Source organism: Astyanax mexicanus, chromosome 11 (genome assembly GCF_023375975.1).
Source record: "Astyanax mexicanus isolate ESR-SI-001 chromosome 11, AstMex3_surface, whole genome shotgun sequence".
NCBI lineage: Eukaryota > Metazoa > Chordata > Actinopteri > Characiformes > Acestrorhamphidae > Astyanax > Astyanax mexicanus.
In genome coordinates, this window is record NC_064418.1 from 45,810,470 (window position 1) to 45,954,648 (window position 144,179).

The window sequence follows — 144,179 nt, forward strand, 5'->3', positions numbered from 1 at the left end:
AAGCTCTGCATCTTGTTTTGTAATTTCAGCCATTTCTCATTTTCTGCATTAAATGCTCTAAATGACTAATTTTATTTGGAATTTGGGAGAAAAGTCGTCCGTAGTTTATAGAATAAAACATCAATGTTCATTTTACTCAAACATAAACCTACCGGGGTTGCACAATGAAACTGGAACACCTGTCATTTTAGTGTGGGAGGTTTCATGGCTAAATTGAAGCAGCCGGGTGGCCAATCTTCATTAATTGCACATTGCACCAGTAAGAGCAGAGTGTGAAGGTTCAATTAGCAGAGTAAGAGCACAGTTCTGCTCAAAATATTACAATGCACACAGCATTATGGGTGACATACCAGAGTTCAAAAGAGGACAAATTGTTGGTGCACGTCTTGCTGGAGCATCTGTGACCAAGACAGCAAGTCTTCGTGATGCATCAAGAGCCTCGGTATCCAGGGTAATGTCAGCATACTACCAAGAAGGACGGACCACATCCAACAGGATTAACTGTGGACGCTGTAAGAGAAAGCTGTCTGAACGGGATGTTCGGGTGCTAACCCCGATTGTATTAAAAACATAAAACCACTGCTGATCAAATCACGTCAGAATTCAGTGTGCACCTCAACTCTCCTGTTTCCACCAGAACTGTCCGTCACCACAATCAATTATTGTGGTCTAAAACCAGGTGTTTCAGTTTCACTGTCCAACCCTTGTACCTACAAATGTAGAGCAGGATCTACAGGCCCAGCTGCAAAAACATTTATCTGTGGATAAATGTGCTGCAGGATAACATACAGAACTTCTATACCTCCATCATTCCCAACCATCTCAATCTCATCTTGCATCCAACAGGGTACTAAAGCTCCTATTTTCTCCAATTATGCAGTTTATCTCTAATAAATTAATCTTTCTCTCTAATTTTGTAATTTCTTACAGAAGACATAAAGACATAAATCTAAAGTATTATTATTTCGCCGATGAGTGTCGATCTCATAAATTGTGCAGAACCTCTGTTAAAATGCATTTTTAACAAATATTATCAAACGAACTGCAGGGAAAGAGAAGAACGTACCCACACCCACTCTAACCCATGCAGCGCAGTGTAAACGGGTCGGTTAGGCGTGAGCGTTGGCGCTCTGCAGGCTGCGGGTTGCCCGTTGTTCTGAGCTGCAGATGAAGAGTGCCATAGCTTTTATGTCCTCTCTAATGCCTGGCCTAATTAAAGCGAACAGCATGCGGCGGTGTAATCTCAGCTACTGGAGACGGAGCCGATCCTGCAGCGGCAGCGGTGATCCCGTCTCCGACAGCGGGTCTAAATCTGATCTGTTTCCTGTTCTGGTTCTGGAGGTTGGCGGAGGCTCATGAACTCACGAGTTGAAACTCTGAAACATGTTCTTGGTGATCTGTGGACGGAACCAGTCGAGAAACATGATGCTTATGCTGTCGATAGACCATTAATTATAGTATAGATCAGCTGCAGGCGATGTCTGTTTTTATTTATTTATTTATTTTTGTCATGATTCAATACATCCTGCATCTGGATCAGTATATGGGAAGGTCTTGTCAAAGGGACCCACTAAAGCAACTGTCAGTCATCAAAAGTCCAGCAGTCTAAAGCGCTGCCACTATGAGCGGGAGGTTGCAGGTTTGCCATCAAGCTGCCGGCGCTCAGAGAGAGCAAAATTGGCCCTGCACTCTCCGGGTGGGTAGATGGTGCTCTTTCCCCACATCACTCCTAGGGTGATGTCCGCAGCACAGGGCGTCTGTGAGCTGATGTATCAGAACCGAGTTGCTGCGCTTTCCTCCGAGCGCGCTGTGATGCTGCATCAGCAGCAGCTCGAAAAGAAGCGGTGGCTGGCTTCACATGTATCAGAGGAGGCATGTCTTAGTCTTCATCCTCCTGGTGTGTTGGGGCATCACTAGTGATAGGGGGAGTCCTAATGAGTGGGTTGGGTAATTGGCCGTGTAAATTGGGGAGAAAATGGGAAAAATTAGAAAAAAAAAAGTAGGTTTCCGCCCGTTCTCGTTTTTGCCTTATAAGGGCAGTTTTTTTAACACGGCTGTGTCCCAATTCACTTCAGAGCAGCGGTAGTAGTGTATCGAACGGCGACCCTGGCGACACGGGTTCGATCCTGAGTGAGGAGTGGTGTGTTTATTTATTAATTTATTTTTTACCTTTCTTCTTGGGTTTACCTGCTTTGAGATCAACTGTTTTGCAATTGGGTTCAAGAACCCTCTCGGCTGGAGAGCTACTAGTCTGTAGAACTCCATCCCATTACACTTCATTTTCCAAAATAGAATTTTTTTTTTTTTTTGTGGCCACAAAATGGCTTGGAAAATATCTGGCCTGCAGCCAAACTTAATTGCCGACAATCAGAGTTTGGATTGTATTTCTAAGCTGCTACTTTATCGAAGGTGATCCAAAGTGAAGGACCCCTGAATCCACCCTATTCTGCACAAAGACAAGGAGATAGAGCTTAGATTCTCTGCCCGAACCCGATTTAATTATGGTATTTTTTATTTTATATAAAGCCAAGGCATAATAATCACAATGTAGCTAAGTAACAAATCAAACAGTTTTTTAAATAAAATTAAAAAAAAGTTAGAATGTTATAATCACACAGCTCTGGGGCTCACGCACACGTGAGCTCCTCCACTTTTCTGCATTATGTGGATCTCAGTGGAAACGTGCGTCCAAAGTGTAATTACGGTGCGCGGCAGTGTACAAATAGCTATTTTATTAAACGTGAGGAGACGAAGCTCGGAGATGGTGCATCTGAGCTGGACGAAAATTATTAGTTCAGAGAAAAACAGTAGATAATTCAGCCTGTAATTTTCTCAGAGGACGTCTGAGAAAAACACGTACATCGTCGTTCTGGATGGGAATAAAATCACAGAGGATTCCTTTATATAAAGAAAATTACCCAAGAAACCCCTGAGAAACTAATCCCGTCCCGACAGGGCTTCAGGACGTGTTACTCAAAAACCTTGTATCTCAAAAACAGCAGCTTTACAGGATTAGAAAAAACAACTTCTTAACTTTCACTTTTTTTTACTATAGTTCCAGATAAAATAATTTAATTCCAAATCATTTTGGAGCATTTTTGTTGGTCCATTCAGCATGAATGAATTCTAATACAATATAATATACATCTACCAGATTTACATTATGGAGGAAAGTCAAAACCAGTAAAAAAACAAAAACAAATAGGAGATACAAGGTTTTTGCGGGACAGCTACAATATATATTTATTATTATAGATGTGCAGTTTGGCTTTCTACAGCTTTCAACCTCAAACACTTCACACTTGGACACACGAATCAACTTTTTCACTTCTGTATTATTTTTACAGAGACGCCCAAAAACATAACAAACCAAAAAAACTAAGAAAAAACAGAGTTTAGAAAAAAATATATTTATATGATTATAATAACAACTGCAGGATGGAGCTCTGAGAAAGCCTGAACACTTTAATCTACAGCTAAAATCACAGTTTACAACAAACGCAGGTGTGTGTTTATACCTGTACAGTGAGGAGGGGTACAGATGGGGTTTCAGATCTGAACAGTTCAAGTTCCAGTACAACCAGTTCTCTAAACGACACATCCCATACACACTACACATCAATAAACTCATCGGTAACAGGAGTGAAAGAGGAGTTTAGGTTTTTTTTTTTTAGTCTGACAACCAGATTTAGTTGAGCTTTTTGAGTTAATTTAATTCTAATGTCTTTATTTTTAACATTTTTGCCCAATTTTTCCATTTAACCTCAAATAAAGTTATAAAGTAGCATTCTCTGCGATCCAATCATAAGTGAGTAGCACAGTTGTGAAGTACATGTGTGAATAATTGCATATCATTATTCAATCAAACCACATTTGCACATTTGAGTTGGGTAGAATGGCAAACTGTGCTCTCTCGGACTCCTGCTGCTGATGTCCTCTGGCAGCTGTTGAAAACATTTTACATTATGATACAGTTTTAAGGGTTTTTAAGAGTTTTTTTTTTTTTTTAGCAGACTAAGGTTCCACTATGTTGTAAGGGAGGTTTTTTTCTTGTAATAATTGGCATCTCTGTGGTGCTGCTCATAAGAGGCAAGGACCTGTTTTTGTTTGTAAAGCTGCTTTGTGACAACTTTTGTTGTAAAAAGCGTTATAAAAATAAAATTAAATTGAAAAAAAAAAATGAATTGAATCAAAGTATTGATGGTTTGAATCCCAGTCGTGCTGTTGTTTAAAAAAAAAAAAAGGAATTGAATCCAAGGAACTTTCACTTTTCACTGGAGGTCAAGATAAAACGATTTAATTCCAAGTCAATTTCTATTGCATTTCTATTGGTCCATTCAGCATGAGCGAATTCTGATACAATATAATATACATCTCCAGATTTATATTACGGACAAAAAAAACACTAAAAAATAAATTAAATGGCAAACTGTGCTCTCTCGGACTCTGGCTGCTGATGTCCTCTGGAAGCTGTCGAAAGTATTTTCTATTACGACAGTTTTTAGAGCACAGATTTTTTGTAGCAGACTAAGGTGCTTCCACTGTGTTGTAAGGAATTATTATTTTTTTCTTGTTATAATTGGAATCTTGGTGCTTCTGCTCATAAGAGGCGTGAACCTATGTTTTTTCTCTGCAAAGCTGCTTTATGACAACTTTTGTTGTAAAAAGCGCTATAGAAATAAAATGAATTGAAAAGAATTGAATTGAATCCAAGGACGGATGGTTTGAATCCCGGTCATGTTGCTTTCCATCAGCAGCCGGAGTCTGAGAGAGCACAATTGAGCTCTGTTTCTCTGGGTTGGGTAGATGGCATTTCAGTTGGAGCTGATATTCCAGTAAAGGAAAAGAGGCAGAAGCTGATTTTCCATGTATCAGAGGAGGCATGTGCTTTCCTGGCTGGAATAATTACTAGTGATAGAAGGTGTCCTAGTGATGGAGTAGTGTAATTAGCCTTCCAAATTTGGGAATTCAATTTTTTTGTTTGTTTTTTTAGGAAATAAATGGAGAGAATTTGAGATTTTCCACTCTGCTTGGTCTCTGTTGAACTGTTGGACCCCACGGTATGTCTAAATTACAGCAGTCTGCATTCTTTTTTTTTATTGTAGCCATGAATAAACTTCTTACCTTTTATCAAAGCTGCTTAAACACAACAAAACACAGCGAGCCGCATTAAAAACACCCAGCTCTGTTATTTTCTGTGAAGACGCTGGGGCTGCACAGAGGCTGTCAGCCTGAGTGACGGGATAAATTTCACTTTTTGGCTTTGGTCGCTTCATTCATGGTGTGTAAGTGAAATTTCCCGCTGTAATTAATGTTAATTAGAGCCTGGAAATGCGACGCACTGTGGCAAGACCATGACAAAGTGTTGTTAATTGGCTGCCAGATTCACTAAACCCACCTGTCCGATGAATAGCGCTCTCGGGGGGCAACCTTGAATTTCTGAGCACTGATTATGTTTTTTTCCGAACGGAGGAGAACGCCTGAAAGAGGCTCTACCGGAGGAGAACCAGGAGAACCGGTCAACCACATCACACAACACCGGTGTGGAAGATTTCATGAAAAGTCCTGATATTTTGATATTTCTTTTCTTTTTGTGAGGAATTTACATTAACCTTTATCATGAATGACCAAATCGAGACCAAATGGGGAATACAGAAACTCTAAAACACACACACATTCAAACACACACACATTCAAACACACTAACACACACACACACAGAGACACAAAGCTCACAAACATGTTTCTACTTTGTGTCCAACTTTACGGCCAAGTTTTGTCCCATTTTGAAGTCTAAGAGTTCAGTTTTGGGCCCCGTGTCCAGATCTAGTCGTACACGTTTCCTTCCACACACACAACAACAGAAACACAATGAAATAATAATAATAGTAATCACGTGGCTGCCAGGGGGCGCCGTTTCACTCGCACCACAAAGCAGAAGTAGGTCCGAAGCTCATGCCGATGGAGTCGCCGGGCGCAGAACATCTGGACTGGTCTTAATTGTCCCAGATTCACATGGAACACATGGTGTAGATGAGGCGGTCAACACTGCAGGGTGTCTATGATTCGGACCACATCTGGACCGATGCTTGGGCCTCGCTGGCCTGGGGTCAGTCTGTGGGGTGTTTTTTTTTTTTTTGGTGTGAACGGACGGCCCTCTGCACTCGTGAAGCTGTGAAATCGTGAACAATACATGTAGCTATATATACAGCTCTGGAAAAAAAATTGACGAAAAGAGACCACTTCAGTTTCTGAATCAGTTTCTCTGATTTTGCTATTTATAGGTTTATGTTTGAGTAAAATGAACATTTTTGTTTTATTCTATAAACTACAGACAACATTTCTCCCAAATTTCAAATAAAATATAGACCTCAAATAATGCAAAGAAAACAAGTTCATATTCATAAAGTTTTAAGAGTTCAGAAATCAATTTTTGGTGGAATAACTCTGGTTTTAATCACAGTTTTCATGCATATTATGCATTACAGTTTTATGCTCTCCTCCACCAGTCTTACACACTGCTTTTGGATAACTTTATGCCTTTACTCCTGGTGCAGAAATTCAAGCAGTTCAGTTTGGTGGTTTGATGGCTTGTGATCATTCATCTTCCTCTTGATTATATTCCAGAGGTTTTCAATTTAGTAAAATCAAAGAAACTCATCATTTTTAAGTGGTCTCATTTTTCTTTTTTTCCAGAGCTGTAGTTAAAAGTGTGAAAGATGACCATACTCAAATATCCATGATACACACTCATGCTCTGACTGATACCATTGTATACTATTATACCCACAATGCAAAGCAAAAATCCCTGATCGTCTATCTTAATATATCATCACTGATCATCACAGCTAGAGTCAGAACTGGACTGGATCACCAATGATTTCGTCCAACACAACAACAGTGCTCCAATGTTTCAGTGCTCCAGTGCTCCACCACACCTGATCCAATTCATCATCCCATTAAAAACCCCTGCTGAGCTGAAGAGCAAGTGCCACAGCAGGATTATGCCAAATGTGAGCAGGACAGGGACCATGGATGAGTGTACACCAGTGGTGGACACCTGTCAGCCATAAACCTCCTGAAGAGGTTCAACCTCTTGAAGAAACCTAATATTCCGGACTGAAGTTGGTGTGTTTTTCATATTGTATAGATTTAATCTGGTTAGTTTTGGTTTTATACTGCAGTTTAGAGACTTTGCTATGTCATTTTGTCATTGTCTAAGTGGGCTTGGTCTCTGTATACTTGACTCTGATTGGTTTGTCAGACGGCAGCATGGCCTCTTTGATGCACAACTGACATTCAACTTTCATTCAACTACATGTCAATTAAATGCAACTTAATCCAATGTTGAATGATTCAAAATAAAATCTGACCCTACACCTAACCCTAACCTATATCTTAAATCTAACCCTAAAATCTAACACTACACCTAACCAGGAGTGGCTTAAAGTTATCCAAAAGCAGTGTGTAAGACTGGTGGAGGAGAACATGCCAAGATGCATGAAAACTGTGATTAACAAAACAGGGTTATTCCACCAAATATTGATTTCTGCACCTAACCCTAACCTTAACCATTAATCAACCCTAAAATCTAACCCTAACCTTAACCATTAATCAACCCTAAAATCTAACCCTAACCTTAACCATTAATCAACCCTAAAATCTAACCCTAACCTTAACCGTTAATCAACCCTAAAATCTAATCCTACACTTAACCCTAACCTAAACCTTAAATCTAACCCTAAAATCTAACTCTACACCTAACCAGAAATGGCATAAAGTTATCCAAAAGCAGTGTGTAAGACTGGTGGAGGAGAAGATGCATGCCAAGATGCATGAAAATGGATTAAAAACCAGGTTTATTCCACCAAATATTGATTTCTGCACCTAACCCTAACCTTAACCCTTAATCAACCCTTAAATCTAATCCTAACCCCAATCCCAAAATATTAAGATTAGAGTTTGGGTTAGAGGTGGATGTGGGGTTACATTCAATAGAGAATTTTATTTTTTCCTTTCAGTTCAATTGCATTTAATAGACATGCAGCTGAATGTTAGTTAATATTAGTTGAGTATCAATGAGGCCATCAAATGGACCATCTGAATAAAGTGTTACCTGAATTTCTATAATTGGTCTGAATAAACAGGATAATGGTTGAGTTTTTAATGTGTAATGTTTCAGGTGTGTATTATGCGACTCTAAAACATCTTTGAAATATGTTTTTTCTCTACTGATAAATGTCCTCTTTCTCTGTGAAGCTGATCCAGTTTGGTTTTAGAGATTGTACTTGAACAGAAGATCCTTGTAAAATTTAATGAGGTTTCCGAGCGAGAGAGGGCCGTCCGAGCGCACCGTTTTTCCCCGTTTACCCCGTGGAGGAGTAGGGCGTGTCGCTGTGGTAGTTGTAATCGGGGCAGATTTTCTGCACCAGTTTGTAGTCGACGCTGTAAAAGGCGATGTAGATGCATATGACCTTAAAGGGCTTGGAGCAGAGCCAGGAGACGTGGCTCTGCGTCTGCTCCTGGTAGCACACTTTGGACGGGTCGAAGCTGCACAGCGCAGTCTTCTTGTTGCGGTCCGTTTTCTCGTACTCGATGCGGCAGTTGAAGGCCTTGGAGTCCTTGGTCTCCAGCGTGCTCTGCTGAGCCATTTCGAACTCGACCACCTTGGAGGGAGGGACCAGGCTGACGGAGACGTTCCCCAGGCCGGTGGAGTTGTGGCGGAAGTAGACGCTGAAGGTCCCGTTCCCGTGGTCCACAATCTTCCCCGTGATGAGGAGGTTCAGCTTCACGGTCTTGATGTTGGAGTTGAAGTCGCCCCAGCCAAACATTTTTTTGAACTTCCCCGTCTTCACGATGGGCCTGCGCTTAGTCCTGCTTGGCGCCTCCCCGACATCTGTCCGGTTAGATAACCAGTCCCAGGGGTCCTCCATGTTTTCCAAATACGCCTCCTGTCTCGGGCCGCTCTTCGGGCTCGGGGAGCTCCTGGAGAAGAGGCGCAGGGGGTTGGGGACTCGCGGGTTCGTTCCTTTGGGATTCACGCTCAAACCCTCGTTACGGCTTTCCTCCCATTCCATCACACCCAGCTCCGGGATCCGCAACCGCCGACATGTGACCTTCACACACAACACAGAAACAAAGAGAGAGACAGAAAGAGACGGTTAAGGACTGTAGAAACAGTTTTGGACTGAAATTGACCACAAAAAAAAAAGAACTCCAAACATATACAGTGGCGTGAAAAAGTATTTACCCCCTTTTTTGTCACACTGACATTTGTCCAATTATCAAAAAAACCTTAATATCAGACAACCTTTTAATTTAAAAATTTTAAACCTTTCAAAACAATCTAGCCCTCTAAATCTAATAACTTGGTTGTGCCCTTTACTCTTGGCGGCACCAACTGCAAAATCAAGCTTTACTGATAACTAACAACGAGTCTTTCATATATTTTACATTATATAAAGAAAACTAAGCTTTTAAGTAAAATAAAAACTATTGCAACACTGCAATCTGTAGAGACAAAACAAATATGAACAAAAAAATACGAGCCATTAAACTTAAATCAGAATTAAACTGAATATATAGAGACCACTTTAGTTTCTAAATCAGTTTCTCTGATTTTACTATTTATAGGTTTATGTTTGAGTAAAATGACCCGAACATTATTGTTTTATTCTATAAACTACAGACAACATTTCTCGAAAATTCCAAATAAATATATTATAATTTAGAGCATTTATTTGCAAAAAAAGGAGAAATGGCTGAAATAACTAAAAAAGATGCAGAACTTTCATACATTGAATAATGCAAATAAAACAAGTTTATGTCCATGAAGTTTTAAGTTTAAGTTCAGAATATCAATATTTGGTGGAATAACCCTGTTTTTTTTCCCTCCACCGGTCATACACACTGCTTTTGAATAACTTTTGATGATGGCTTGTGATCATCCATCTTCCTCTTGATTACATTCCAGAGGTTTCAGTTTGGTAAAATCAAAGAAGCTCATCATTTTTAAGTGCTCTCTTATTTTTTTCCAGTGCTGTATATAATATGTAGGTCTGTTATGATAGTGCCTTTTGTTGGGGCAATATGTTGTCGCAGAAATATCAGCAGCAAAGGATATTACTGTCTTTAAAGATTGTTAATTAAACTGACATGCATAAAGAATGATCTGCTGAGAGAAAGTGTTCATTGTTATGTTCTTCCTCTTTTTAAATGCATTATTAACATTATCAGCTCTGTAAAGAAGAAGCTTGGAGTGAATATTTACTGTATCTGCGTTTATACTGTTTACTCAGTTTAAGAACATCTCAGAAGCTCAGACAAAAACGCCGCCATCGTGCCGCAGTGACCCCGGGAACCATATAACCCCCCCCCCCCCCCCCCCCCCCTAAATCCCCCCACCCTCAACTCGCTTCAGGACCAGTTCTGGTCCACTTAAGATAAAGTCCTAATAATTTTGTCGAAATAAGCCGAACTGGTTTTATTGGTAATTAGCGGCGGCTGCCGTCCCGAGGCGCGAGAGGGGATCATTTACTGCAGCAGATGTGAGGCTTTAAGCAGGGCTGTTTAAAATCACACACACACACACACACACACACACACTGCACTGTACGTTTTCCCTAATTACACATTTCGCTGTGAGCGTAAGAGGAGCGTATGTGAAATCAGCGTCACTGAAAACATCAGCCAGTAAACCCAGCAGAACCAGCACCAGAACACAGCAAAATAAAGGTCGCACTGAAGGTTCTGACAGCAATGGAATAGAAGAACTGTTAGCATCATAACTCTGCTAAGGCTGGCTGTTAGCATCACAGCTAACCCACTACAAACCTTACTGAGCCCAGCTGCTGTGTTTGTTAGCACTGTGGCTTCAAAACTGCGAAGGCCAGCTTTTAGCATAGCATTCACCTGCACCAAAACTTGTGAGTCTGGCTGCTAGTCTGTTAGCATTGTGGCTCCAACAGTGCCAAGGCTGGCTGCTAGCATCACAGCTAACCCACTACAAAATCCTATGACCCGGCTGCTGTGTCTGTTAACATTGTGCCCTCAGGCTACACTTTCACTTTCATATTTCAGGGTAGTTTTAATGATTTTAAAATTAGAATATTTTAATATGCTGAGTTACACTGAGGGTTTTATTGGAGAAAAGAAAAGCTAATGTAGCTAATAGCTGCATATTCTATCTTCAACAACCTGAAACTGTGTGTGTCTGTGTGTGTGTGTGTGTGTGTGTGTAGATAGATAGATAGATAGATAGATAGATAGATAGATAGATAGATAGATAGATAGATAGATAGATAGATAGATAGATAGATAGATAGATAGATAGATAGATAGATAGATAGGATACCCTGGCTGTTAGCATTGTGACTATCCTGCTTAGAACCTTATGAGCCTGGCTGCTGTGTCTGTTAGCATTGTAGATTCAACCATGCTGAGGCTGGCTGTTAGCAATGCGGCTTACCTGCTTCAACCTACTGTGTCTGTTAGCATTTAAGGTTCATGGTTTTGTTATATTTTATACATTTAGTTTGGTAAGTTTTGGTTTCACACTGCAGTTTAGTGGCCGCACTAAAGAACGTAGCTATGTCCTGTCATGAGTTTAACTAGTTGGTTAAGGTTTAATCTACAGTTACAGTAGATACAGAATCACCAGCACTGTAATCTGTTGTACCCATACTGCTCTGTAATTAATCTACAGTTACAGTAGATACAGAATCACCAGCACCGTAATCTGTTGTACCCATACTGCTCTGTAATTAATCTACAGTTACAGTAGATACAGAATCACCAACACTGTAATCTGTTGTACCCGTACTGCTCTGTAATTAATCTACAGTTACAGTAGATACAGAATCACCAGCACTGTAATCTGTTGTACTCGTACTGCTCTGTAATTAATCTACAGTTACAGTAGATACAGAATCACCAACACTGTAATCTGTTGTACCCATACTGCTCTGTAATTAATCTACAGTTACAGTAGATACAGAATCACCAGCACTGTAATCTGTTGTACCTGTACTGCTGTGTGATGCACCTGCACAGGAATAGGAGTCAGATTTTGGCACAACACCTATTCTGAAAGCAATTGGTCTGAAAGTCTAAACCATCTAGAAAAATCCGGACCAAAAAAAGATAGTGAGAGTTGTAGTGTTGTAGTGGAAATAAATGCTGTTCTAATTTCAGCAACAAACCTTTCAGATGTTCAAATCAGGGCTCAAAAAAGGAATTAAAAACGAGCTGCTATTTTATCATCGCTATTCTTATGTTTCAGCAGCAACACAGCATTCTTAAAGCCATTAGAACAGAATGAAGAAGAGCTTAATCGCTTCTGTTCCACAGGCTGTCTGAACACTAGTGTCATAAAACAGTAGGTGTGGAAAGCTATTAGAGACACACACACAGGCTTTGGAATTGGACTATGTGTAAAAAAGGTAACAAACATTTAATAAATACTCTTCTTAACTTGAATTTCTGAATCAGTTTCTCAGATTTTGCTATTTATAGGTATATGTTTGAGTAAAATGAACATTGTTGTTTTATTCTATAAACTACGGACAACATTTCTCCCAAATTCCAAATAAAAATATTGTCATTTAGAGCATTTATTTGCAGAAAATAACAAAAAAGATGCAGAGCTTTCAGACCTCAAATAATGCAAAGAAAACAAGTTCATATTCATAAAGTTTTAAGAGTTCAGAAATCAATATTTGGTGGAATCACAGTTTTCATGCTTCATCTTGGCATGTTCTCCTCCACCAGTCTTACACACTGCTTTTGGATAACTTTATGCTGCTTTACTCCTGGAGCAAAAATTCAAGCAGTTCAGTTTGGTTTGATGGCTTGTGATCATCTATCTTTTATATTCCAGAGGTTTTTAATTTGGTAAAATCAAAGAAACGCATCATTTTAAACGGTATCTGATTATTTCCAGAATTGTATATTCTACTGTATATCATTACTTTATTACAGATTTACTACAACCAGTAAGAAACAGACAGAGGAAAATAATAACATTCAAGCCTTAATAACATTAATATCCAAAATTAAGCTCTATAATTATATTATTATCCCGATTATATCTGTAAACAATACATTTATATTGTATGAATTAGAATTAAATATAAAACAGCATTAATAATTAATACGATTAATAAGACTCTAGATGATTAAAGAGTGGTATGCGCTGTATAAAGCTGTGCTGAGATCAGACACACCTGCATAAATGATGCAAACAGCCTGTAATAGCCCAGCCATTCAGCCGCCCTGTGTTTAATGTGAAATCAATGAGTTTCCCACAGACAGACGACTCGCCTCATTTATCATCCTTCACTTTCCCTAATTAAGACAATACCTCCGGTGAGGGTGGGGGCTGGAGTGGGGGTGGAGAGGGGATAATGAAATTGTTTGCTGGTTTTTAATAGATGTAGAAGTTCTTTAAGTTCTTTACGCCAATAAAGCCTCAGATTAACCCTTTATATCTACAGCAGTGTTTCTGGCTCTCTAATTCCATCCCATAATACCAACATCCTTACACTTAGACCCTAATACCTATCCCATAATACCCACACCCTTACACTCAGACCCTCATACCTATCCCATAATACCCACACCCTTACACTTAGACCCTAATACCTATCCCATAATACCCACACCCTTACACTCAGACCCTCGTACCTATCCCATAATTCTCACACCCTTACACTCAGACCCTCGTACCCACACCTTAATTTATATCACCTAATACCTATCCCCTTATACTCATACCATAATACCATTCCATAATTCCAACACTCCAACAAACTTAAACTCAGACTCTAATACCTATCCCATAATACATACACCAGTTTTCATCCCCTAATACCTATCACCAAATACCTATCCCCTAATACCAACAAACTTAAACTTAGACCATAATACCTATCCCCTAATACCAACACTCTAATACCTATCACCTATTACCTATCCCATAATAATCATCCCCTATTACCCACAACCTAATACCTATAACCTAATACATATCCCCTAATACCAACAAACTTAAACTCAGACCCTAATACATATCCCCTAACACCAACACCCTATCCCATAATACCTATCCCATAATACATACACCACAGTATTCATCCCCTAATGCCCACACCCTAATATCTATCCTCTATTACCTATTCCCTAATACCCACACCATAATCCCTATCACCTAATTCCTATCCCCTAATACCCACACCCTAATACCTATCCCCTAACAGTCATACCCTAATACCTACCCCATAATACCCACACCCTTATACTTAGACCTAATACCTAAACCCTAATACCTACACCACAGTATTCATCCCCTAATGCGAACACCCTTATACCTATCCCCTGATACCCCACTGTGACGTTCTTTATAAATTACCACTGGATTAAAGACTAAACTCATATGTGATTAAAGACTAAACTCATATGTTTACAATATATATATATATATATATATATATATATATATATATATATATATATATATATATATATATATATATATATATATATATATATTACAAATAAGGGAATTAAGACTTTTAACCCAACTGAGTGGATACCCCTCTTAAGAGAGCATTCTTGCAGCCCATTCAGTGAGTAGTTATTAGCACAGCAACACAGCAGAGCTATCAAACACTGTTAACCACACAAAACATCAAACTGTGCACTTCACTCAGCTCCTCATTTAGCTCTTCACTCAGCTCCACACTCAGCTCTTCACTCAGCTCTTCCCTCAGCTCTACACTCAGCTCTTCACTCAGCTCCTCACTCAGCTCCTCACTCAGCTCTTCACTCAGCTCTTCACTCAGCTCCTCACTCAGTTCCTCACTCAACTCCTCACTCAGCTCCTCACTCAGCTCCTCACTCAGCTCTTCACTCAGCTCCTCACTCAGCTCCTCACTCAGCTCTTTACTCAGCTCCTCACTCAGCTCCTCACTCAGCTCCTCACTCAGCTCCTCACTCAATTCCCCATTCAGCTCCTCACTCAGCTCCTCACTCAGCTCTTCACTCAGCTCTTCACTCAACTCCTCACTCAGCTCCTCACTCAGCTCTTCACTCAGCTCCTTACTCAGCTCTTCACTCAGCTCCTCACTCAGCTCCTCACTCAGCTCTTCACTCAGCTCCTCACTCAGCTCCTCACTCAGCTCTTCACTCAGCTCCTCACTCAGTTCTTCACTCAGCTCCTCACTCAGCTCCTCACTCAGCTCCTCACTCAGCTCTTCACTCAACTCCTCACTCAGCTCCTCACTCAGCTCCTCACTCAGCTCTTCACTCAGCTCTTCACTCAGCTTCTCACTCAGCTCCTCATTCAGCTCTTCACTCAGCTCCTCACTCAGCTCCTCGTTCAGCTCTTCACTCAGCTCCTCACTCAACTCCTCACTCAGCTCTTCACTCAGCTCCTCACTCTGCTCCTCACTCAGCTCCTCACTCAGCTCCTCACTCAACTCCTCACTCAACTCCTCAATCGGCTCCTCACTCGGCTCCTCACTCGGCTCCACACTCGGCTCCTCAATCGGCTCCTCACTCGGCTCCTCAATCAGCTCCTCACTCAGGTCCTCAATCAGCTCCTCACTCAGCTCCTCACTCAGCTCCTCACTCAGGTCCTCAATCAGCTCCTCACTCAGCTCCTCACTCAGCTCTTCACTCAGCTCTTCACTCAACTCCTCATTTAGCTCTTCACTCAGCTCTTCACTCAGCTCCTCACTCAGCTCCTCACTCAGCTCTTCACTCAGCTCCTCACTCAGCTCCTCACTCAGCTCTTCACTCAGCTCCTCACTCAGCTCCTCATTCAGCTCCTCACTCAGCTCTTCACTCAGCTCCTCACTCAGCTCCTCACTCAGCTCTTCACTCAGCTCCTCACTCAGCTCTTCACTCAGCTCTTCACTCAGCTCTTCACTCAGCTCCTCACTCAGCTCTTCACTCAGCTCCTCACTCAGCTCCTCATTCAGCTCTTCACTCAGCTCCTCACTCAGCTCCTCATTCAGCTCTTCACTCAGCTCCTCACTCAACTCCTCACTCAGCTCCTCACTCAGCTCCTCACTCAGCTCTTCACTCAGCTCCTCATTCAGCTCCTCACTCAGCTCTTCACTCAGCTCCTCACTCAGCTCTTCACTCAGCTCTTCACTCAGCTCTTCACTCAGCTCTTCACTCAGCTTCTCACTCAGCTCCTCATTCAGCTCTTCACTCAGCTCCTCACTCAGCTCCTCATTCAGCTCTTCACTCAGCTCCTCACTCAACTCCTCACTCAGCGCCTCACTCAGCTCCTCATTCAGCTCCTCATTCAGCTCTTCACTCAGCTCCTCACTCAGCTCCTCATTCAGCTCTTCACTCAGCTCCTCACTCAGCTCCTCACTCAACTCCTCACTCAGCTCCTCACTCGGCTCCTCACTCGGCTCCTCACTCGGCTCCACACTCGGCTCCTCAATCAGCTCCTCACTCAGCTCCTCAATCAGCTCCTCACTCAGGTCCTCAATCAGCTCCTCACTCAGCTCCTCACTCAGCTCCTCACTCAGGTCCTCAATCAGCTCCTCACTCAGCTCCTCAATCAGCTCCTCACTCAGCTCTTCACTCAACTCCTCACTCAGCTCCTCACTCAGCTCCTCACTCAGCTCTTCACTCAGCTCTTCACTCAGCTCTTCACTCAGCTCCTCACTCAGCTCCTCATTCAGCTCTTCACTCAGCTCCTCACTCAGCTCCTCATTCAGCTCTTCACTCAGCTCCTCACTCAACTCCTCACTCAGCTCTTCACTCAGCTCCTCACTCAGCTCCTCACTCAACTCCTCACTCAGCTCCTCACTCAGCTCCTCACTCTGAATGTTTATAACCAAACAGATTTATTATCATATCATATTTTCTTGTCCTCTTTAATTCAAAATATTTTTAACATAAATAATTAATTGCAGTAAAACACTTGAGGTTCGTGCTATAAAGTGTAATATTGGTATGCTGTGCCGCGATCGTAGGCACGAGACCACAGGCAGCAGTTACAATATTACATGTTATAGTACTCCATCTCGTGTACTATTGCTTAAGTATAGTATGCTCTGGTTTGGGGTGGAGGATCGGGTGTAGTTGGGAAGGTCTGTTGGAGGACGGCGCTCTGAGAGATTAATTAAGACGGCTTTAGTTAATCTGCAGTGCTGGGCTCGAGGCGAATATGACTTTTCTCCAAATACACAATTTAACAATAACCTTTACTGCAGAAACAGCAGCACACTGTTCAAACACCACACCACCAACCAGACCCACACTGACAGAACCAGAACAAGAACCAGAACACGGTCTGAGACGATCTAAACCAAACATCAGACAAACACCACACCACCAACCAGACCCACACTGACAGAACCAGAACAAGAACCAGAACACGGTCTGAGACGATCTAAACCAAACATCAGACAAACACCACACCACCAACCGGACCCACACTGACAGAACCAGAACAAGAACCAGAACACGGTCTGAGACGATCTAAACCAAACATCAGACAAACACCACACCACCAACCGGACCCACACTGACAGAACCAGAACAAGAACCAGAACACGCTCTGAGACGATCTAAACCAAACAGCAGACAAACACCACACCACCAACCAGACCCACACTGACAGAACCAGAACAAGAACCAGAACACGGTCTGAGACGATCTAAACCAAACATCAGACAAACACCACACCACCAACCAGACCCACACTGACAGAACCAGAACAAGAACCAAAACACGGTCTGAGACGATCTAAACCAAACATCAGACAAACACCACACCACCAACCGGACCCACACTGACAGAACCAGAACAAGAACCAGAACACGGTCTGAGACGATCTAAACCAAACATCAGACAAACACCACACCACCAACCAGACCCACACTGACAGAACCAGAACAAGAACCAGAACACGGTCTGAGACAATCTAAACCAAACATCAGACAAACACCACACCACCAACCAGACCCACACTGACAGAACCAGTACAAGAACCAGAACACGCTCTGAGAGGATCTAAACCAAACATCAGACAAACACCACACCACCAACCCAACCCACACTGACAGAACCAGAACAAGAACCAGAACACGGTCTGAGACGATCTAAACCAAACATCAGACAAACACCACACCACCAACCAGACCCACACTGACAGAACCAGAACATGCTTAGAGACAGTGTAAACCAAACCAATTAAATTCAAAAATCAAATGTGGTTTGATGTAAAATAGTTTAGGGTTAATGAGTATAGTTTTTATTAGTGTATATTAGAGAGTTAATCAAAGAAATACAGTATAATTCAGTGTGAATCAAATTAAATCAATGTAATGCAGTTACGTAAATTCATAGTAAATCAGAGTAATTTTGTTTAATGCTGTGTAATTTAGTCTAAAGCCCTATCTGAACTGGATTAGTTTCTCAGGGGGTCCTGGGGTAATTTTCTCTTTTATGGGGGGGGGGGGGGTTATCCTCTGTGATTTTATTCCCGTAGAGAACGACCATGTACGTGTTTTTCTCAGACGTCCTTTGAGAAATAAATTGCAGACTGAATTATCAACTCTTTTTCACTGAACTCTGTGATACTATGGTACTTTTAAGTCCCGTCCGGATCCAAATATCTGAGACAAATTGCTATTTGTCCACTGTCGCACACCGTAATTCCACTTTGAGCGTGCGTTTTCACAGAGATGCAACAGTGGTGGAAATGGAGGAGCTACTGAACGCAAAAAAGCCTAAAAACTCACTGGTCCTCCTGTTTTTCTGCAACATATTCCGTCCAGAAACGAATTCCATCCAGATATAGCTTAAGTCAGAGTATTTCCGTGTTTTTCAGAGTAATGTATTGTAAAGTAAAGTAAGGAAAGTAAATTAAAAGAAATGTAGCATCAGAATTATAATTTGTAAATCGGAGTGTAAATCAGAGTAATTGTGTTTAGATCAGTCAGGGTATCTGTTTAATATCAGTGTCACAATATGAATTCACCCAGCGCAGGCGGTTTGGATCTGGACTGCTGTGTAATGAGGAGCGCGGCCGGCTGTCGGACGCTCCCTTGGGTGGACATATCTTTTACAGCTTGACAGTAAAAGGTAATTGCCAGGGTGACCAGCCCGAGCCCTGTGAAAAGTTATTAAGAAGTCAGGGCCATCCCGACGGCGGATCTGCGGCGACAGAGCCGGAGAAATGCGCTCGCTGCCGCGTCCGGATCGCTCTCTCTGCCCACGGGGCATGATTCTGTTCAGCTGTCACATCTGTACACCCACCCACCCCCACACCTCCACCCCTACACCCCACCACCCCCTCCAACCCTCCATTCCTCCCTCAGTATCTCTCAGGCATGAAATCTCACATCATCTGTAGAACACAGCGTCCGACACTCCGCCTCATACTCGGAATATACAGCAGTGTGTATAGTCTCAGCAGATGTGTAACGGGTCATTGGTGTAACAGTATGGATTATGTTATGGGTAAGTGCTGTAAAAGTAAAGATTGTTAGCTAAAGGTCAGTGGTGCAACAGAGTAAAATGTGCTAAAGGTCAGTGGTGTAATAGTACAAGCTACTTTTTAGTAATCAAATCAAAAAGTAATCAAATTAGCATGTACCTAACGGCATCCAGACTTGATTATATGGTTCCTGATGCTATATGACATATGACGTTATTTATAACATGATCACATCTTTTAGTCCTTTCTGAAGTAAACATAGTCTCTCTCTCTCTGTTCTCTCAGGGTATTTCATTAGTAATGATTCTCCATCTCAGACACCAGCTGCTAAAAACGCCACTAACACTGGCTGCTATTAAATGCTGCTAACCTGAGCTGCCAACAAATGGCGATAACAATGGTTGCTAAACAGTGCAGCTAAAACTGGCCCTTAACACCAGCCACTAATAAACGCAGGCAACACAAGGCATTAACACCAGTCACTAACAAACGCAGGCAACACAAGGCATTAACACCAGCCACTAACAAACGCAGGCAACACAAGGCATTAACACCAGCCACTAACAAACGCAACCAACACTAACCACTAATAAACACAGCTTAAACCAGCCATTAACACCAGCCACTAACAAACGCAGCCAACACAAGGCATTAACACCAGCCACTAACAAAAACAGCTTACACAACCCATTAACACCAGCCACTTTCAAACACAGCCAACACTAACCACTACTAAACACAGTCAACACCAGCCACTAACAAACACTGCATGCTATCAGGAATGGATCTCAGAGGGAGATAGATGGAGGATAGATGGTGAATTCTATGTGTGTAAGAGTGTTTCATCCCCTCAGTCGTTACCACCTGACCCCCCCACACACACACACTCTTACACACACACACACACACACACACACACACACACACACTCTTACCCACACACACTCAGCAGACCATTAAATCAGCAGGTCAAACGAGCTCCCGCTGGCCATGAGTTAAACGGATATGGAGGAATTATTGGGTCATTCAGAGTGACTGTAATTACACTGATGATGAGCTCATATCGATTTTTATAGCGTTTTGCTCGGACTGCCTTTCGGAATTCTAATGGCATAAAATTACATTTTCATACGATAAAAAATGTTCAGATTAGATTTTACTACTCAGCACTGATATCAATTTTCCAGAAAATAAAATGGCATAAAGCGAATCTAGAAGTTTTCTAGTGAAGAATGGACCAATAGAAATGCTCCATTGTTTGGGGAAATAACTATATACATATACAGTATATTAATACCTCTCTAAATGCAGGTATTGTGATATTATACACTGAGGAGGAGGAGGCGGAGCTACAGTCTCTCGTTAGAGTTAATATATATTAATAACTCTCTAAATGTTAGTTAAAAGTACTGTAATATATATATACATTGATATATATATATATATATATATATATATACAATGTCTTTGGTTTTGCTATTTATAGGTATATGTTTGAGTAAAATAAATAATAAAAAGAATAAATAATGCAAAGAAAACAAGTTCATATTCATAAAGTTTTAAGAGTTCAGAAATCAATATTTGGTGGTTTTTAATTACAGTTTTCATGCATCTTGGCATCATGTTCTCCTCCACCAGTCTTACACACTGCTTTTGGATAACTTTATGTCTTTACTCCTGGTGCAAAAATTCAAGCAGTTCAGTTAGGTTTGATGGCTTGTGATCATCCATATTCCTCTTGATTATATTTCAGAGGTTTTTTAATTTGGTAAAATCAAAGAAACTCATGATTTGTTTTTCCAGAGCTGTATATAAATACACTTATAAAACAGAGTCTTTCATTAGGATTAATATATATTAATTTATCACTCTAAATGTAGGTATTTGTATGGGTTTGACGTGAGCAGAGAGAAGCCGTAATAAGAATTGATGAGGGAAGCGTATTCATTATGTCAGAATCTGTTAATGAGATCATCAGTTTTAATGATAATGATGTCAGGAGCTGCTAACAAACGATCCGGTTTTATAGAGAGGATGTGATTTTATTACAGTGTAAATGATAACAGGTTAATAAAAGCATCCATATGCTGAGAGATAGGGGAGTGTGTGTGTGTGTGTGTGTGTGTGTGTGTGTTCAGAACAGCGTGCGTCTGGGATCATCACTCATGAAAGCACATGATAGCACATGAAAGCTATCATCACATCAACACCTCTATAATCCCAGAACAGTGCTGGAAGGCGTTCTAGCTGAGGTGTTGGAAACTGGCCTCAAATAACAGCCTGGATCCATCCTGAATTCCACGGTTTAGAGCTAAATTCTGGCTTTTCTTTCAGACAGAACATTTTCTTAACCCTCCTATTCAGTGTTTAAAGTCTCGGAAAAATGGTTGACATTAGTTTTGTGGTTCATATTTATTGTCTTTTCCTAATTTGATGAAGACAATACGTAAAAACAAATGTTTCAAATGTTTCAGTTTCAATATCTGTTTAAGTAAGGCTGTTTTATTGGAATAAAACATAAGAAATATATATTTGTTTACACATATTTGTGGTAATAATGCTGAGGTCAGTATGACATTCAGTTTTATAATCTTTCTCTCAATGTAACTTCACATTAAATAAACATAAAGTAACTGGCGAATAAACATGGCTAACAAGTTGATTTAAATGTAATTATAATAATTTTCTGGAGGTTTAAATGGCTGAGATCATACTGATTCAGAGAATAAGGGGTGTTACTAAATTTGAGGAAAGTAGGAGGGTTACGCTTTTTTTGTCTGTGTTATAAAATAAATAACCAATATCTTCTCAAACACAAACAGAAAAACAGCTATTATTATTATTATTATTATTATTATTATTATTATTATTATTTAGGTGGTGGTTGGTCATTTATTCTCAGCACTGCAGTGATTAGCAGTGATTAGCATGGTGGTGGTGGTGTATGAGGTGTTAGTAGTAGAGTGTGTTGTGCTGCTGGTACAGTTTGAGTGGATCAGATACTGCAGCAGTGCTGCTGGAGGTTTTAAACACTGTGTTTAATCTCTCACTGTCCTCCACTCTATTATTACACACTCCTACCTACAGCTGAAACACCTTGTAGATCAATAAAGTAAAGTCAGAAACAGAAGCTCTGAATCTGTTCAGCAGTGACACTGAGGTGTTTAAAAACTCCAGCAGCACTGCTGTATCTGATCCAATAATACTTAATAACACAGTGTAGTGAATATGATCAGTATAATTATTTTTTGTTTTATTCTTATATAGGATTTTTTTCCCCAATAGGATTTTTTTTCTATACACTTTTTTGGAAGTATATTATTGGGCAACAGAGGAAACTCCTGGTCTTCCTTTCCTGGGGTGATCCTGATGAGAGCCAGTTTCATCAAGTTTTTGATGGAGGATACTTTCAAAGTTCTTACATTTTTCTTTACTTAGTTGACATAACATGGATTAAAACATTTGTCAAATAGAGCTATCCACTGTATACCTGTAACTTTACCTCTAGTAATTAATGTAATTAACTCTTGATGAGTTCAGCACAGCTGTTAACTGAAAGCCTGAATTCCAGGAGACTCTACCTCATAAAACTGACTGAGAAAATCCAGCAGAGATGCTCAAAGCTGTCTAATTTAAGCAAGGTGCTACTTTGAAGAATCTAAAATATATAACATATTCTGGTTTGTTCAACACTTTTTACTTACTAAATAATTAAATATATTTTTATTCATTATGAGTTTAGTATTAATCTACAATGCAGAACATTTTATGAATTTAAGAAGTGTCCACAATATTGTCTGGTACTGTATACATACACGCTTAAGCATCTATAAATATTAATATCCCCGTGTGTGTGTGTGTGTGTGTGTAGGAACAGAGAGGGGGATTGTGGGGAGGCTGGGGGTGATTAGTGGAGTGTGTACAGTTTGTTCCTCTGTTATCGGGACGGCGGTGCGGGGGCGAGAGCTGCAGACGTAATTAAGGAGGAATGATGCTTCTGGCTTATCAGGTGACACACACACACACACACACACACACACACTACACACATACACAGAGAGAGGGAACAGTCGCTGTGTCTGGCTGTTCACGACCACTACAGGAATGAGAGTGTGTACCATAAAACGGCATTAACCCCCCAACCCATACACACACACACTCACACACACACACACACTTCTGCTAGATAAGGAAACACACACTCAGCACTCAGAGGGGCTTAAACCACGGCCCTCAGTCTGACCATCTCCTCCATCAGCCTCCATCAGCTTCACACTGCCAGCAATTGTATGAGTGCACAACCACAACACACACACACACACACACACACACACATGCCACATCTCGACATTTTATTATGTATATCAGCATGCTTTCAATTATTTAGAAAATGATTTAGTGTATCATAACTACTACTAATTCAACTTGATTCAATTTTTCTTTTTGAAAATAAATCAATGCCTCATTCAATCTGACATTTCATCCTGATTCAATGCATTATTCAGGAAATGATTCAGTGCATCATTCAATTTTAGTTTGGTTTAATTTAATTCTGAATGAATAAACATGGCTCGGATTCTTTTGAAATTGATTTGGTGCATCAGCAGTGCATCCTGATTAATTTCTTTTAAACTATGATTCTTTGGGAGTTCATTTAATGATGATTCATCCAATCTAAAATATGATTCTGATTCAGTTTTGTTTCGTTTTGATTCTTTAGATAATGTTTCAGAGCATCAGTGAATCTTAAATATGATTCTGATTCAATCTGCATTCAGTGATTCAGTGCATCCAATCAGAAATTCACTCCTGATTCAATTTGGTTTAATTCTAATTTTCTGAACGTTTCTACACTGATTCATCAAATCTTAAAGATGATTCAGATTCAATATTCTATCATTTTGACTCTTTGAGAGTTGATTCACAGCATGAGCAAATCCTATATATGATCCTGATTCAAACTGTTTAATTCTGACTGTTTATATATTGATTCAGTGCATTTTATCTACAAGTAGCTTCAATTTCAATTCAATTTGGTTTTAATTCTATAGAAAATAATTTGGCCCATCAGCAAAACGTATATAAAATATGATATGATCCTGATTTAGTCTGTTTTTGTTCTGATTCTGACATCTGAACCACTAAATGTCCACCTTCAGATCAATGATTCATTGATTCATTAAAGTTCTAACAAAAAATGTAAGGAATAAAAACATGTTTAACAAAAAGAAGCAGGTATTCTCACTCTGGGGGACGGAAGTGTTTCTAAAACTTGGGTATTGGTCCCGGTGTTCAGCTTCAGGTTCAGCTCCAGAGACTCAATTAGCAGCCTATCAATTACAGCAGTATTGATTGAGTATCTGAGCAGACGAATGGCCGCTGACGTTAACACACCGGGTGCTGAAATCAATACTCGTACAGCCGTACTGTCGTCCACTACAGGCCAAAACACGGATAGTAAAAGTGAGCTGGATGGATAATAGACAGGGGTGATTGATGGGTTGCAGCTCCATCTATCTCCACCCGAATGCACCATTCTCCACACTCTGTACTGGTAAAGATATACCTTCATCAGGAGCTTCAGTTTGGTCCAGTTCTGGTCCAGAAAATTTCATCAGGCTAAGGTCCGGACCGTCGCCAATGTTAACTTGTTCATTGTTTTATTCTGTTTACTGAAGAAGCCTATAGCAGTTCTGTCAGTGTTGTATCAACAACTAAAAGACAAAATTACACATACTTGTACATTTCAACAATATTTATTGTTTTAAATAAGCCTGTCACAATACAATTACATTATCAACCTATCATAAAATAAATGGAAACACCCTCAATAATTTAACATATCGAGTCTAATAATGTGAATCTGTATGTTCTCTTTGTTTTAAAATGCTATATTTATTCTATTTGATTTTATTTATATTATATTTATGCCTGCCTGTCATAATAATAATTACATAAATGATAAATCATACAATATATTGAGAAATGTTTGCTGAACTTGGTCAAAATATAAGCTTAAAAAAAAAAAAAACAGAAGTTTTATTTTATTTAATATTAATTCTGTATCAGACTTTATTATGTTGTGGGTAAAACTGAGTTGACAATGCTTTTTGCCCCCTGGGGGTTGCCATAGTTTTGAGGTAGGGTTGTTTTGGGAGCAGAGAGAGCGCGCCTGCGAGCGCGGGAGTTTTTTTTCTTGCTGAGGAGTTCTGATCAGGTGGAGTAAAGACAATATGGTTTAAATGCCGCTTTAAATGAACACGGTCAGAATTAAATCCTTCTCAGTAGTTTATTGGTTTGGGTCCGGATTGGACAACGTCTGGGTCCGGCTATTATTAAAAATTTCAATATTACTACTACTACTATTAAGTAATTGATAAAAGCCATGTGAGAATGTGGCGCTACATTGTTGTAGTAAAATCTACTAAGACACACTGAGCAACATCTAATTGAGTAAACGTGTTGCACACGTGTAACATTTGCTTATAAGTTTTGTAAATACTCTTCAGTGTATTGTGTATTTACTTTTTTGTTTCTTTGATTTGTATGCAGCTGCCTTATGTGAACTCCAGAAAAGTGATTTTAGTCTAAAATAAAAAAATCTCTAGTAAAATGTTGTATTGATCAGTCTTTATTTGTATATTTTTATTTTAAAAAGCTCAGTTTAGTAGTGTTTTTTTTTCGTTTGTTAATCTAACTAAAATGTTTTAGCAACTTATTTCAACACATTTTTTTTTGTTGCCAAGTTTAGCAAACATTTTTCAACTCGACTAAATATATTAATTGAGTTGTTCAGCCATTAAAATATTACATAATGATAAAAGAACTATGATTAATTCTATGTTGAGGTGATTCAATTTAAGTTTAGCTAACATTAAAGACTTGTTAGGTCAACTTCATTTGTAAGTGCAGAGAACAAATGAGCCATAAAGTTGCACTAACTTAAAAAAAAAAGGCCAGGAAATGAGTTGCTTAATGATTTTAAGTTGGAGTGACAACATTTTTAACAGTGTATATGAATGAACTTTAAATGAACATACTTTCGTTACACTGTGTACCTGTACTCAGTAGGAATTTTAGCCCATTCTTCCTGGCAGATATGCTTTAGCTCTGTCGCATTCATTTGTCGTCTCAAGTGTACGTCTCTCTTCAAGTCAATCCCTAGAATTTGAGATCTGGGCTCCAATTGGGCAATTCAAAAGGTGGATTTTGTTTTTCTTAACCCATTCCAGTGTTTTCAGGGGTCATTGTCCTGTTGCTTCACCCAACTACTACACAGTTTCAGCTGACATACAGAAACACCCTCACATTATACTGTAGAATATTTTGATACACTTGTGAATTAATCTTTCATTCATTGATTGTAAGCTTTCGCCTAGCCTTCCGAAACATTCACACAAAGCAACCCAGACTGTTCTCATATATCGTTCCCCAGTGACAGAACAAGCTACCTGCCGCTACCAGTATTAAACAGTGATTCACTAACAACAGCGTTCAGCTAATGATCCACAAATCCTCCACCTCTGTGACCCCTGGTCAGCAGGTCTGAGTTTCTTCAGACTTCTTTTCATTAGTTTTTATACAAATAGCAGATTCACATCATCACCTCAGAGACTCTCATTTAGTTCCATTCACCTGCAGAGAACCCACAGCACTACAGGAACTACAGGAATATTGTGTTCTGTGAAAGCAGCTGAGTAACGAAAACAATGAGACGTGATTAAAGCTTCAGGAACATCAGCAGCAGCCCGAGTGTTTCATAAGCAGCTCACAAACTCAACCCCCACATCTGTAAACCCAGATCTGATAACCCACCATCAGCTCTTCTACCTGTAACAAACTCAACCCTCACATCTGTAAACCCAGATCTGATAACCCACCATCAGCTCTTCTACCTGTAACAAACTCAACCCTCACATCTGTAAACCCAGATCTGATAACCCACCATCAGCTCTTCTACCTGTAACAAACTCAACCCTCACATCTGTAAACCCAGAACTGTAAACCCACCATCAGCTCCCCAACCTGTAACACAATCAACCCCCACATCTGTAAACCCAGAACTGTAAACTGACCATCAGCTCCCCAACCTGTAACAAATTTAACCCTCATATCTGTAAACCCAGACCTGATAACCCACCATCAGCTCTTCTTCCTGTAACAAACGCAACCCTCACATCTGTAAACCCAGAACTGTAAACCCACACCTGTAACAAACTCAACCCCCACATCTGTAAACCCAGAACTGATAACCTACCATCAGCTCTTCTACCTGTAACAAACTCAACCCTCACATCTGTAAACCCAGACCTGATAACCCACCATCAGCTCCCCAACCTGTAACACACTCAACCCCCACATCTGTAAACCCAGATCTGATAACCCACCATCAGCTCCCCAACCTGTAACACACTCAACCCCCACATCTGTAAACCCAGACCTGATAACCCACCATCAGCTCCCCAACCTGTAACACACCCAACCCTCACATCTGTAAACCCAGAACTGTAATCCCACACCTGTAACAAACTCAACCCCCACATCTGTAAACCCAGAACTGTAAACCCACCATCAGCTCCCCAACCTGTAACACACTCAACCCTCACATCTGTAAACCCAGAACTGTAAACCCACCATCAGTTCCCCAACCTGTAACGCACTCAACCCCCACATCTGTAAACCCAGATCTGATAACCCACCATCAGCTCCCCAACCTGTAACACACTTAACCCCCAGATCTGTAAACCCAGACCTGTAAACCCACCTTCAGCTCCCCAACCTGTAATACACTCAACCCCCACATCTGTAAACCCAGACCTGTAAACCCACCATCTGCTCCCCAACCTGTAACACACTCAACTCCCACATCTGTAAACCCAGACCTGTAAACCCACCATCAGCTCCCCAACCTGTAACACACTCAACCCTCACATCTGTAAACCCAGACCTGTAAACCCACCATCAGCTTCCCAACCTGTAACAAACTCAACCCCTACATCTGTGAACCCAGAACTGTAAACCCACACCTGTAACAAACTTAAACCCCACATCTGTAAACCTAGACCTGTAACACACTCAACCCTCACATCTTACCCAGACCTGTAACACACTCAACCCTCACATCTCATCCAGACCTCTAACACACTCAACCCTCACATCTCACCCAAACCTGTAACACACTCAACCCTTACATCTCACCCAGACCTGTAACACACTCAACCCTCACATCTCACCCAGACCTGTAACAAACTCAACCCTCACATCTCACCCAGACCTGTAACAAACTCAACCCTCACATCTCACCCAGACCTGTAAACCTACCATCACCTTTCCAACCTGTAACACACTCATCACCACAACCTGTAACACACTCATCACCACATCCTGTTAACACACTCATCATCTCGACCTGTAACACACTCATCACCTCGACCTGTAACACACTCAACCCCCACATCACACCCAGGCCTGTAGACCCACCATCAGCTCCCCAAACCTATAACACACTCATCACCCCAACCTGTAACACACTCATCACCCCAACCTGTAACACACTTATCACCCCAACCTGTAACACACTCATCACCCCAACCTGTAACACACTCATCACCCCAACATGTAACACACTCATCACCCCAACCTGTATCACAATAATCACACTAACCTGGAACACAATAATTACCCCAACCTGTAACACACTCATCACCCCAACCTGTAACACACTCATCACCCCATCCTGCTAAAAAACACTCACCAACTCGAACTGTTTGCACACTTATCAACCAAAACTGTAAAACACACTCATCACCCCAACCTCTAACACACTCATCACCTTCAGCTATTACACACTCATCACTCTGATCTGTAACTAAGTAAGTAATGTAAGTAATGTAAGTATGCTGTTTACATTAATGCTTTAATAATAAGAGAACTGCAGTAATCAGATTATGAACAGATGCAGTTTGTATCTGAGCGCCTGTAAATGTAAGTGTAACAGTGCAACAGTGTTATCCACTTCACCTGCCAGTGGTTTTAATGTAATGGCTGATGGGTGTATATATATATAGTGTAGTAGCACTTGGGACTGAGAGTGCTACGTGGCAATATCATTTATGTGGATTATCGAAGCCTCCGGCTCCCAAGAATGACCCCAATAAAGACCCAGATACGCATCAGTGGTGTATCAGCCCCTGCGCTGATAGTGGTTCTGTGGAAGGACGGACGCTCATGTTTACAGACAAACTGAGAAAGCTGAGAAATCCACGTGTAATCTTTCCCAGAGGAGTCGGGGTAAGTTGACCCCCTGCACTCGTTTAGCGTTTTCACTCCGGCTTTTTTTAACTTCCCCCCTCACTCCTTTCGGTTCTGCTCGGGTAGTTTTGTCCATTATCGTCCCCTTTTCTCTTTCTTTTCCGGGGGAATGTAAGTTCTCCTTTCGCAAGGAAGAAAAAAGAGGCAAATCCAGCGAGGGGGTTTGATGGGAGGACTCGGGCCACAGCAGGTTCTGAAGAATATAAACAGCGTTTTTGTATTGTCCGGTGGGACGGCGCGAGCCTCTTATCGCCGCCCAGCAGCTCTGGAATTCGCCGCCATGATAAAGTGGCGGAGCTGGAAACCTTACATGTCTGGCGCCGTCCAAAGACGGATTAGTGTTTTTTTTTTCTGCTCTGACATAAGCTTCCCAAAAAACCCTAATCAATCAGTCCATGCTGCAGCATTATCAGAGCCCCGAGATTAAAGCATTCCTCTTAATCCTGACACTGTACAATTTATTACGCTCTCAGCGCCGCTTCTGCAGCGGAACGCAGCGCAAATAATGAAATCAACCCGAGCGGACCGAGCCGAGAGCGCCCGACCGGCCACTGGGGCAGGAACCGGGCCCTGAGTTCAGTCTGTATAGCCGGCTAAACTCTCTGGATTCTGAACCTCTTCGCTCCAAATCCACCAGAACCTCAGACTCGCCTTAAAGAACACTCGTTTCATTCATTAGAACTGAACAATATATTCTTTTAACACCATCACCATCATCATTATAATGCACACATGACCAATAGTCAGGCTTGCTTTCAAAATGTAATTGTAACTCAGTTTACTACAGATAACTGATTACTTGTTCAACATGTAATTATAACATTGCATCAGTGTTGATGCATTGGTGATAATGCACCAGTGTTAATCTATCTTTGGTAATGTGTCGGAGATAATGCATCAGTATTAATGTATTAATGTGTTGGAGATCATGCATCAGTGTAAATGCATTGGTGAAAATGCACCAGTGTTAATCCGTCAGTGTTAATGTGTTGTAGATCATGCATTGGTGTAAATGCACTGGAAATAATGCACCAGTCTTATTATGTCAGTGTTAATGCATTGGAGATAATGCAGCAGTGTGAATGCACTGGGAATAATGCACCAGTCTTATTATGTCAGTGTTAATGTGTTTGAGATAATGCAGCAGTGTAAATGCATTGGTAATAATGCACCAGTGTTAAGCTGTCAATGTAAATGTTTTGGTAATGATGCACTGTAGACTAGTAATTGTCTACAGGCCTCCAAGGTACAATGCTGATTTTATTGATGATTTTACAGATATGCTGTCTTTTATTTCTACTGAATTTGATCATTTTATTATTGCTGGTGATTTTAACATTCATATTGATAATCCCAAGGATAATTATGCCAGAGAACTCTATGATGTATTTGACTCTTTTGAACTCTCTCAGCATGTGACTGGAAGCACACACTGTCATGGTCACACCCTGGATTTGGTTATTTCGAAGGGTCTCAACATATCAGCTTCTATTAAGGATGTTGCACTATCAGATCACTACTGTGTATTCTTTGAAATGTGGACTTCAATACACAGTGAAACCAGACAGATTAGGTACAAGAAAAGGCAGATAAATGACATGACAGCTGAACTTTTTGTGAGCAAAGTGTGCTCTGCACCATGCAAACCATCAGACTCTGTAGATACTCTGCTGGATAGTTTTAACTCAAAAACTGCTAGAGTTTTAGATGAGATTGCACCAGTTAGAGTTAAAACCATGCCATGCAAGCAGAAAGCTCCATGGAGAAATGATGCTGCAGTTCAGCTCCAAAAGAGAGAATGCAGAAAGGCTGAGCGCAGATGGCGTAAAACCAAGCTTCATATTCACAAAGAAATTTTTAAAGATAGATTGCGTGATTACAATAAAATAATGTGCACATGTAGACAATCCTACTTCTCCAGCATTATTAACAATAATATTAACAATAGCAAAGTTCTTTTCACTGTGGTTGACAGACTAACTAACTCATCTACATATATGACCTCTGAGCTAGTTTCAACTGAGAGATGTAATGAGTTTGCTAAATTTTTTAATACTAAAATCCACAATATCAGACAAGCCATCAGTACATCTCTATCCACCAAGGAGCCCTCGTGCTCTCCAAAACCATGCATCATAGTCAACATGTCCCAATTTAGCACTATTAATGAAGAAGTTTTAATTGATACAGTGAGTCACCTCAAATCATCCACCTGCAGTCTTGATACATTACCAACCAAGTTTTTAAAGAATGTGTTTTACTCAATATCAGCAGACATTCTTCAAATAGTAAATACCTCACTCATGTCAGGTGATTTTCCAAATTCATTAAAAACAGCCGTTGTGAAGCCTCTCTTAAAAAAGAAAAATTTAGATACAAACTTATTAAACAATTACAGACCAATTTCTAATCTACCATTCATTGGAAAAATAATTGAAAAAATTGTCTTCAAGCAAGTTATGCACTTCCTGTCCATAAATAACTGTCTAGACCAATTTCAGTCAGGTTTCCGGCCCAATCATAGTACTGAGACTGCGCTTATTAAGGTTATCAATGACATTCGCTTAAACACAGACTCAGGAAAAATATCTATTCTACTACTGCTTGATCTCAGTGCTGCTTTTGACACCATTGACCACAACATTCTCATAGATAGACTTGAGAACCGGGTTGGAATTTCTGGAACTGTCCTAAAATGGTTCAGTTCATACCTTCAAGGAAGGAAATACTTTGTGGAAATGGAAAATAATGTTTCTGAGACTGTGCCAGTGACCTGTGGTGTACCCCAGGGTTCAATTCTTGGGCCACTCTTATTTAATTTATATATGATTCCTCTGGGTGAAATCATGCGTGACTATGGGATATCTTACCACAGCTATGCAGATGACACTCAGATCTACATGGCCCTCTGCCCAAACAATTTCAGTCCCATTGACTCACTGTGTAAATGCCTTGAGCAGATAAATAAATGGATGGGACAGAACTTTCTGCAGTTAAATAAAGATAAAACAGAGATAATTTTATTTGGGAATAGTAATGAGAGGCACAGACTAGCTGCCTATCTGGATTCAAAAAGCCTAAAATCTAAAGAACTAGTGCGTAATCTTGGTGTACAAATGGACTCTGATCTCACTTTTAACAGTCACGTCAAAGCCGTCACCAAATCAGCATTTTATCACCTCAAGAACATAAATAAGATCAGAGATTTTCTGTCTAAAGCAGACCTGGAGAAACTCATCCACGCCTTTATTTCTAGTAGGATTGATTACTGTAATGGACTCCTAACTGGACTCCCAAAAAAGACCATCAAACAGCTTCAGCTGATTCAGAATTCAGCAGCCAGAGTTCTGACTAGGAGTAAAAGAAGGGAGCACATCACCCCCATCCTTAAATCCCTGCACTGGATACCAGTATGTTACAGAATAGACTTTAAGGTACTGTTACTGGTCTATAAATGTGTTAATGGTGCAGGACCAGCATATTTATCTGATGTGCTCCAGCAGTATGAGCCGAGCAGAACTCTCAGATCATCAGGAACTGGTCAGTTAGAGCTGCCTAAAGTAAAAACTAAACACGGAGAGGCAGCGTTTAGCTACTACGCTGCTCTTAAATGGAACCAGTTAACAGAGAGTGTTAGAAGAGCTCCAACACTAAACATGTTTAAATCCAGACTGAAAACCTACATGTTTGATCAGGCTTTCAGCTCAGTTTAAAACACTGCAGCTCCGCCCACTTTTATTCTGTAACGGCACTTTTATATTATGTTTTTTTCTTATTTTAATTTTATTTCCAATTCCTTGTTGTTCTTTTACATGTTTTTAATTTTACTTCTTGACTCTTATTTTAGTTTTTATTTTCCATTTTTACTGTTATTCTTTTACATGTTTTTTTATTATTATTTTTTATATGACTTCTCTGTGTATTTTCTAATTTGTAAAGCACTTTGAATGACCGCTGTGTATGAAAGGTGCTATATAAATAAACTTGCCTTGCCTTGCCTTGCCTTACCAGTGTTAATGCATTGGTGAAAATGCACCAGTGTTATTTTTATCAGTGTTTATGTGCCTTTTTTTGTGATAATACACCAACAATACTGCACTAGTGTAAATGCATTGGTTATAATGCGTCAGTGTGAATGCATTAATTCTGAATGCACGGGTGATGCTCAGGCTGGATGAGGCAGATGTCTGGGTGTGAGTAGGTTGAGGTGTGATGCTCTGACCCTGTGAGAACTCCCTGGGGAGACAGACAGATGCTACACCACTGTCCTCCAACCTCCATGTGTGTGTGTGTGTGTGTGTGGTATATATGAACGTTTTTTGTGTGTGTTACCATGTTTTTTTATAGCATATGGTACACTCTACAATTGATAGGTGTATTTCTGACATGGAAAGAATTGATTTATTTGTAACTCTGTTATCAGTGAACTGATTAAAACATTTTAACCAGTAACAAATTAAAACTCAAATGTATGTATGCATTGTTTGTGCATTACTGGTTATAAAAAAATGGACGTAACAGTACACTGGTGATAACGTGTCAGTGATAATGCACTGGTGATACTGTACTGGTGGTAATGTGTCACTGATAATGCACTGGTGGCAATGTGTTAGTAAAATGCACTGGTGGTAATGTGTCACTGATAATGCACTGGTGGCAATGTGTTAGTAAAATGCACTGGTGGTAATGTGTCACTGATAATGAACTGGTGGCAATGTGTTAGTAAAATGCAATGGTGGTAATGTGTCAGGGATAACTCACTGATGGTGAGGTGTCAGTGGTAATGCACTGGTGATAACGTGTCAGTGATAATGCACTGGTGGTAATGTGTTAGTAAAATGCACTGGTGGTAATGTGTCAGGGATAACTCACTGATGGTAAGGTGTCAGTGATAATGCACTGGTGATAATGTACTGATGGTAAGGTGTCAGTGATAATGCACTGGTGGTAATGTGTCAGTAAAATGCACTGGTGGTAATGTGTCAGGAATAACTCACTGATGGTAAGGTGTCAGTGATAATGCACTGGTGATAATGTACTGGTGGTAATGTGTCAGTGATAACTCACTGATGGTAAGGTGTCAGTGATAATGCACTGGTGATAATGTACTGATGGTAATGTGTCAGTGATAATGCACTGGTGGTAATGTGTCAGTAAAATGCACTGGTGGTAATGTGTCAGGGATAACTCACTGATGGTAAGGTGTCAGTGATAATGCACTGGTGATAATGTACTGGTGGTAATGTGTCAGTGATAACTCACTGATGGTAAGGTGTCAGTGATAATGCACTGGTGATAATGTACTGGTGGTAATGTGTCAGTGATAACTCACTGATGGTAAGGTGTCAGTGATAATGCACTGATGGTAAGGTGTCAGTGATAATGTATCAGTGTTAATGTGTCCATGATAATGGAATGGCATTAATGTGTGTGTGATAATGCACTGGTGATAATGGGTCAGTAGTCATGCACTGGCGATGAGGTGTCTGTGACAATGCACTGGTGGTAATGCATCATTGATAACTCACTGGTGATAACGTGTCAGTGGTAATGTATCAGTGTTCATTTTTTTCATAAGAAACTGTTAATGCACAAAAAACCCTGGAAATTAAACTTCATTATCTAATGTTAGTTCAAAATAAATGTACTATTTGCATTAATCTATAATATGTGATCTGGAAGTCATTTTGTTAATATTAATATTAATAATTATCGTTTTATATGATTAGTATTATTATTATTAAAAACTAAAGTATAAAAATGATGTATATTTTTTTATTTTAAAATATTTATTTGGCAGTTGTTGGCAAATGTACCCACGACTCTAGTGTGACCTGTGTGCTCCTTTAGGAGTCTAGCACAGATGTTTGTATACGTACCATATTGTGTGTGTGTGTGTGTGTGTGCAGGAGCAGGGGTCCGCTGGGGTCTCCCTGTAGAGGATAAGAGGAAGGTGAGGATGGTCTCTGAGGATTATGGGAGTGATATGGTTGGTCCCATAAGAGTGAACTTCATCCCCCCAGAGTGCTCACTAATGATCCCATACACACACACACACACACACACACACACATTTTTCACTAGCACACTCTCTACACAGCAATGTTTCTTTCACACTCGTCCTCTAAATGACCGACTGATCTTAATTATATGTCCTCTAAATCCTCTGTGTGAAGAATTAAGGCTGTGAAAAAATATAAATATATCAAAGTATCGCAATATTTTGTTTTGCAATACTGTATCGATTAAAAAAAAAGAGTGTATTGATTTTAAATTATTGGTTCACATGTAACGACTGAAGTCAGACAGTTTAGTACTGTGTTTAAACCCTACTGTTTTTTTAAATTAAGAACTTTTTTCAAAAATGTAATTTATAACAATCAGATAAAAACACAATATCATATTTTAAAAAATCTGATTAAAAGAAGTTTTCTTACAGTGGGATCTAATGAGAGTGTACAGCACTCTCAGACACAACACAAATGAACCACTGTCTGACTCTTAATTTTTGAAAATTTTTGCAAAATTGCAAAAACAAATGATACTTTAATATCCTGATTTTTACTCACACCCCTATACAGAACCCCTTTTTTGACAATACTGTTCTAATTCTAAATGAAGATTTACAAAATGATAAATGAAAACGAAACCCAATCACTCTGTAAATTCTGATATCTGAAAGAACCTCGGTTCTGCTGTGGCTGTCAGTGTGAAATGCTAAAGATATGCTTCATTTAAATATAATTAAGGGCTTTAATTACATTCTGCATGTTCATTTAGAGCCGTAGCATTGTCCTCGCTCCCCGGCCCGACGGAACCAGCGTCCTTCAGCTGGACTGAGATACCTACTGCACATTATAAAGTATTTTTTTTCTGTAAACCAACACAAAACCAACTAAATTTGACTAATTCAATTAAACTCTTCAACTGAACAAATTGTATTTATAAATACAGCTCTGGAAAAAGAGACCACTTAAAAATAATGAGTTTCTTTGATTTTACCAAATTTAAAACATCTGGAATATAATCAAGAGGAAGATGGATGATCACAAGCCGTCAAACCACCAAACTGAACTGCTTGAATTTTTGCACCAGGAGTAAAGGCATAAAGGTATCCAAAAGCAGTGTGTAAGACTGGTGGAGGAGAACATGATGCCAAGATGCATAAAAACTGTGATTACAAATCAGGGTTATTCCACCAAATATTGATTTCTGAATTTTTAAAACTTTATGAATATGAACTTGTTTTATTTGCATTATTTAAAGTCTGAAAGTTTTGCTTAAGGCTTATTTATTTGGGTTGAAAAACCCTATGCATTCATGTTTTCGATATAAAACATAACTGATCTGTGTCATTCGAGCTTGTTTTGCACTAAAATCTACACAGCTGAACCAGGAGTCCATGGAAAGATCCTGAAATCAATTAAATTCTAGAAGATCTAAGACCAACAACAGCAACTACAATACCAACAACAGATGCTAGTCCATAACTTTTAAAGTTTTTTTCTTATTTATTTCCACTCATAAATGACCAGCCTTCCATCTGGTTCAATGTGGAGAGACGAAAAAATAAAACAAAAAAAATCTAAACTGAAGGTCTAATTACCATTTCAACAGCATATTTTAAAACCACGAGAAGAGTTTGTAGCATTTGGTCCAAAAATGCACAAAAAAACATGATTCTTTTTCATTAAAACATAGCTTGTTGTGTATGGCTACTGCGCTTGCGCAGATCTCCTCACGCACAATGACCCTCCTCCTCTTTCTGCACAAGTAGCAAGCTGATTGGCTCTATTTTAGTGGGTGGGACTTTGCCATGATTCACAATATGAGAGATCCCATTCATACAACGGTCAGTGGATGGTCTACTCTACTATTAATAAAGTCTGTGAACTACATTGTGAGTATATATTCTCACTGTTCAATGAAAAACAAGTATATCAATTTTTGTCGATTTTTTGTTTACCGCATAATTTGAACAGATAAACTGTCCCTTACACTGTGCCAAAATTTCTTAATGAATGAACCAATAGAAATTCTTCAAAATGACCCGAAATAAACTCTTGTTACATTGACTTCTATTGAACATTTTGAAGATTTTTCTCTCTCCTGTAAAGTTGCTGTTTTGGAGATACTTGTTCTTGAACAAACAGTGACGATATACGAGTGTGTATAAAGGTGTGTATGAGTGTGCATGGATTTGTGTGTGTGTGTGTGTGTGTGTGTTTGTATATGTGTATTAGGTAATAAAACTCACCTTGTGTAAACAGATCAGGAATAATAGAGTCTGTAGTTTCCTCATTTTGCCGGACCGTCTCTCTCACTCTGAACTCTTACACACTGTGGATGAGCGAGAAGCCCAGATGTTCTGCAGGAGCTTCAGTGCACACCATCGCTGTCCTGGTGATCTGCATCACAGTGGGACAACATGCACATTAAAAACCCTGTATATATCTAGCTGTATATATATATATATATATATATATATATATATATATATATATATATATATATATATATATATTCAAACATTTTCAATACAGGTGATTGTTTCAAATTAATTATTTTCCATTATGAACTGTTTCATTATGACTTTCATATTTGTATAAACATTGGAAAACATAGTAGGCTTATATTGAATAAAAAAAAATATATATATATATATATATAATAGGAATTACTTTTTACTCACTTAAATTCCATATTACATATTTTACATTATATTTAATAAATAAACGTTCAATAATTCTGCAGAAGTGTCTCAGCATGGGGAGAGGAGATGTACTCCTAATATAAATACAAATTATTAATTTATTTTGTTAATTTATTTATTTTAATGTTTTGCCTGAGATTCTTTATATTCTTCATATTTTTGTCTCTATACAGCACCGCAATTGGTTTCCACTGTTGTCACAAAGAACTCGATTGATTGATTGATTGATTGATTGCTTGTATAAGAAGAGATTTGAATGCTCACACAGTTCTCTTTGGTTAGAGTTTTACACAAGTAGAAAACCCTGTATAAATGAGTTTAATCAGTACAATGAAAGCATTCTACATCTTCCATTGTTTTTATAACTGTTTTTCATAATGATTCTTTAGTTCTATACAAAACAATGGCAACCCTGAAAAAAATATTAAGATGCTTAAGCCTCTCTGCTCTTTGCCTGGTCAGGGTTATTTGCACTGCTGGAAAAAGAAACCCTTCTGTATATGGTTCTATCCAATACCACAGTTACTTTCTCAGTGGATCAGAGAAACAGAGAACCAATACTATTTAATACTGTGTCAATATCTAGGCATGGGGTGCTTAAACTTTTGCACACTGCTGTTTATGGCTGTTTGTTATTGTAATTAGGTCATTTAATGTTAGATGCTTCAGTGCATTTTAGTGTTACTCACTATAGATTAAATTCGCTTTTCATTCTACACTTTTGTACACTCTTAAACACTATGGTTCTTTGAGGGTTTAGTAGGCTAAAGATAGTGTTTCTATAAAGAGAATCATCAACACTCAAAACACCCATCTGGAAAAAAAGCTTCTTTAGAATGAAGCTGAAATTTGTTGGGTGTGGTTCTACATTATGTAGAACCATTTAAAATAAGTCTGCATGGGGGGTGAGGGTATTATTTATTTACTGAATTTTTTTAGTGCTTTACGGAACCCTTTTCGGTAACGCTTTATAATACAGCCGGCGTTTTAGAGGGTAAGTACTGTGTACTAACAGTGTAACATCTCTGGATGAACATTCAGTACATTCAAAATACTTATAAATACCAGTTCCTACAGGTACTTTAACTATAGTTATAAATAAAATACAACCAGGAACAAGAGTGTAACAACTAGGTAACTTTCTGAAGCTTACCTAACTAACATACTTTTCCAACACTTATGGTGTAACTGTTCTCTATGAATCAGAAAATACTAAATACTTATTATGTCCTACTTATACTTAAATGTAAGTACAAATAAAGCACAGAAGAACCGACAATTTCCCTAAACTTGTGGTGCAATTTTCAAATAAAATAATACAGTATATAATCATTGTGCCCTTTGTTCATGGCAGTTATGAAGGCTTCATTCCATTCACACTCCAGGTAATTATTATTGTAATAATTTTATAATTTTATGAGTTTGAAAATGAAGATGATAATTTGATTCATGCTATTAAAACTGTCAAGGGTGGAGCAGCTAAAAACAGTCAGGGTGAAGTAGGAAGAAAATGTATAGCTTGCAATGTCAAAACTAAAATAAAATAATATTTATATAACTTCAATAACAAAATCAGGAATGCTAAGATTTTAAAGAACATTTATTGATTAAAACACAGAAACCACAAGGTTTTATATTAATGGCTAATAAACCCACATCTCACCTGATTTTTACTGTTCTTCCTCTCTAAGTACACAGTACTTACTCAGTAATTACTAAGAAACAACAGGGAGCAGCGGGCTGTGTTATGTAGTGTACAGTATTTTTCTGTTCCTACTCTGTAAGTACACAGTACCCTTAAAAACGCGGGCTGTAAAGCGTTGGGCTGCATAGAACCATAAACACATTCTAATGTATACAGAACTTTTTAAAAGCCTTAGTGAGCCTTACTTTATAACCTGTAACGTTACAGCATGGAATAAAATCTAATGAATGGGATCTACGTTTTTAGAACTGTTTCTTAAAACATTAAGACGTCGGACAGTGTAGTATAATATCAAATTGTCAAATTTATCTTTCAAAATTAAAAGGTACTTAAGTGTTAATTTTATGCGGCGTTTGGTGGTTCAATCGTAAATAACATTTTTTTTTATTCCAATATCAGAATCAGTAGAATGTACGTGTCTTTTTTACGTCTTTTACACACCGCCAACTCTTAAAGTCAGGGGTAGTCGAAAACCCCGAGTTTTTGGCTACTAAAGACAGAGTTTATCTTGGGGTTCATTTAGTAAATTCAGTATTTTCGACACGCGATTTGAAGGGAGTGTTTGAAGTCGGCCTTCGATAAAAAAAAAAAATACTAAAATGCGAATAAAATCACATTAAATATCACCTAAATAAGACTTTTTTTACGATTTTAAAGATTATTTTTCTTTCAGCGCTGAACTGAAAACTACAGCTGACTTTATTCCAACCACATTTCAACGTTTAAAAACGTTCATGTTTCATAGAAACATGCTGACAAATTACCCCATAATAAGAACGCGTAATAAGCGCGCGCGCGCTAGAAACACAGGCATGCAAAAACGAACGGAGACTCACCTGTCCGGCTCGCGACGTTCGGCTGATTTTCTTTTTTATAAACGCAGATCAGTGAAGGCTGAGGGGGTTTTATGGCAGCGCGCGCCAAAGGGGGTCCCACCGGTACAGCGCGAGCCGAGAGGGTCCCACCGGTGCAGATCCAGCTCCGCTGAGCTGAGGGGTTTAGTGAGTTTAGTTTAGTGTCTCGCGCACCTTTCTACATTCCTGCGCGCGAGCGTGTGCGTGCGTGTGTTCCTTGGGTCGGACTCGGCAGGTGAGGGGTCAGCTGTCTCGCGCTCGCGCGCTCCTACATGGCTGCCGCTGGACGCTTTCGGACTTTAGCGCGCGCGCTTCTGGAGCTCTAGGGTTTGGAAACGTCACGTCGAGGTTTAACCCGTTAGAAGGCTCGCGCCGGCAGCACGTGGCTGCTTTTGCACCTAGGTTTTTGGGGGGCGCGAGATGTTCTGGTGCGTAAAACGGTACACTAGTGTACCCCAGCGGTGCACGCGCTGTACCACCACCCCTCAGCCAGCTGCGTTCCGTTCCACCTTAAATGACAAGTGATGAGCAGTGATGGGGATGGTGGAACCCAGTTTGGTTATTTTTTTTTTCTTTAAAGTAAATCAAAGTTCATACAACTACGAGATTTGTTAGTGAAAATATGTATGATATTTTACAAAACCATCAATAAAAGTTGCCCCTGTGCTTCAGGATTAAAGGGGTGCTAAAAGTTGTGCATGGGGTAGTGCATCTCACCTCCGACCACTATCTGCCTTTATTAAAACAAAAAAGAACTCTGTATATAGTAGGCTACTTATAAAGGTCCTTTGGTGGGGGTTTGGAGTAGTCCAGCAGGCTAGGCTCTGCCAGGAAATCCCTGGTTCGAATCCTGTTTATGTAGCTTGCCATCAGCTACCTGAGCCCAGAGAAAGCAAAGGTGGCCTTGCTCTCTCTGGGTGGGTAGATGGTGCTCTATACAGAACCATTTCCTGAACTAGAACACTCTAAAGAACCATTAACAAAAAGGGTTCTTTATGGTATAGACAAAATATATTATTTGTATGTTTGTAATGATAGTGATTGAACTTATTTTGTTAATATATACAATCACGAATGCTTTTGATCAGGGTAAAGAACTGGTTAAGCATCTAAGAGGTTCTTTGATTGTCATTGTTGTATATAAATGAATCTACTGCCTTTACAATACATACACCTGTCTATGGACCCATTGAGATAATTGTTTTGGAAAAAGAAATACATTAAAAACATACATAAATTGTTTATCCTGTGCAATAGGGGTAACTTTTGTTCTTCTTTTACAGGAGCGTCCTGATGAGAGCCAGTTTAATCATAAGGTTTTTGATGGTCTTTGCAACTGCACTTAAGGATTATTTATTTATTTTTTGCTTGACTAACCTTCATTTTTTAAATATTTTTTTCTTAATTTAGTTGAGTAGTTATTGCCATAATATGGATTATATGTAGACAATTACTTACATATATGTGAACATAACCAGAATTTATAGTATGACTCTTGTTTGTTTAGTCAGTATAAGACTGGCATCATTATTTTCAGATGGACTACATTGTGGATCACACCCACAAATGTGACAATAGCTCTCCCTTGTGGAGAAAATGCGACAATACAGCTAATACATTTTTGGGGGGTCTGATCCAGTCGTGATCCACCAGCACAAACACACAGTTACACATCACCACCACCATGCTAATCATGCTAATAATAGGGTTACTTTTGATCAGTGGACGTCATATTCTAACTGGACTGTGCTAATATATATTTTTTTGAACATGCACACCACTAAAACTCTTTACACACATTCAAAGATGTATGATTTATAAATATAACAATAAAGTACTTTGTGTTTTCGGTTAGCTTTATACTAAATTAGAGTACTGCAGTGTATCACATGCTCTGAAAAAAAGTCTGCTGTTCTATATAGATAAACAAGGCATAGCTGGTTTAAGTTTAGGCAAGAAACAAACTTTCTTGATTATATAAAAAATCCTATTTTCTCATTATCAATGTATCAATGTAGTGGCACTGTGAAGAAATCAATGTTAAAACTGAAAATTTAGTGGGTGGATTTAACATCACTGCAGGTGATGAAAGCAAGGTGTGGGTTATCAGTAAGGTAATCTCGTTGTGCATGCTTCCCATTCCAGCTTGTGCTGTTGTGTTAGTAGCACCATTTACTTGAGAAGTAGAAGTAGAAGCTTTAGAGTAAAGCTAAAAGGCAATTCGACCGAGTTGGAACATGTGCGGTGCTAAGGAAGTTTTTTGGGGGTGCTGATGATACCCCTAGCATAGTCGTACCATAATGTATCATTTAAAAGATAAATACCGTGGTGAAAAAAAAAAAAATATATATATATATATATATATACTTAATTGTATTTCAAACATATTGAGAAATAACCTAGCAACACCTTAGCAACCACCTAGCAACACCTTAGCAACCACCTAGTAACCACTTAGCAACACCATAGCAACCACCAGATACCAGCCAGCACTGCAATCACACAAAAGTCACTTTATTTCAGTATTTTAGTTCAAAATGTGAAACTAATATATTATATAGATGGATTACACAAAGAGTGATCTATTTTAAGTGTCTCAGAAAATTAGAATATTATATAAGACCAATTGGTACTTTTGTCAGTGTGGGCAGTGTACCAAGTCCTGCTGGAAAATGAAATCTGCTTCTCCATAAAAGCTGTCAGTAGCAGAGGGAAGCATGAAGTGCTGTTAGATTTTGCGGGAAAACAAAACTGCACTGACTTTAGACTTGATAATAAAACACAGTGGATCAACACCAGCAGATGACAGACATGTCTCTCCAAACCATCACTGATTGGTGGGAACTTCACACTAGACCTCAAGCAGCTTGGACTGCTTGGTGTGTCTCTCCACTCTTGTTTTAGGCTCCAGAAAAAAAAACAAAATTATGGTAGAGAGACATTATGTTGATAGTGTCAAGAGATTTTTTTTGTTGCTCTGTAAAAAAAAAAATACTGTATATTAGCAACTTGCTGAAGGTAAAACAGGAAAGACTGGGGATGTTTTGCTGGTGATGTTTTGTAGATAAAGGAAAGAATCTTGTCTATTCTCGTCCGAGAGCAGGTTCTTCAACTTTTCCCCCATTTTTCTTCTTGTCAGAAAAGCTCCAGTTGTACAGTAACCCACCACATCTACAGAACCAAGCCCTTCCCACATGTTTACTCAACCCCACTCAACCCCCTTTCAGCAAAGGCACACCTACTCTCGGTGATATACCGTGCACTTTATCCTACAGCCAGTCGCGCAGAACCCTCAGTCTGCGTTCTACACAGCTGGAAACCCACAGCACTGGGTTTAAAAAGAGATCTGAAGATGAGTTTGGGCTGGAAAATGGTTGGAGTATCCACGCTGCTGTATCTGCTGTGTCTGGGTTCAGTCCAGGCTGGGAAGCTGTTGGTGATCCCAGCAGATGGCAGCCACTGGACTGGGATGAAGCCTTTAGTGGAAGAGCTGGGGAGGAGAGGGAATCAGGTGGTGGTGGTGATTCCAGAAGCAAGTCTGAGTATGGGTCCTTCAGAGCATACGACCACGCTGACGTATCCCGTACCCTACACCAAAGCGCAGATGAAAGAACGCGTGGCGTCTAATCTGGAGGCTCTTTTCAGTGTTGACACGTCTACTGATACGGCCAAGTTTGTTGGGTTCTTCTTCACCCTGCAGATGCTCCAGAATCTCACGGTGAAGAATGCTGAGAGTTTGCTCTACCACAAAGATCTGATGGTGAAACTGAAGGATCTGGAGTTTGACGCCCTTCTCACAGACACTTTTGAGCCTCTAGGAACCATCGTTGCTGAGTACCTCAACGTTCCTTTGATTTACCTGCAGGGGAACCATCCCTGTGATGTGGACCTTCTGGCCGCCCAGTGTCCAGGCCCAGCTTCTTACGTCCCTCGTCAGATGACCCACTTCACGGACCAGATGAGCTTCTGGCAGAGGAGTGTGAACACGGTGAGGGCTCTCCTGCATCCTGCGGCCTGTAGATATCTGCACACCCAGGCGGACAAGATTGCCTCGAAGTTTCTGCAGAGAGAAATAACCACAGTGGAGATGATGAGCCGAGCAGCCATCTGGTTGATGGCAAATGACTTTACTATTGAGTTTCCTCGACCACTGATGCCAAACATGGTCCCCATCGGAGTCATATCTCATAACAACCCAAAACCTTTGTCTGAGGTAAGATTTAAAAGTTTATATACCTACCTTCTGAGTTTCCCAAAAGCATCTTAGCTCAAAGATAACTCTTTTTTTATACTTTTTTATTGTTTTTTAACAAACAAAAGTAAAAAATTAACAATTCAGTACAAAAAAGAGGAAATACAAGCCAAGACAAGAGTCAAGTCAAGAGGTATTTATTGTCATTACATCTGAGTACAGGTACACAGTGTGATGAAATTACGTTCCTCCGGAACCATGGTGCAACATAGAACAACAAGCAATAGACAACATAAAGTGCAGGAGTGACGACAGTGCAACATAAAACTATAAAACTATAACACTAAATAATAATAACAATAAATACAATAAATACAAAAGACGAGACAATTTAAACACAGGACAGTGCAGTACCGATACGGTATAATAAGTGTTTAGTGAGGATAAGGTGCAGAGATGTGTGACATACTGTAACATATAGAACATATATAATCACAGCAGTTACTGAGGTAGAGTTTATAGTTTTTAAGAGTGCAGCAAATATTGCTGAAAGGAATAAAGTCATGTCAGTCTCTGTATGCTGAGTGTGTGTGTGTGTGTGTGTGGGTGAAGTTCAGTCTTTGTGTGTGTAAAGGGGGGTGGGGGTGGGGTGTTCAGTTTAGTTTTTGTGTGAGTGTGTTGGGTGAGTGGTGGGTGGGGTGGGGTTCAGTTCTGTCTCTGTGCGTTGAGAAGTCTGACTGCCTGGTGGAAGAAGCTGTTGCAGAGTCTAGTAGTGGAGGCTCGGATGCTCCTGTATCTTCTGCCGGACGGCATCAGAGCGAAGAGTCCGTGTGAGGGATGGGTGGGGTCATTCACAATGCTGGTGGCTTTGCGGATGCAGCGTGTGGTGTAGATCTCGGTGATGGAGGGAAGAGGGACTCCGATGATCTTGCAATCTTGTTGATCACTCCAAATAAAGAGACAGACAAAAAAAGGATGTAAAAAGGTGTATAGTGTTGACTAATTAGATAAAAGCAAGTCCTTAAGGATTGATCTATTGGTATCCCACCCCATAAGTGTAGCTGCTTTAGCTTTATTTATCATTGCAGTCGTCTGTTCAAGAGAGACAATGTCATGATAGAATAACAGCCATTGTTTTGAGAGTCTTGTTTTGGGATAAAACCAATTAAATATTATAGTCTTATAGTTCTTAGCTGCTGTTAAGCCAGCAAAGATTAGTCTCTTTTGAACTAGTGTAAATGTAAAAGAACTGTCATCACTTAATAAACAAAGACATGGATTGTTTTTAATATGAATTTCAAGCATATCGGACATTGTAAGTAGAATGTAAAAGACAATGCTTAAAGAGCTACTAAACCCTAAACCATTTCTTCCATTCTTTTAAAGAAATAAAACATACCAGTCCTGCTTATTTTTGCAATCATTTTTACTAATGTCTGCAAAATGGTTCAAATTAGGAATGCACTGAATATTTGGCAACTTAAAACTATTTGGCAACCCAAAAAGATCCAGTGGAAATTGACAGAAAAGCACTTTCTCTCTTTGGTGAATAATTTATACTGAACAGTGACTCGCTTAACTTTCTTGTATTTTATATTCCAAGTATTTCTTTAAAAAAAAAAAAAAAAGTTATTGATATAATGGCGCTTCAAATATTAACTTACCTTTTACACATTTTACAAAATCCTGGTTTTTGTTTTACTACTCCAAACTTCCACAGGTAGGTAAAAAACAACAACATTCATTTTTGTAGAATTTGGATGAAATTCATTGATTCTTATGCGACAACTGTGACAAAATTCAGAATATATATTTTGTGGACAACACAGATTATATCATAAGTGTAAAAATCTGTTTTACATATCACATTATTATCTTTTTTTCTTCTTCTTCTTTTTATAATAATAATAATAATAATAATAATAATAATAATAATAATAACAACAATAATAATAATAATAATAATAATAATAATAATAATAATAATAACAACAACAACAACAATAACAACAACAACAACAACAACAACAATAACAACAACAACAACAACAACAACAACAACAACAACAACAACAACAATAATAATAATAATAATAATAATAATAATAATAATAATAATAATAATAATTATTATTATTATTATTAATTTAGTAATTTTACTGTATGCACTGTGTGTACGTAATATTGTGTGAAGGAGTATGTGTTTCTTATCATAATTGTAATATTTGCCTATTTTATAGTTTGCAAAACTAGCTAATTAAGCTGGCTAACGATAGATAGATCACATTTTCAATAGCCATAATACTGTACTAGACTAGAGCAGATAGATAGATAGATAGATAGACAGATAGATAGATAGATAGATAGATAGATAGATAGATAGATAGATAGATAGATAGATAGATAGATAGATAGATAGATAGATAGATAGATAGATAGATAGATAGATAGGACAGACAGGAATAAACTGCAGTGTAATTCCTCGTAGTGATCTTTTTGGAGCACCTGACCTCACTGCTGAACCTTCCAGAGGTCTGGTGTGCGTGATTCAGTGAAACAGTTACTCATGGACGCACCTACCTGTTGATCCCTGTGTAGAAACTGCAGTGTAATAGATGATTAGAATATGGGTGAAGGGGATGGGCGGGGAGTGGGATTAACTCAGCAAATCACTGACAAAAGTTCAGATCTGGTGACGTTGTGTTTATGAATATGGGGTAAAGAAAATGGGCGGGGCTTTTATGTGAAAAAGCCTTTATCTGTAGTAAATCAGTGCACTCTCTACTACACACTTACACACAGTGCATTCACACTTTAATACATCATAATAACTAGAAAAAGACACAGAAACACAGAGAACTCTGTAACCATTAAAAGTAGAAGTTTTCTCTTTATTTCGTTTTACAGAAATAAAACACTGGCTTCAGTTCATAGATAAGCTGGAATAACTTTACTAAAGATTATGACCCTTAACAAAGATACACACAGGGGGACTTTAGGTACTGGTATCACCCGCTGCATTTTGGGAAACCATGCATGCAAACGGGTTACTCCTAAATACTCAGTTTACAGTACATACAGTGTACAACATCTGTCTGGCCTTAAGAAACTTGAGCCTTTGAGAAGAAGAGCTCTTTCATTAACCCTTTCAGACCTAAATCAGTATGTTCCAGTGATGGAAAAATATGAGAATTATGTTTTGTGTCTGTAATGAACACAAAATAAGACTCTAAATTTAAGAGTCCAATATAAAATACATATAAAAATGGGTACCACTTTAAAATAAGACTACCTTTATAAAGGGGTTATAAATGGTTTACAATTAGTTTATTAATGGTTACTAATTAGGTTGTAAATGCATTAATAATGCATAACACATCATTAGAAAGGGCAACAATGACCTGTTGTTTGCCAAATAGTGAACGCACAGACAACTATATTGTTTTCCTTTCTAATGATGTGTTATATCTGATTATTAATGATTTTTAAGGCATTTACAACCTACATAGTAACCATTAATAAACTAATTGTAAACCATTCATAAACCCTTTATAAAGGTAGTCTTATTTTAAAGTGGTACCTAAAAATGATACACATAACAAACCAAAAATATTCAGTTGCTTTTTATTATCCATTTCTTTAAAAGCCTGTGTTTAACATTTTGATTTAATGTTTGAAATTAACCTTTTTATTTTTAAAAACCATCCCTGAACTGTAAAATACAGTATTATAAATATTATAAAAAGTGTTCTAAATCACACTAAATAAGTAAAAAATTATTTCTCTTTTTTCACAGTGCAGTGGGCGGGGCTAAGTTACTATATTATTGGCTTGTATACTTTTTCATGGCTGGTTCATTATCTATTCTGATGGACAACAGCTCTTGAATAGAGTTCAGTGCAATAAGCCTTTCTAAAAAAAAAAAAAAATACACACATTTTAACAGACGCAGGGTCTGAACAGAGGTGGAAAGTAATGAATTACATTTACTCAAGTTACTGTAATTGAGAAGATTTTATGAGTAATTTGTAATTTTTAAAGAAGTTTTTAAAATAGGTAATTTTACTTTTACTCAAGTTCATTTTGACACAAGTAATTTCCTTTGCTACATTGGAAAACTCCCAATTACTGAGTAAAAAATAAAATGCTGGGAAAAAAACAATTGTCTAAAAAAAAAAATAATAATAATGCTCGTGTGTGGAATAACGAGGCAGTAACGTCCTCATGTAATACAAAATGTGCAGGACAGAGCTGTCAGCTTTCATAACTTCCACATCAAACCTGTGAAAGCATGTAGTGTAAGTATTTTTATCATTAAACAATCTGCTTAAATGTTAAAAAAACATGTAAATAGCAGTTAAAGCACAACAATGGCAAGTTAAAAAATAATAATGATCTGTAAAACTTTAAAAATACAGTTTATACTCACATATATGACCATAACTTTTTAACAGTAAAGAAAAAAAAATGGTTCATGGAAACCTATGCCAATAAAAATGTTTTATGGGGAGGTCTGAACAAATACTTCCTGAATGGTCCAATGATTATGTAAAATAATAGTTCATTAAAACTAGTTAATTTATGATTTGTTGAACTTTTTTTTTACATGAAATAATTAAAAAGTAACTATGTAACTTTTACTCAAAGTACATTTTAAATTGAGTACTTTTTCACTTTTACTCGAGTAGATTTTTAGATGGGTACTTTTACTTTTACTTGAGTAGAATTTTAGCAAAGTAAAGGTACTTTTACTTCATTACAATTTTTCAGTACTTTTTCCACCTCTAGGTCTGAAAGGGTTAAATGGACGGCACAGACCCCGCTCAGGGGTCCCATAAGACTTAAACAATAATTAACATTCTGAGGAGCTCAGCTTACAGCCCAGAATATGGCTTACACACACATACACACACACTCTCTCTCTCTCTGATTAAAAGTCCCTGGCAAGTATTCACTATCAGAAACCAATTATTATCAAATATATTAATATATACATGATTAATGTAAAACATGTAATTCACTCACCTTGTCAACAAAACTTAAACTAGGCCAACTAAAAACATAAAGTGATTTTATTTAAGTTTTATAAGAGTGGTGAGACCTTTTTTTTTTTTTACATTGCTGCGTATGTAAAAAAAACAAAAAAAAAAACGTATAATATAAAATAAGATTATAAGTTGGCACAACTTTTGAACTTTTTGAAATTCTTGGAAAAAACTTTTATATATATATATATATATATATATATATATATATATATATATATATATATATATATATATATATATATATATATATATATATATGAAAAATATATTTTTGTGACTAAACATTTTTAGGTGGCAAAACTGTTGTTTTTTTGTTGCTCAAAACTCTAAAATCAAGTAAAATATATTTTTTTACAGTGTATATCTTTCTCTCTCTCCCTCTCTCTCTCTCTCTCTCTCTCTCTCTTTCTCTCTCACTAACTTGCTTTAATAGACGGTTTCTGGGATATTGTATATACAGTCATTTGTGGGCATCAGTTAGCCTCTAATAAAATGAGAGAAATTCCCGAAACTTGCAGGATAGGTTGGACCTCTGTAACTTCATTAAGTTCAAGCATGCAGAGCTTCCAGTGAACTTTCATGTCCTTAAAATGGTTCAACCATTGTTTTGCCGCAGCTCCGCCCTCATTTTATACACCAGCTCGCCTTTGGGACAGTGCCCTTTACTCTGAGCGATAGGACACCCTCCTCCTGTCAACATACAGAGAGCTGGGCAGTGTGAACGTTAGCGGGGTTGGAGCAGCGTTAGCTATGGCTGCAGGCGTTTTGCTGTTGTTGGGTTTGTCGGGTTTGCTCTGCTTGAGCCCGTCACAGGCTGGGAAACTTCTGGTGATGCCAACAGATGGAAGCCACTGGATTGGGATGAAGCCAGTGGTAGAGGAGTTGGGAAGGAGGGGGCATGAGGTGGTGGTGGTCATTCCAGAAGTGGGTATGGCAGTTGGGTCTTCAAAGAATACCAAAACTATCACCTATCCTGTACCTTACACCAAAGCCGAGATGGAGGAGGGTTTCACCGCCAGCGTTCACGAGATTCTCAACCATAATGTTGTGACTGATCTGGAGAAGGTTTGGAATTTCATCAATATTCTGGATCTCCTGAATGACGTTGCCGTCAGGAACCTCGAGAGCATGCTCTTCAACAAAGAACTTGTACAGAAACTCGAAGATTGGAAGTTCGACGCCCTTCTCACAGACCCTTTTGAGCCCATGGGAGTCATTATGGGTGAATACCTGTCCATCCCGTCCGTCTACATGCAGGTCAACCTTCCCTGTGGTGTGGATTCAATCGCCAGCCAATGTCCGAGTCCACCGTCTTACGTTCCCCAACGCTACACTTTCTACACTGAGGTGATGAGCTTCTGGGAGAGGAGTGTGAACCTGGTGAGGATTACTCTGCAGCCGCTGGCTTGTAGACGGCTCTACACCAGGGCGGACGAGATCGCGTCACGCTTTCTGCAGAGGGAAGCGTCCGTAGTGGAGATCATGAGTCGAGCAGCCATCTGGTTGATGCGTTTAGACTTCGCCTTTGAGTTTTCTCGACCGCTGATGCCAAACATGATCACGATTGGAGGCATGTCTGCTGTTAAACCTAAACCTCTGGCACAGGTAAGCTTCAAACAAGTCAATGATGCTGCCAATGAATTCATATAAGCTTTATAACCCTCCTGTTATGTTCATTTGTCATTTGTTATTTCTTGAGTCAGTTTGATCCAGTGCATGTTTAATTATCCTAAAGATGTCCTTGTCCTTGTTAGAAATCCTAACAAGAAGTATAAAAATTTCATTATTAACTCCAATACTACTTGTGTCAGTGCTCTTTTTACAGTGTTGGTTTATACTGCATTCCCATAGGCTCCTGGCACCATATATTTGCATACTGGGTGTGAACTCTCACTTGCTTATCATCTTTGTGTGTCTGTTGCCCAAAGCTAGGATCAGTTCAGTTAGGATTTACCCTGGTTAAAACAGCAGATGACTTAAAAACCCCACTTGCTCAAAGTGCAAAAATGCAAAATGTGAGATAAATCCAATAGTTAGCTTTTAGACATGAATTTGTGGTTATTGTGGTAAACAGTTGCATAATTATTAACTCATAATCTGTGTAAAGGCTGTGTAATAATTAGACCTTAGGGCCTGTATTACTTTATAAAGCTTCAAAAATAAACAGTGGGGATTAACAGTGCTCTCTGAGTTATTATGAATACCAGCAAACGTTAGAGCTAAGGAAGATTAATATATATGAAAGACTATATTTACAGTACCGGCTTTGATGCATCACTTTTATTTAGGTGCTCTTATCTGGGAACATGTTAACTTGTGTTTGTTTCTGAGGCTGGTAACTCTGCTGAGCTTATCCTGTACAACAGAGGTAACTCTTGCTCTTCCTTTCCTGGGGCAGTCCTGATGAGAACCAGTTTCATCACAATGTTTTTGATGGTTTTTGGGACTACTGCACTGACTACTGATACTTTCAAAATTCTTGAACTTCTTTACATAGTTGAGTAGTTCTTGCTTCTTATAATCTGGATTAGAACATTATTCAAATATTCACTATTCACTGTATACCTGTAACTCTACCTCTTCACTACTTTACAACTGATGCTCTCAAACACTTTATTAAGAGGCAAGGAAATTGAAGAGTTCAGCACAGCTGTTAAATTAAAGCCTAAAAATCCATCCAAGATGTGCAAAACTGTCTCTATATAAGATAGAGGTGTGATAAATATAAAAACGATACTGGTTTGTTTAACACTTTCTTTTTTGCTTACTAAATAATGTCCCATGTTTTTCTTCGTAGTCATATGATGACTTTAGAATGAATCTACTATGCACACTATTGACTGGTACTATATATATATATATATATATATATATATATATATATATATATATATATATATATATATATATATATATATATATATATATATATATATATGTATTTATTTATTTTTTTTTTTCAATGAAAGTCTTTTTTTGGTGCCGGTAAAGATTATAAAGATTAGAAACATTATCATCAACTGAATATGTGTCTAGAAGCCTTTCAAATAAAAAAAAAAAACATGCAAATATATATATATATATATATATATATATATATATATATATATATATATATATATATATATATATATATATATATATTGTTTATTAGTATCTTTTGGCTGGTTAAATGGAACAAATCTGTACTTTCTGCTGTTAGGAAAGACTTTGTACTTCAGAGTGAATCATATCTGACCCTGTAAAGACCAATATTATACCTTTAAGGGAACAATTATGAAGAGTGTACCTTAGAGTACCAAAAATACTCATATCGTACCTCTGTTTTTTAGAGTATACTCTGTAGGCAGTTGAGTTTTTCCATAGCAGGATCTTGTGGCTCGTTGTCACACACAAAATCAAGCCCATCCCACATTCTTATTCAACACCCCTCTCTGGTGCACACCTCCTCTTCCAGCAGGAGCTATATAGCGAGCGCCCTTTACTCTACATCAGACAGTAAGTAGGTGTTGAATAGTGTGGATTTTGTCGAGAATGGCTGGCGTACGCTGCCTTATCCTGCTGTATCTGCTGTGTCTGGGTTCAGTCCAGGCTGGGAAGCTGTTGGTGATCCCAGCAGATGGCAGCCATTGGACTGGGATGAAGCCTTTAGTGGAAGAGCTGGGGAGGAGAGGGAATCAGGTGGTGGTGGTGATTCCAGAAGCAAGTCTGAGTATGGGTCCTTCAGAGCATACAACCACGCTGATGTATCCCGTACCCTACACCAAAGCTCAGATACAGGAGGGTCTGTCTGGTGGTCTTGATAAGGTTTTTAGTATGGACACGTCTTCTGATTTGGCCAAGCTTCAGATTTTTTTCATTAGCATGGATGTTCTGAAGGATTTCACAGTGAAGAACGCTGAGGGTTTGCTCTTCCACAAGGATCTGATGGCGAAGTTGAAGGACCTGGACTTTGATGCAATTCTAACAGACCCTTTTGAGCCTCTTGGAGCCATCGTTGGGGAGTTCCTCCAGGTTCCTGCCATCTACATGCAGGTTAACCATCCCTGTGGTGTGGACTTTCTGGCTTCGCAATGTCCAAGTCCACCTTCTTACACGCCTCAACGATTCACTCGGTTTACTGACCGGATGAGCTTCTGGGAGAGGAGTGTGAACATGGCGAGGACTCTGCTGCAGCCAACAGCCTGTAAACTACTTTTCTCAAGGGCGGACGAGATTGCATCACGGTTTCTGCAGAGAGAAACCTCCATGGTGGAGATCATGAGCCGGGCAGAGCTCTGGTTAGTTCGCGCTGACTTCGCCTTCGAGTTTCCTCGACCGCTGATGCCGAACATGGTCCTGATCGGAGGGATGTCCGCTCATAAACCTAAACCTCTGACACAGGTAAGCTTTACAAATTCAAAACGGCAACTTCAAGAAGCGAATGAGTCTACCACTGATCATGTTTCTCAGGTTGTTTGAGCTGGATCAAAGGTTGTTGCAGCATTTGCTAGGGGGTTGGTTGGGGTGGTCAATGACTAACTTGGACTTCAGGTCCAGGTTCTTTAGGAGTTCAAACATGGTCCATAGCATATAGCCTTAGTCCTAAACATCATTCAAATTGTACATTCTTTTCCATTTACGTTATAAATACTCAATAATAATAAACAAAATAAATAATAATTTTAATAAATTAAAAACCTCTGGAATATAATCAAGAAGAAGATAGATGATCACAAGCCATCAAACCAAAAAGCTGAACTGCTTGAATTTTTGCACCAGGAGTGCAGGCATAAAGTTATCCAAAAGCAGTGTGTAAGACTGGTGGAGGAGAACATGATGCCAAGATGTGTAAAAACTGGGATTAAAAATTGATTTCTGAACTCTTAAAACTTTATTAAAAAGGTTTTTTTTTTGTATTATTTGAGGTTTGAAAACTCTGAAAACTGCATCTTTTTGGTATTTCAGCCATGTCTCATTTTCTGCAAACAAATGCTCCTAATGACAATATTTTTCTTTTAAATTTGGGAGAAAAGTTGTCCGTAGTTTATAGAATGAAACACTAATGTTCATTTTACTCAGACATAAACCTATAAATAGCAAAATAAAAAAAAACATTCTTAATTTTTTTTTCCAGAGCTGTAAACTAGGGGTGTGAAATATGGCCCAAAAATATACTTGAAATATCCCAGGAAACAGAGAACATTCTAAGAGTATGTAGCAACATTTTGAAAAAGTTCCCAATCCATCACTGATAATCAGTAAATTTTATATTTTATTTGTAAATAAAGGGAGCAGAGTCTGGAGGAAGAGTGGAGAGACACACAGTCCAAACTGCTCGAGGTCTAGTGTGAAGTTTCCACCAATCAGTGATGGTTTGGAGAGTCATGTCATCTGCTGGTGTTGATCCACTGTGTTTTATCAAGTCCAAAGTCAGTGCAGTCTTTTCCTTTATGGAGGAACTTTATGGAGTGAGACACAGACTTTAGTTGTTTTCATTGGCTGTAAGCCATAATCATCAACAATTAAAAGAAATGAAGAAGTGTGTAATAGATCTATATAATCTGTGGGATTCACATTTTAAACTCAGTTACTGAAATAAAGTAACTTTTCAATGATATTATAATTTTTTTAGATGCACTAGGCACTAGTTTACATTAGATAAGATATGAGTGTGAGTAGGTGAGGGGTCGAGAAGGTTTTGTGAGGTGTGCAGTGTAAGTGGTCTGCTATAAACAGTTGCAGTGAGTTTATTAGCTATGAGATAATCTGCAGTATCTGTAAAAAGGCTGGTTAGAGGACTGTGGTTTTGCAATGCATCTGAATTGTTGCCAAAATTGCTGTTCGTTGAACCATATCTGTAAGTTCAGTTTTAAACTGAGCCGTTGGATGCAACCTATCCCTATGTTAATGATTCAAACCCTACAATCTAAACTTACTCCCAACTTTAATTTTAACCTAAACTTTAAATCTAACTCTAAACCCAGTTCTAAAATGTAAAGATTAGAGTTTGGGTTAGAGTTGGTTGCACACTAAGAAAAGTAAGTACAGATTTGTTCTTAAAAGAGTACAAAGCTTGTTGCTGGGGCTGTACCTTATATTGAGGTACAAAAAAGTACCTTTCAGTGAAAGTCCTTTTTTGTACCCATATTTTTTGTGCCAGTAAAGATTATAAACAATTTCATCAACTGAATATGTGTCAAGAACTTGATGATCCAAAATTGACTGGCTTTCAAATGAAAAATGTGCAATTTAAATATATATTGTTTATTAGTACAGTGATACAGAATACTGAATGTACCTTTTGGCTGCAGGTTAAATGGTACAAATCTGTAATTATTGCTGTTAGGAATGACTTTGTACTTCAAAGGGAACAAATCTGACCCTGTAAAGACCAATATTGTACCTTTGAGGGTACAATTATAAAGAGTGTACCTTTGAGTACAAAAAAGTACTCATATCTTACCTCTGTTTTTTTTAGAGTGTGTAGAGTTAAATTCAATAAAGAAACATTTACTCAAATGGACCATCCAAGTGTTACCAATTTTTTTTTTTACGTAATCGGTTCCAACAAAAGTTTTAAGTTTAGTGAACTTATTGGGTTTTACAGTGTATGTACTTTGCTACCAGTACCAGTTCTTTTTTACAGACTCTACACTCTAAAAAACAGAGGTACGATATGAGTACTTTTTTGTACTCAAAGGTACACTCTTCATAATTGTACCCTCAAAGGTACAATATTGGTCTTTACAGGGTCAGATTTGTTCCCTCTGAAGTACAAAGTCATTCTTAACAGCTATAAGTAAAAATTCGTACCATTTAACCTGCAGCCAAAGGGTACATTCAGTATTCTGTATCACTGTACTAATAAACAATATATCATTTAAGTGCACATTTTTATGTGAAAGCCAGACAATCAGTTGATGATAATGTTTATATTCTTTATAATCTTTACTGGCACAAAAACCATGGGTACAAAAAAGGACTTTCACTGAAAGGTACTTTTTTGTACCTCAATATAAGGTACAGCCCCAGCGACAAGCTTTATACTCTTTTAAGTACAAATCTGTACCTACTTTTCTTAGTGTGTAGTGTAAGGTGCCTGATCTTTTTTTGGGGGGGGGGGGCAGGTTCTCCCACTTTTGCAGGTTCTTCAGGTTGTTGGTTTGCTTTGTTTGGGTATAAAAGTGACTGTTTGTATCCTATTTTACAAATCCAAGCCTTTCCTCTCACGCTTACTGAACACACTTGTTTAAATAGCCACACCCACTCCAGGAGATATACAGTGCACTTTGTCCTGTACAGAACGGCTCCTCTACTATTAAATCCGTACGGCTGAAAACAAGCAGCTCTTTACCGGCTTTACGATGAGGGTGTTTGGAACACACACTGAGACCCTGCTGTATCTGCTGTGTCTGGGTTCAGTCCAGGCTGGGAAGCTGTTGGTGATCCCAGCAGATGGCAGCCACTGGACTGGGATGAAGCCTTTAGTGGAAGAGCTGGGGAGGAGAGGGAATCAGGTGGTGGTGGTGATTCCAGAGGCAAGTCTGAGTATGGGTCCTTCAGAGCATACGACCACGCTGACGTATCCCGTACCCTACACCAAAGCTGAGCTTCAAGTGGGCGTGTCTTCTAGCCTGGTAGATCTTTTTAGTAGGGATATGTCTTCAGATCTGGACAAGTTTAAGAGTTTTTTCCACACTCTGGAGGTTCTCAACATGTTCATGGTGAAGAATGTTCAAAGTTTGCTCTACAACAAGGATTTAATGGCAAAGTTGAAGGATATGGACTTTGATGCCATTCTAACGGACCCATTTGAGCCTCTTGGAGCCATCATGAGCGAGTTCCTCAAGGTTCCTGCCATCTACAAGCAAATCAATCATCCCTGTAATATAGAACTTCTGTCCTCCCAATGTCCAAGTCCTCCTTCTTATGTCCCACGTCCGTTTACGCAGTTTTCAGACCGGATGAGCTTCTGGCAGAGGAGTGTGAACATGGTGAGGGCACTGCTGCAGCCTGCGGCCTGTAGGCGCATTTATACCAAGGCGGACGTGATTGCGTCACAGTTTTTTCAGAGGGAAATATCCATGGTGGAGATCATGGGCCGAGCAGCTGTCTGGTTCATGAGCTCTGACTTTGCGGTTGAGTTTCCTCAACCATTGATGCCAAACCTGGTCATGATCGGAGGGATGCTTCACATGAAGACAAACCCTTTGTCACAGGTAAGGCCCATACGTCTTTATAGCCAAGCCAGTTCAATGTGTGTGTAAATGTAGGTATGACTGTGTGCACAGATTGGCAAGGATTGGCACTCTGTACTGAGTAAAATGCTGTAGGGGTTGTTTCTGGTTAAGAGTAGGCTGAGGGCTATTGGCTGCCGGTTCTCACAGGTGTGTGGATGAGTGTGAGAGTATGAATGGTTGTGTGTAAAAACGTGGTTGCAAAGTGTCCTTGGGTTTCTAGAAAGGCACTATATCAGTTTAACTTAATTAATTAATTAATTCATTCATTCATTCATTCATTCATTCATTCATTCATTCATTCATTCGTAATATCGACTCATCCAAGACAAACCTTCCATTTGTTTGCTTGGGGAAAGACCAGAATACTCTAAATTAAAGATCCAATTGCCAACATATTTTAAATCACTGATAAAATCTGAAATCCAAAATCTTGTGATTTGTTTGTAGCATTTGGAGTACCATAGTTGAAGTGATGTTTAAAGGAAGTTGAACATTTTTCTAAAATTATATATATATTTTTTTTTGTTAAGAAATAAAAAAGCTATGGTTTTGTTTTGTTTGTGTGTAATGTCATAACAAAGCCTGTTGGACTGCTTCATGCTTTTGACCAACAGAATACTGAGGAGTTTTAATAGAACAGCCCTACCAAGGCCCCGCCCCCTACCTGCTTTGCAGGTTAGGCTTTGGAAGACATTGATTGTCATGCTAAACTCTTTCAGGACTGTCCGCTTATGATCTGGAGATATTTATGATAACAGCTCATAACTGACAGGAATGAACCACAGGAGCAAAGAAAAGCAAATATATAGGGAATTAATGAAATGATCTTTTCCAGGTAGCATGCTATTGGCTAATCAGAGCGTAGGCTTGTAAAATATCTAGAAAGCATTGAGTTGCAGATATGTGATATGTTGATTTCAGGTTGCAGTATTATTTAGAATGAGCTCTGGTACCAGTACCTCCAAACTGAAGACCATTAAAGTTCCATAAAATGGGGGATGTCAGACACAGGCCCTGAAGTGGGCGTCCCAAAAATGACACCCTAACAAGTCAATGAAAGAATAAGCTGTTTGGCATTGGCAGAGAAGATTTGGGAAATTTTTCATGGGCTCAATCCACATGATCCACAAATGCATGTTCCTTACAACCATGGATCCATTTAAAAGATAAATTTACATTTTTTCCAACATTATAAGATTTTTTGCCAAGAAGCATTGTTACAATAAAGAAAGAACCTGCCAAATCTAGTTTCCTTACTTTTTTCCTTTATTTTAAGTTAGTATGCATAGAAAGATACAAAGCATGATTATATTAAACGTATCGTTTTTATTATTACATGCCTTGCATCATCTTTCAGCACTCTATTAGGAACAGTAGACTGTTGCTTTTATCTCAAACATTTCCAGAACAATATAGAATAAAAAAACAGATAGTAGAAAACCTCTTTGTTATAATTCTGTATTTTTTTTTTGTTTTACCTTTGTAGAGTTTTAGTTAGTGCCCCTTTTCTGTGTTGATGTAATTACTGGCTAACCCTACATCTGATAACATTACCATTGTCACCTCACCCTTTATTATAGACTTGTATTCATTTCCAAAAACTGATCAGACCAGTTTAGCGCAGGAATCAGAGTGGTTTACTATGGGAATGACTAAAGCTCTATAAAAAAAACATTTATTACAGCCTTTTGGAAGCTTTATATTACAAATAAATCCCCATATAACAATCAGAAATATCTAGTAATGCATACTTAAGTAGAAATGTTGGTTATCTTTACTTTACTGGAGTAATTACTTTACATTTTCACACAATTTTATATCTGAACTTTTTCCTCATTACATTAAAAAAAATAGCCTTGTTACTCCTATTTCATTTCAGCTCATTTTCATTCTGGCTTCTCGTCGTTCAATAAAACCCCTATCCAGATAAATCTCTCCATCCAGATAGAGTGAATCTGATTGTGATTGGATGTAGAGAAGAATAAACACATACCACTCCGACTCCCTATTGGTTTATACTGTGATCCATCACGCCTGCACGCCGCACCCCCCCCCCAAACACACACACACACACACTCCAGCAAGAACATAGCAGACGTATGTAGCCTAGTATTAAGTATGAAGATGATCCGTGCAGAGACTCAAGAGAACTCCAGTTTTATAAACATCCAACTAAGCTTTAATATCTTTAATATATTTGCATTCTACTAAAATACATTCATTTTCAATAGGTCATATATGCAGCTGAAACACTAGGGAGGAGTCCAGTGCATCTAAAATTATATTTTCAACCATAACATTTGAATATTTTAACATTATAGTCATTATGGCTTTTAGAAAATTATGTTTTAGGGAGGGGGTGGCGGGCTTTGTGCACTATAGGACTCTGTGGGCGTGGCCTAAGCTTTTGTTCTTAATGGCTTTATTTTTTTCCCCTTATATTACTTTAACTTTTATACTTAAAGTAGTTTTGAAATCAGTACTTTTTTAAACGTTTTTACTTAAAGAGTAAAAAAAAACTTGAGCTGATACTTCAGCTTCTACAGAAGTATTTTAAACCCTAGTGTCTATACTATCTGTACCTGAGTAATTGAGTAATTGAGGTCAATCCTTTTGACACCTTTATTGTCTATATCTGAGTAAAGTCAGCATGACACAGGAAAACCTCCTCTCCCCTCATTCCCCCCACTCTCTGTAGGTTATGGAGTAAATGTCATCCCTATCTGAACTCCTCCCTCACTGCAGTAAAGGGGCCTCTCTCGCACTAATCTTCACTACTGTCCCACAGTTCAGCAGAGTTCAGCTGAGCTCTGACCAATAGGTGAAGAGCGTTCATCTGATCAGCTTCAGAGTTGTGAGAGAAGTGTGAGAGAATCCCCTCAAACAGACCTAAAACACTTCACACTTCTGTAAAAGTGAAAAAGAGTAGGTTTAGTTTATTATGCATTTATTTAGATTATTCTACTAATTCTATACAGCTCTAGACAAAAATAAGAGACCAATTAAATTTCTTTTTTGCTATTTATATATATTTGAGTAAAATTAACATTATTGTTTTATTCTATAAACTACGGACAACATTTCTCCCAAATTCCAAATATTTTTTTGTCATTTAGAGCATTTATTTGCAGAAAATGAAAAATGACTGAAATAAAAAAAAAATAGGTGCAGAATAATCCTGGATTTTAATCACAGTTTTCATGCATTTTAGCATGTTTTCCTCCACCAGTCTTACACACTGCATTTGGATAATTGTTTTGCCACTCCTGGTGCAAAAATTCAAGCAGTTGATTTTGGTTTGATGGCTTGTGCATCCATATTTCTGTTGATTATGTATATATTTTTATATTTTTCCCCTAGATTGTCATTTAATACTAATATTGTTGATTCAACACTGGCAAATGTATCGGTAGTCAGCTTTTGTAAATGCAAATGAAACATGAAAATAATTGCTTACAGAAAAAAAAAAACAAAAAAAACAATAAATAACAAACAGTCCCCAGTTTCAACAAAACAATATTGTTTCAGTTATCATATTCATTACCTGCTTGTTTAAACATTATATAATAAAACATATATTTTTTTAAATAAGCTTCTTGTTTAAAATCTAAAAATAATAAAAATGTTGAACATTAAAAATAAAGTAATAAAGTAATGCAGAGCAGTAAAACAGTAGAATCTGATTGGTTTAAAGCCAGATGAAGCTGATAGGTCCAGACGCCGCTCAGGCACGGCAAGCATGGTGCTATTTTCTTATCTGAGGGATCCTGAGGGAACATAATGTACTGAATCATTAGATCTCTGAAGTTCAGTAGAGGTCAGCAAGGTCATAGCAACACCAGCAGAACCTTATGGTCAGTTATTGAGAAGAGTGGTGCTGAAGATTTTTTGTTGTTGGTCTATTAATCATTAAATTTTGATTCAATAAAAATTATTTTTGACAGAATCACATTATGACAAAAAGCAAAAAATGAAAAAAAAGTTTTGCAAAAGTTTTGCACGACAAATCTTTCAGTGACAGAGATCAGAATCAGTCATCTAAATAGACCTTTAACCTATCTGTGAACTTTGAGCTCGCGTAATTAAAACTTTGCTGGACTGTGTATGAGCTTGGATTTTGAGGCTATTTAAACACACACTCACATGCTCAGTTATAACACATACTTCTGCTCCAGTCTCTCTGAGAGAGCCTTACACTGTGGAGCTGTGGCAGTGTGGCAGTGTTCCTTCTTGCGGTTCTTTACCTATAAAGGCTTGTTTCTAAGAGTAACATGGGAAGGATGCAGAGTTTTACAGCATCTCTGGGGCTGCTGGTCTGGCTGGGTCTTGCTTTCTCTTCTATAAGGTCTGTGGAAGGTGGGAAGGTACTGGTCATGCCTGTGGACGGCAGCCACTGGCTCAGTATGAAGATCCTGGTGGAGGAGATGCATCGGAAAGGTCATGAGGTGCTGGTTTTGGTTCCTGAGGCTAGCAATCACATTCGTGAAGGAAACTACTCCACTCTGATCTTTAAGGTGCCCTACACTAAGGCAGATCTGAATTCATCCATTAACAAGTTTCAGAACGGGACTCTGACGCTTTCAGATTTGTTGAAGAACGTCAATCATTTCATTAACTTCAATCAGATGCTGCTGAATGGCTGTGAGAGCCTGCTGTACGATAAACCTCTGATGAAGAGCCTGAAGGAACGAGGTTTCGACGTCATGCTGACCGACCCATTCCTGCCCTGTGGTCCGATCATTGCTGATGCGTTCTCCATCCCTACTGTTAACTTCCTGCGTGGGCTGCCCTGTGAGCTGGACCTGGCTGCAGCCCAGTGCCCCTCGCCACCTTCCTACATCCCACGGTTCCTTACGGGCAACTCGTACGTCATGAACTTCCCTCAAAGGGTCAAGAACATGCTCATGGTGGGAGTTGAGTCGATCATCTGTCAAAAAATTTACAGCAGCTACTGTCCAGTAGATACCTTCAGAGAGACACTACCTATAAAGAGCTCCTTGGTCATGGTGCAATTTGGCTTTCGAGGTCTGACTTCACCTTTGAGTACCCGAGACCCCAAATGCCCAACATGGTGACGATCGGAGGCATCAATTGCACCAAGAAGAAGCCCCTTCCAGCCGTGAGTAGTGCTAAATGATAACTATGTCCTTCCTTTTGTTGGTTGTTTTTGAATGCCTTCCCCATGGTTGATTGCAAGCTGAGTTGTTTGGAAGGTCTGTTGGAGCAGGGCTTTGTGGTGCCACCCATGTCAACCATGTGGGCAGAGCACCAGCACTGCCTTTAAGTAGTTCACATATTGATTCCTTGCTGACATTCCAATCAGTCATTGCTTAGGCCCATTCTCGTGAGTTTTGCGATGTTATTTGGTCTCAGGCATCAGATTTATGTTGCAAAAATTCCTGTTTAAGCTTAGGAAAATGGGAGATAATGGGAGAAAATGGGAGAACATAGAAGACCATCTACTAATAGTCTCCAGTACTAGCAACTCTATGACTCTAATAATGTTGTTAATTCCAGTAATTAAGTTAGTAGTTCCTAATTGTATTATTTACTATTAAGTGAATTGCAAATTTAGTGAATTGCTCACCATCTACTACAGTAGAATGATTTTATTCATTCATTAATCCTGTAGACCATAAGGGACTATATACAGCTCTGGGGAAAAAAAACTTAAAAATGATGAGTTTCTTTGATTTTACATAAGTGAAAACCTCTGGAATATAATCAAGAGAAAAATGGATGACCACCATCCATCAAACCAAGCTTATCCAAAAGCAGTGTGTAAGACTGGTGGAGGGGAACATGATGCCAAGATGCACAAAAACTGAGATTAAAATGCAGGATTATTGCACCAAATATTGATTGCTGAACTCGTAAAACTTACTTTATAAAAATTAACTTGTTTTGTTTGCATTATTTGAGGTCTGAAAGCTCTGCATATAATATTTTTGTTTTGAATTTGGGAGAAAGGTTGTCAGTGGTTTATAGAATAAAACAACAATGTTCATTTTGCTCAAGCATATACCTGTGCATGGCAAAATCAGAGAAACTGATTCAGAAACTGAAGTGCTCTCTTCAATTTTGTTCCAGAGCTGTATATGAGATTAGAATCAGCTGAAAGAGTTAAAATCTTTCGCCCACTTTATATAGTGGATGAACTTTGCACCATTACACCACTCGCTCAGCCTGAAGACTGGATTATTAGCACAGAAACTGTGGGCTGATTTAGTCTCTGTGGAAAAAGCTCTGCACTGTGGAACTGTGGAGCTTTGTTTCAGAGAGGAACATGGAAAGGCTGGGGCTGCTGGTCTTGCTGGGTCTTGCTTGTTCTTCTATAAGACCTGTGGAAGGTGGGAAGATACTGGTCATGCCTATGGATGGGAGCCACTGGCTCAGTATGAAGATCCTGGTGGAGGAGTTGTCTCAGAAAGGCCATGAGGTGGTGGTTTTGGTGCCTGAAGCTACCATTAACATCCAGCTTGGCAACTACACCACCCAGACCTTCAAGACACCCTACAGTAAGGCTGATCTGGATGCTATAATGGATTCTCTCACAGAGATGGTTATGAAGAGTCTGTTAATGTCGTAGAGCACTTTAAGCTGCATAGTCAGTTCACATATTTAAAAGTGAAAGGCTGTGAGAGCCTGCTGTACGATAAGCCTCTGATGAAGAGCCTGAAGGAGGGAGGTTTCGACGTCGTTCTGACCGACCCCTTCCTGCCCTGCGGTCCGATCTTCGCTGATGCTTTCTCACTTCCTGTCGTCTATTTCCTTCGTGGTCTTACCTGCATGATAGACCTGGAAGCGGCCCAGTGTCCTCTACCTCCTTCTTACGTTCCTCGTTCCTTCTCAGGAAATACCGACGTCATGACCTTCCCTCAGAGGGTCAAGAACGTGGTCATTGCAGGACTTGAGACGTACCTCTGCCACATGTTTTACGGCAGCTTTGGTGAGCTGGCCAGTAGATACCTTCAGAGGGACATCACCTATAAACAGTTTCTTGGTAACGGCGCAATTTGGCTTTTGAGGTACGACTACGTCCATGAGTACCCGAGACCTCTGATGCCCAACATAGTGACGGTTGGAGGCATCAATTGTGCCAAAGGGAAGCCCCTGCCTGCAGTGAGTATTGTTTTGAGATTGTCTCATTAAGTCATTTAGTGTTGATTTTGAACTACAGATGAGAAAATAGTGGTTATTTTATCGTGTCATGATAGATTTTCTCACCAAAACAACTATGTGCTTTGCTGCTTAAGGAACATTGGCTTAACAGTACATTTAATTACAGAAATTATCATTCTTGATGGGCCTCCAAGGATGTTACAGATATTTACCATGTTTTCTTTGCTTGTGGAAACTGGCCTTCTCTAAAAAAGCAATATGCAGTACAGTCACAAATCCACACAATATACTAATTTTTAAGCTCTTACACAAGCTTGATTTAGGGCGTGTCCGTGTGTCTTTGCTATTGTAATGATGGGAAAAGTACAAAACGCATGTACTAATTCTTGTTTTTGGCGTAATGTGAAGTAAACCAATCAGCATGTCACTTGCCATTTCTTTTAGGAGCCAGGTGTGCTCTGATTTTTGCAGATTGCTATTTTAACGGCGCAGCGCTTGTGACTTCTCAGCAGAGGAAACTGATCTGCTCGTTTATACTGCGAAGGTGTAATCTGTTTTTATCTTTTTTATTTGATGTTTAATGTGTACATTTTATGATTCCACCTGTTATGAAAAACATGCTCCCTTTTAATCAGGATGTGATAATGTTCATAATTATTTGGTATTATACTATGAACTATTTGCGTATTATACTTTCATTATTGCAAATAAATAGTTTGTTCATCAGAATATGCATTAATAAATAAATCAATTTAAAACGTTTTTGTTATATAGATGAATAAAATATATAAATATAAAAACTAGGAAAATCTAAAATAATGACTGTAAAACAAAATTGACACATAAAAAGTAAAGAATTCATAAAATATAAAATGAAGAAAAATATATAATAATGATAGTAATAATAGTAATAGTTATAATAGTAGATGTAAAATAACAGTAATAAGAATGGTCAGAAATTATTAAATTATCAATAATATACTAAGAACAAATGAATGAAAATATAAAGCAAATTAATGACAAAATAAGTAATACAAATCTAATAAATAAAACAAAAAATGTTATAACAATAACATAAAAAACAAAGAAAACTAGTTCATATTTATAAAGTTTTAAGAGTTCAGAAATTAATATTTGGTGGAATAACCCTGGTTTTTAATCACAGTTTTCATGCATCTTGGCATCATGTTCTCCTCCACCAGTCTTACACACTGCTTTTGGATAACTTTATGCTGTTTTACTCCTGGTGCAAAAATTCTAGCAGTTGAGCTAGGTTTTCTATCTATCTATTCACAAGAGAAACAGCAGTATCTACACTTGTTATGACGACAGTAAGAGACGCTAAATCTGATTGGGTATGATTGTTGTCCGTAGCAACCAGAGGAAATCATGAGAAAGATCATGCAGCTAGCTTACAGTGTGAAATGTAGGGAGCTAGTTTGCTACATCAGCAGGACCCTGTGATTCCCAGCCCTAATCCAGCACAGTAACACACCTACCAGCATGCAACCCATGAGCGAGTGGGGATTTGAATCTTTCACTGATTCATGAAGCTTTTCCCTTGAAAGGGTTAATATATATACATATATATAGGTCCCTTTGTGCACTTTGACCAATGTGTAGACAGACACACCACAGCACATAGGCTGGGTTACTTATATATTACTGAGCTCAGGGCTGGAACACACACACACACACACACACACACACCTGCTTACTGTAGCCTGCTAGCCTATATCGTCCTGAGAAGACCCTTCATTCTGGCACATTTCGGCATTTCTCTATAGAGGAACATGGGAAAGCTGCAGAGTTTTACAGCATCTCTGGGGTTTCTGGTCTTTTTGGGTCTTGCTTCTTCTTCTATAAGATCTGTGGAAGGTGGGAAGATCCTGGTGATTCCTGTGGACGGCAGCCACTGGCTCAGTATGAAGATCCTGGTGGAGGAGTTGTCTCGGAAAGGTCACGAGGTGGTGGTTTTGGTGCCTGAGGCTAGCTTCAAAATCAAAGATGGCGACTACATCACTCAGACCTTCCAGACGTCCTACAGCAAGGCTGAGCTGGAAGCGATAATGGAGGAGATGGCCGAGAAGATTCTGAAGTTCTCCGAGTCTGCCAGCGTTCTGGAACATTTTAGGCTGCACATGAACTTGACGGATTTTAAAGTGAAAAGTTGCGAGAGCTTGTTGTACAACGAGCCTCTGATGAAGAGCCTGAAGGAGCAAGGTTTCGACGTCGTTCTGACCGACCCCTTCCTGCCCTGCGGTCCGATCGTCGCCGATGCTTTCTCACTTCCTGTCGTGTATTTCCTTCGTGGTCTTACCTGCATGATAGACCTGGAAGCGGCTCAGTGTCCTCTACCTCCTTCTTACGTTCCTCGCCTCTTGTCGGGAAATACAGACGTCATGACCTTCTCTCAGAGGGTCAAGAACGTGGCCATTGTGGTTCTAGAGTCGTTCCTCTGCCGATTGAATTACGGCAGATATGGTGAATTGGCCAGTAGGTACCTTCAGAGAGAAACTACTTATAAACAGCTTCTCGGTCACGCTGCGATTTGGCTTTTGAGGTACGACTACGTCCACGAGTACCCAAGACCTTTAATGCCTAACATAGTTACAATTGGGGGCATCAATTGTGCCAAGGGGAAGCCCCTGTCAGCGGTGAGTAGTAGAGTTTTTGAGAAATCACTGATTGGACATCACTGATTCTCAGAGGTGGAAAAAGTACCAAACAATTGTAATTAAGTAAAAGTACCTTTACTTTGCTAAAATTCTACTCAAGTAAAAGTAAAAGTACCCATCTAAAAATCTACTCGAGTAAAAGTAAAAAAGTACTCAATTTAAAATGTACTTTGAGTAAAAGTTACATAGTTACTTTTATTTATTTGATGTAAAAAATAATTAATACATTAAATAATTTGGACCTTTCAGGCAGTATTTGTTCAGCTGCGCTGCCATGGAGAACAAAACTCTTTTTTTTTATTCACACAATTTGTTTTTTTTTTTCCCAGCATTTAATGTTTTACTTAGTAACGGGGAGTTTTCCAATGTAGTGAAGTAGATTACTTGTGTCAAAATGAACTTGAGTAAAAGTAAAATTACCTATTTTAAAAACTACTTTAAAAATGACAAATTACTTATAAAATCTACTCAATTACAGTAATGTGACTAAATGTAATAAGTTACTTTCCACCTCTGCTGATTCTTAAGAATTTGGACAAAACAAAAAAGTCCCACTAAGAAAATGGCTAATTCTGTTCCAAATAAATATCAATCAATCAATCAATCAATCAATCAATCAATCAATCAATCAACCTTTATTTTTACTCAGAAGTACATTGAGGGCAACCCTCATTTTCAATGTAGCTGAGCATTAACAAAAAACAGTGATTGACATGAAACAGGAAATAATTGCTGAATTTTATTATTTTAAAATAACAGTAAATAAAATATTAAAATAGATTTAGAATTAGAATAATAATTTAAAAATATATATAATTATAATAAAGCTTGGTTTAATTGATAAGAAATTAAGATCAAAAGACGATAAGATTAATACCACAAAAATGGTTAAAATTAAGCTAAAACTAACTTTTACACAATACAATAAAAATACAAATAAATACATTAAATTATAAAAAATAAAAACTATAATAATAAAAATAATAATAGTAAAAATAATAATAAAATAAGGAAAGAAATAAAAAGGAAATATATAACTAAGTGAAGAACTAAAATAAAAAAATAAAAGTTGAAGGTGGTTAGATATTAAATGTTTAAAATGATTTTCTGATTTAGTTTTAGAGTTGCCTGTAGTAAATAATTTCAGCTTGCTGGTGCACAGTAGCTAAAAGCAGATTTTCCCAGTTTACGAATGACATTTTATGAATAAAAAAATATATATATATTTTTTTATAAGGTTCTTTTATAGATTTACGTTAATTTAATGATTATATGCTGCCCTATTGCCTACAAAATCATTTGTCCACAGATAGCAGAAAATTACTTAAAATGTGTATTTATATATTTATTTTAAATAATGAAGAATATCTTCACAGCATGACATTGTACATTGTAACATTAAAAAACACCAAAAAAAAGTTTTAAACAAAAAAGGGAGTTTTGAACAATATTTGCTATTATTTTGTGGTCAGATATTGGTAACACTTTAAGATAGCTTTTATTAATATATCATTAACTAATGATTGATAACTATTATTTTTTACATTATAAGGAATAAAAAAGTTGCTAACATATTTGTTAATACTAATATACTAATTCTGATAAGGTAATAATTTGTTAAAATATACGTATCATTAGTTAAAAGTATATTAATGAAAGTTATTATAAAGTGTTACCCAGATATTTATAAAAAACAATGAAAACAGGCCAATACCAGATCAACTACATACTACTCTTATTATTATTTTCTCTTATACTGTCATTTTGGAGGGATTTTGCACTGATTTGCCAGTTCAGCTGTCAATCATCCTGGTAATGATAGGCAATATGGTTAAAAATTAACATAATGATAACTTGCGACGTGAGGGTCTACATGTACAAAGATATGCAGAAATGATTAACATTTCCTCTAAAATCTAGAATGTATAGATATTGTATCTCCTGTCTTACAGCCCCACCTACTGTCCTGCTGCTGAACTGTCTTTTCTTCTATCATCATATCAGAGTAACATGAAGGTCCTGCCTCAGTTTATTACAGTATCTGTATTTATGGTATATATGGGATTCAGATTTACAGATATACAAAAGAAGAATGTGAAAAACAAGATAATATGTGATTCATCAACAAGATAAAAAGACAGCAGTGACAGATTTAACTGAATAAAATGATAATTTTTTTTATTTGCATTGTTCCTGGTTGCTAAGGTATATTGAAATGGTTGCTAATATATTATTATGCAGTTGCTATGCAGAAGAAGTGTGGCTTTTTAAGGTGTTGCTGAACAGTTTGTAAGCTGCTACTATGCAGTTGCTAAACTGTTGCTGATGTGTTGCTATAGTGTAGCTGGTGGTTGCTAAGGTGTTGCTAGGTGGTTGCTAAGCTGTTTTAGGTGTTGTTATGGCTTAGCTATGGGTTCCTAAAGTAGATGTATCTGTTGGTTGCTAAGTTGTTATTAAGCAGTTCCTAAGGAGTTGATAGGCTGGATGACTGTTGGCTCCTAAAGTGTTGCTAGGTGGTTGCTAAAGTGTTGCTAGGTGGTTCCTAGAATGTTGCTAGGTGGTTGCTAAAGTGTTGCTAGATAGTTCCTAAAATGTTGCTAGGTGGTTGCTAAAGTGTTGCTAGATAGTTCCTAAAATGTTGCTAGGTGGTTGCTAAGTTGTTGCTAATTGGTTCTTAAATTTTTGCTAGGTGGTTGCTAAAGTGTAGCTTTGCTGTTGTAGCTGTTGGTTGCTAAGTTGCTAATAAGCAGTTTCTAAGGTGTTGATAGGCTGCTGTCTAGGAAATTATATGGGATGACTGTTGGTTCCTAAAGTGTTGCTAGGTGGTTGCTTAAGGTGGTTTCTGAAGTGTTGCTAGATGGTTGGTAAAGTTTTGCTGGGTGGTTCCTAAAATGTTGCTAGGTGGTTGCTAAGGTGTTGCTAGGTGGTTCTTAAATTTTTGCTAGGTGGTTCCTAAAGTGTTGCTAGGTGGTTGCTAAAGTGTTACTAGGTGATTGCTAAGGTGTAGCTTTGCTAGGGTTGCCAACTTATGGCTCTGTGCACAAGATGGCGCCACCTAACTTCCGGGTAGTGAGTGGTAGGTATGCTAGTTTCCGGTTGGAGTTGTTGTGGGGAGAACTGCCGGCAGGAGTACAGAGTGAAAGCGACCATGAGTGTTTTTAAAGTTAAGGAGAAACGAAAAACACAAAACAAAAAAAAACTGACTGTGTTATTTTTATAATTAAAGGATCCTCTATAAAAAATTGGAGACACTGGGAAACATACCAAACTGTTATATTTTAATAATAAAATCAAAAAAATTAAATTCAACAACAATACTATTTCATGCCTTTATTTCCAATAACGAAGGCAATGGGCCAGTTTTTCTTTTATAAAATTCATTACTGTTGGTCACATGAAAAGTTTAAGGCATATTTACAAGCTTATTCAATAAAAATAAATAAATTGACCCATAAGAATCCAGAGCCAGTTTTGAATACAAAAAAAAAAAACAAAATTGATTCAGGTAAAACAAACGTTGTTTACATATTATTGGGATAATGAGGGAACACAAATATTTTACGGTTTGAATACTAATGTAATATAAATGCATATTAAACGTTAACAAACAATTTTAGAGAACTTCTGGTTTAATCACACACTGAACTGTTTGAAACTAAGGATATACAATAGTAAACAACTATATATCTCCCGATGCCAGTATAACTTACAGAGGGTCTAGACACAGGGTAGAACTTATCTATCTCTCTCTCTCTCTCTATCTATATCTATATATACATAATTATTTATAAATAATATATATATATATATATATATACAGTTGAGGACGATATTATTAGCCCCCCTATGAAATTTTAAGTCTCCTCAAGATTCTGGCAAGATCCTTTTTAGCAGAGCAAGGCAGTTCTAACAGAGCATTTCTGAACATACAATTTTTCATTAGAAGGACCAAAATATTTATATTTGTGCACCAAAATATTATTATGTAAGAATAAGCTAAAATGACCAGGGACATTATTATTAGCCCCCTTTAAGAAATTAACATTTATTAAGTCATCACACAAGCCACTTTTGTGCAGTGATGTGCTTTACCTTCTCAGGTGATGTGCATAAAGGTGATCAGGTGAAACAGATGACTGCACTCAATTAAGTTAAGTTAATTAACTCATTTAAGTTAAAACATGGTATAAAAGCCTCATTATGGAGCTGGCAGTTGAAGCAACATGCCAAAAACAAAGGAAATCAGTTTGGACCTGAGAAAAAGAATTATTGATGCACACAAAGCAGGAGAGGCATATACAAAGATATCCAAGCGTTTCCAAGTGTCAAGAACTGGAGTGAGAGGCATCATTCAGAGATTCAAAGACAGCAACACAGTGCAGAACAAGCCTGGCAGAGGTAGAAAGAGAAAGATTTCAGAGAGACTGGAAAGAATACTAGTGAGAAATGTGTCTAGAGACCCCAGATTCACTTCCAAGGCACTGGCAAATGACTTGGCCACATCAGGAATCATAGTCTCTAAGAAGACCATCACTAGAGCTCTGCACAGGAATGACCTGCGAGCGTGCAGACCAAGAAAAACTCCACTTTTGAGGAAGAGGCACCTTCAAGCAAGACTTAAGTATGCTCGGGACAACCTGGAGAAAAAATATTCATACTGGAAGCGTGTCTTATGGTCTGATGAGACTAAACTAGAGCTCTTTGGCCACAGGGACACTGCTTATGTTTGGAGAAAAAAAGGACAGGCATTCAACCCAAAGAACACCATCCCCACAGTGAAGCATGGTGGTGGGAGTATTATGCTATGGGGATGCTTCAGTGCATCTGGAACTGGAAATCTTGTCAAGGTGGATGGAATCATGAATAAAGAAAAATATGTGACTATTTTGAAAGAGAACCTTAAGCAGTCAGCTGTGAAACTGGGTCTGAGACGTCACTTCATTTTCCAATATGACAATGATCCTAAACACACATCCCTCCTGGTGAAGAACTATCTCCAGATGACCAAAGTGAATGTCATTGAATGGCCTGCACAAAGCCCTGACTTAAATCCAATAGAAAATCTGTGGGGTGACCTAAAGAAAAATGTCCATGCAAGACAACCATCGAATCTAGAGGAACTTGAGAGATTTGCTAAAGAAGAATGGGCCAGGATTCCTCAAATGAAGTGTGAGAGACTTGTTGTAAACTACAACAAACGTCTGCAGGCAGTAATCCAGCAAAAAGGATACACAATTAACTATTAGGATCTGGGGGGCTAATAATTTTGACCCTGATAGTTTTTGTGTTTTGTGTAATATCTTCATTTCTGAGTGGAATACAATATAGTGTAAGCATCCAAAATAAAACTACGATGTCTAAAAAAGCTGTGTTTAGTTTATTTTGCTCTGGTTAATATCACTTGGAAAATCCTTAGAAAACAAGGACTATTTTGTAAGGGGGCTAATAATATCGTCCTCAGCTGTATATATATACAAAATATAAATATAAAATATATATATATATATATATATATATATATATATATACAAAATATAAATATAAAATATATATATATAATATATATATATATATATATATATATATATATATATATATATATATATATATATATATATATATATATATATATATATACAAAATATAAATATAAAATATATATATATAATATATTATAAATAATGGGTTCTGGGTTAATCACACACTGAACTGTTTGAAACTAAGGATATACAATAGTAAACAACTATATATATATCCCGATGCCAGTATACATTATACATATTTATAACTTACAGAGGGTCTAGACACAGGGAATAACTTAAAAATAGATCAAAAATAATATTTATATATATATATATATATATATTCTCTCTTACTCCTGGGCGCTGTACATCATTTATAGTTATTTTTGGTAAGTCCTGGAGAGATCGCGTGTAGAAAGCCATACTGTCTGCTGACCGGCGCTGAAAAGCGGAAATGACTCCGCCTACCAGTCGTAGACCGGAAACAGGCAGCGTCGTCTCATGCAACTAGCGAATTCTCCTCAGCCTCTGTTGGTTCCTAAAGTGTTGCTAGGTGGTTGCTAAAGTGTTGCTAGATGGTTCCTAAAGTGTTGCTAAGTGGTTGCTAAGTTGTTGCTAGGTGGTTTTTAAAATTTTACTAGGTGGTTGCTAAAGTGTAGCTTTGCTGTTGTAGCTGTTGGTTGCTAAGTTGCTAATAAGCATTTTTCTAAGGTGTTGACAGGCTGCTGTGTAGGAAATTATATGGGATGACTGTTAGTTCCTAAAGTCTTGCTAAAGTGTTGCTAAAGTGTTGCTAGAGGTTGCTAAAGTGTAGCTATACTGTAGCTGTTGGTTGCTACGTTGTTGCTAAGCAGTTCCTAAGGTATTGATTGATAGGCTGGACCACTGTTGGTTCCTAAAGTGCTGCTAGGTACCTCATTTTAATATATCTATGATAGCTTAATCACATTTAATGAACACATTGGCATTTAAAACTGAGTTTTCCAGTTAGCCCTAAAGCCTCAAAGCTTTCACAAATTTACTATAAATGAGTCTAAAAAGTCTTGTTTAGATAATCCATTAGGCTTTAAATCATAAAAGTAAAATATACATTTTTTAAATAATGCATCATACTTAAAATAAAATGATTGCAGATAATGAATATATAAATCCAAATCTTATTTTTTTGATTGTAAAAATTGTGATTTTTATACATTTCAAGTTAAAAAAAATATATATATATATTTTCAGGAAACAAGTGCAAAAGATTGGTCATTAAAACAGTAAGATTCTATACCAGCGAGTCTCAACTGGTGGGTTGGGACTAAATAGAGTAAATAGAGTGTCTTACTAATGTACTCTAAATGCAGAGATATGCAGAGAAGTGACATTTCTCATTTTTTCTGGCCTTATTTATTTTGTGCAGTTTCGATATTTAATTAAAATAAAATTAAATGAAACAAAAATTAAATTGTAGTAATTTTTATACATGAAGTTGTCACGTTCCTCCTTAGTTTCTTTACAAATTGCTCTTAAATTCACTTTGCATGCATATGTCTGTTTAAATAGGTTTTGAAGGCTATTTTCCTTTGAAATGGATCACGACTTAATGACCATGAGAAATAATCATGTATAGATGTATAATAATATTTAATAACTCATCTAGTGTGCAGTAATGCTTGCAACTTATTTAAAATAAAGAAGCTGGTTTCTTGGCTTGGCTAATGAGTTTCTGAGGCAGAGATTGATCTGTTAAAGAGTGCTGCAGGTGAAAGTTTGATAAAGGTCAGAAGTCAGCTCAGGATTTTCATTTAGTTTTTTTTTTGTTTTTGTTTTTTTTGCAGGGCCATTTCTCTGCTTATTTATTAAAAGTCTAGCAAACAGCTTGCCTGCTCATTGGTGGAGATGTGAGCCAGTGAGTCATTGAGACGTGCAGTTTTATAGATTACAGTGTGCAGGAGTTACAGTGTGAGAAATTAAAATCTTTTGCCCACTTTGTGCACTTTGAACCATTTCATACTTACACCTCTGCTCATACTCAGGGTTATATAAGGAATTGCTGTAGACTGTGGAGCTGTTGAGCTGTGGCAGTGTTTCTTCTTGCGGTTCTTTACATATAAAGACTCGTTTCTGAGATGAACATGGGAAGGATGCAGAGTTTTACAGCATCTCTGGGGCTGCTGGTCTTGCTGGGTCTTGCTTTCTCTTCTATAAGATCTGTGGAAGGTGGGAAGGTACTGGTCATGCCTGTGGACGGCAGCCACTGGCTCAGCATGAAGATCCTGGTGGAGGAGATGCATCGGAAAGGCCACGAGATGGTGGTTTTAGTTCCTGACGCTAGCTTTCGTATCGGCAATGGCAGCTACATCACCCAGACCTTTAGGGTGCCCTTCACTAGGGCAGATCTGGATGCTGTAGTGGAAGACTTTAAATCAGGATCAATGAAGCCTCCAACATTGCTTGATATATGGGAAAATGTAAAGAAGCTTCTAACCTTCAATGAGATGCAGGTGAAGGGCTGTGAAACTCTGCTCTACGATAAACCTCTGATGAAGAGCCTGAAGGAACGAGGTTTCGACGTCATGCTGACCGACCCATTCCTGCCCTGTGGTCTGATCATTGCTGAGGCGTTCTCAATCCCTACTGTTAATTTCCTTCGCAGAATACCTTGTGGCTTGGACATGGCTGCAGCCCAGTGCCCCTCACCACCTTCCTACATCCCACGATTACTAACGGGCAACTCGGACGTCATGAACTTTCCTCAGAGGGTCAAGAACATGGTCATGACGGGACTTGAGCCGCTCATGTGCAAAACGCTTTACAGCAGCTCTGATGAACTGTCCAGTAGATACCTTCAGAGAGACACTACCTATAAAGAGCTTCTTAGTCACAGTGCGATTTGGCTAATGAGGTATGATTTCACTTTCGATTACCCGAGACCCATGATGCCCAACATGGTGACAATCGGCGGCATCAATTGTGCAAAGAAGAAGTCTCTGCCAGCGGTGAGTAGCACTAAATAGTATCAGTTTTTGACTATTTTCTTTTGTTTGATTCAGTCACTCAATTCCAGTTGAGTGGAGGTGTTTGGAGGGTCCATTGGACAGCATCATATTTTACACATTGATTATCTCACTGAGGCAGCGAAGATGAGTTCCAAAATCTGGAGTGAAACAAAAATGTGTGAAAGTGTTAAATTGTGTGAGTTTATTCTCCAAATTAAACTACAAGTTGAGTTGAGGGGAACTCTTTGGCAGTGTAGAGTTTATTTCAGAGTTTATTCCAAGGTGTTGAGGAGCGTGACTGAAGTCTTGTCCACCAGGGCTAAATTAAACATTTAATGAACACATTGGCATTTAAAACTGAGTTTTCCAGTTAGCCCTAAAGCCTCAAAGCTTTCACAAATTTACTATAAATGAGTCTAAAAAGTCTTGTTTAGATAATCCATTAGGCTTTAAATCATAAAAGTAAAATATACATTGTTTAAATAATGCATCATACTTAAAATAAAATGATTGCAGATAATGTATATATCAATCCAAATCTTATTTTTTTGATTGTAAAAAATGTGATTTTTATACATTTCAAGTTAAAAAATATATATATATATTTTCAGGAAACAAGTGCAAAAGATTGGTCATTAAAACAGTAAGATTCTATACCAGCGAGTCTCAACTGGTGGGTTGGGACTAAATAGAGTAAATAGAGTGTCTTACTAATGTACTCTAAATGCAGAGATATGCAGAGAAGTGACATTTCTCATTTTTTCTGGCCTTATTTATTTTGTGCAGTTTCGATATTTAATTAAAATAAAATTAAATGAAACAAAAATTAAATTGTAGTAATTTTTATACATGAAGTTGTCACGTTCCTCCTTAGTTTCTTTACAAATTGCTCTTAAATTCACTTTGCATGCATATGTCTGTTTAAATAGGTTTTGAAGGCTATTTTCCTTTGAAATGGATCACGACTTAATGACCATGAGAAATAATCATGTATAGATGTATAATAATATTTAATAACTCATCTAGTGTGCAGTAATGCTTGCAACTTATTTAAAATAAAGAAGCTGGTTTCTTGGCTTGGCTAATGAGTTTCTGAGGCAGAGATTGATCTGTTAAAGAGTGCTGCAGGTGAAAGTTTGATAAAGGTCAGAAGTCAGCTCAGGATTTTCATTTAGTTTTTTTTTTTTTTTTTTTTGCAGGGCCATTTCTCTGCTTATTTATTAAAAGTCTAGCAAACAGCTTGCCTGCTCATTGGTGGAGATGTGAGCCAGTGAGTCATTGAGACGTGCAGTTTTATAGATTACAGTGTGCAGGAGTTACAGTGTGAGAAATTAAAATCTTTTGCCCACTTTGTGCACTTTGAACCATTTCATACTTACACCTCTGCTCATACTCAGGGTTATATAAGGAATTGCTGTAGACTGTGGAGCTGTTGAGCTGTGGCAGTGTTTCTTCTTGCGGTTCTTTACATATAAAGGCTTGTTTCTTAGATGAACATGGGAAGGATGCAGAGTTTTACAGCATCTCTGAGGCTGCTGGTCTTGCTGGGTCTTGCTTGCTCTTCTATAAGATCTGTGGAAGGTGGGAAGGTACTGGTCATGCCTGTGGACGGCAGCCACTGGCTCAGCATGAAGATCCTGGTGGAGGAGATGCATCGGAAAGGCCACGAGATGGTGGTTTTGGTTCCTGACGCTAGCTTTCATATCGGCAACGGCAGCTACATCACCCAGACCTTTAGGGTGCCCTACACTAAGGCAGATCTGGATGCTATAATGGATGACTTTAAAGCTGGAATAATGAAGCCTCCAACAATAATTGATGCATGGGAAACTATAAAGAGGTTTATGAGCTTCACTGAGATGCTGCTGAATGGCTGTGAAACTCTGCTGTACGATAAACCTCTGATGAAGAGCCTGAAAGAACAAAGTTTCAACCTCATGCTGACCGACCCGTTCCTGCCCTGTGGTCTGATCATTGCTGAGGCGTTCTCAATCCCTACTGTTAATTTCCTTCGCGGAATACCTTGTGGCTTGGACCTGGCTGCAGCCCAGTGCCCCTCACCACCTTCCTACATCCCACGATTCTTTACAGGCAACTCAGACGTCATGAACTTTCCTCAGAGGGTCAAAAACATTCTCACAATGGGACTTGAGTCATTCATGTGCCAAGTGCTCTACAGCAGCTTTAATGAACTGTCCAGTAGATACCTTCAGAGAGACACTACCTATAAAGAGCTTCTTGGTCATGGTGCATTTTCGCTATTGAGGTTTGATTTCAGTTTTGAGTACCCGAGACCCATGATGCCCAACATGGTGACGATCGGCGGCCTCAATTGTGCAAAGAAGAAGTCCCTGCCAGCGGTGAGTAGTGCTGAAAAAGATAGGGTTTTTAACTATTGTCTTTTTTGTTTGATTCAGTCACTCAATTCCAGTTGAGTGGAGTTGTTTGGAGGGTTCATTGGACACCATCATCTTTTCCACATTGATTATCTAACTAAAGCTGCGAAGATTTTCTGTTCTGAAGCGAGAATTGCTCTGTTAAAACAGTGCAGCAGGTTAAAGTTTGATAACGTTGCTTTACAGAGTGACTGTGATAAAGGTCTGGAGTCAGCTCAGGATTTTTATTCAGGTTGATACCAGGCCATTTCTCTGCTTATTTATTGAAAAAAAAAAACATCACCAGAGTCTGAGTAAATGAATATCTATCAGTTTACTACTTTACTATTTACTCTTTTATATCAGGGTCGCGAACCTATAGGCTCTGTTTGTTTGTACTGGTTAAGCTTGATGGCACAATTCAGTGTAACATACAGCCTGCCTGCTTATTGGTGGACATGTGTGCCAGCAAGTCATTGAGACATTCAGTTTTATAGCTTGCAGTGTGCACAAAGTGTTACAGTGTGAGGGGTTAAAATCTTTTGCCTACTTTGTGGACTTTGAACCATTGTATACTTAAACCTCTGCCCATAATCAGGGTTATATAAGGGAAGGCTGTACACACAGTTCTACAACTGGGACACACAGATCTGCTCCAGTCTCGCTGAGAAATCCCTACACTGTGGAGCTGTGGCAGTGTGGCAGTGTTCCTCTTGCGGTTCTTTACATATAAAGGCTTGTTTCTGAGAGGAACATGGGAAGGATGCAGAGTTTTACAGCATCTCTGAGGCTGCTTGTCTTGCTGGGTCTTGCTTTCTCTTCTATAAGATCTGTGGAAGGTGGGAAGGTACTGGTCATGCCTGTGGACGGCAGCCACTGGCTCAGTATGAAGATCCTGGTGGAGGAGATGCATCGGAAAGGCCACGAGATGGTGGTTTTAGTTCCTGACGCTAGCTTTCATATCGGCAATGGCAGCTACATCACCCAGACCTTTAGGGTGCCCTACACTAGGGCAGATCTGGATGCTCTAGTGGAAGACTTTAAATCAGGATCAATGAAGCCTCCAACATTGCTTGATATATGGGAAAATGTAAAGAAGCTTCTAACCTTCAATGAGATGCAGGTGAAGGGCTGTGAAACTCTGCTCTACGATAAACCTCTGATGAAGAGCCTGAAGGAACGAGGTTTCGACGTCATGCTGACCGACCCGTTCCTGCCCTGTGGTCTGATCATTGCTGAGGCGTTCTCAATCCCTACTGTTAATTTCCTTCGCGGAATACCTTGTGGCTTGGACATGGCTGCAGCCCAGTGCCCCTCACCACCTTCCTACATCCCACGATTACTAACGGGCAACTCGGACGTCATGAACTTTCCTCAGAGGGTCAAGAACATGGTCATGACGGGACTTGAGCCGCTCATGTGCAAAACGCTTTACAGCAGCTCTGATGAACTGTCCAGTAGATACCTTCAGAGAGACACTACCTATAAAGAGCTTCTTAGTCACAGTGCGATTTGGCTAATGAGGTATGATTTCACTCTCGATTACCCGAGACCCATGATGCCCAACATGGTGACAATCGGCGGCATCAATTGTGCAAAGAAGAAGTCTCTGCCAGCGGTGAGTAGCACTAAATAGTATCAGTTTTTGACTATTTTCTTTTGTTTGATTCAGTCACTCAATTCCAGTTGAGTGGAGGTGTTTGGAGGGTCCATTGGACAGCATCATATTTTACACATTGATTATCTCACTGAGGCAGCGAAGATGAGTTCCAAAATCTGGAGTGAAACAAAAATGTGTGAATGTGTTAAATTGTGTGAGTTTATTCTCCAAATTAAACTACAAGTTGAGTTGAGGGGAACTCTTTGGCAGTGTAGAGTTTATTTCAGAGTTTATTCCAAGGTGTTGAGGAGCGTGACTGAAGTCTTGTCCACCAGGGCTTCCTTCCATGGGGTATTTCATTATATTTTATATAATGGTTGTTTGCCTAGCTGATGTGTTGTTGGCTATAAGAGCAAGTTACCATATTCTGCACTGTTAAGTGTGACAAAGTGCTGGCAATACACTGAGAACTGCATTGCAGAATTAAAGCTGCCATGCAATAGAAAATTATACACTGGCACAAAATTGTTGATTATAAAATTTTTATTGTAATCAGTAACGATGCTTTTTTATTGTCATTTTTACACAATTTTTTGCATTAATTGTTAACATTGTGAAAGAGTTTATGTTCAAATTAACTCCAGCTGAGAGCTGTGTTTTACTCTAGATGAGATAAATATTTTAACTCCCTCAACAGTTCAGATTTAACTCCTGAACAGAGTTAAAAGGCCAACTCCCAAAAAAAGAGTTAATTTAACTCTATCATAGAGTGTATTCGATGGTCATGCATGTACACACTTAAAATACATTGATATTAACTCTCAGGGAGTTTATTCCAAAAAACAGAATTTGCTGTCTGGAGTCAGCTCAGGAATTTTATTCAGGTTTGTACCGACTCAAGTCATTGAGACATGCAGTTTTATAGCTTGCAGTGTGCACAAAGTGTTACAGTGTGAGGGGTCAAAATCTTTTGCCCATTTTGTGCACTTTGAACCATTGTATACCTACACCTCTGCTCATACTCAGGGTTATATAAGGAATGGCTTTACACACAGATCTGCTCCAGTCTCGCTGAGAGATCCCTACACTGTGGAGCTGTGGAGCTGTGGCACTGTGGCAGTGTTCCTCTTGCGGTTCTTTACATATAAAAGCTTGTTTCTGAGATGAACATGGGAAGGATGCAGAGTTTTACAGCATCTCTGAGGCTGCTGGTCTTTCTGGGTCTTGCTTGCTCTTCTATAAGATCTGTGGAAGGTGGGAAGGTACTGGTCATGCCTGTGGACGGCAGCCACTGGCTCAGCATGAAGATCCTGGTGGAGGAGATGTCTCGGAAAGGCCACGAGATGGTGGTTTTAGTTCCTGACGCTAGCTTTCATATCGGCAATGGCAGCTACATCGCCCAGACCTTTAGGGTGCCCTACACTAAGGCAGATCTGGATGCTTTAATGGATGACTTTAAATCAGGAATAATGAAGCCTCCAACAATATTTGATAAATGGAAAAATATGAAGATGCTTATAAACTTCACTGAGATACAGGTGAAGGGCTGTGAAACTCTGCTGTACGATAAACCTCTGATGAAGAGCCTGAAAGAACGAAGTTTCGACCTCATGATGACCGACTCGTTCCTGCCCTGTGGTCCGATCATTGCTGAGGCGTTCTCAATCCCTACTGTTAATTTCCTTCGCGGAATACCTTGTGGCTTGGACCTGGCTGCAGCCCAGTGCCCCTCACCACCTTCCTACATCCTATGATTCTTTACAGGCAACTCAGACGTCATGAACTTCCCTCAGAGGGTCAAGAACATGGTTATGGTGGGACTTGAGTCGTTCATGTGCAAAGCGCTCTAAAGCAGCTTTGATGAACTGTCCAGTAGATACCTTCAGAGCGACACTACCTATAAAGAGCTTCTTAGTCACAGTGCGTTTTGGCTATTGAGATTTGATTTCACTTTTGAGTACCCGAGACCCATGATGCCCAACATCGTGACAATTGGCGGCCTCAATTGTGCAAAGAAGAAGACTCTGCCAGCGGTGAGTAGCACTAAATAGTATCAGTTTTTTTACTTTTGTCTTTTGTTTGATTCAGTCACTCAATTCCAGTTGAGTGGAGTTGTTTGGAGGGTTCATTGGACACCATCATCTTTTACACATTGACTGTCTAACTAAAGCAGCGAAGATTATGTGTTCTGAAGCGAGAATTGCTCTGGTAAAACAGGAGTGCAGCAGGTTAAAGTTTGAATATCTAGCAGTTTGCTACTTTACTATTTACTGTTTTATATCAGGGTCGTGAACCTATAGGCTCTTATTGTTTGTACTGGTTAAGCTTGATGCCACAATTCAGTGTAACATACAGCCTGCCTGCTTATTGGTGAACATGTGTGCCAGCAAGTCATTGAGACGTGCAGTTTTATAGCTTGCAGTGTGCACAAAGGGTTTCAGTGTGAAAGGTTAAAATATTTTGCCTACTTTGTGCACTTTGACCCATTGTATACTTAAACCTCTGCCCATAATCAGGGTTATATAAGGAATGGCTGTACAAACAGTTCTACAATTGGGACACACAGATCTGCTCCAGTCTCGCTGAGAGATCCCTACACTGTGGCAGTGTTCCTCTTGCGGTTCTTTACATATAAAGACTCGTTTCTGAGATGAACATGGGAAGGATGCAGAGTTTTACAGCATCTCTGAGGCTGCTGGTCTTGCTGGGTCTTGCTTGCTCTTTTATAAGATCTGTGGAAGGTGGGAAGGTACTGGTCATGCCTGTGGACGGCAGCCACTGGCTCAGTATGAAGATCCTGGTGGAGGAGATGCATCGGAAAGGCCACGAGATGGTGGTTCTGGTTCCTGACGCTAGCTTTCATATCGGCAACGGCAGCTACATCACCCAGACCTTTAGGGTGCCCTACACTAAGGCAGATCTGGATGCTTTAATGGAAGACTTTAAATCAGGATCAATGAAGCCTCCAACAATATTTGATGCATGGGAAACTATAAAGAAGCTTCTAACCTTCAATGAGATGCAGGTGAAGGGCTGTGAAACTCTGCTCTACGATAAACCTCTGATGAAGAGCCTGAAGGAACGAGGTTTCGACGTCATGCTGACCGACCCGTTCCTGCCCTGTGGTCTGATCATTGCTGAGGCGTTCTCAATCCCTACTGTTAATTTCCTTCGCGGAATACCTTGTGGCTTGGAAATGGCTGCAGCCCAGTGCCCCTCACCACCTTCCTACATCCCACGATTATTAACAGGCAACTCGGACGTCATGAACTTTCCTCAGAGGGTCAAGAACATGGTCATGACGGGACTTGAGCCGCTCATGTGCAAAACGCTTTACAGCAGCTCTGATGAACTGTCCAGTAGATACCTTCAGAGAGACACTACCTATAAAGAGCTTCTTAGTCACAGTGCGATTTGGCTAATGAGGTATGATTTCACTTTTGAGTACCCGAGACCCATGATGCCCAACATCGTGACAATCGGCGGCATCAATTGTGCAAAGAAGAAGTCTCTGCCAGCGGTGAGTAGCACTAAATAGTATCAGTTTTTTGACCATTGTCTTTGGTTTGATTCAATCACTCAATTCCAGTTGAGTGGAGGTGTTTGGAGGGTCCATTGGACAGCATCATATTTTACACATTGATTATTCACTGTGATGCTACACCAAACATCTCTTAGAACCTTTCTAAAAAACCGAACAGCTCATGGAACCGTTCTTCAACATTAGCTTTGTAATGGATTTTGATAAATGTTTTCAGTCTCAGCATGTGCTTCATATTTAATCAATAGAAGTTTCAGGGTATCTGTTGGAGGAAAGATGTCTTCTTGTGCTGACTTTCCATGTGGAGTTCCACAAGGGTCAATCCTTGGTCCTATTTTATTCTCATTGTACTTGCTTCCCTTAGGGAACTTTATTCATCGTTTTAACATATCTTATCATTTTTATGCAATGACAATACACAGCCTTATCTCTCTGTAAAGAAGAATGATTTCAGTAGGTTAGGATGTCTTACTGAATGTATTCAAGGAATCAAAGCTTAGATGAGCTATAATTTTTTAGAATTAAAAGAGGAAAAGTCAGAAGTTTTGGTTTTGGGCCCCCAAAGTGTTGCCACTGACCTAAGGAAGAAACTTGGGTCATTGGCTTTACAGTCAAATCCTTATCCCAGAAACCTTGGTATAATTTTTGATTCTGAGGCCACTGAGGTTAGCTAGTCAGGGGCATTTAGTTGTCCCTAGGATGAGGCAGAAACGTAAAGGAGATTGTGCTTTTTCTGTGCATGCTCCAAAACTGTGGAACACTCTGCCTTAGGAGTCCAATTTCTTCCCAAATCAAGAATATTTTTCTATCTACTATTACTACTATTTTCTATCCTCTCCATGTTGTGAGAATACAACTGCTGAATCATGCTGATATTACCTTATCATCCTGTAATCAATATCCTGATCCAGGTCAGTTGCGTAGACTTTCTCTTGCAGATAATAGGTCAAAGATATCTCTCAGGTTATGGCAGTTTGTTTGCTGTGGTTTAAAAAAAGAGATTGTATTCTTTTTTTTACAAAGTAAATGACTTAATAAAGTTAACATAGAGCTGATCAGAGGCTGTAATTCTTAATTATTTAAGGCTTATATTGATATAATGATATAATCAGTATGACAGATCATAATCTTTATCTTACCCTCCAACACTCTGGATTGTGGAGTAAAAGTCATTTCTATGTAGGTGTTCATTGATCATTGATTAATTAATAGATTATTGCCTGAAAGAGAGAGAGAGAGAGAGAGAGAGAGAGAGAGAGACAGAGACAGAGAGAGAGAGAGAAAGAGAGAGAGAGACAGAGAGAGAGAGAGAGAGAAAGATTAAGTAATTCAATTATTTATATATTTTATTAATGTATTTACAAGGGACACATTATTCAACATTACAGTTTCCACATCAATATACTGTAGTCTCCAATTGTATTTTTTACTATTATTCCTTATCCTCAATAGATGATAAGGGACTGCAATGTGGACATACAATACCAGTCAAAAGTTTGGACACACCTCTTCTCATTCGATGTGTTCTCTTTCTTTTTCTTTTTTTTTTTTTTACACTGTACATTTTATATTGAAGACTACAGTATTTTAAAGCTTTACATGAACACATGTGTAATTGTTTGGAATAATTAATGTCAAACAAACCAGAATATGGTTTATACTTTAAATTCTTGTACTAATTAGCACATTTATCTTTAAGGACAGACCTGCCCACTATTGGTTTTGGATTTTAATCTCAGTGTCTTCATTAGGAAGAGTCACCTGATATAGTTTTCTCAGCATCTTAAAGGAAGGAGTTCCTGGAGGTGCTGAACAATAGCTGCTAATTTTCCTTCATTACATTACATTACATTACATTTGGCAGACGCTTTTGTCCAAAGCGACTTACAATAGTCAAGTACAATGTAAAATAAGTTTAAAGGTAAAACATATTTGGATAGGGATAAAAGGAGGTCAAAGGGGAATAATAGGATAGAGGAGTGAAGGAGGGGAAGAAGGAAATGAGGTTAGAACTAGTTAGTGTGTTAGAGGTGTTAGGAGAGTAAGTGCTCTTTGAAGAGCTCTGTCTTCAGGAGTTTATTAAAGATAGTGAGAGATTCTCCTGATCTGGTAGTAGAAGGTAGTTAGTTAGAGGTGTTAGGAGAGTAAGTGCTCTTTGAAGAGCTCTGTCTTCAGGAGTTTATTAAAGATAGTGAGAGATTCTCCTGATCTGGTAGTAGAAGGTAGTTTGTTAGAGGTGTTAGGAGAGTAAGTGCTCTTTGAAGAGCTCTGTCTTCAGGAGTTTATTAAAGATAGCGAGAGATTCTCCTGATCTGGTAGTGGAAGGTAGTTTGTTCCACCATTGGGGAACTCTGTATGAGAACAGTCTGGATTGCTTTGTGTGAATGTTTGGCAAAGCGAGGCGACGTTCATTGGAGGAGCGCAGCAGCCGGGAGGTAGCGTAAGCCTTCAGGAGCGAGTGCAGGTAGGAAGGAGCCTGTTCTGTCATCACCTTGTAGGCGATTGTAAGAGCTTTGAATTTGATGCGAGCATCAACTGGTAGCCAATGGAGCTCAATGAGCAGCGGGGTGACATGTGCCCGTTTTGGCTGGTTGAAGACCAGACGTGCTGCTGCGTTCTGGATCATCATTCATGCTGTGAAGCTCCAGCTCATCCCAAATAAATCACCTCAAATCACCATCTCAGTTCATTACTTTTTGCTACATAATTCCATGTGTGTCCCTTAATTGTTTTCACATATTTAATATTAATCTACAGAAAATAGTAGAAAATAAATTAAATAAAGAGATAAAGAAAAACATTGATTGAGAAGGGTTGGAGTCCAAACTTGAGATTGGTGCTGTATATGAGAATAGAATCGGCTGAAAGGGTTAAAATCTTGTGCCTGCTTTATATAGTGAACTGTGTAAGGTGGGAAGATACTGGTTCATCACTGTTTACTACATAATTCCATGTGTGTCCTTTAATTGTTTTAATGTCTTTAATATGAATCTACAGAAAATAGTAGAAAATAAATTAAATAAAGAAATAAAGCAACATTTTGAATAACAGAGTGAGTCCAAACTTTACATTGGTACTGTATGTGAGAATAGAATCGGCTGAAAGGGTTAAAATCTTGTGCCTGCTTTATATAGTGAACTTTGTATCATTACACCACTCCCTGGAGACTGGAGTATTATAGTGCAGTAACTGTGGGCTGCTTCAGTTTCTCTGAAAGAGCTCTGCACTGTGGAACTGTTGCTCTGTAGCACTGTGGCAGTGTTCCTCCTGCAGTTCTTCACCTATAAAGGCTTGTTTCTGGGAGGAACATGGGAAAACTGCAGAGTTTTACAGCTTTTACAGTCTTGCTGGGTCTTGCCTGCTCTTCTATAAGATCTGTGGAAGGTGGGAAGGTACTGGTCATGCCTGTGGACGGCAGCCACTGGCTCAGTATGAAGATCCTGGTGGAGGAGTTGTCTCAGAAAGGCCACGAGATGCTGGTTTTGGTTCCTGACGTAGGCCTTCTATTACACAGTACAGGCAAGTACACCACCCAGACCTTTAAAGTGCCCTACAGCCAGGCCCAAATGGACGCCCACATCGACAGGTTTAAGCACAGGATGACGAAGAAGCTTTCCAACATCTTTGAGGGCATCGACCGGCTTCTGAGCTTCAACGAGATGCAACTGAGAGGCTGTGAGAAGCTGCTGTATGATGAACCTGTGATGAAGAGCCTGAAGGAACGAGGTTTTGACCTCATGCTGACCGACCCAGTCCAGCCCTGTGGTCCCATCATTGCTGAGGCATTCTCGATTCCCGTCGTCTTCCTCCTGCGTGCGATGCCCTGCGGTCTGGAGCAATTAGCAGCCCAGTGCCCCTCACTACCTTCCTACGTCCCTCGCTTTTTGTCGAGGAACAGTGACGTTATGACCTTCCCTCAGAGGGTGAAGAACATCTTAATGATGGGATTTGAGTCGATCCTATGCTGGTATATTTATGACAGTTCTGATAAACTGGTCAGCAAATATCTTCAGAGGGACACCAGCTTCAAAGAGGTTCTCAGTCACGGTGCGATTTGGCTAATGAGGTATGACTTCGTTTTTGAGTACCCGAGACCCATAATGCCCAACATGGTGACGATTGGGGGCATCAATTGTGCAAAGAAGAAGAAGCCTCTGCCAGCGGTGAGTAGCAGCAGTAGCATGTTTTTTTTTTTTTTTTTCTGGAGTAAATTTTTTGTGCCAAAAGTTTACACAAATAAATTAAAAAATGTAAGAATCGAAAGGAAAATTGTAGGTTGCAAATTCAAAAGAGACAAAAAAAATATACAGCAAATATATATGTATAAATATACTTGGTTACTGTATGTGTACTGTACTGTACTGTATGTAATGTGAACATTATTACTGTTTGAATTTTGCCAGAATTGTGTTATTTATTTTTACTTATTTTTGTGTTTTTGAGAATGTTCTGCGGACTTTTAAAATTTTTCAATTAAAGATTTTTTTTTTTCTTTGCTTCTGCATCAGTTTTTACTACTGAGTTTTGGCACACTTTTCACGGGTGGGCGGGGCTCCAAAAATAAACACAAAAATAAAAGCAAAGAGTGGCAAAATACAAATTGAAATAATTGTCAAATAACTGCAAAGAATAATAAAGTAAGCAAGTATATTTAAAAATATGTATTTGCTATATATTTTTTTCTCTTTTGAGTTTGCAACAGACTATTTGTCCTTTTGATTTTTAAGATTTTGACTGCAGATTTTATTTTATTTTTTTTTTACGTAAAACTTTTGGCACAAAACTCACTCCATAGTTTTTAGTGCAACCTCCAGATTGCACTGGCTTTGGCCAATCACAGTGTAGATACCTGAGAAATCTCTTGGACTATCTTTAGTGTGTGAATCTTCTATACGTTTTCTTGTTTTGTATTTGGTGAATAAGAAACGTAAAAAAAAAATCTAGAAAATATTTGATCAATCATATCAATATTCTATGATTATTCATTATTACTATCACACATGTCCTTCTTGACAATTAAGCTTTTAATAGTTGATAAAGCTTTTAATAGTTGATAAAAAAAAGTAAAAATTGCTTACCATCAGCTACTGGAGCCCTGGGAGAGCACACTTGGCCCTGCTCTCTCTGGATGGGTACTCCTAGGGTGATGTGGATCAGCACAAGGCATCTGTGAGCTGATGTATCTGAATTGAGTCGCTGGGTTTTCCTCCAAATGTGCTGTGATGCTACTCGGCAACGCTGCATCAGCATCAGCAGCAGGTCATAAAGAGGCAGAGTCTGACTTTACTTGTATCAGGCAGTGTGCAATTGGTCACTATTTGCATCAGGTTTGTTGTGTGTTACTGTTATATTTTGTTGTATCTTTTTATTGTTTTTATCACTTGAGAGAATCGCACCTTAATCTTGCTATACTTTGTGTAATGACAAATACAGGTTTTCTATTCTATTCTAATATTCAAGCCAAAAAGTTTTTGAGTATGTGTTAAGACAAAAATAAAAGTGTAATGTGCCTGGATGACTTTTATTTTGTTACTATACCTTAGGGTAGTTTTGTTGCTGAGCTTTAATGTGTTGAGCAGTAGCTGTGTACAGGTGCTGGTCAACGAATTAGAATAATTTGAAATAGTGCAATCATGAAATTCTTTGAATGCATTTTTTGTGCAGAAAGCAAATCAGGTGTTCACCGCACCTGTCCTACTCGTTAGACTAATCACAGAACTCGTTACCTGGAAAAACAATTGCTCAGCTGAGCTTTCCAAAAGGCCCATTTAGGCCATTTAACTGTGACACTGTTGTTTTATTGAATTAGAATAATGGAGAAACCGTTTCATTGAATTAGAATAATTTTTATTATAATTACAATCATCACTTTCTCAGTATTTTGTGGCTGCCCCCTTGGCTTGTATGACTGCCTGAAGTCTCCGCGGCATCGATTTGACCAGCTTGTCGCAAGTTTCCGCACTCACAGCTTCCCAGGCAGTGGCGATGTTCTGCTTCAGTTGGTCCAGCGTAGTAGGCTTTCTGTCGCAAATTTTCCGCTTGACGATGGCCCAAAGGTTTTCAATGACATTGAGGTCAGGCGAGTTGGCCGGCCATGCCAAAACTTCAAGCTGTTTTTTAGTGAACCAATCTTTGGTCGACTTTGCCGCATGAGCCGGTGCAAGATCCTGTTGAAATATGAAGTCTTCTTCGCCGAACTGTTCCTCAACAGTCGGAATCAGGAACGTTTCCAGAACATCTTGATATACGGCAGCATTGACAGTCTTCTTGAGGAAGCAGAGTTTCCCTACACCTCGAGCGGACATGCATCCCCAGACCATAACGCTCTGGGGAAACTTGACGGATCTTTTCACGCACTCGTGGTTGTAGGTTTCGCCACCACGACGCCAGACACGAGGACCTTGGTCACCGAAGGAGATGCAGAAGCGTGATTCGTCACTGAAGACCACTTTCTGCCAGTCTTCAGCAGTCCACTCGCCGTGTTCTTTGGCCCACTTCAGCCGTTTCTCCATTTGTTTCTTGTTCAGCATCGGTTTTACTGCTGGAACGCGAGATTTGAAGCAGAGTTCTTGCAGACGACGGTAAGTGGTTGATCTGGAGACGTCAGCGCCGGTCTGCTTGTTCCACAAGTCGGTGAGCTCGGAAGTGGACTTGAACCGGTTGCTGACTGCGATCTTTCTCAGCTGCTTGTTGTCGCTAGCAGAAGTTTTTCGGACGCCGGAACAGTTGGTGCGCTTGCTGCAGTTTTTCTTGAGAGCTTTGCAGATGGAAGACTGGCTGATGCTGAGCAGCTCAGCAATTTTAGTTTGGGTCAAGCCTTGTTGGCGAAGGGCTTGAATTTGAGCCACTATTCCGGTTGAGAGGTCGCGCTGCTTACCCATGATAGATTTTACAACTTAGAAATTCTACTCAACCCTGACTTTGTACTGCACAGTGAACACTCTTCACAGAAAACAAAAATTCGAGCATTTATTCTAATTCAATGAAACGGTTTCTCCATTATTCTAATTCAATAAAACAACAGTGTCACAGTTAAATGGCCTAAATGGGCCTTTTGGAAAGCTCAGCTGAGCAAATTTTTTTCCAGGTAACGAGTTCTGTGATTAGTCTAACGAGTAGGACAGGTGCGGTGAACACCTGATTTGCTTTCTGCACAAAAAAATGCATTCAAAGAATTTCATGATTGCACTATTTCAATTTATTCTAATTCGTTGACCAGCACCTATGTGTTTGTGTGCATTTGTGTGAGGGTTGTGTGTTAGTTATGAGATTTACTTCATATTTCAACATAAATAATTAATAATTAATAGGTAATCTACACTGCCTACACTGCCTAAGGTCTCCGCCTGGATTTAAATAAGAAAATGATAACTAAGGTCTAGGTTCAGCAACAGTATGTGCTGAAAGAATGAGGTCAGCTGACTACCTGAATATACTGAATATAGTCCAGATTATTCCATCAATAGATTTTTTTGTCCCTGATGGCTTGAGCATATTTCAACATGACTAGAATGTCAGGATTCATGGGGCTGGAATTGTGAAAGAGTTCAGGGTTCAGGGAGAATGAGATCATCATTTTCACACATGGATTGAGAGAGAGTTCACCACAGAGTCCAGATCTTAACCTCAATGAGAATCTTTGGGATGTGCTGGATGGAGAAGAGCTGCTTTGTGCAGCGGTCAGACTCTACCATCATCAATGCTGCTGCAAGATCTTGGTGAAGAATTAATCCAGCAACACTGGATTGAAATAAATCTTGTGTTGTTGCAGAAGCTTATTGAAACAATGGCACGGAGAATGCATGAAGCTGCAATCGGTCCAACGAAATGTTATATATGTGTGTGTGACACGTCCTGCTGTAATGTAGAGAAGAGTTTTAGTGGTGCACAGTTGTTCCTGCCTCTCCTGCTGGATTATCTTCTCATGCGTGACTTGCAACTCTGTAGCTGAACACTGTTTATCTTACTGTGGGTGAAATCAGGGTAAAGGGTGAAGCAGGGCAGTTCCAGTCCGACCAGCCCAGGCTCTGTAAATATCTCTAATATCTCCATTATTACCACAATGGTGTCAGTGTTGAATTTTCAGTTTAGCTACATTTATCTTCGAGGACAGATCTGCACACTCTTTTTGTATTTTAATCTCAGTGTCTTCATGAGGGAGAGTCACCTGGAATAGTTTTCTCAGCGTCTTGAAGGAAGGAGTTCCTGGAGGTGCTGAACAATAGTTGCTGCTTTTCTTTCCTTCATGATGTGAAGCTCCAGCTCATCCCAATTAAATCACCTCAAATCACCATCTCAGTTCGGATCAGGTTTAGATCAGGGGATTAATGTGGAGGACTAACACTTTTTTTAACTGTTTACTACATTTACTAATTCCATTTGCGTCTTTTAAGGAGCCACTAAACCCTAAATCATATTTTTTCCATTTCAATAGCTGACACGTGTTTCTTTAAAGTAATAAAACATATCAGTCCTGCTTAAAAAAAACATATATAAACATTTCCTAACCATTAAAAAAAGCTTGTATTGTGGTAATTTTCACCTTTGCAGCATCCTCACAGGTTTAACTGTGCTATTATAGGCGTGGATGATGTTTTCGTGTACTTTGCATGTACATGCATTTGGTACACTCCTCTAAACCCATACATCACCCAGTGCCTCTAGCGAACCCAAACCACCCCTCCCACTTTTCAGCCTTTTTAAATTTGAGCAGAGGGTGGGATCAGCAAAAAAAAAAAAAAAAAAAATCAGGGGGTTCAGTCCCCTTGTCCTTAATTGTTTCCATGTCTTTTTAAAGATATTTTAAAGTTATCTGTTCCAGGTTTCAATGTGTGTTAAATCCCATCAGAAGATCACCTGATTTTTCATCATTATACTCCGATTTACCCAACCAGCTGCTAATATGATGAGTGTCTTTATTTTTTGTTCTAAATCCTGCTTTTCTTGTTCTTCTTGTTGCAGGATCTGGAGGAGTTTGTGAACGGTTCTGGAGATCATGGCTTCGTTGTCTTCACGCTGGGCTCCATGGTGTCTGAGCTTCCAGAGGCCAAAGCCAGGGAGTTCTTCGAGGCCTTCAGACAGATTCCCCAGAGGGTAAGAAGTGTTATATATTCACCAGATACAGATTAGCATTTGTACCTCCCACATTTACCCATAAATGGTCCATGCAAATCATTCATTCATTCATAATAATCCTTATTTATAGCATAGAGTGAAATACAAAAGTCAGTGTAAAAGTAATACTACAATACTACTAAAGTAGAATAACAATTATTAAAACTTTAAACATATAGACGAAAAATAATAATGATAAGTTCATTTAAACACGTTATTTTTCAGATTCCATCCTTGATCTTACTTTCTTAATCTTGATTTATGCAGCACATGAACTGATATGCGTGAGCACGGTTTGCACATTTACTTGCATTCACTATTTTTTCATATGGTGCTGCTAATTCACGTTCTATTTACAGTGTTTTGTAGGAGTATGCATGGCTCAAACCTTGGTTAAATGCATATTTCAGGCCTGCACGCTTTGACCTTTCAATATGAGGCCTTATGAGGTGTTCTAGTGCTGAATTATATTCAAACTATAGAAAGTAGGTAAATTGTTATGAATCCATTTGCATGTTCGCATCATTCTTAATGCCAGATGTGGGCTAGAGGGGTGTAAACACCCCAGCTTCGAGCTGTGGAGCAGTGTAACTGTGTTCTGTAATACTTTTGGGATGAGTTGGAAATGAGGGGGTGCTGATCATCCAACATCCTGAGCTCACTAATGCTCTTGTTGCTGAATGCAATCAAATCCTCACAGCAATGTTTTAAAATCTAGGAGAAAGTCTTCCCTGGAAAGCAGAAACTGTTTCTCAAAAAAGAAAAGCAGTATAAACACTTTTTTATCATTTTTTTTTTGTTTTGGTAATTTGATTTGGTTTGATTGTAGTTGGTAATTTGATTGTTTTTTTCAGGTGTTGTGGAGATACACAGGCGTCGTTCCCAAAGACGCTCCAAAGAACGTCAAACTGATGAAGTGGCTTCCACAGAACGATCTCCTCGGTGGGTTTACATTCTTTATAACAAAGAAAATGCAATCTACTGTTACATTTACTGATTAAAATAGGCTACATAGAGCAGAACACAACTGTCCTTGTCCTTGGTGATGTTATTTTTTGCCATCTGAAGTCGCGGCATCAGTCTCAGGGACTCTCAGTACCTCCGTCTCCCTTCCCGTAGGAATAGTAATCCACGGCGTGCCCGGACACCTTGCTATATCAGTCCGTATATCATTAGTATTAAAACTTCACTATGATGATTCTTTTGCACAAAACTCCAGTTTTTAGGAGATCTTGCCAACTGTAAACATGACAGAGTATTAAGAACAAGAGATAAAACGTACCATAACAAACAAAAAAGCTATTTTAGTGATCTAAAGCGCACCTATAGATCACCTTATATAGATTTGCATCTATATAAGTGTATAACAAGTGGGGGCGTATACACGCTGAGGGTGTGCAATGCGCACTGTGCTCCTGCATGGCTAAGATTGGATTGAGCCGCTGAATGTTGACTGTTGTCAGGGTTTTAATCAGTCAGTGTCGCACCTGTATTTCCTACCGCAAAGATAGAAACATGCCAGATATTTACCTGAACACACCTGTAGTGTAGACCTATTCATAAACTTCTGAACCATTTTAATGAAAGACACAGGCACAAGTCATGAAAATAGATTGTTGACGCGGTGTAATATAGCAACGAGCATAGCAGCACGCACTGCACAGGGTGTACAATAGGGCCCAGAGACTGAGAGCACTGTGCTGCTGCATCTACCATGCATGCCACCATCTTGCCCGCCTCTTGCTCACATCTCACACTATATGTTCTTGCTCATCTTATATATTTACAGCTCACCCTAAGGCCAAGGCGTTCATCACCCACGGAGGAACCCACGGGCTGTATGAGGGGCTCTGTAACGGAGTGCCCATGGTGATGATTCCACTGTTTGGGGATCAGGGAGATAACGTCCAGCGCATGGTGGTCCGCGGTGTCGCAGAGTCCCTCAACATCTTTGATATAACTTCAGAAAAGCTGCTGGGAGCCCTGAGGAAAGTCATCAATGATAAAAGGTACAGTTAAAAAAATAATATTCATCATACAGTGATGAAACATAACATTAACACTTTAAAACTGTAGTTCTATAATAATTACAGACTGTAGTTCTGTATCTGTTTTCCTGTATACTTTATTATTTTCCTCCTTTCATTCTGTTATTCAATACTCTGAAATATACAGGCGAGAAAAAACACCACAGAGCAGATATTATTATTATTATTATTATTATTATTATTATTTGGGTGGTGGGTGGTTATTCTCAGCACCACAGTGATTAACACTGATTAGCATATGAGGTGTTAGTGTGTGTTGTGCTGGTGGTACAGTGAGTGGATCAAATACAGCAGTGCTGCTGGAGTTTTTAAACACTGTGTTTAATCAACTCAAATGATTTAATCTGTTTTACATAAAATTGGATATTTCTAAACAATACTCAACTATTTTGGATTAGTTTAACATTTGTTGGTACCACTTTAAAATAAGACTACCCTTATAAATGGTTTGTAAATGGTTTATAAACTAGATTATTAAGTATTATTGATTATTTTGTAAATGCCTTAAAACCATTGATAAGCAGTTACAACACATCAATTAAAAAGGCAACAGTGATCTGTTGTTTAGTTGGTTTAGTCATTTAATTCAACTGAGTCATTTAATGTATAGTAAAGAGTTAAACATACTTAGAAATATATTAATATGACTAGAGGTGGGCGATATGGCCCTAAAATAATATCACGATATTTTATGCCGTAATATTTTATTTTTGCGATAACGATATTCTTGGCGATATGACAAAACATTTCATTAAAACATAAAAATGTATTTTAAGAATACCCTACTGCAACAAAATGAAAATAACCTTTTAATATTGCATATGATATGATATCACACCCCTGAGACATAAAAAAAAAAGAATTTTCATCAGATTTGTAACAGAAGTCATTGATCCAGAATTTCGTTATACTAATTTTACACTCCAAATATATCCATAACTGTAGTAAGTAAAATAAATGATCCAATACAGACATAAACTCTAGTCTCTAGTAGATATATAGTGGGAAATGAGAATAGTGTGAATTTTTCTTTTGCCAAAACTAGTAAAAAAAAAAAGTTGTACCCTGATGTGATAATTAAGGGTAGGTGATATGGCGTGATATTTCAGGGTATAATATCATTCACGATATTCCAAAAAGTTGGCGATATTATCGATATGATATGGCACACCCCTAATTATGACAAATTTGATGCTGATTGATGTAAAACACAGAGTAAGATCAGATCAGTATCTAGAAAGATCTGAGGTTTGATAGTAGAAATCAGTGTGGAATCACTACTTTGCCATTTATTTTAGCTCACGTTTTTTTATTAACTGCTTATTAATGAGTTTTAAAGTATTTGCAGCCTAATTAATAACCATTAATACTCTCCTTTATAAACCATTCATAAACCCTTTATAAAGGTAGTCTTATTTTAAAGTGGTACCCATTTGTTAATCTGAGTTCTGTGATTTTGTGATCCCCTAACTGATTGATCTGCTTCTTCGCAGCTACAAGGAGAAGATGATGAAGCTCTCGGCCATCCACAAGGACCGCCCCGTGGAGCCGCTGGACCTGGCCGTGTTCTGGACCGAGTTCGTGATGCGGCACAAAGGAGCTCAGCACCTGCGTCCGGCCGCCCACGACCTGAACTGGGTCCAGTACCACAGTCTGGACGTCATCGGCTTCCTCTTCCTGGTTCTGGTGACCTTCATCTGTGTGATGCTCAAGACCTGCCAGTTCTGTTTCAGGAGGTGCTGCAGGAGCAGCAACAAGAAGAAGAAGGAGTGAGAGCAGCACAGCGGAGCGAGAGTCGGATCATCAGGGCATCATCAGTGTTTTATATACGCTAACGATTTAGCGCTTAGCACAGAGTCTACTGCACAGCTGAACACTTGAACGTCCCTCTACCTCCTCCTCATCATCCTCCTCCTCTTCCTCCCAGCACTGCAGATCTCCCACAGCGCCACCAGCTGTTTACTTAAAAGAGATTTAAAATCTTATGATGTAAAAGTTTATTTTTGATGTTTTTTTTAAATGATTGTTTCCATTGATTTGCTAGAAATTAAATAAAATATGAATAAAATAAGTTCATCAATTCATAAACTCAAAGATCGAGATTTTGTGTCAGTTTTCCAAACAGGTATTAAAATTTGCAAATTTTGATATTTTATTTTACATAAAGATACAAAAAAAATGGCTAAATTAATAAAAACATGTGAAAAACCGTCTTTGCTGTGAACAGAAAGATCTGTCCACTGAACTCTATACTCACTACTGTTGTCCATTTTACTAAATATCTTGAAAAAAATTATTATAATCACATTAATTCTGATCTGGCTGTTCAGACTGAGTTGCATTGCTGCAAATTTGATATACATCAGATTTCAATATCACATATTATTGAAGTGGAACAAACAAAAAAAGGACTTTATGATATCTGCTAAATATGGGTTTAGATACAGGGTTGGAAGTACTGTATGACTGATGTAGGTTTATTATCAAAGGTGAATCCTGATTTTATAGATTTATACCTCGTGTGTGAATTTAATTTAATGTAATTTGTAGGGCTGGCCCGAATAGCGTTTTTTGAGCTCCGGATATTCGGCACTGATTCGAAGCGAATATTCGAATATTCGTTTTTAAAAAAAGAGGTAAAACAAATAAATAAAAAAAAAGCAAATCACGGCCCCTTTAATCCACTGAAAAATGTTCAATTTGCTCTGACCGACGAGACCCCGGATTTTTGGTGTTTTTATCCCCCATATTTTTGTGTTTTCACCCCATATTTTTTCTGTGTTTTTAGCCCAGATTTCATTGTGTTTTCATCCCGGAATTTCTGCTGCCCCACACCGCGGCTTATCCGCTGCGTAAGCAGGCTAGGAGGCTGCTGCTGCACGGTTTCTCCGCTGCGCAAGCCAGCCCAGTAAATTGCTGTTTGTGTTTTCACACTTAGGCTATTTGCTTAAAAAAACAAACAAAAAAAACGTTTGTTCAGGAAGTATTTTATATTCTTAAACATTGTTAATTATATTAGAGGACAGTCATTGTAAACTGTACTTGGTCTATTTCGGTTAAAGGATTGTGCAGGGCATATTACTGATTTTGTATTTTTGCACTTGGGCTATAAGCTCAATATTAAATATTTTGTTTGTTTAGAAATTATTTTATATTTTTAAACCATGTTAAATTATATTAGAGTAGAGGAAAGTCATTGTTAATGACGTTATTGTACTTGGTCTATTTCGGTTTAAGCATTGTGCAGGGCATAGCCGTATTACTGATTTTGTATTTTTGCACTTGGGCTATAAGCTCAATATTAAATATTTCGTTTGCTTAGAAATTATTTTATATTTTTAAACCATTTTAAATTATATTAGATAAGAGGAAATTCGTTCAGACATCATTTTTGTAGGCCAGGCTTTTGTAACCGATTTAGCCCCTACTGTTGCCACATTACCTCTTACGTTTTATTATATAAATCAGTTTCGAAGAGCCTGCATTTTTTTTTATCATGTATAATAGAGGTCTGCGCGAGACTGATTTTTAAACCCACTCTTCCACGCTCCCGCGTTTCTGTCTCGTTACCGCTCCGCAAAAAAATTGCTTCTTTTAATCCCGCGCCCGCCCGCCACATACACATTTCTGCCGCTCCCGCCCCACGTTCCTAATATAAATTAAATAAACTACATTTAATGCTTCAAATCTACTTATATATTTATTAAAACAGCAGCGCTGAATAGTGTGGTCCCGTTCCTTACCCCAGTCCAAACACCATCGGTGTGTGCGTGTGTGTGTCGGTCCATCCTGCGCGTTGAGAGTTTTCTTTAGGTTTTTTTTTTTTTTTTACAATTATTACAGTTTTCTTAACTATTTATTAATTTGCTCCCGCATCGTCTGGATTAAACCCCCGCTCCAGCCAATAACAGTTCAGCTCTGTCCCGCGCGCAAGATATTCTGACGGGACCCGCGAAAACAGAAGTGGTTAGAGTGAGGTGGAACTCTGGAAAGGAGAAAAAAAACGAATATCCGAATACCAAAATTAAAAACCGAATACCTACTCAACGAACGAATATCCGAATACCCGAATATTCGGGTCCAGCCCTAGTAATTTGAACATTTTTTTGTCTGTTTGTGATTGGTTTATGTGTATCGTGTGTGATACTACATAAAGAAAATGAGTTCCAGTCCTAAAATAGCTTTGCCAGTTTGTTTAAGTAATTTTATGGGATGCAATAGATAATAAAAAATAAAAGGGAAAAATAAATCAAAGTTCAAAAGTTTTCAAAGAGAAGCTCCAGAGTTCAACCTTGACTACTGTCTTCTGCTCAGTGTTTTATACCAAATCTATCAGATCTCAGCACACAGTTCTACTAAACACGTGTGAGAGTTAAGCTTCTAGGTCGCCTTACCCTCTTACAGCAGCCTGTTTTAAAATTAAAACCGGCTCTGTGTGTTTTTGTCCATTAAACTTGCACAGACAGCACTCTGGAACTCACACACATCTCCAATAGACAACAAATCACTGATTTAATATACAGAAACTATACTGATTCCACTGAAAAGGCCTTAAAGGAGAACTCTGGTGTAAAATAGAATTTTGTTGTAGTAAAACATGATAAAAAGTACTTATCTTTGATGAATAGCACACCTCCGTTCTCCCACAGCGTTCTGAGATCCAGAAATTTTAACAGTTTGTCCAAACACCCTTTAGACTGGGTGATCAGGGGCATAATTTGCCCCGATAACTCGCTTTTTACACCGTTATCCAGCTCAAAGTAGCTCCACACCTCCTTGCTAGAATCCAGAGAGCCCTGACATTTGAAACGAGACATTAATAACTTAAAAAGTGCACAAGAAGCTAATTAAAAACTTTTATAAAGCTTTTAGCTCTGAGCGCCTCCATCACTGTACTGATAAACATAGATATACATAGACTCCACATAGCATAGCAGCCAGCGCCATTGGGCAGGCTATGCGAAGTCTATGTGTGTATATATATATACAGTATATATATATATATATATATATATATATATATATATATATATATATATATATATATATATATATATATATATATATTTATGTTATTAGCGCAGATGGATTCTTACCCATGGTTAAATATGAATCACCCAAAGAAAAGGAACCAGAGATCATGCTAATACTGGATAAATACTGGATAATATATTGATTATGCTAAATTGCTAATTGATTCAGGTAAAATACCGATTATTCATTTAATTGACAATTGAACATAATAAACTATAAAAAACTCCATATTCTTTTAAATTGATCTAGTGGTATTTTCTAATCTTTAACATTTTTTTTTTTTTTTTTGAAGAATATATTTTCAGAACCTGTTGAGTTGTGACGGATCTCTGTTCAGTGAAAAAATAAAATTTAGTTGTAATATTTTAAGGGTTGTTTGTTTGTGTGTCATTGAGTTTGTTATCAAGTCTGTCCACCCATTCAGAATTTATGTAATATACTTCATGAAAATACATTTTAAATATACTTTCACTGTATTTCCATAAATGTATTTTAAGCAAATATATGTAGTGACATTAAAAACCGATTAAACACTGCGTTACTTAAATCTTCTTAAGTTTGTAGAAGCTTTTATGTTGTATTTAAATATAGCTTAATTACAACTAACATATACTTAAGTTGCCGTAAGTACAATTAGTATGTATTTAAGTACTTTTCCATGTTAACCATACTTTAAAAAAATACCAACTTAAAATGCACTTTTCTTTTACAAGGGTAAGTGCATTTTTCTTGCAAATAAAAGTAACATATCTGCTATTTATTTATTAAAATATAGATTAAACATATTATATTGTGGAAATATATTGTAAGGCACTTAACACATATAAAACACGTAAACACCTCTTGCAGCTCTGCTGAATCATGACTAACCTTCACCCTTCATCTTATAAGATAAGAAAAGATTCTTTATTCATCCCACAGCGGGGAAATTTGCAACATTACAGCAGTGCAAAGGACAGAACAGAGGTGTCAGAAAAAATACAACAGTATAACACACAAAAATACAAGAAAACATAACTATACTGAAAAATATATATATATCTAAAATCTGGTTCTCCAGTGTGTATATTCTACAATAACCAGTGATCACAGTTATTGTACACAGGCTGACATAAATAAATGGCAAATAAATAGTACATAATTGGTGGTATTGCACATATTATTGGTGAATTTAGCTATTGCACATGGTAATTAAACAGTTTTATTGCACATAGTAAGAAAAAGTGCAAATAGTGAACTGCTGTTTACTGAGCGCAGCACCTGTTATACAGTCTGACATGTATATCATATGATACGATCACTATTATGATTTTATTTTTATTTTATTATATGTTTAAAATAAAAACACTTCAAATATCAAAATGTTTGTGTTCAGCAAACAACAACAAACTAAAACTAAAATATGAACAGCAAAATGATTTGTCCCACTAAAAACCATTACAGCCTTAAAACTATTTGTTACATGACAATCAGACTAGCTATACATAAGTTTTTTACACACCTTTTCTCATTCAATGTGTTTTCTTAGGGTTTGTTTAAATTATTTTTTACATTGTAATTTTAATATTAAAGACTATATTAAAGCTATACAGGAACATGCAAAATTAATGTGGAGGACTAAACACATTTTTACTGTTTACTACGTAGTTTAATATGTGTCTCTTAATTGTTTTCATGTCTTTAATATTAATCTAAAATATAGAATTAAATGAAAATATTTAATTTAATATGTTTATTCTGGGTGCTGCAGTTCCGCTGCCTGCCTGTAGGGGGGAGTAAAGAGCGCGCGTGTCCGGTTCAGCTCCGCTTCCGGTTTCGGTTTCCCCTCTGTTTGGGGAGAGAGAGGTTTAATTTGTTTGTTTGTCGGTCTGTCTGTCTGTCTGCTTTTTTGTCTGTCTATCTGTCTGTCTGTCTGTCTGTTGGAAATGAATGGGGATGAAAGCGGAGAGAGTAACCCGGAGCCGGAGGAGTTTATAGCGTTAGAGGACTTTACCGGCAGCGGAGCAGAGCAGGTCTGTTACACCAGCCTCACAATTCCACCTTAAATATCTAACGCTAGCTAATGTTGCGTCTCAGCCTGTTCCACCTTAAATAGTTAGTTATAGGGACAGTTTTCCAGAGAGGGGTTCAAAGTAGTCTGGGAAAATGTTCCCTAATGTTTATATCTGGTCCTTTTCCACCTTAAATAACTAGTTAATGTTTTTTTATGTGAGACTGTTCCACCTTAAATATAACTATTGATTGTAATTGAGGCTGTAATAAAATCTGTCTTAGCGTTTCGCGTTTCTCTTTCGCGTTAAATATCTAGCTATGTTTAGCTAGCTAATCTGAAGCTTTTCCACCTTAACTGATGTTTTTTAATCTGAGACTGTTCCCCCTTAAATAGTTATGGGGCAGTTTCCATGGAGGGGTTCAGTTCAATCTGGTAACCTTTTCCACCTTAACTTACTAACGTTTATATCTGAAACTGTTCCACCTTAAAAATCTAATTAATGTTTACATCTGGAGCTTTTCCACCTTAACTGACTAACTAAATTGTTTTATACGAAACTGTTCCACCTTAAAATGTAACTAATGTTTATATCAGAAGCTTTTCCACCTTAACTAATGTTTATATCTGAAGCTTTCCCACTTTAAATAATGTTTATATCTGAGACTGTTCCACCCTAAATGACGCTATATGTCTTAGACTGTTCCACAGTTTGAGACTGTTTCACCTTAAATATCTAAATAATATTTATATCTGAATCTTTTGTGAGGCTTCCACCTTAAATATCTAGCGAATGTTTATAACTCAGACTGTTCTACCATAAATATCTATATAATATTTACATCTGTGGATTTTCCACACTAATTAATGCTTATATCCTGACTGTTCCACCTTAAATATCTATTTACCATTTACATCTGAAGCTTTTGCACAGTAATTAACGTTTATATATAAACGGTTCCACCTGAAGTATCTATATAATATTTATATCTGAATATTTTGTGACGCCTCCACCTTAAATATCTAGCGAATTTTAATATATCTCAGACTGTTCCACCTTAAATATCTATATAATATTTATATCTGAAGCGTTTCCACACTAAATAATAGACTTTTATGTATACTGTTCCACCTTAAATATCGACACAATATTTATATCTGAAGCGTTTCCACACTAAATAATAGACTTTTATGTATACTGTTCCACCTTAAATATCTATACAATATTTATATCTGAAGCTTTTCCACACTAACTAATTAATGCTTAATCTAGGCTGTTCCCCCTTTAATATCTAGCTAATGTTTACGTCTGAAGCTTTTTCACATTAACTAAATATTTGAGACTCTTCCACCTTAAAAAATCTACCCCAATATTTCCAAAGGTATTTAGACAACACTTCATATGGGTGTGCTCAACTACTAATTTTAGGTGTTCTGAATGTGTGAAAGTGTTACTCTGACTCTGGATCTCCTCACAGCTCAGTTTTGCAGTTGGAGACCGGATCCTGATCCATGATCAGAGCTGTGCTGATTGGTGGTGGGCGGAGGTGGAGGGCCGTTATGGGTATGTACCCTCCGGCTACCTGCACCACCCGGATGCTGAGGTGGAGGACGGCTGGCAGGATGAGGAGTATTTTGGAAGTTATGGAACTTTGGTAAGTGTTTGACTTTTGGGGAGTGTCCTGTTTTATTATGGTGTTTGGTATTAAAGTGATAGTTTGGTAAGAAATCATTTTACCATTAAACAATATGGCTGCCTTAAAGTTGTGTTGGAAATATCGTATTTACGAGAAAAGCACACATGATCTTCTCCACCGACTTGAATTTAACTGTAGGAAACTCATTGCAGTCTATTTTATAAAGATGTACATTAAATCACACATAAAGGAATCATTTGCGTACATGCTGCTGATACTTAAGATATATATATTTTATTTTAGCCAGTGCCCTAATTTCCGACTGTTACTGTATATGGTTATTCTTTGTATGTCCTCGATTATTTATTTATTCTTCTTTTACAATGACACTTTAAGAACAACCTTAAATTTGGTAAAACGCTCAATCTGAAGGAACTTTAAAACTGAGAAATTTCTTTAAAATAAAGAAGAATGTAAAAATTTCACAAAAACAACGTTTTTTAGGACAAAAATTCGTCCTAAAGGTGAAAGTGTCATAAACTGAATTGTACAATCCAGGAATGTTAAAGAATCGTCTCCACAGAGCTCTCCAGACTTCCTCTGAACGTTATCTGTGTTTTCGGCCAATTCTGCCTCCCTGTTTTGTGTCTATAGAAACTTCACCTGGAGATGCTGTCGGACAGACCACGTACAGAGACGTACCGGCAGGTCATCCTGAGCAACAGCACCGCCCTGAGGGGGAAAGTGGTGATGGATCTGGGCTGCGGCACCGGCATCATCAGTCTGTTCTGTGGGCGTCTAGCAGAACCTGCAGCGGTAAATACGTACACAGCAGGACATTAACACACAGGAACGTTATCAGAAATCAATATTTGGTGGAATAATAAACTGTTTTTATTCACAGTTTTCATGCATCTTGGCATGTTCTCCTCCACCAGTCTTACACACTGCTTTTGGATAACTTGCCTTTATTCCTGGTGCAAAAAATTAAGCAGTTCAGTTTGGTTTGATTGCTTGTGATCGTCCATAAACGTAGCAAAACAAAACAAAACAAAAAGCCCATTATATTATTTTTCCTCTGTCTGATCACAGTTTTATCATCACTTTTATGATAAACACAATAGATAATAATTATAAGAGAATAATATATAATATAATAATAATAATAATATATATTCATATATATACCCTGAAACGTATACCCTGTGTGTTGTCTGTAGGTATATGCAGTGGAGGCGAGTGCGGTGGCTGAACACACGGAGAGACTGGTGAAGCTGAATGGCTGTGAGGGAGTGGTGACCCTGTTTAAATCCAGAGCAGAAGAACTGAACCTGCCTTCAAAAGTGGACGTTCTGGTGTCTGAATGGATGGGAAACTGTCTACTGGTATGAACCGAGGCAAGACACCTTCATTACATACCTCACGATACCTACATTTAGAGTGTTATTAATATTATACAGGTGCATCTGTGCTGACTTTAGACTTGATAGAACACAGTGGATCAACACCAGCAGATGACATGTCTCTCCAAACCATCACTGACCTCGAGCAGTTTGGACTGTGTGTCTCTCCACTCTTCCTCCAGACTCTGCTCCCTTGATTTACGAATAAAATGTAAAATTTACTGATGATCAGTGATGGTTTGGAGAGACATGTCTTGTCATCTGCTGGTGTTGATCCACTGTGTTTTATTATCAAGTCTAAAGTCAGTGCAGTTTTGTTTTCCCACAAAATCTTGCAGCACTTCATGCTTCCCTCTGCTACTGACAACTTTTATAGAAATGCGGATTTCATTTTTCTGCAGGACTTGGCACACTGCCAAAAGCACCAATTGGTTTTATATAATATTTTCAAATTTTCTGAGACACTGATTTTTGGGTTTTCATTGGCTGTAAGCCATAATCGTCAATAATAAATTATTGAAATAAAGTAACTTTTCAATGATATTCAAATTTTTTGAGGTGCACCTGTTTTTTCACCCAAATGAAAGACTGTAGTTCCACCTACTTAGTGTATAATATCACATTACCTTTATTTAATGTGTTATTAATATATATTTACTGTGTGTTTGTGTGTTTCAGTTTGAGTTTATGGTGGAGTCGGTGCTGTGTGTACGGGACCGCTGGCTGAAGGAAGGGGGGATGATGTGGCCTTCCTCTGCCACTCTGAGCCTCGTACCGTGCCAGGCCGACGACGACTACAGTCAGAAAGTGGAATTCTGGGAGAATCTATATGGCCTGGACTACAGCTGCCTTCAGTAAGATCAGAGTGTCCAGTTCTTATTTACTACAGATATATTACAGGATATAACATCATAATTGAATGTACAGAGCATTAAATAAATACTGGATATTCCAAATATTATAATATAATAATATAATAATAATAATTATCAGTCTTATTTAAAAAAAAAAGGATGGCAAACGTTAGTCATGATAAAATGATGACTTATTATATTTCATTAATTCTCAGGATATACGTTAGCGGTCAAAAATGTTAGAACACCCCGATTGTTAATAGTCTTGTAGCAGTGCTGTTGAGCCCAGACAAACTGCTTTTTTTAATTTTCTAAATTTAGCAATAAGTTTATTACTGAATGTCAGCTGTCAGACCTCTAATTCTTCTCTTCACTCCTGAAATTGAGACTTATTCAGACTTAACCCTATCTGGACGGGATTAGTTTCTCGGGGGGGTTTCTGAAAAATATTTCACACTTCTTCTTAGTGATAAAACTCTTGCATCCGGATTGCATTTGAAAAAACAGGAGAACCAGTGAGTTTTTAGGATTTCTCAGTCACATGACATGGCGTTCAGTAGCTCCTCCATTTCCACTTTTTTTTTATGTGGATCTCCATGTAGTGTAATTACGATGCGTGGCAGTGGACAAATAGCTTTTTTATTAAACGTAAGGAGACGAAACTCAGAGATGTGCGTCCGGATGGGACTAAAATTATCCCAGGACCCCCTGAGAAACTAATCCCGTCCGGAAAGGGTTTTAGTCCAATGTTAAGGGATGACGGCATTGCCATGTGGGTCAGCCACACACCTTCAGATGCAAACGTCATATCACCAAACGCAATGCAGGCCAACGGATACTTTTGTGAATATAGTGTATGATTGGATCACACATGAAGCATGTTAATGGCAGGTGCAATATAGTAAAGGTGTGTGTGTGTGTGTGTGTGTGTGTGTATGTATGTGTATGTGTGTGTGTGTAATTTCAGGCCAGTTGCACAAGAAGAGTTTTTCTCCAAACCGAAATTCAGCCACCAACTCAAACCCGAGGACTGTCTCTCCACCCCCTGTGATGTCATCACTCTGGACATGCACACAGTGAAGGTGTCTGACCTTGAGGTGTGTACAGTGCACATCACACAGAGCTGAATCTGGTAGTTGTTCTTTGTATTGCGCTGCTGAACTGAGGATGGTGCCCCAACCAGAAATCCAGGCAGTAGCGTCCTGTGAGCAGTGTGGGCATCACTTTTGCCACGTCACCTGGAAGCTAAAGAACGCTGCTGGATATGTGTGTTGGGTCTGTGGATCAGGGAATGCTAAATACCTTGAAATTTACAATTGACAATTTAAAACGTAAGCAATAAAAAGTCTCTTCCATCTGGTACCCACTATCAGACCTCACTCCAACTTAGATAAAATTCCTTGGCCTTGCCATGAGCACACTGGCCAGTGTTCAGCCTCACTCACAAGATCTCTAGTACAGGTGTGGGCATGCCCAATCCGTCCCTAATGTCATTATATGTAGAGTATGTGATCATTTCTTTCTTCATTTAAGGTAAAAAGAATGTGTGTTGTGTTGTGTTGTAGAAGCTGAGAGGAGAGTTCCAGTTCACAGTGGAGAGGCGTGGAACGCTGCACGGGTTCAGCGCCTGGTTCAGCACCTTTTTCCAGAGTTTAGATGAAGGAGGACCAACACTGGAGCTCAACACGGGACCACATTCTGAGTACGTCACTTAGAACTTAGAACTGCTCTCCTGTTATTATACAGCAGTGGTGGAAGAGTTTAAGGTGTGTCCAAAGGTTTTACTGATAGTGTACAGTAGGTTGCATTAAAAGTACTCTACCACATCGCGTTCTAACTAGAGGGGTCTCCAAATCCCCCAAAACGTGCATGCTCTGGTTCTCAGACAGGGATGGGGCTTTTGCTTTGTCAGAGAATCTGAACTCTCTTTCTTTAGGCCACTGACTTCTGTTGCAATCTGAAAAAAATCTTTAATTTTTTTATATCTCAGTTAGGGGTGGGCCATATCTTAAAATATTTTAATTCTGTTGCAGAAGTGTATTCTTAAAATATATATATTTTTAAAATCGGTTTTGTTATATCGCCATGAGTATTGTTGCCGCGAAAATAACATGAAATATTGTGATATACAGTTGTGGTCAAAAGTTTACATACACTTGTAAAAAAACATAATGTTATGGCTGTCTTGAGTTTTCAATAAGTTCTACAACTCTTATTTTTCTGTGATAGAGTGATCGGAACACATACATGTTTGTCACAAAAAACAGTCATAAAATTTGGTTCTTTCATAAATTTATTATGGGTCTGCTGAAAATGTCACCAAATCTGCTGGGTCAAAAATATACATACAGCAACAAAATTTGTCAATTTTGGTGATGTAGCGAGTTGTGTCAATCAAATTAGCTTCATGTCATGGCCTCTTCACTTCTTGTAAGTGATTCTGATTGACTACAGCTGTTGACTTCTCATGAGCCCATTTAAATAGGGCTCATTTGACCCAGTGATTAGACTCAGCTACAAAAGCTACAATGGGAAAGTCAAAGGAACTCAGTGTGGATCTGAAAAAGCGAATTATTGACTTGAACAAGTCAGGGAAGTCACTTGGAGCCATTTCAAAGCAGCTACAGGTCCCAAGAGCAACTGTGCAGACAATTATACGCAAGTATAAAGTGCATGGAACAGTTGTGTCACTGCCACGATCAGGAAGAAAACGCAAGCTATCACATGCTGCCGAGAGGAGATTGGTCAGGATGGTCAAGAGTCAACCAAGAATCACCAAGAAGCAGGTCTGCAAGGATTTGGAAGCTGATGGAACACAGGTGTCAGTCTCCACAGTCAAGCGTGTTTTACATCGCCATGGACTGAGAGGCTGCCGTGCAAGAAAGAAGCCCTTGCTCCAGAAAAGGCACCTTAAGACTCGGCTGAAGTTTGCTGCTGATCACATGGACAAAGATAAAACCTTCTGGAGGAAAGTTCTCTGGTCAGACGAAACAAAAATTGAGCTGTTTGGCCACAACACCCAGCAATATGTTTGGAGGAGAAAAGGTGAGGCCTTTAATCCCAGGAACACCATGCCTACTGTCAAGCATGGTGGTGGTAGTATTATGCTCTGGGGATGTTTTGCTGCCAGTGGAACTGGTTCTTTGCAGAAAGTAAATGGGATAATGAAGAAGGAGGATTACCTCCAAATTCTGCAGGAAAACTTAAAACCATCAGCCCGAAGGTTGGGTCTTGGGCGCAGTTGGGTGTTCCAACAAGACAATGACCCAAAACACACATCAAAAGTGGTAAAGGAATGGCTAAACCAGGCTAGAATTAAGGTTTTAGAATGGCCTTCCCAAAGTCCTGACTTAAACCCCATTGAGAACATGTGGACAGTGCTAAAGAAACGGGTTCATGCAAGAAAACCATCACATTTAGCTGAACTGCACCAATTCTGTCAAGAAGAGTGGTCAAACATTCGACCTGAAGCTTGCCAGGAGCTTGTGGATGGCTACCAAAAGCGCCTAGTTGCCGTGAAAATGGCCAAGGGACATGTAACCAAATACTAATGTTGCTGTATGTATATTTTTGACCCAGCAGATTTGGTGACATTTTCAGCAGACCCATAATAAATTTATGAAAGAACCAAATTTTATGACTGTTTTTTGTGACAAAAATGTATGTGTTCCGATCACTCTATCACAGAAAAATAAGAGTTGTAGAACTTATTGAAAACTCAAGACAGCCATAACATTATGTTTTTTTACAAGTGTATGTAAACTTTTGACCACAACTGTATGTGATATATATGTTTTAGTTTTAAACACTAAATACAGTTCCAGTTATCATTTTTCACTCTCTTTGTTTAGGCCGACCCACTGGAAACAGACCCTGTTTATGCTAGACGCACCAATCCCAGTGGAGGAGGGAGACTGTGTGGGCGGAGCCATCATCCTGCACAGGAACCCTGTTTGGAGGCGGCATATGTCCATCACCATAGAGTGGAGAAAAAAGAGCAGAAATGAGGCAGCGTTCTCTGAGGTAATGGTCTGTTTAGTGCATACAAATTATGTTCTAAACATTAGCAGGGACGCACTGAATTTTTTGCCAACTAAAATATGAAATAACTGAATACCAGGTAACTAAAAGCATGTCGACTACATTGAGCTTCAAAACTAAAGACTAGAATAAGGTCAGAAATCGTATACACATCATAATAAACAATAAGACTTACCCTAGCTAACCAGTACAATGCTATCAACCTGTCAGCTACAATTACAACCTGCTGGCTGCTGTACATGCTAGCATCCCGGGTCTAACTCTTCCAACCCTGGCTGTTAGCATCTTGGCTAACCTGCCACTCCTAACTCAAGAGCTTTTGGTTCGAACATTAAAACTTGCATATCTAAGCAGCACAGAGCCCTCAAACTATTATCATACTTGTGTCAGTGAGTAATCCAGCTCAGAAAAAGAGCTAAAACCAACTTGTTTTCTATGAGAAAAAGTCTATAGACTTGTATTTAATGTTTAACTGTAGAAAATATCCACATTACCAGTTGCAGAACAATCCCTTTAATATCTAATATATTCAGTCTAAAAACAGGGTCCTCTGGTAGGGTTTTGGATGTAATTGTTCTCTACATTTTGACAATATTTAGTAAATTAACAAAATGAACAACACTGTATACTAGGGGTGGGCAATATTATATTGTATACAATATATCGTGACACAGAAATATCATGATATTAAAAATCCACCGTGATAATAGGGCTGCTCTGTCTTAAAAGTAGTCCATTATTTACTGTGAAGCTTTAAGTGTATTTAGTATAATTGTTTTAGTTTGCAGTTTATATGCATAAAAATATTCTGTAATATTATTTGCTGCATTATATTATTTTATGCTATATTATTTATTTTGCCACATTATGATTATACTGTTATACTATTATACTATATTCCTGAAATTAATGAATTATTATGTATTATTTTTCCTTATTCGCCAAGTATATCGTTATCACAAAAATACCCTGAAATATCGTGATATTATTTTAGAGCCATATCGCCCACCCCTACTGTATACTCACAAACACAAAACATTTACATAGCAACTTACTTACTTAGGAAACATCTCTAATTTAATGTTTTTATTGTTTTTTCCTTCATTGTAAATAAATACTGAATCATCCAGACTATATAAGGAACACATTAGGAATCGTGTAGTCTAACTCTTTTAACCCTGGCTGTTAGCATCTTGGCTAACCTGTTACTCTAGGCTTCCTAACTTAAAAGCTTTTGGTTCAAACATCTCAAACTATCATTATACTTGTGTCAGTGAGTAATCCAGCTCAGAGAAAAAGAGCTAAAACCAACTTGTATTTAACGAGAAAATATCTATAGGCTTGTATTTAATAAAATAGAATAAATGTGAGTTTATATTTGTGTTTAAACAGGTGAAGTCTAAGCGGTTTCCCATGTGGAGGTGACCCTCCGCTGCCGGCTCAAAAACCAGCGCAACTCAGCATCTCTCTGCTGTCCAGAAACACTAAGCACTACGATCTGGTTTACATAGTTTAACATTTACGTTCTAGAAAGAACATGTTTACACTGATGCACAACTAAAGAACTGACAAGAACAGGTACATAGCAATCATTAGCTTTCACCTTTCACTACTTTTCTACTGTACAGTTATTTCTGCTGACAGTAGTGATATTAATACAGTTTTTTTGAGTATGTGAACACATGATGATACTACATTATTTTCTATATGGTAAGAATCTTTAATTTAGTTATTTCTTATATTTTAAGGTGCCAGTCCAAGTGTGTGTTTTACAAGTGTGTTTACAAAGACAACTACACAGTATCTTTTTTTTAGATATATAAAAAACTCTAAGATTTTCTAATGTTTTTATTAAGACTCTAGTTTGAGAAAATCCAGTACTACATGACAGCTGTAAAGATGCTAATCTGAATATAACATTTTTACAATCAACACAAACATAAACTCAAACAAACTAATAAACACTGGAATTATTTTCTGAGTGTCTTGTCTTCCCTGTTCTGATGGATTTGATAGGCCTATGCTTTAGATCTGCAGGTTGCTCTATGAGGCTATTTGATACTAATGGGCGTGATACTAATATTTTTTCAGGAAACACAAAAAGACAGCTCTGGAAAAAAAATGAAGAGACCACTTCACTTCAGAGACCAATCAGTTTCTCTGATTTTGCTATTTATAGGTTTATGTTTGAGTAAAATGAACATTGTTGTTTTATTCTATAAACTACAGACAACCTTTCTCCCAAATTTCAAATAAACTTAGTGTCATTTAGAGCATTTATTTGCAGAAATATGAGAGATGGCTGAAATAACAAAAAAGATGCAGAACTTTCAGACCTCAAATAATGCAAAGAACACAAGTTCATATTCATAAAGTTTTAAGAGTTCAGAAATCAATATTTGGTGGAATAACCCTGTTTTTTAATCACAGTTTTCATGCACCTTACTATCATGTTCTCCTCCACCAGTCTTACACACTGCTTTTGGATAACTTTATGCCTTTACTCTTGATGCAACAATTTAAACAGTTCAGCTTGGTTTGATGGCTTGTGGTAATTTTTTTTTAATCGTGCTTTGCATTACCAGATCGCACCGCACAGCACTTCAAAGGGATTCATGTTAAAAAAAAAAAAAAAACAGAATATGTTTTAGATTTTAGATTCTTCAAAGTAGCACCCCTTCCTTAGATGATTGAACAAAGTATGTGAATTAAATGCTTTTCTGCATAAATATAATGTAAAATGTGATCTGATCTTCATCCAAGTCAAGATTATAGCAAGTATAATGTGCCTAAAATAATAACAGAAAAATATATATATGATTTTACAGGTCTTTATTGAACACTTAACTCATTTAACATTCAAAGTGGAAAAAGTAAAGTGAACCTTTGGAATCAACAGCTGTACAGAATAGGGGTCTAATCGGGTGATTGTTTGTGGGTGCCCTGGTGAAGAAAAAATATACTTAATTGGAAATGTCTAAGTATGCTGTAAATATACTAACAGATGTATGTACTCACTTAAAATATATTAAAAGCACATTAATATTATGCTTTCGTAAAATGTTTGAAAGTAAACTTTGATCATACTTTTAAAAAAATATAGACTTTTAGTTGAATGTAATTCAATATACTTCTGAAATATGTATTTTCAAATATACTTTTGTACATTTCTAGCAAAGTATGTTAAAAACACATATTACAGTAGTTCATTTAGGTACAATGTATCATGTAATGTTCTAGAAAGAACTAATTAAAAAAAAAGGAAATTTGTAACATGCTAAAATTGTAGTACAGCATATTAAAATATATTTTTATACCCAACGAAGTAAACTAGAGGTGTGCTACATACAAAAGACAGGGACAAGAAGCATATAAGTGCTCTAATGTATCACATATATAACACATGTAGATCACATATATTTAACATCAATTCTTAATACATTTTTAATATACCGGTGTATAATAAATAGTGATACAGTTGTAATATTCATTAAATATATTAAAATTTTACTGTGAGCATATTTAAAATATATGGAGTTACATACATGAAGTAGTTTAAGAATGTTTAAAAGTTTCTTAAGTATATTTAAAATAGTTCCATTTTAGTACAGTTACTTAACACAATTTAAGTTAGTAATTTTTGTACTATTTTTATACTGTAATTAAAGTATAATAAGTACGAAAAAGGTTGTTCCATTTTATCACTCTTTAAATACACTGATTAATAATAAAGGGCTACAAGAACACTTTAATGCATTATAGCATAATAATGCTTAGTATAATTTAATCTACTTATTTCTCGCTAGTGTGAGTTGGTTCTGCGGGACTGTAATATTTGTGATTAGTGTGTATTTTTATTTGTAGTGTTCAGTGTTTTGAGCTGATCTGGTGAATGTGTGTTCTGATGGTTTATGTGAGCTCTCTGAAACTGTTGGAGTAACTCGGTGTAGCGCCGGCCTCCTGCTGCAGACAGCGCTCAGCCCTGAATTACATTAGCATTCTGCTGATCCTGCAGACGCATACGCAACTGCTGCAATATTCACACACTGAAAAAACACTGCAGTGAGTTAAACACACACACACTGTGATGAATGAACAGAAGATATAAAGAGATAAAACTTTCTTCCTTCATAGACAAGAATGAGAGTGAAGAACAGGAGCGAAGCGTCTGTCATCAGTTTGGGGATCAGTTTGACGGTGCAGAAAAGGTTTAGAATACAGTTCGGTTTGATGTCGGGTTTGTGGGTCGGTGTAGCAATAAGTTTGCCAAGTAGTTTGGTGATTGATTAAGTGATAAGTTTGAAAATGGGAAAAAAACATTGGAAAGTTGTTTCGTCATCGTTTTAGTGATGGATTTTGTGATGGGTTTGCAGATTGGTTAGATGTGGGTTTGAGGGGTTTGGTCATGTGTTTGCTGATCGGTTGGTGATGGGTTTGCCGATCGGTTGGTGATGGGTTTGCCGATCGGTTGGTGATGTGTTTGCCGATCGGTTGGTGATGTGTTTGCTGATCGGTTGGTGATGTGTTTGCTGATCGGTTGGTGATGTGTTTGCCGATCGGTTGGTGATGGGTTTGCCGATCGGTTGGTGATGGGTTTGCTGATCGGTTGGTGATGGGTTTGCCGATCGATTGGTGATGGGTTTGCCGATCGGTTGCCGATCGGTTTGCCGATCGGTTGGTGATGGGTTTGCCGATCGGTTGGTGATGGGTTTGCTGATCGGTTGGTGATGGGTTTGCTCATCGGTTGGTGATGGGTTTGCTGATCGGTTGGTGATGGGTTTGCTCATCGGTTGGTGATGGGTTTGCCGATCGGTTGGTGATGGGTTTGCCGATCGGTTGGTGATGGGTTTGCCGATCGGTTGGTGATGGGTTTGCTGATGGGTTTGCTGATGGGTTTGCCGATCGGTTGCTGATGGGTTTGCCGATCGGTTGGTGATGGGTTTGCCGATCGGTTGGTGATGGGTTTGCCGATCGGTTGGTGATGGGTTTGCCGATCGGTTGGTGATGGGTTTGCCGATCGGTTGGTGATGGGTTTGCCGATCGGTTGGTGATTGGTTTGCCGATCGGTTGGTGATTGGTTTGCCGATCGGTTGGTGATTGGTTTGCTGTTCGGTTGGTGATGGGTTTGCCGTTCGGTTGGTGATGGGTTTGCCGTTCGGTTGGTGATGGGTTTGCCGTTCGATTGGTGATGGGTTTGCTGTTCGGTTGGTGATGGGTTTGCCATTCGGTTGGTGATGGGTTTGCCGTTCGATTGGTGATGGGTTTGCCGGTTGGTTTGAGAATTGGTTTGCTGTTTGGTTTGAGGGGTTTGTTGAATAGTTTGTCAACATATTTGTTGTTGGACTTGGTGATGAGTTTTAGTAAGGAAAAAAATTGTGTTTTGGTGATTGGTGTTGGTAATGGGTCTGGTGATCTGTTTGGCAAGTAGTTTTGTGAGAAGTTTAAAAATGGTAAAAACTTTGAAAAGTTGTTTGGTGATGGTTTAGTAATGGACTTACTCAACGGTGATTGATTCAGTGATGGGTTTGCTAAACGGTTGGTGATGGGTTGGCAAGGATTTCTCTCTGAGATCAATAAAGTGTCTGTCTATCTATCTATTCTAATATAATATAATCCATCCATCCATCCATCTAACCTTATCTAATTTGCTCTGATCTGATATAATCTGTGTGTTTAGTGATTGGTTTGAGCTTTGTCAACCTTTGTCAAAAAATTCCCACGTTTAAAACTCTAGATCTACCATGTTTACATATACATGTTGTGCTACATGAATACTGATTTCCACTAAAGTTGTGCACCCTGTCGCACAGTTTGCCATTTTAGTATAAATACTCAATATAAATCCTAAAATAATCTTACATGCAAATTCACAGCTCACCCACAAGGGGGCGGTCTGTGCAAAGACTTCAAATAGGTCCTCTTCAACATCAAGATGCAAAAATACATGATTGGTCTGAGTATGAGTATGAGTGTAGTAATTAATATAGAATATAAATATTTGCTAGTTATAGGTACATATTTGAGTAAAATGAACATTGTTGTTTTATTCTATAAACTACAGACAACATTTCTACAAAATTCCAAATAAAAATAACGTCATTTAGAGCATTTATTTGCATAAAATGAGAAATGTCTGAAATAACAAACAAAGATGCAGAGCTTTCAGACCTCAAATAATGTAAAGAAAACAAGTTCAAATTCAAATCAAATCCATGTTTATTACATTCTGTTATCATTGGAGTGATAGCGAAAAGAAAATCTATTGTGAGCTGCATTTAGGGTTGCCAAGTCCAGTAAAAATCCTGCCCTACAATTCAAAGTAGATACAGAATAATTAATAGTGGACACTGAATGAGATATAGACGACTTTTGAACAATGAACAGTTAAAAAAAAGATATAATAAATAAAATTATACATGGTTTGGGGAGGGTATGTGATAGGCATGCAGTTAGCGCGCTATGCTAATCAGTGTGGTATAGACTTATTAGCTATGTTAGCATTGTAGCTTCAGGGTATATCTAAAGAAACAGATGTACCTGCATTACTCAGCTGATCAGCTACTTTTCTGGGAAGTGGGAAGTTGGGGATCTTGGTAATTATTTTCTGTGAATTATTGCTTTAATTAGACTTTAATATCAGGTATAAGCAGAGTTTTGTGTTGTTGCTCTGCAAGGTTGATTTACTCGGGGGTGAGTTTCCTCTGCTCTGGATTTTAGGAGTATTAGGCTCATCAGGAGCTGCTTTTCCAGAGCGTCCAATAAATCCCAAACTTTACACACAGTCCAATAAATAAACAAATACAGCTTAATGTGTCCATGTGCACATCAGTGTGTGTGTGTGTGTGTGTGTATTAGCATAAACTCATATAGAGAATGGCGTGGTCACGCCACTCGCTGGGTTTAAATCATAAATACAAAAGCGAATCAGTCCTGCTGATTTTATAGAGCAGTAAATTACCCACCGCTCGCTCGCCGAGCCTCTCTCACCCAGAGTAAAGCCTCGTCCTCGTCCAGCAACAAAACCAATGAAAACTTCAGAGAATACAGCGAATACATTAATAAAAATAACTCTTTAATATGTAGAAATCTTTATAGACCAGCTGTCCAAATAATTAGCATTAAAACTGCTGAGTGGCCATCGAATCCATTTAGTGCCTGAGAGCTGGGCAAAAACATTAACTTTAATTTAACGCTAAAATAATATTAATACAGCTCTAGAAAAAAAAAAAAAAAAAAAAGTAAGAGACCACTTAAAAATTATTTTTCTTTAATTTTACCAATTTGAAAACCTCTATAATATAATCAAGAGAAACATGGATGATCACAAGCCATCAAACCAAACTGAACTGCTTGAATTTTTGCACCAGGAGTAAAGCAGCATAAAGTTATCCAAAAGCAGTGTGTAAGACTGGTGGAGGAGAACATGCCAAGATGCATAAAACCAGGGTTATTCCACCAAATATTGATTTCTGAACTCTTAAAACTTTATGAATATGAACTTGTTTTCTTTGCATTATTTGAGGTCTGAAAGCTCTTTTTTTTTTTTTTTTTGTTATTTCTTATTTTCTTCAAAAAATGCTCTAAATGACAATATTTTCTTATTTGGAATTTGGGAGAAATGTTGTCTGTAGTTTATAGAATAAAACGACAATGTTCATTTTACTCAAGCATAAACCTGAAATAAATAAATAGCAAAATCAGAGAAACTAATTCAGATGATATGTTCACATTACACACAGATACAGATCACTTACATTTGTGAATGTGAACAGTCAAGATAGCCAAATCCGATCTAAACAATCAAATCCGATTTTTTGGTTCAGATCGGATTTGGGTATCTTGGCGGTTTACATTCATGACACTGTGTGTAATGTGAACGAATCTGTCCCTGAAACATCTTACATGCTCACATTGATACCTGTACAAAAAAAAAAAAAAAAAAAAAAAAAAAAAAAAAAAAACTCATATTAGAGAGACGAGAGACTCGTAGCTTTATAAAGGGAAATGGATGAGTTAGCAGCTCATATGTGGAGCATCTTTTGCTGGAGTGGAGAAACAGTAAACAGCTGCTCTGAAGTTCATGCTCAGGTCGAGGAGGTGAAAAAAGGTCAGGCGGTTTGCTTTTGCTGTTTTTTTTTGCAGCTATAGCTGCACAGCTGCACTAAGAGATGCAGTGTGGGTACGAGAGAGAAGCATGTAGCGCTAACAGTGGCGTGCACAGACATTTTGGGGGGCAAGTGCTCAGGGGGGAAAAAGGGCACTTTTTAGCGCACGTGGAACACTTCATTATAAAAAAAAAAAAAACGTTATCTATCATTGATTTGGGCTAGAGCTGCTAGTTTATCTGGTCACCAGTCGGCTAAAGATGCTTAGTAGTTTGGTGCTGTATGAGACATATTACTGCACAACAAACTGATTTCAGGTTGGGTTTTGAGGGCAAACAGTAGGATTTTACTTGATGTGTATGTTACCTGGCTGGTGGGACATGGGGGAGAAGAAGCCGTGTTGCCGTGCGTGCTGTGCTGAAGACTCGCTGAACTGAACTGCTGCTGCAGCGCATCTAGTGTGCCTTGTGCCTGAAAGCGCTGGGTCACGTGACAGAGGAAGAGAGAGGTCGGGTGTGTGTGAGCTGATTTCAGGGCATTCTGTTTTCACTCGTTTTTAATCGCTCAGGTTTTTTAAAAGATCATTTCAAACCGGCCTCAGTAAAATCTTAATAATAATAATATAAAAAAAAAAAACGAAGTTTCAAAAGGGCACTTTGGTTGATAAAGGGCAGAGTTGGTGATGCTTTTTTATGCACGCCTCTGAGTGCTAATTCTAATGCGTGAAAGCAAAAAGACGCATGAATTCTGATTTGACCGCTTACATTCATGTCGCATGTCTATTGATTGGATACGTATACGATTTAGGACCACATATAAATGAAAAAATTCGGATTTGAAGAAACTGGATTTGGCACGTTCACACAGCCATGAAAAAATCAGATCTGAGCCACTTTGAGCGAAAAAATCAGCCTGGTAATGTGGACGTAATGTAAAGTTACTTCAATTGCTGACACTGAAGTGCAAATGCACACACACAGCTTGCCTAGTCCCTGTTGCAGAGAAGTACTGTCTAGAATAAGGACAGAACTCTCTAGAGCACATAAATAAACATGAACATAAGATTTCCTGGAATGATGGAGCACAGCTGCAAACCTATTGGTCAATGTAGCTTGTAATGTGAATGTAGCCATATAGTAGCTGAAATCTCACCAAATTCATTAAAAAAAAAGTTATCCACAAATGTTTAGACATATAGTGTATATGATTGCAATTATGCTGGTGTAATTATGATTATTTACTCTACCTGGCAGGGGTTTTAATGTTATGGCTGATCTATATTTAGTTGTTAAACTGTTGCTTTTCTCTAATATTGTCTTCTCTCAGCGGGAGTCTGAGTTCTGCAGAACTATATCTCCGGTCTCTGTAGAGTCTGATCAGTGTGATGTAAGTGGAGATCGGACAGTAACGGCACTCTGCGGTTCTGTTAAAGTAGTTAAGTGTGTGTTTTAGGGCCGGGGTGTTCTCAGGAGCTCTGACTGTGCTGTGTAAGCTGTTTCGGAGCTGTTTCGGAGATGTTGTAGCGCTGTTCCGGTGCCGTGTCGGTAATGAGGCTCTCCCGCCGTGTGCTGGGGTTTCCCCTCACAGCTTGGTACGGTCATTATGCAAACCAGGAGAACACACACACACCGTAACATACCTGCTCAACCCCCACCGGCCTCATCCAGGGTCCGGTCCAGCACAACACACACCGCCTTCAGAACGCCAATTAGCATAATGCTAACTGCAGGCCTAAACCTTCACACACTCTCCTCAGACTGTGTGTAGGTGTTAATAAAGCTCTATGGTTATTTTACAACTGGTCAATTTATGTGTCTTGAGTATCACAATTATATCTGGATAAAGTGGTCTGAGACAAAGTTATAACAGATACAATTCCAATCACTCAAACCACTTCAGGAGTTGGTCTAGGATGCACTTAAACTAGACACAAATCCGATCACTCAAATTACTTCAAAAGGTGGTCTGAGGTGCACTGAAACAGATACAATTCCAGTCACTCAAATCACTTCAGGTGGTGGTCTGAGACGCGCTTAATATAGACTCAAATCCCATCACTCAGATCACTTTAGAAGAGGTTCTGAGATGCACTTAATCTAGACATAAATCCCATAACATAGATCACTTCAGGAGATGGTCTCAGACGCACTTAATCTAGACACAAATCTGATCACTCAAATCACTTCAGGAGGTGGTTTGAGATGCACTTAAACTAGACACAAATCCGATCACTCAAGTTACTTCAAAAGTTGGTCTGAGGTGCACTGAAAACAGGTACAATTCCAATCACTCAAACCACTTCAGGTGGTGGTCTGAGAAAAAAAATGAACAGATACAAATCCCATGATTCAGATTACTTCAGGAGGTGGTCTAAGACACGCTTAATATAGACTCATCACTCCAATCACTTCAGGAAGGGGTCTGAGATGCACTTAATCTAGAGATAAATCCCATAACTCAAACCACTTTAGGAGGTGGTCTGAGATGCACTTAAACTAGACACAAATCCAGTCACTCAAATCATTTCAGAAGGTGGTCTAGGATGCACTTAAACTAGAAACAAATCAGATCACTCAAATCACTTCAAAAGTTGGTCTGAGGTGCTCTGAAAACAGATACAATTCCAATCACTCAAACCACATCAAGTGGTCGTCTGAGAAAATTTTTTTAACAGATACAAATCCCATGATTCAGATTACTTCAGGAGGTGGTCTGAGACGCGCTGAATATAGACTCAAATCCCATCATTCCAATCACTTCAGGAGGTGGTCTGAGATGCACTTAATCTAGACATAAATCCCATAACTCAGATCACTTTAGGAGGTGGTCTGAGACGCACTTAATCTAGACACAAATCTGATCACTCCAATCACTTCAGGAGATGGTCTGAGACGCACTTAATCTAGACACAAATCCAGTCACGCAAATCATTTCAGGAGGTGGTCTGAGATGCACTTAAACTAGAAACAATTCCTATCACTTAGATCAGTTCAGGAGCTGGTCTGAGATGCACGTAAAACTATTCATAAATCCTATCACTCGAACCACTTCAGGTGGAGGTCTGAGACAAATGTTCAAATCCCATGACAGATGACTTCAGGAGGTGGTCTGATATGCATTTAAAACAGATGCATTAAAACAGATACAAAACTGATCACTTAAGTCTCTTCTGGTGGTGGTCTGAGACACACTTAAACCTAAAATGCAAAATTAAAAAAATGCAAACACTCAGATCACCTCAGGAGGTGGTCTGAGATGCACTTAAACTAGACACAAAGGTGGTCTGAGACGTGCTTGAGCCATGTTTCAGCAGTGGAGAAAAAAAAAAACAGGTCTCCAAGATGCATTCAACACCCAAAACAGTTTTTCTCAGCATGGTTGCTTCAGATGTTCTGGCTTTGGTCAATTTAGTACTTTTTATAGGTAATGATAAAGTTTGTAGAATTCAGAAATAAACTAATGTTGGTGGGTAAACAGGACCCGGGCTGAACTTTTCATCCGTAAAAGTGCTGGAATCCGTACAGCGGGCTTATCTCTCCACTCTGAGAGCACACACACACACACACTCACACACTCAGCATTAAGCTCAGCTAAACGCGGCTGAAGCAGGAATTCTGAAAGGCTGCACATGCACAGGCCAGGCTTTTGTACCACGGTGCCAGGCTTGTAGATCTGCTCTGCCTGGGGCTTCATGATGCAGCAGATCTGGACTCGAGTGGCCCAATCAGAGGCACAAGACTGAAGGTCAGAGGAAAGGCAAACACTGTGTAATAAATAACAGCAAACGAGTAAAAAAGCAATGGTTGCCCAATTTAAAAACACCGGTTAAAGTTGTCTGCCTCACCATCTTCTCTAAGAAGCTCAATTGAGTTGAAATGTCGAAGAAACTGAACAAACACAAACATAGCAAAAAAAAGGCAAATAGAGAGTTGTCAAAAAAGCTGTGTGGGCAATTCCCATATTATACTCCACAACCAGGGTGTTGGCACAAATAGTTTAGACCAATTACTAAACTATACTTGGTATCCGGGGTGTTGACACATGTGTCTCAGACCAATTCCCATATTTTACTCCACAATCAGGGCCAATTACTATATTATACTCGGCAACCAGGGTGTAGGTACATGAGGCTCAGGCCGATTCCCATATTATACTCAACAACGAGGGTATTTGCACAAACAGATGTACTAGCCAATTACTATATTATACTCCACAATCAGGGTGTTGGCACATTCAGATTGAGCCAATTTCAATATTATACTCAACAACTGGGGTGTTTGGACAAACAGATTAAGCCAATTACTATATCATACTCCACAACCAGGGTGTTAACACATTCAGATTGAGCCAATTCCAATATTATACTCAGCAGCCAGGGCGTTAGCACATACAGCTCAAGTCAAATACTATATTATACTTGCGACTCAGGGCAATTCCCATATTATACTTGGCAACCAGGGTGTTGTTACAAATAGCTCGGGCAAATTACTATATTATACTTGGCAACCAGGGTGTTGGCACAAGCAGTTCAGGCCAATTACTACTGTATATTATACTCAGCAACCAGGGTGTTGGCACAAGCAGTTCAGGCCAATTACTACTGTATATTATACTCGCCAACCAGGGTTTTGACATTATGCAGCTCGGGCCAATATAATATTATACTCAGCAACCAGGGTGTTGGCACAAGCGGCTCAGACCAATAACCATATAAAACTCCACAACCAGGGCCAATTACTATATTATACTCGGCAACTGGGGTGTTTGCACATGCGACTCAGGGCAATTTCCATATCAAACTCAGCAACCAAGGAGTGGGCGCATGCGGCCTGGGCCCATTCCCATATTATACTTGGCAAGTATCAGATGCATTGACAATATTTAACATGACACATATTTTATTCCGTCTCTTCTCATGAAACTTCTTTTAGAAGGATGCTGAAGCTGCAGCACACCATTTTTTGCCTGCTATTGTGTTCCATACCTGCCAAACCAGGGTGTGGAAATCGGCCTGGAAAATCAACAGTGAAGCTGTCAGGTAACCAAGCTAACCTTAGAGCCTCACAAACAGCAACCGAGGCTTTTAAAACACTGGTGCTTCAGAACCGTCATTTCTCTGGGTTAGGATGTTCTGGTGATGGCTTCTCTCCACAGAATGGTGAGTAAGAGCAGACGTAAGAAAGTTATTTTTTTATTTAGCATCTTCAACCACAGACGCAGCTGCTCTTCTTTGGAAGGTGGTGGATATCTCTTTCAGTTGTGTTGGAAACTCCAGTTACTGTGAGGCCCTCTAACTAAGTATATAGTTTAGGGTTTAGGGTTCTGTTTGGGATTAAACCAGAGCAGTTAAAGTTATTGAAGTCATTAATTCAGCTTATGCAGGAACTGAATGCTAAAAAAAAAATTAAAGCCCAGTTTTTTGGAGAATAGAGACAGCAAGAACTGACAATTTCTCCACATCCACTGAGTCTGGCATCATCTGAAATTTTTCATTGTATTCTGTTTAATCCATTTATTCTTGTAAGCAACAATTTCTTTTTTTTATTTCTTCTTCAGCACTACAAAAACTGCTTTTGTCTGAAGAATCCTTTGAATAAATCTGGCAGAGCAGTTCTGGACTGTTTTGACTTCTTCTTTTTTTTTTTTTTTGGCAGCAAAAATATTCTTACATTCCGTTTCCCACTGATCCAGCAGAGTTAAAGTACAATTGGAAAGTACAGCTCCATCAAAAGGTTGGAAATATCACAAGTTAATTCACTCCTCTGAGAGCAGCTCAGATTGCAGAGTTTCTACAGTGTAAACGGTGGAACAGACGCTGATCTGAGGAGGGTTTGAACTTATTACTTAGCAAGTGAAAAACAGCATTTCTTCTTCTAAACTAAATTTTGTAACTTTTCCTCTGCACTGCTTCATTCAGAGCTCCTACATGAGGGAAATTAAAGCCAGAATAGGTTCTTTTTTATATTTATCAATACTGTACCTAGTATATCAGCTACAGCCCTCATTCCGAAGCCACTCCCTGGAACACACAGGGGGCGTGGTTTGACTGATCAAACAGTGATCTTAGCAAAGATGTGCAGAATGTAGCAGAGAGGAGGAATCTGAAGAATCTGTAAAACTACAATTAATCCCTACTCTACCAAAAAACTAAAACTAATTACTACTATTCACAAAAACCCGTCCAAATAAAAACTACAACTAATTACAACTGATCACAAAAACCCTCTCTCAAAACTACAACTAATTACAACTAATCACAAAAATCCTCTCTCAAAACTACACCTCATTACAACTTATCACAAAAAACTCTCCCAAAAAACTACAACTAATCACAAAAATCCTCTCTCAAAACTACACCTCATTACAACTTATCACAAAAAACTCTCCCAAAAAACTACAACTAATCACAAAAATCCTCTCTCAAAACTACACCTCATTACAACTTATCACAAAAAACTCTCCCAAAAAACTACAACTAATCACAAAAATCCTCTCTCAAAACTACACCTCATTACAACTTATCACAAAAAACTCTCCCAAAAAACTACAACTAATCACAAAAAACATCCCTCAAAACTACAACTAATTCCAAAAAACTCTCAAAAACTACAACTTATTACAACTAATCAAGAAAACCCTGCCTCAAAACTACAACTAATCACAAAAACGTCTTCATCAAAACTACAACTAATTCCAAAAAACACTCTCAAAAACTACAACTTATTACAACTAATCAAGAAAACCCTGCCTCAAAACTACAACTAATCACAAAAACATCTCCATCAAAACTACAAGTAATCACAAAAACATCTCCATCAAAACTACAACTTATTACAACTAATCAAGAAAACCCTGCCTCAAAACTACAACTAATTAGAGGCCGACCGATCGATCGGCCAGCCGATTTAATCGGCCGATTTTTGTTATTTTTTTATCAATCGGCATCGGCCAATTTTCTTATTTGGCCGCGCCGATTTTAATCCGGCACATCTGCGGGCAGCTACTTGGAACGCAGCGCAAGGTTTCAAGAGTGAGCAAGACTTTCAACGGGTAAGGCATCCATTTTTACAATCCAGTGTCCCAAAGTCTATATTTTCTCTCATGATTAGTAATCTGTGATGTTGCTTCATTTACTGAAAAAGAATAGAATTTCAACTGCATCGGTGTTGTAGCATTTCTCTCCAAACGAAACTATGCTTAGCGTTGATGGCAGGAGTGCATTTGGAATGCGCCCTGACTATGCAAGGCAAGCCCTATCTATAAGCTCTAGTATAAAATAACTGACGTCTCTTCTTCAGAAACGAAAATCTAAGTAAATAAAATCAAATTAACACTTGATATTTTCAGTATTTAAATTATTTTTAGACGAAATGAAAAAGGGCAGGACTAAAACTGTTTAAGGATATTCGCAGCATCAGCTGCGCTGAAATAATAATTAATGGTTAGTCAGGATTATTAGAGGACTGTACTTCTCCTTATATATAAATAAGCTTTATTGTAAACGAATTAATAAAACAAATAGTTTCTAAAATAATGGAGTTAAAATAAAACATCTCTTTTTCCTTCACTACAAACAGACATTAAATCATGCCGCCTCCTGCTGTTCTGCTGTAAAACTCACCCGTTTAAAGCGGTTTGCGCTGTTAGATATTAAATGAAACGATGAGCAGAATTTTCTGTTTTGTCGGGTTCTACTTTAGAACCCCCTCCAGACTTTTCTGATAAAAGCTCATTTTATCCTGAACCTATAAAGTCCGCGCTCTTCAGCTTTCTCAACTCATTTTCCGCTCACGCACCGAACCTCCAGTACAGCTGATGAGACGCGTTTCTCTGGCTAAGGAGCTCATTTGAAGAAGAAAAAAAAAACAGATAAAGCTATATTTAAATTACAGCACCTGTCTGTTTTTGCATTATTTATAATTTTGTTCTTAATTTAAACGTCACCCATTTTTGTAAAATAATAGCTGCAGCCCTAATGTGAACATTTTATAACATTGTCCTCCCATGTCCATTCGTTTTCAACTGCATGGAGTTGAAGAAGAAATGAGTTTCTTCTTCGTTTTGGAGTAACTATCTAAAGTTGTCACATTATGGAAGTCTTCTTGCACTCTGTTAAACATATTAAAATGAATAATTAATAGACTAACAGACTGCAACAAGTCATACATTTGTTAATTAGTAGGCCCCTACAGTAAATTTTATATAATAGCCAACATAATATTTCTACTATAAACATGAATATATAGTGTATATAGAACATATGTTATATAATGAATAAAATAAAATGTTATGGATAATACAATCTAAATAAAATTAATATTTTTTTATTAGTATAATAAATTAGTATATTTATTAGTATAATACGATAGCATATCGGCCCTAAAAATCGGCAGGTCACATCGGCCATCGGCTGACTCTGACCACTAATGATCGGTATCGGCATCGGCCTTAGAAAAACCCATATCGGTCGGTCTCTACAACTAATCACAAAAACATCTCCATCAAAACTACAAGTAATCACAAAAACATCTCCATCAAAACTACAACTTATCACCAAAAACGTCCCTTAAAACTACAACTAATCACAAAGACCGCTCCCACTAAAGTACAACTAATCACAAAAAAATGCTTCCTTAAAACTACAACTAATCACAAAACCCCTTACTAAAAACTGCAATTAATTACAACTAATCCCAAAAAACTCCCTCAAAACTACAAATAATCACAAAAAACCCTCTCCCTCAACTACAACTAATCACAGAAACTCCTCCCTCAGAACTACAAATTATCCCCGCAAAAAACTGAAAACTACAACCAATTACAACTAATCACAATAAAATACTTGCTCAAAACTACAAATAATTACCTCAACAAATAAGCCACTGTAGCTTTAAGCAGCATAAAAGTACCATATAAAGTGGTTTTTCAGGTCGATCTGAGGATCCTGTTCTCCTCACAGTGCATATATTTACTGAATAATGTGCCTTAGAGTCTAATAAGGCTGTGAAATTAAGGAGCCAATTTAAAGTAAACAGGAAGGCCGGTTTGGAGCTGGATGTTGAGTTGATGGATCTGCTGTAAATTGTGTAAATTGTGCAGCGTGGCGGGTGAGGTATTATTAATAACTTCCAGTAGAAGAAGGTGGAGCAGGTGGGGGTATATTAAAGGCTGGTTGATGCAGAGTAAATAAATGATTAGTTGCTTAGCCAGCAGCAGCTGCTTTTACAGCGTCCACTCCTCATGTTCTTCTTTCCTAGCTTTTATTTATAGCCGCTAGCGCTGCTGTGTTGTGAGTGTTAATGAGAAAATCTCTTGCCTGAAGCTTCATTTGGTTGGGATTCAGCCACAGGCGAACAAGAGAGCTGCCAGTGTTTACTATCGGATTCTACATTTCTGTGATATTAGATAAGAGACTAACCCTTTAAACATGGAGTCCGACACACACTCAGTACACCACACACTTTAATACACTCCGCAGTGCTATTAGCAACACGTCGAGAGGTGTTTCCTCACCCTGAGCTGCCTGGAATATGAACGGTGATGCTTTAATAGCATTAATTACAAACAAACAAACAACAGTTGCAGTCAAAATCGTGAAAAACGGACCTATTAAAAGCTCCACCTGTTTATTTCCTTCAACAGTTTAACTCTACCCATTAGGGGGGATACTATGGAAAATAATAATCACTTAGAAAAACATCTCTTACTAAACAGGGGTGCCCAAACTTTTGCAAACAAAAATATATTCTATATTTTTTATATATGCTTAGGTCCCTCCATCATGGGCATAGGACCCTATACCAAGCACAAGCCTTTACTGCATAGGGTACCCTACAGGTGAAAGCACAGATCCCTAGGGCATTGACCCCTATAGCAAACAGATACAGGCCCTACAGTGCCTACAGTAACCACAGACCTCTATAGCAGGCACTGGATCCTATAGCAAGTAGGCACAGCACACTATAGCAGATACTGGACAATATAGCAAGTACTGGACCTTAAAGAAAGCAGGCACAGATCTCTATAGCAGGCACTGGACATTACAGCAAGTACTGGACCTTAAAGAGGCTATAGCATGTACTGGAGCTTATAGACACAGACCTCCATAGTAGGAACTGGACACTATAGCAAATAAGTTCAGGAGACTATAGCAGGCACTGGACCCTATAGCAAGTATTTTACCTTATAGAAAGCAGGTACAGACCTCTATAGCAGGCACTGGACACTATAGCAAGTACTGGACACTAAAGCAAGCAGACACTGGTCTCTATAGCAAGTACTGGACCTTATAGCAAGAAGGCATAGTATGCTATAGCAGGCACTGGACTCTATAGCAAGTACAGGACCTTATAGCAACCAGGCACTGGTTACTATAGCAAGTACTAGATCTTATAGCATGCAGGCACAGACCTCTATCGCATGCACTGGACACTATAACAAGTAGGTTCAGGACCCTATAGCAGGCACTGGACCCTATAGGAAGTACTTCACCTTATAGTAAGCAGGTATAGGACACTATAGCAGACACTGAACACTATAGCAAGTAGGTTCAGTACACTATAGCAGGCACTGAAACCTATAGCAAGTACTGGACCTTATAGAAAGCAGGCACATACTTCTGTATCAGGCACTGGACACTATAGCAAGTACTGGACACTATAGAAAGCGGACACAGGCCCTACAAAGCAGGCCCTTTTGTAGGCACAGGCCCCCATTTTTACCTGTTACAGGCCCCTACACCAGATACAGGCCCCTAAAGATCAGGCCCTATAGCAGACACATGGGCCCTTTGGCAACCACAGGACTGTATCAAAAGCAAAGTCCTCTACATCAACCAACTGCCTATCGTAAGTGCAGGCCTCTGTAGGAGGAACTGGGCCCAATTTCAAGTGCAGTATGGGCCTCCACAGCAAGTACCAGTTTCTGTAGCAGGCAATGGACACTATAACAAGTTTAGGCCCCCATAGCAAGTATAGACCCCCATAGCAAATACAGGCCCCCACATCACAGGCCTCATAGCACATGCTCCCAAAGGTAATTTGATGGGGTAAATCACACTTGATCACAAGAATCCCTCCTCAGATACCAAACCAGGCTGAAGTTACAGCAGCATGATTTGGGTGCTTGGACCCCTGTGATCTATCAGCACTATCTAGCGCTCTCTATCTGTCTGAGTGATGCGAGCTGTAATAACTGGCCACCGCCCTGTGGGCTGCTGGTCATCCTCTGAGGATTTCGATTTGAAAATGTTTGCAATAAGCCGCAGCCCACGGCGGTAAATATGTTTGTAAGGGGGAGTGTGGATTCAGACGCCGCATGTCATTACCTTAATAGTATTCCTCGGAGGCTCGCGGGGGAAAGCCTACAAATAAACAGCCCCGGGCTGTGTGTTCGACAGAGTGGCTGCTGAACGAGCAAACGGCAGAGAGACGAGGAGCAGAACAGAGGGACACTGAAAAAAATGATGGGTAAAATTTACTTTAAAAAAAACGTTTCGCAACTTTCTGCATTTGCTTTTTTAAGTAAATTTATTTCAGATAAATTTAAGTAACTTTAACTCTGTTTCAAGACTTAAATGTTACATATAGTAAATAAGTGAACTGAACTTCAGTCCACCCTTCCTTTTAGTAAACTTTACTTAATTTCTGCATACAGTATTACCTAATTACAATTACTTAATTTATACAATATTACTCAAATAATTAATGATACATAATATATTATAATTCCTGAAATTTAAATATGTATATACTAAAAAGAAAATAATTTATTACATGGCATCCATGTGTTGAGACAGTGAGACTTGGTCTGTTTACAAAATAAATCTTTAAGATTATGTAAATATTTGAATGTGTGTTTTAACTAAAAATATTTAAATTTCTGTGATATTGTATAAATGAAGTAATTGTAATTAGGTAATATTGTATGCAGAAATTAAGTAAATGTTACTAAAAGAAAGGATTTGTTCAGCAAAAATACAAAAATAAATTAAGTAAAGTTTACTCAAACACAGACTCCTCTAGCACTGCCTCTGACAGCACAGGCTCCTAAAACACAGGCTTTAGTAGCACAGACTGCGAATGTGTGTTTTAACTAAAAATACTTAAATTTCAGTGAGATTGTATAAATGAAGTAATTGTAATTAGGTAATATTTTATGCAGAAATTAAGTAAAGGTTACTAAAAGAAAGGATTGATTCAGCAAAAATAAATTAAGTTTACTTAACCACAGACTCCTCTAGCACAGTCTCTGACAGCACATGCTTCTTTAGCACAGTCTCTGACAGCACATGCTTCTTCAGCACAGTCTCTGACAGCACATGCTTCTCTAGCACAGACTCTGACAGCACATGCTTCTCTAGCACAGTCTCTGACAGCACATGCTTCTTCAGCACAGTCTCTGACAGCACATGCTTCTCTAGCACAGTCTCTGACAGCACATGCTTCTTCAGCACAGTCTCTGACAGCACATGCTTCTCTAGCACAGTCTCTGACAGCACATGCTTCTTTAGCACAGTCTCTGACAGCACATGCTTCTTTAGCACAGTCTCTGACAGCACATGCTTCTCTAGCACAGTCTCTGACAGCACATGCTTCTCTAGCACAGTCTCTGACAGCACATGCTTCTCTAGCACAGTCTCTGACAGCACATGCTTATCTAGCATAGTCTCTGACAGCACATGCTTCTCTAGCACAGTCTCTGACAGCACATGCTTCTCTAGCACAGTCTCTGACAGCACATGCTTCTCTAGCACAGTCTCTGACAGCACAGCCTCCTAAAACACAGGCTTTAGCAAAATTTGAGTTTTGAAACTGAGTTGAAGTTACTTACTATTAGGTGAGGCGGCTGTAGTGGAAGCGAATGCAGCAGAAGTCAGTGCTGATTGTGGTGGTGAGGGGAGGTGAGGAGGAGGAAGAGGGGAGGCTGGAGGAGCTGGAGGAGGAAGAGAAGAAGGCGATAAAAGCAGCATCTGCTGTTCTACCATATCGAGCAGGAATCATCTCGCGGGCGGTTATTACCTCCACAAACACTTAATGGAGTTTACAAACCCGGCTGCTCCGGGGATGACAGATGTGCAGTGCCTGGAGGTCCCACCCGCTGCCTAATTCGCTTACCCAAAACCTGTAACAGGAATATTTATCAGCCACATGGCTCTCAGGAAATGCCAACACTCGCACTGATGCACACGCTCCATCTTTACCACTGTCTGGATCTGCAGGATTTTGCTTTTCTGTGCCCACCTAATGCCCTCATGTCCATGTGTGTACTAATATTTTTCAGGCTATAAGGCACATTTAAATTCCTTTTATTTTCCCAAAAATCACCAAGGCTTTTTATAATCCGGTGCACTTTATGTATATGTAAAAATGTCTACCAGTCAGGTATTAAGGAGCAGTAAAGCCACTCTGCCAAACTGCAGTGCAGCATTATAGGGTTGAGTTTTCAGTGAACTTTCTCCAGCACTAAGGCTGGGTGCAGCAGCATTAGCATTAGCCACTAACCGAAGCGCTAGCTCTGTAACTGATCAGAGGCAAGTATATTGGACTGTAGTCTGTGTGTTTGGCGTATTAAAACAAGCTATGTGGGATGAACCGCTTGCTGACAGAGACCTGGGTTATCAGAACACTCAGGGTTCCTCAGTGTAGCGCTATTGGGAGGCAATTGTGTTCCACTAGCGCTGTGGTTACCAGCTAATGCTAATGCTGCTGCACCCAGCCTTAGTTCTGGAGTTCCAGTTCGCTTCCCCCATACTCTACTTTCCCTGGGTTGCTGTGATCATTTAGGATCTGATCAGCATCATTTATCCCAAAATGAAGACCCAACACCAAACACTGTCTAATATAGAACAGGCTGCAATAGCATAGACTGCTATATCAAGGCTCCTATTGCACAGACTCCTATAGCATAGGTGCCTAAAGCACATGTTGCTGTAGCACAGGCTGCTGTAGCACAGGTTCTTATAGCACAGGCTCCTAAAACACAGGCTGCTCTAGCACAGTCTCATTCAGCACAGGCTCCTAAAACACAACCTCCTCTAACATAGTCTCTGACACCACAGGCTCCTTAAACACAGTCTCTGACAACACAGGCTCCTCTAGCACAGTCTTGGACAGCTAAGGCTCCTAAAACACAAGCTCCTGTAGAACAGACTGCAATATCATAGACTCCTAAAACACAGGCTCCAGTAGCACAGACAGCAATATCACAGACTCCTAAATCACAGGCTCCTGTACCACAGTCCCTGACCGCACAGACTCCTAAAATACAGGCTTCAGTAGCACAGACTGCGATAACACAGGCTCATAAAAAACAGGTCCTCTATCACAGTCTCTGACAGCACAGGCTCTGAAAACACAGGCTCCTCTAGCACTGTCTGACAGCACAAGCTTCTAAAATACAGGCTTCAGTAGCACAGACTGCGATATCACAGGCTATATAAACACAGGTCCTCTATCACAGTCTCTGACAGCACAGGCTCTGCAAACACAGGCTCCTCTACCACAGTCACTGACAGCATAGACTCCTAAAATACAGGCTTCAGTAGCACAGACTGCGATATCACAGGCTCATAAAACACAGGTCCTCTACCACAGTCCTTGACAGCACAGACTCCTAAAACACAGGCTCCTCTGACACACTCCTTTTTTGCTTAGTTCTTTATATTATATTATATTATATTATATTATATTATATTATATTATATTATATGCATACAGTACTCATATTTCAAATTTCATATTTTTATAATTCATATTTCAGGCTCTTCTAGCACAAATAAAACAAGTTTCCAAAATGAATGTTTTATTGCATGTTCAGCTTGCCGCGTGAACGAGAACACCCAGAGTATTAACATCCCGAGCGTTCAAGCACATTTACATGCTCATCAATTACTTTGGTACTTTCGTGGTGGAGGGATGCTGTATGAATGTCTCTGTGTATTTTAGCTCATTCAGTACTACAGGGAGTCTGGCAGCGTGAGTCTGACGCTGAGGAGATGCTGTAGTAACAGGTGCTACACTTGCTATGCTGCTGCTGCTGCTGCTGCTGCCACTGAGGACAAGGAGTGTTTATTATACACTGTATATTTTATATATTTATGCAGCTCCAGAAATAAATGTGTCAGTTTAACATATGTTAGTATTTATAGATTTATGTTTAAGTAAAATGAGCATTGTTGGTTTAATCTATAAACTACTGACGACATTTCTCCTAAATTCCAGATTACCCAAATATTGTCATTTAGAACATTTATTTGCAGAAATAATGAAAAAAAGATGCAGAGCTTATAAATCAATCTTTGGTAGAATTGCCCTGATTTTTAATCACATTTTTCATGTGTCTTGGCATGCTCTCCTCCACCAGTCTTACACACTGCTTTTGGTTGACCTTACACCACTCCTGTCTCAAAAGTTTAAGCAAGTTAGCTTTGAGAGGTTTTGAGTGGGGTTCAGGTTTGGAGTTTGGGCTGGCCATGGAAAAATAGAATAAAATATATATATATCCTTTTGAGACCCTGCATCATCATATGAGGACATTACATTTTTGCTTCTCTGCACCATTATAACTTAATAATTTTGCAAAACTTTAACCCTTTGACCTCATATGGACACACTGCTGTATCATCTAGTGGTCACATGACAACATTCAACACTCAACTGATTGAAATCAAGAGGGTGGGAATCCCAGTCAAAGGTTTCTACAGCCAGTTCAGACAAAAACATGGACCAGATACAAAACTCCCATCCAATTTTATGTTTGAAACTAGTCTTCTGATGTTTATTTAAAGATAATTCTTAAATTTTAAAATAAACAACAATTTCTAATTGAAGACATCTTTTTTTTGCTTGGTAGATCCTATATATATATATATATATATATATATATATATATATATATATATATATATATATATATATGTATTATACTTAGAGTGATCTATTTTAAACATGTATTTATTTAATTTGTTGATGATTATGGCTTACAGCCAATAAAAACCCAAAAATCAGTGTTTCAGAAAATTTGAATATTATATGAGAACAATTGGTACTTTCTGCAGTGTGGGCAGTGTGCCAAGTCCTGCTGGAAAATGAAATCCACATCTGTATAAAAGTTGTCAGTAGCAGAGGGAAGCATGAAGTGCTGCAAGATTTTTTGTGAAAACAAAACTGCTCTGACTTTAGACTTGATAATAAAACACAGTGGATCAACACCAGCAGATGACAGACATGTCTCTCCAAACCATCACTGATCATCAGTAAATTTTACATTTCATTTGGAAAAAAATAGCAAGGGAGCAGAGTCTGGAGGAAGAGTGGAGAGAAACACAGTCCAAGCATTTTATGTTTTCATCTACTTAATATTGATGGCATTACCCATGGTTTTGTCTGTACAGTGCGTGTGGCCTATAGAGGGCGGTAGAGAGAACAGCAGTGATTTCCTCGTTTCCTTTCTGCTCTGTGAGCACATTGGGTCTGACAGAATTCCGTGCAGTGGGCCGACAAGCAGATGGCTCGGGGACGCCATATCCCTTCAGCACACACACGTGCACACACACACACACACCTACCTTACACACCTACACACACACACACCTAGCGTAGTTCTCTGCGTTCTCATTTGTTCCTGTAAAAGTAGAGCCGGAGGACATTCCACCTGCTGTGATGCTGCTCTTCCCCCAGGCTGAACAGAAAGCTGTTAACAGGTGTTCCTCATCCTCATCCTCCTCCTCCTCCTCCTCCTCCTCCTCCTCTTCCTCCACAGCCCAGCGTTCAGGTACTGGCTCTCAGTGTACCTGTCCAACCCCTCCACAGCCCGGCCTTCACTTACCGTATTTATCAGACTATAAGGCGCACAGCATTATAAGGCACACTATCAATAAACCTCTATTTTCTGGTCTATTTTCATACATAAGATGCATCGGATTATAAGTTGCACTTTAAGAGACACAATAAGGAACTTCTAATTCAGCAGGTCTCGCTGCTGGGTGGTGCTGCTGGGCATTAGCGTTAGCGGCTAACCACTCCAGCAGTGCTAGTCGGGGTTAGGAGCAGGCTACAGGCTGATAATATATGGGTAAATAGAGGTTAATGGCTAATCGCTAATGCTACTTCAGCCCTGGTGCTGGAGAACTAAACTGAAACTCCTGAATAACACTGCAATTCATACCAAAAAATCATACATAAAGTGCGCCAGATTAAAAGGCGCACTGGCGATATTTGGGAAAGCATTTAGAGCATTTATTAAAAAAAAAAAGACAAATGGCTAAAATAACAAAGAAGATGCAGAGCTTTCAGACCTCAAACAAATTCATATTCATAAAGAATTCAGAAATCAATATTTGGTGGAATAACCCTGGTTTTTATTCACAGTTTTTGTGCATCTTGGCATCATGTTCTCCTCCACCAGTCTTACACACTGCTTTTGGATAACTTTATGCTGCTTTACTCCTGGTGCAGAGCATCAAGCAGTTCAGTTTGGTTTGATGGCTTGTGATCATCCATCTTCCTCTTGATTATATTCCAGAGGTTTTCAATTTGGTAAATTAGTTTTTTGAGCTGTATATGAGCCAGTATATCAGTCTGGGACCATTTTGTGTAAATGCTTAGAACTGTGGTCCCTGGTATAATTTATAATCTATGTAAAACAAAGATACTAAAGTAGAGAAAAAACATACATATGTAATAGTAATATAATGATAATAAAAAAATAGAGTCAAAATAGAAGTACATGGTCACAGCAAACCCTTTTGTTTCAGGAACAAACGGGAAAATGCTATATCTGAATATGTATATTATGTCTGTTCTGAAATACCTTTGAACATAACAAAAAAATATAATCTAATTTATATAGTCTAATACAATAATAACTTCAGCAACTTTGAATAAGGTTTTGTGTCCACTGATGCGCTCTCTTGGTGGGTACAGTAGGTGGCGCTCTCCTCTCTCCCCTTGTAACTCCCATTCTGATTGCTGGCGGTCACAGTCGTCTGTTAGCTGAAGCATCAGAGCTGTAGATCCGACACTTTCCTCCAATCGTTTTGGCTGCTTGGTTATGCTGCTCTGGCAGCTGGGAGAGAGGCGGAGTCTGACTTCACATGTATCGGAGGAGGCATGCGCTTGTCCTGATCTTACTCTTCTAGTGTGGGGAGCATTGAAGGGAATAAAGTACAATCTATGTACTCTCAATCATCTTTCTCTGATATATTTTTTTGTTTTACCAATTTTCAGGCTTTTTATCTCCAGAAATTGTAGAAATTGTCTGTAAATTTGCAGGTTTTTCACATTTTTCCTGGATGTGCAGGAACCCTGAGAGTTTCAGGAGAGCAGCAGAAGGCTGTGGCGTCAGATGTGAGCTCTGACAGCGGCTGGGGTGTAATTGTGATGACAATGCCCCTAAACCACAATAAAGCTGCCATAGCATAATAGCGTACATGTTTCAGTCTAATGGAAAATCCGCAGTCGTAAATTCACCTGCAAGGCCAGATGGAGAATATGTTCCCGTATGTTTATTTATTTACTCTGAGCGTTTCCCGAGGCTGCGGATCAGAAAGGATTTCCAGCAGAACATGAAGCTGGACCAGCAGGAGCCAAATGAAGCCTGAATGAAGCGGAGTGCACGTTTATCTCAGGGGGGTTCAGATCAAACGCTGGAATTAAATTACCGAAAGCATCTCTAAAAGCTGCTGAATCGTCAGGCTTTTCTCTTTTTCTCTGACGGTGTGTGTTTTATTATTATTTTCTGTGTGAATTCTGATTTATGAACCTTTTACCATTTGTACAGTATTTCATCCATAGCAGTTTTACCATCAGTGGTAGACAAAATGCTCATCCCTTATACTTGAGTTAAAGTAGAGATACTGAGGTGGGTTTGAATCATCTAGCTTTCTATCAGCTGCCAGAGCCCTGAGAGAGCACAACTGGCCTTGTTCTCTCTCTGGGTGGGTACAGTAGATGGAGCTCTTTCTCCTCATGACTCTTAGGGTGATGTGGATCAGCACAAGGCTGCGTCTGTGAGCTGATGTATCAGAACCGAGTCGCTGCACTTTCCTCCGAGCGTTAGCGCTGTGATGCTACTCCGCAATGCTACAGCATCAGCAGCAGTTCAAAAAGAGGTGGAGTCTGATTTCACATGTGTCACAATATGTCTATCGAATTGGAAGCCTATGCTTAACATTTTTATTTAAGGTTTAATATTGACCTTTTTGTTCACTTTTGAACACTAAAATAAAAATGAAGAAAAGTGTGATTAAAAATCGCATACAATTAGTAAAAATGAGCTCTTAGTTTGCGTCTTTGGCTCTAGTGATATATATATATATTTTTTTTTTCCAGTGCAGTGGGTGGGGCTAAGCTATTGTTTCATTGGCTTATAAACATTTTCATTGGCTTGTTGAGAAAACAGGTCTCAATTAGTGTTATGTGCAACAAAACATTTGAAAAATTAAGTAGATACATCATGTCTATTGTAATGTACGCAGGGTCTTAAAGGGTTGATATACTGCATCTATATCAAACCTAGAGAAATGGATGTACAGTACAGGCCAAAAGTTTGGACACACCTTCTCTTTTTCAATGCGTTTTATTTATCTTCATGACTATTTACATTGTAGATTCTCACTGAAGCATCAAAACTATGAATGAACACATGTGGAGTTTTATGTGCTTTACAAAAAAAAAAAAAAAGAGCTGAACTCCACAGTCACCGGACCTGAACCCAATCCAGATTTGAGGTTTGGGGTGAGCTGGAGCACAGAGTGAAGAAGGCAAAGGGGGCAACAAGTGCTAATAAACACCTCTGGGAACTCCTTCCTTCAAGACTGTTGGAAAACTTTTCATTTCAGGTGGCCACCTCTTGAAGCTCATTGAGAGAATGATGCCAAGAGTGTGTAATCAAAGCAGTAATCAGAGCAAAGGGCGGCTATTTTGAAGAAACTAGAATATAAAACACTTTTTTAACTTTGTTAAGTACATAAAACTCCATGTGTTCATTCATAGTTTTGATGCTTCAGTGAGAATCTACAATGTAAATAGTCATGAAATTAAAGAAAATGCATTGAAAAAGAGAAGGTGTGTCCAAACTTTTGGCCTGTACTGTAAATACTTTAGTAAATAAAAAACAAAATCTACAGTAACCAATTACATTTACTTCATTACTGTCCACCACTGTCTAACACACACACACACCCACACACACACACACGCACACACACACACACACACACACACACACACACACACCTGGCTACAGAGCTCTATATAAACTCTGTTATATTTCCAGCTATTCAGAGCCGCATTATTCAGCTCCTATTGCTGCTATTTTTCCGAGCGATAAGAGCGGACCCCTCAGGCTTGAAGCGTGACACATCAATTGGTGAGAAAGGCTGAGTGTGATCAGTCTGCACTGAAAGTGTCATTTTTATCCACAAACGTCACAGCGGCACCGTGTAATTCACACAAACACACTCATACACACTCGCCTCGTCCAGCGCCCAGAGCTGACAGCACCATTCATCCACGTTCTCTTCAAATGGTATTGTTCATCGCCCCGTCTCACGCCGCCAGCTGAAGTAATCGCCACACACACACACACACACACACACACACACACGCGCTTTACATAATTCTGTTTGTTGGTCTGACTTCCAGAGAAAGTTGAACGGATCTCGTCCCAGTTCAGTCAGACAGCATCTCTCAGTCCAGAACACACTCAGGGCGTTTTCACACCAGCACTATTTAGTCTGGTTTAAAGCAGCACTAGGTAGTATTTCCTTGATTTTTTATCTTTTTTAAAGAAGTAAAATCACAGCTTGAAACTCAGTGCAGTGCTGCATTGAGGTGTAATAGGAGGAATAGCGGTGCTCTCGTGTCTGTGCTGGAGCTACTCTGAACTCAAACCAGACTCTGTATGTTTTCCGAGGCGGCCGCGACCAACACTGGCGAGAACTGCAACCTGCTTTCCGACCTTTAGTTCTAACAGTTCTACAAGGACTACTGGTTCATTCTTTACAAACTAACATACAGACACTCTGGAAGAAGCTGGGAAGAGACCGAATATGTCTGTGAAAGCCAGAAAACGAGAAAAAGAGAAACTAATCAGCCTGAAACATTTATTACACTCTACAACTGTAGGGGGAGCCCACGAGCACAAAATCTCAATCCTGCCTAGTGGAGCTTTAAATGGACTCTGGTTCATTTGGACTATTAGGTTTTTTTTTTTTTTACACCTGTAGTTCGTTTCTCTGGTTCAGATCAGTTGATGCTTTTGTATATTTGTAGAATTTCTCCCTGTGTTTGGTTTGTTTTCACACAGGCATAAACCTAATCGCACCAAAATGCTCACCAATAAACCACACAAACAGGATGTGTCCTCTGATTGGTCAGAGCTGTCTGGCGCGGGAGTGAATATAAATATACAAAAACATAAATATAGCGAGAAGATTCTGTGTTCCAGCACGAATATCTGTGTTTAACACACAGTGTTTAGCCGTGCAGCGCTGCTGTACACATAGTAAACCACGTCACCTGGCTGTGAGCAGTGAACGCAGCACAGACTGTGCATGTAAACACTATGGACACAAAGTTGTTCATAGCTGTTGTAATTAGCCTTATCTGGCTAATATATCAGTTTAAACTGCGCCTTATCAGCTTATCAGTTTAGCTCAAATAAATGGACTATATTTAATAGTTTTTTTGAGCTATTAAATATAGAGTATTAAATATAGACTATATTTTATATTTAATTGAACAAGAGTGAAAACAGTAATCACACTCGAGTGCAGATCAAAAGAACCGGACCAAGACCAACCCAGCTATCATGTATATGTATCCTTTTATTTGTGCTTAACTGTTGATTAAAAAAAGCAGTGTTATCTAATATATTAGCCAGATAACACTAATTACCACAGTTATGAACAAACACTGTCTCTGCTGCTCCATGCTGTTTACACACTGAACACACGGTCTGTGCAGCGTTCACTACATGTACATTTACAATGCACGTCCCATTGACAACACTGTGTTTGAAAGTGCACACTACACAGATATACACACTGAAACACATTATCTTCTTGCTATATTTAGTTTCTTGCTCCAGCATCAGACAGCTCTGACCAATCAGAGGAGACGATGTGCTCGTGTGGTTTATTGGTGCACATTTTGGTGCGTTTAGGTTTATGCCTGTGTGAAACCAAACCAAACAGAGGGAGAAAAAAACTCGCTCCAAATAAACAAGCTCATCAACTGAATAATATTAATATTGATGCAAGAAGATCCTTACATAATACATACAATACACTGGCGTGCCAGAAGTCATCGGACTGCATTATGCAAATTGATAGAGAAAGTAAGGTTAGGACAGTCAAATTAATTATGTAACAATTTTAATATATTTTTTATTGTGTTTATTGTGTTTATTTAATGAGGATTGCACAACAACGAGATTTCGTGATGATATAAAAAAATTGCCAGCATGTAGACTTAAAATTAGTAATGTCAATCTATTAAATAAATTAATCTTTTAATAATGTAAATAAAAAGTCAGTGTTAAATTGGCTAAATTAAATTGTTTTTAAATTAGTGTTGTCAATTGCTTAAAAGTTAAATACAGAAGTCACAGAGAAAGGAAAGAAGATGCAAAAGAGAAAAGAAAGTAGAAAGTGCATCAAAAGAAAACCACAGTGATGACTTATTTAGGAAAGTAAAAAAAAAGAGAGAGAGAGAAAGAAAGAAAGAGAGGGATGAGCTGTGAATATTTAGAAATCTGCCTTTTTTTTGTACATGCCTTTTGTTTTCACACCTTGCAGTTTGAATCCCAGTCGGCTCATTAATCATCAAAGTCACTTAAACACTGAATAAAAACTGAATACTATTTATTGGTGCTGTCAGGCGATTAAAAAATGAATAAATAAGAAATGAATGAATGGATACCTGGCATTGATTTTATTTAGTTTATTTTTTTATTTAGTTTGTGTCAGTTTCTCTTTCAGGTCTTATAACACAGTAATTATATTATTGTGTGTTTTTATTCCAGAAGCCATACGGCTGCTCAAAAATATAATCATTTTAAATGTAAAAGGAAGCAGAATTGTTATATTTTCCTGGAACTAATCATGTTTTCAAAATTTTACAAAGCGCCTGTTTTTTTTTTTTTTTTTTTACTTATTTTTGAATGTATAGACTTTAAATATATGCACACCTAAGATATATATTTTAAAAATGGTTAGACTAGAGTGTATATGAGTTGAAATCATAAGAATATTGATGATTTCAGTTCATTACATGGCTTATTAATTATTACTTTGACAAAATACATGGAGAAACAGCATCAGGTGGAGTTTTTTTTCTTGATAATCAATAATCACTAGGATACATGTAGATACTAAAAACCTGACACTCAGAGCAGCCTATGCCTTTCAGTATTTTGAGGATCAGGACAAACAAAGAAAACTACATACAAAATGTAAACTTTTTTGTCTAAATAAATAAAAATGTTTATTGAAAAATAACTACTTAAAGTAAAAATGTGCAAGTAAAATTAAATAAAAACTATATAAAGTAGTGCGCACATCATACCTAGCTTTAGTTTGAGTAAAGCAGGTAGTTTCACACTTTTTTCTGTGAACACTTTTGAGTCTTTATTAACTGATATTATTTGGTTTGAAACATCATATAAATATGTTTGAAGCACTAAAGGTAAATAATATTGGTTGGGGAAGGAGATTTTTCACTTTTTTACGCGTTTTTCTCAATGGGTTTCTTGTAGATTTAGCTTTACCGCACTGGGATGTGATCACTATGTTTAGAAAGAGTAAGTTCCACCCTTTCTGATCATATATGGATTTTGTTTATGTATGAAGGGATTCCTGAGTAATTAAGCTGAGAACACAAGGTGCGATTTTAGACGTAAATTTCGTCTGTAGGGTTCTAAAGGTTAATCTTTAAGCTTATTTAGCTCAAAAGTGCAGCTTTTAGCTCAGTTTCCAGACTTTAATACGATCAGTTGTTGCAGAGCAGTAAGGAAAGCATTAGAATGCAGGCGCTGCTAATTGTTTGATAAGCAGTGTATCGGCTGTTATGTGTGAAGTGCGGTTTTGGGGAAGTGTGTTTATTTTCAGAGTCTCTGAGCAGAGCTTCTACAGGCTGTTAAATAATTCTCTCAGTAGCTGAAAAATCCTGACACTCTCCAGAATGGCTCTTAACGGGCCGAGTTTGGCTCTGCCGGACACTGTGAGGGTAATGGGCCGCGGCCGCAGTCGGCTCGTAAACCCGGACGTGTCTGACTGGGTACCGTAGCCGCCGGCTAAACCTCTGCCTTCTGTCCACATCAGCTCCTCTACACCCATGATTACAGTGCTGGACAATGATTCTGACAAATGTCTGCATGATGTTGGATAGAGAAAGATCTTCCCAAATGTTCCCAAACCTGCTTTGCCAAGATAGCAATGACCATCTGACTGTTGACTGTTGTCAGGGTTCTAATCCGTCACTGGTGCACCTGTGTTTTTTTCCATTGCCAAGATAGTAACATGCCAGAAAATGTATTTGAACACATCTCACTTCCAGACCACCAAAACAATAAGAGACCACTTGAAAAAAAAAATAATGAGTTTCTTTGATTTTATCAAATTGAAAACTTCTGTATAAAAATAATCAGGAGGAATCAAAAGCAGTGTGTAAGACTGGTGGAGGAGAACATGATGCCAAGATGCAAAGATGAAAACTGTGATTAAAAACCAGGGTTATTCCACCAAATATTGATTTCTGAACTCTTAAAACTTTAAAACATATGAATATGAACTTGTTTTTTTGCATTATTTGAGGTCTGAAAGCTCTGCATCTTTTTTTGTTTGTTATTTGAGCCATTTCTCATTTTCTGCAAATAAATGGTCTGAATGATAATATTTTATTTGGATTTTGGGAGAAATGTTGTCTGTAGTTTATAGAATAAAACATGAACAATGTTCATTTTACTCAAACATAAACCTATAAATAGCTAAATCAGAAAAACTAATTTTTTAAACGTTGCAGGTAAAAGGTGTGTAAATAGACGGTTGGTGAGGTGTAAGATAGCAATGAGCATCGTGACACACCTTGCTCACAAGCCACAGCTGTAATCATTTACATATCATCTCTATCTTCACTAAAACCACCATTAACTTCAGATAAATGTGATTTCCTTTGAAACTGAAGTTCCTATTGTTGCCCACTCTGCCCACTGATGATGATGAGGAAGATGAAGAGTGGTTATTGGGGCAGACTGGAGCAGCTGTACCAGCTCAGCTTTTATTAACACCCTGATAGTGTGTTTAAGGAATGAGAGTAAAAGGACATGGTGTGTGTGTGTGTGTGTGTGTGAGAAAGTGTGTGTGTGTGTGTGGAGGGTGAATCTCCTGTTCTCCTAATTAAAGAATGTTCCCGCTCTGTAATCAGTTCCTTTAATCTGGGCCGGAATGGGCCTGATGGGTTCGGGCAGCAGCGCAGCTTCAAGGCCACTGATTTATCAAACACACTGCGAGTGGCACTTCCGCAATTTCCCCCAGGGCCATCCTTCAGGGGATTTGTCGGCTCCAATCTGGCGCCCGGGTTCCTGACCTGACCCACTGTTCTACCATCCTTCACACCGT

General features: G+C 38.6%; 3 protein-coding genes across 18 annotated transcripts; 2 read left to right on the forward strand and 1 right to left on the reverse strand.

The window, feature by feature from the left end:
• Positions 1 to 8,276: 8,276 nt before the first annotated feature.
• nxph2a (neurexophilin 2a) lies at positions 8,277 to 41,399 on the reverse strand. The gene is made up of 3 exons (XM_022680063.2): positions 41,031 to 41,399; positions 38,034 to 38,184; positions 8,277 to 9,116 (listed from the first exon to the last, which is right to left on the reverse strand). Exons 2-3 carry the CDS (start codon positions 38,076 to 38,078, stop codon positions 8,367 to 8,369), a joined length of 795 nt encoding a protein of 264 aa, XP_022535784.2. The 5' UTR covers positions 38,079 to 38,184; positions 41,031 to 41,399; the 3' UTR covers positions 8,277 to 8,366.
• A 2,952-nt stretch (positions 41,400 to 44,351) lies between these two features.
• On the forward strand, positions 44,352 to 100,897 carry LOC103026744 (UDP-glucuronosyltransferase). 16 transcript variants are annotated; one of them, XM_049484789.1, is made up of 7 exons: positions 78,350 to 78,397; positions 80,031 to 80,513; positions 84,016 to 84,311; positions 93,294 to 93,425; positions 94,301 to 94,388; positions 95,236 to 95,455; positions 96,988 to 100,897. In XM_049484789.1, the coding sequence occupies exons 2-7, from the start codon at positions 80,048 to 80,050 to the stop codon at positions 97,265 to 97,267; spliced, it is 1,482 nt and encodes a 493-aa protein (XP_049340746.1). In that variant the 5' UTR covers positions 78,350 to 78,397; positions 80,031 to 80,047; the 3' UTR covers positions 97,268 to 100,897. The 16 variants fall into 16 exon arrangements, with proteins under 16 accessions (XP_022535780.2, XP_022535781.1, XP_022535782.2 ...); XM_049484792.1 differs by lacking the exons at positions 78,350 to 78,397; positions 80,031 to 80,513; positions 84,016 to 84,311 and adding exons at positions 62,683 to 62,855; positions 67,500 to 68,289; XM_049484791.1 differs by lacking the exons at positions 78,350 to 78,397; positions 80,031 to 80,513; positions 84,016 to 84,311 and adding exons at positions 62,684 to 62,855; positions 87,706 to 88,495.
• Positions 100,898 to 102,319: 1,422 nt separating this feature from the next.
• prmt2 (protein arginine methyltransferase 2) lies at positions 102,320 to 112,434 on the forward strand. The gene is made up of 9 exons (XM_022680055.2): positions 102,320 to 102,540; positions 103,997 to 104,173; positions 104,810 to 104,971; positions 105,376 to 105,540; positions 106,237 to 106,412; positions 107,380 to 107,509; positions 107,978 to 108,114; positions 110,264 to 110,435; positions 111,846 to 112,434. The coding sequence occupies exons 1-9, from the start codon at positions 102,454 to 102,456 to the stop codon at positions 111,876 to 111,878; spliced, it is 1,239 nt and encodes a 412-aa protein (XP_022535776.1). The 5' UTR covers positions 102,320 to 102,453; the 3' UTR covers positions 111,879 to 112,434.
• The last annotated feature ends 31,745 nt before the right edge of the window (positions 112,435 to 144,179 follow it).

Coding starts and splice junctions, on each gene's coding strand:
- LOC103026744 (XM_049484788.1), top strand. CDS start 75,947: ATGAACATGGGAAGGATGCAGAGTTTTACAGCATCTCTGGGGCTGCTG. Junction 76,038..83,532: donor TTCTATAAGATCTGTGGAAG/GTGGGAAGGTAC, acceptor GATCTGTGGAAG/GTGGGAAGGTACTGGTCATG. Junction 93,426..94,300: donor TCAGACAGATTCCCCAGAGG/GTAAGAAGTGTT, acceptor TGTTTTTTTCAG/GTGTTGTGGAGATACACAGG.
- prmt2 (XM_022680055.2), top strand. CDS start 102,454: ATGAATGGGGATGAAAGCGGAGAGAGTAACCCGGAGCCGGAGGAGTTT. Junction 106,413..107,379: donor CTGGACTACAGCTGCCTTCA/GTAAGATCAGAG, acceptor GTGTAATTTCAG/GCCAGTTGCACAAGAAGAGT. Junction 107,510..107,977: donor TGAAGGTGTCTGACCTTGAG/GTGTGTACAGTG, acceptor GTTGTGTTGTAG/AAGCTGAGAGGAGAGTTCCA.
- nxph2a (XM_022680063.2), bottom strand. CDS start 38,078: ATGAGGAAACTACAGACTCTATTATTCCTGATCTGTTTACACAAG. Junction 9,117..38,033: donor TCCTGATCTGTTTACACAAG/GTGAGTTTTATT, acceptor TTGTGTGTGAAG/GTCACATGTCGGCGGTTGCG.